Source organism: Acomys minous (assembly GCF_964271855.1).
Source record: "Acomys minous genome assembly, chromosome: 12".
Lineage (NCBI taxonomy): Eukaryota > Metazoa > Chordata > Mammalia > Rodentia > Muridae > Acomys > Acomys minous.
In genome coordinates this window covers 98,679,340-98,796,019 of record NC_140493.1, presented here as the reverse complement: position 1 = coordinate 98,796,019, position 116,680 = coordinate 98,679,340, and the positions used below count along the sequence as shown (strand labels likewise).

Below are 116,680 nucleotides of genomic sequence, written 5' to 3'. Positions count from 1 at the left end.
GATCCGAGCAACTCATGAGAGTTCCCTTGCCGGGCGGTGGTGGCATACACTTTTAATCCCAGCACTCGGGAGGCAGAGGCAGGTGGATCGCTGTGAGTTCGAAGCCAGCCTGGTCTACAGAGTGAGTCCAGGCCAGCCAAGGCTACATAGAGAGACCCAACCCCAGCGGGGGGAGGGGGGAGAGAGAGTTCCTTGTTCTTCCCTCCCCCATGGGCAGCACAGGGCAGCCCAGCACTCCCTGGTTGGATCCCTCACAGCATTGCTAGGACCCTATAAGACAGGCACTGGTGTAAACAGGCAGTTCTTAGTCGCCACCTCTCCATACCATCCCAGAGGGTACCAATATCCAGCCATACCAAGCACAGTCCAAACCCATACTCCAGCTCACTGGCCTCAAGGAGAGTGACCTCCTGAGGAGCCACACCCACATCTTGGAGCTGGGCAAATAGCTAATCTGTCTAGCCCAGTGCAATGTGGCACAAGCCAAGTGCTGTGAAATCAGGGCGGGGTGGGGGAGGGCAGCTGGGAGGGGCAGAGGAGGCTGTCTCTGCAACTTGCAGACTTCATGGTCTATTATTTCTTTCCTTGAGCTTTCTATGTAGCAGAGGCTAGCCTTAAACCCCTGATCCTCCTGCTTCCAATTTCCAAATGCTGGGGTTACAGGTGTGTGTAGCATGCCTAGGAGTGGTTGGTTGGTTGGTTTGTTTGTTTTGGCTTCTTTTTTGTTTGTTTGTTTTTGTTTTGTTTCAAGACAGGATTTCTCTATGTAGCCTTGGCTATCCTAGACTTGCTTTGTAGACCAGGCTAGCCTGGAACTCACAGCGATCTGCCTGCCTCTGCCTCTGCCTCCCGAGTGCTGGGATTAGAGGCGTGTGCCACCGTGTCCAGCTTGGGGTATTTTTTTTTTGTTTTGTTTTAATTTATTTAATGTATACAGTGCTCTATCTATATGGACACCTGCATGTCTGAAGAGGGCATCAGATCACATTATAGATGGTTGTGTACCCACTCACATGCATATAGAAACCAGAAGATACTTATGGGAGCTGATTCTCCCATGTAGGTCCCAGGAATCTAATTCAAATCATCAGACTTGGTGGCAAGTGCTTTCCCTCACTGAGCTGTGATTTTGTTGCTGATCTCAATCCAAGTATGCAGTGGAGAGTTGGCTTATTCTCAGCCCCAAAGCATTGCATTTCTCTCACCGGGTTTTCATTTATAGAATTCAGTTGCACAAGCACTTTTACTTCCTCTGAGAAGCAGAAGTGGCCCTGCTAAATTGATTCGAGGGAAACTCAAAACAGGAAATACAGGATGCTGGTCTACTGTCTAACACTACTCTCTTGTTTTGTTTTTATAGATTTATTAGATTTTATTTATTTATTTATTGAGACAGGGTTTCTCTGTGTAGCCTTGACTGTCCTGGACTCACTTTGTAGACCAGGCTGGCCTCAAACTCACAATGGTCTGCCTACTTCTGCCTCCCAAGTGCTGGGATTAAAGGCGTGCACCACCACTGGCCAGCCCATTTTGTTGTTTTGTTTTGTTTTGTTTTTGTTTTTGTTTTTTTTGAGACAGGGTCTCCCTAGCTCTCCTGACACTCCATATGTGGACCAGGCTCGCCTTGAACTCACAGAGGTCCACCTACCTCTGCCTCCCAAGTGCTAGATAGGTTTATTTTACGTGTCTGACATTTTGCCTGCATGTGTGTGTGCGCACCACGTATGTGCACTGCCCGTGGAGGCCAGAAGGCGGCTTTGGGTTCCCTGGAACCGGGTCAAGAAGAACTGTGATCCACTATGTGGGTGCTGGGAATTGAACCTGGATCCTCTAAAAGATCAGTAAGTGTTCTTTTTTTTTTTTTTAAATATGTAACTTTATTTTGTGTGCATTGGTGTGAGGATTGTCAGACCCCCTGTAAATGGAGTTACAGACAGTTGTGAGCTGCCGTGTGGGTGCTGGGAATTGAACCTAGGTCCTTTGGAAGAACAGACAGTGCTCTTAACCACTGAGCCATCTCTCTAGCCCCTCAGTAAGTGTTCTTAACCCCCTGAGCCACATCTCCAGCTCCCCTACTCTATTTTTGGGGAAGAATCCAGCAATATGATGTGTTACATGGTTCATTAACAAAATTAATACAAGGAAAGAAGGATTGTCATCTATCCTGTCACTGGCATGCTTTTATATGACCCTTAGAACACGTCTCTAGGGTCTAAAGAGGAGCCAACTGCACTTCAGGAATGTTATAAAATTGCCCCAAGGCTGGAAGAGGTGGCACACACCTGTAATCCCAGAACTTGGAAAACAGAGCCAGGAGGATCAGGAGTCATGTCATCCTTGGCTACAAAAGTGAGTATAAGGCCAGCCAGGCCATTTGGAAGGCTGCTTCCAAAAGAAGGAAGAAATGCTCAAGGTCACAGATCTGACAAATGGCAGAGTGACGACCCCCGCCCCACCCCCATTTTAAAAAAAAGATTTATTTATTTATTATTACATATACAGTGCTCTAAACTGAGGAGCCATGTTCTTTCTGTGCTTTTGAGTGACTGTGTTCAACCACCAAGAGCCCTTCATACCACAGGAGAGAGTCCCACCTGCCACCCGCCCTCCACTGTATAGCAATGCACTTACTGGTGATGGTGAAATTGAATTCCTGGCTATATTTAGCCGAGTTGGAATCGTTGGCTTTGCATTTGTAGGGACCCGTTTCGTTGGCACTGGAGATCTTCAGGTGAAATGTCGCAGCTCCCCTGCTTCTCCTGCTCTCTAGGTGTCTTATACCCAAAAATAGCGAATATGTGACGTCCACTGATGTGTTCTTACAGGAACACATCAGAGATACACTCTGGCCCGTGCTGACCACAGTCATACTCACGTTCAGACTTGGAGAAGGCAATTCTGGAAAAACAAAATGACATAGCAGTCTTAGTTAAAATCATTTGACCGGCCGGGCGTGGTGGCGCACCCCTTTAATCCCAGCACTTGGGAGGCAGTGGCAGGCGGATCGCTGTGAGTTCGAGGCCAGCCTGGTCTACAAAGCGAGTCCAGGGCAGCCAAGGCTACACAGAGAGACCCTGTCTCAAAAAAAAACCAAAAAAAAAAAAATCATTCGACCGGTCCTGGAGCTGCCGTTTGGGTGGCAGAGTGCTTGCCTGGCGTGCACAAAGTCCCGGGTTCCAACCTGAGGCATGATGCCTGTAATTTCAGCTCTAGGGAGATGAAGGCAGGAAGAACTGGGAGTTCAAGGCTAGCCTTAGCTGCACAGAGTTCAAAGCCGGACTAGACTAGATGAGACCCAGTGTGTCAGTTAATGTTGTCAAGGCAACAGGGCCTGGAAACTTCCAGGAGATTCCCTCTGGGCATGTTGGTGAAGAACTTTCTAGATTGGGTTAACTGGGGTGGAAAGACCCACCCATTAGAAGTCTGGGTTCCCAGGCTGAGTACAAAGAACCCAGAGAGACACTGAGCCAAGCATGAACCATCAGCTCTCCCTGCCTCCTGACTGTGGCTGCTCAGTGACCAGCTGCCTCAGGTCCTGGCCACCATGGGCCATATCTCCCCTCAAACTCTCAGCCGAGGTTGACCCTTGTCCATTCTGTGGCTTCTTGTTGGACGTTAGGTCACAGCTGTGAGAAAAAGAAACAAAGACACCTTTTTTCTCAAGACAGAAACAAACACCTTAGGAAAACTCTGTTGCCCACGCCCAGTCTTTCCTTTGATCTTCAGGGGTGCCAGAGGCCACCTGTGAGCACACCCGTGTTCCAGTCTTGTTTGCTTTTCCCCAGACACAGACTCCTTTAGCCAACAGCTGCCTCCATGTGTCTGTTTAGCTTTGATGGGGGATTCAACTTGCTGTTTGTATTGCTCTTCAGGTAAAAACCGCCAAATTGTCTCACCGTGCATTCCACTTCCTATAAAGCAGGGGCAGACTTGCAGCTTTGAATCTTCCATTAAATCACCCTCCACAAATCCAGATCCTGTGGCAAGTCCTCTTCTGCTCTACGGCTTGGATGCCCCCAGAGTCCCCAGGGCAGCCTTTCTCTTGTTGTAGTCACAGCTGTAATTTCAGCACTTGGGAGATGGAGGCAGAAGGATTGAGAGTTCAAGGTCATTCTCTGCTACGTAGTGAGTTCTAGGCCAGCCTGGGCTACACGAGACTCTGCCTTCAGTAAGACCTCTTAGAATTCTTTGAACTCTGTCTGCTGTAGCTTCAGAAGCCAGTCTGTAACCTGTATACGCACATGCACATGTATGTATTTACTGTAAGATGTTTAATGTGTGATCTGAGAGTTAATACTAAATTTAAAATTAGAATAAAAGAACCCATGCTTGGAGCGGGGGTGGCTGGAGAGATGGCTCAGCAGTTAAGAGCACTGTCTGCTCTTCCAGAGGTCCTGAGTTCAATCCCCAGCAACCATATGGTGGCTCACAACCATCTATACCAGGATCTGATGCCCTCTTCTGTCATGCAGGTATATATGCAGATAGAGCACTCATATACAGAAAATAAATACATATTTAAAAAAAAAAGAACCCGTGTTTGCTAACTGCCAGCTATGGAGGGAAATCAGGGCTACTTGGAAAATTACAGCCAACAGAACTAACATAGCTTGTGAATTAATTGTTATTCAATAAATTCTGACATCGTAGACAGATGCAAACAAGTCTATCCAGGCTTCCACAGTCTGTGCTCAACCACACTCAGCACTTAAGAGACAGATGCGGGAGTATTCCTGTGAGTTCAACATCAGCCTAGGCTACATAGTGTGTGGCTATGGAGCAAGGTCTTATCACCAACAATCCATGAAAAGAAAAGAAAAGAAAAAAACCCAACCAAGCAACCCAGTTACTGATACTGGCTGCTTCTGGAAGTGGAGAGAAGACAGGCCGGGGTTGGGATGGGTACCCAATAACACTTTTTTTTTCTCTTTCTTTTGCTTTTTTTGTTTGTTTTTGTATTTGTTTTTCAAGACAGGGTTTCTCTGTGTAGCCTTCCTTGGCTGTCCTGGACTCATTTTGTAGACCAGGCTGGCCTCGAACTCGTAGCGATCAGTCTGCCTCTGCCTCCTGAGTGCTGGAATTAAAGGCATGCGCCACCATGCCCGCCACAAAGAGATTTACTTATTTATTATTTATACAGTATTTTGTCCACATGTGGGCCTGCACACCAGAAGAGGGTACCAGATCTCATTATAGATGGTTGTGTGCCACCATGTGGTTACTGGGAATTGAACTCAGGATTTTTGGAAGAACAGACAAGTGTTCTTAACCTCTGAGCCATCTCTCCAGCCCTTTTGTTTTGTTTTGTTTTTCAAGGCAGGGTTTCTCTGTGTAGCCTTGACTGTCCTGGACTCACTGTGTAGACCAGGCTGGCCCCGAACGATCCACCTGCCTCTGCCTCCCAAGTGCTGAGATTAAAGGCGTGCACCACCACACCCAGCTGTCACACAGTCTTAAGACTTTGCTGACAAGTTTCAGGTGGAAAAAGAAGCTACAGGTAACTGCCTCTCTAAACTAGAAAATAACCAAAAGGCTTTGCTCTTGGCTGCTGATCTAGAAACACAAAAATCCTCATGAGTGAATGCCTGAGTTCAAAGCCAGTTCTCTGACCATTTTGAGGAGCATGCTTTCAGGAAGTGAAACTTACCGTTTATTTCCACCCTCTTACAATCCACTGCAGCATTTTGAACTGAAAGAGAAAAGGGAAAGTTAGAAAAAAGCTAATTTTCCATAGGATGTCTTGAGGGTCTTTTTTTTTTTTTTTTTTTTTTTTTAGACAGGGATGGCCTGAACTCCCTTTGTAAACCAGGCTGGCCTCAAACTCACAGAGATCCACCTGCCTCTGTCTCCCAAGTGCTGGGATTACAGGTGTGCACCATCACACCAAGCCAAGCTCTTTCTATGTAGACTAGGCTGGCCTCACACTCCACCTGCCTTTGCCTCCCAAGTGCTTGGATTAAAGGCGTGAGCCACCTCGCCCAGCCTAACAGTCAGTTCCTAAAATACTGAAGCAGGCTTACTTGTGGCAGAAAGAAAAATAGCCCAGAGTAACAGTTTGGCCAGCCAGTTCCTGATTCGCTTGAATGAGATGAGAGAGGGTCCCATGGGAGAGCCACCATCACCCATCTTAGGGGTTCTACTCCAGAGTGAGGTGTGGCTTCTAAGACTTTTCTTCCCAACCACGCACAGGAAGTGAGAGGATTTAGATAAGTTTACATGACTCGTGACCAGTTGGTTTAACGGCCCTTCAAGTTCCCGGAACAGGCGCCGAGCAGCTGCTCTGACCGCAAGGTCTCCATCCAGTGCCCCCCCTCCTCTCTCTGTCTCTCTCTCCCTCTCACGTCTCTCACACTGTGATGGCTAGAGTGATGTTTTAAATTTAAATGATAGTGATGAGAGATCTTTAAAACAAAAATTAAAAAATGCCTCTAATGAGGAAGTTCCTGGAATGCTGGGGGCTGTTGTTGACATAAGATACCAAGCCCCAGGTTTTCGCTTCTTTAAACAAGCTTGATTGCCTCAACAGCACAGGATGTGCTTGGTCACAGCTAGGCTGGAGGTATGTAGGCAGGAAGCACATCAGAACAGAGGTGGCAAGTATGTGTAGCCTGTGGGTTTTTGCCTTTATAAGCCTCTGACTAACGGCATTTGGTGACATACCCCGGGGGAATCCTGAGGATGGACCTGGCCTGCGTTCACTGTTCTGGCCAGCATTGCTTGCTTCAAGTTTGGCTCAAAATTTGTACTAATGGTCTCATTCTCGCCCAGTAGGATTAACACCCACCCCAAGGTGCCTATGAGGTGAGCCACAGGCTCCAACACTATATGTGCGTGTGTATGCCCATTGGGGTCAGAACTGATCCCCAGGAACTGACGTTACAGGCGGTTGTGATGTGGGCGCTAGGAACTGAACTCAGGTCCTCTGCAACAGCAGTGGCCAGTCTTATTCTGAGCTACCTCTCCAGCGCCAGCGTGGCTGTAGTTTGCTACCTAAGCTAGTTACATTATTAAAGATGCTTCTTGGTGGTCTAATTAATAATTAATTAATTAATTAATACAAATTACAAGCAGCAGTAGCCCTTCCTGGAAAGATCTACCCATGGCCTTTACCAGTCCATGAGCAACACATAGCCTTATAGACAGCAGCACCTCCTTTCCTAAGAGAAAACCTGGGCTTTGAGCGTGGGAGATGGCGGAAACAGACAGGGCACAATCAGGAGAGTCTCTGATAGGCATGGCAGTGGTCCCTTTCCTACTTGTCGTCTTTGCCCCGGGGAGTGCATTTCAGCTCCTCCCCTACAGCGTCACAAATCTTTTATTTTTTTTATTTTATATATTTATTTTTATTTATTTATGTGTATGATCGATTTTGCCCTGCATGTATATATATGCGTTGTGTGCCTGTGTGGTGCTTGCTGGAGCTGGAAGAGGAAGTCGGATCCTCTGGAACTGGAGTTACACATGGCCGTGAGAGCTGCCATGTGGGTGCTGGGAATTGAACCCTGTTCTCCGCGAGAGCAGCCAGTGCTCTTAACCACTGAATTGTCTTTAGGGAGAGTTTATTATCTTCTACCCACAGGTCACAAAAGGCCAGTGTTCCGAGATACCTCTCAGGTCCCGGCTCTCTGATGAAGATGGTGGTCCTTGTTTGTTTGTGTTTAAGATTTACTTTACTTATTTTGTTGATTTGTTTGACATGTGCACGTAGGTGCCCTTGGAGGTCACAAGCGGATGGTGGATCCTCAGGGTCTAGAGTTACTCTTAGCAGTAAGCCACCTGCTATGGGCGCTGGGAACTGAACTGGGGTCTTCTGAGAAAGCCAAAGGCCCTTTAGCCACCGAGTTTTCTCCCCAGCCCCCATCCCGGAGTTTTGAATATAGACTGAACACCCCACATCGCAAACCCTTGGGAGCGGAAGTGTTTTGGATTTCAGATTTTTTTTCAGAGTTTGGATGTTTGCATATGTATTGGTAATTCACAGCTTGGGGACAGGCCAGAGTCTGAGGGCGAAGGCTGGGTTGGCTCTAGTGTATGTTTTATATATTAGCTGCCTGAAGGGGATCCGAAGAGGGATTCAGAGCGGTCCTTTTGTTCACTAATCTCAGGTTGGTGGGGTCAGACCAGAACCTCAGCAACCTTGCTTTCAGCTCCTCAGATCACCTCAGGAGTTAAGTCATGCCACACTGCCCTGTAAGACTCACCCAACTGCCACCCTTGTTTCTTTCCCCAGCATATTTCTTTTAACCTTGGCTGTCCTTGACTCGCTTTGTAGACCAGGCTGGCCTGGAACTCACAGCGACCTGCCTGCCTTTGCCTCCTGAGTGCTGAGATTAAAGGCATGCGCCACCACATCAGGGAAAACCGAGGACCATTTTGATGCTTTTTACAATCTTTACACCACACGCAGAGGATCAGTAGAAGACATGGTGTATAACACTAGGGCCAGCGTGGAGCATCCTGGGAGCCAGGTGGTGCACACATGCTATGTTAGTGTCCTACCAGGGAAGTCCTGGTGTGCGTGGGAAATGGTTTGACTGGATTTTTTTTTTTTTTTTTTTTTTTTTTTTTTTTTAGTTAACTTGACACAAATGAGAGTCACCTCGGAGAAGGGAACCTCAGCTGAAGAAATATCTCCCTCCATCAGAATGACTGGTGGGCTTGTTCTGCGTGGCATTTTCTTTTTTTATTTAATTTCATTTTTAAAATGTTTTTCGAGACAGGGTTTCTCTGTGGAACCTTGGCTCTCCTGGACTCACTTTGTAGACCAGGCTGGCCTGGAACTCACTGCAATTCACCCGCCTCTGCCTCCCGAGTGCTGGGATTAAAGGTGTGCGCCACCACGCCTGGCTCTACGTTGTAATTTATTTGTGTGTATGTGGTCGTGGGAGCAGCGGGTGCTTATGCCACTTTATGCATGTGGAGGTCAGAGGATAACTTGTAAGATTCAGTTCTCCTTTCTACCACGTGGGTTCTGAGGGGATCCAGTTCCTGGTACTGGGCTTAGCAGCAGACACTGCCAGCTGAGTCCACCTTGCTGGCCTGGTGCCTGCCTTTTGATAACAAACCCTGAATGAGAGACGGGATGGAGTTTCTCCCTTGTTGGGTAGGCACCGAAGAAGTTATGGGTCTGTGAGCATTTCAGATGCTGGATTTTTCATATTAGGGATGCTTGGCCTGGCCTGCGATGACTGTCTCTCTCACTGAGGCAGGAGAGTGTGAGCTGGCTGCAGTAGCACGCCTGTAACCCCAGAGTTCCAGAGGCAGAGGAGAGAGGGTCAAGAGTTCATGACCAGACTCGGCTAAATATTAGGTCTGAGGCAGCCTGGGCTACACGAGACTGACTGACAAAAAGGAGAGGAAGGGAAGAAGGGAGGTGGGAACGTGGAGAGGCAACGGCCTATAATTTCAGCGCTAGAAAGATGAGGCAGGAAGACAGAAGTTCAGGGTGGCCTAGCTCCTGGCCAGCCTGAGTTACATAGCAAGATCCCATCTCCAAACCAGACAGACGGGTGGCAGCGGCGGCGGTGGCGCACGCCTTTAATCCCAGCACTTGGGAGGCAGAGGCAGGCGGATCTCTGTGAGTTCGAGGCCAGCCTGGTCTACAAAGTGAGTCCAAGGCAGTCAAGGCTACACAGAGAAACCCTGTCTCAAACAAAAAACAAAAACAAACAAACAAAAAAAACCCAGATAGACAATCAATAAATCTTTAAATTAAAAAAAAAAAAGAAAGAAAAAGACTGAGTAAAGAGCCCTATGAGTTTGATTCTTCTTCCTTTTTTAAAAAAGGATTTATTTATTTATTTACTATGTATACAGTGTTCTGCCTGCTTGTACTCCTGCATGCCAGAAGAGGGCACCAGATCTCATTATAGATGGTTGTGAGCCACCATGTGGTAGCTGGGAATTGAACTCAGGACCTCTGGAAGAGCAGTCAGTTCTCTTAGCCTCTGAGCCATCTCTCCAGCCCTCTTCTTCCTCCTCCTCCTCTTCTTCTTCTTCGTTTTCTTCTTCTTCTTCTTCTTCTTCTTCTTCTTCTTCTTCTTCTTCTTCTTCTTCTTCTTCTTCTTCTTCTTCTTCTTCCTCCTCCTCTTTTGCTTTTTTGAAACAAGGTTTTGCTGGGCGTTGGTGGCTTATGACTTTAATCCCAGCACTGGGGAGGCAGAGGCAGGCAGATCACTGTGAGTTCGAGGCCAGCCTGGTCTACAAATCGAGTCTAGGACAGCCAAGGCTACACAGAGAAACCCTGTCTCGAAAAACAAAAGAAAAGAAAAGAAAACAAAACAAAACAAAACAAAAAACAGGGTTTTTCTGTGTAGCCCTGGCTATCCTGGACTTAATTTGTAGACCAGACTGGCCCAGCTATGAGGTTGGTTTTTATGGGATGGTCTCCATTTGGAGTCTAAAGGGCGTCTGAGGTTTGAAAGCATCATTTTTAAATTTATTTTATTTTAATTTTTTTATTATTTTCTGTGTATGGGTGTTCCACCTGTGTGTTTGTCTGCGTATGCCTGTTGCCTGAAGACACTAGGTCCCGGGACTAGAGTTCCAGATAGTACTAAGCTGTCATTGAGTGCTAGGAACCAAACTTCTGGAAGAGCAGCCCGTGTTCTTAACCCCTAAGCTGTCTCTCTAGCTCTGTGTTGTTGTTGTTGTTACTTGTTTGTTTTGTTTTGAGACAGGGTCTCACTATGTGGCTACGGCTGGCTTAGAACCTGCTATGTAGACAAGGCTGGTCTTGAACTCACAGAGATCCCCTACCTGGGCTTCCAGAGTGCCCCAGGTGTGAGCTACTATGCCTGATAAAATTTCAACTTTGGCTCTTTCTCACGTATTGACCTCTGTCTTAGGCCTAGGACTTGGTGGGGAAAGATACCATTTCTGGGTATTGTTAAGTTTGAAAACTAGAGGAAGTTTGCTGACTGGTGATAGCACACAGAAACCGCAGATGGCACCATGGAAAATACTGCCCATAACAGTTGACAAATGTTGCTAGGGTGCTTCAGCCAGGCCCCACAAAAAGGCAGATGCTTGTCAGTGATGACATGATAAATCCGTGGTGAAGTCTCACTTTGAAAAAGACAAGTTCCAGCCGGGCGGTGGTGGCACACGCCTTTAATCTCAGCACTGAGGAAGCAGAGGCAGGTGGATCTCTGTGAAGGCGTGTGCCACCACGCCTAGCGCTCTGCCTGCTGGTATTAAAGGCATGTGCTACCACTGCCCAGCTTAAAGAAATAAATGTAGCTCAACATATAACACAATTTAAAATAGGGGGCTAGAGAGATGGCTCAGCAGCTAAGAGCACTTGCTGCTCTTTCACAGAGACTCTGGTTCAGTTTCCAGCACCCAGGTGGCTCTCTCACAACTGTTTGTAACTCCAGCTTCAGGAAATATGACACCCTCTTCTGGCCTCCATAGGCTCTGCATGCACATGATGCATAAACATACATGTAGACAAAACATCAATACACATGAAATAAAAATTTTTGAGAAAAAAAAAAAAAAGAAGCCGGGTGTGGTGGCGCATGCCTGTAATCCTTCCAGCACTTGGGAGGCAGAGGCAGGTGGATCGCTGTGAGTTCAAGGCCAGCCTGGTCCACAAAGTGACTCCAGGACAGCCAGGGCTACACAGAGAAACCTTATCTCGAAAAACCAAAAAAAAAAAATAAAATAAAAAGAAAGAAAGAAAGAAAGAAAAAACTTATCAGGAAAACACTTTCAGAGATGTGTGATTCATATCTTTGATTATGTCATCAGAGGATGGAGACCTCACATCCACAGAGTTCACTGCCAACTGTCTGAGGTCAGGCTCCCAAGCAGCTTAGCTTGCAACGTATTCTTTCTTTCTTTTTCTTTTTCTTTTTCCTTTTTCTTTTCTTTCTTTCTTTTTTCTTTTCTTTTTTTTTTTGGAGACAAGGTTTCTCTATGTAGCCTTAGCTGGCCTAGACGCCCTTTGTAGACCAGGCTGGCCTGGAATTCACAGAGATCTGCTTGTTTTGTCTCCCAAGCGCTGGGACTAAAGGCGTGTGCCACCATGACTGGCCCAGCAATATATCGAGGATGTCATTTATTGAAGGAGTGACCAAGGCAGAGACCAACAAGTTAGACAGGCTGAGGCAAGATTTAAGCAAAGATAGGGGTTTCTGCTGAGTTCAGCTCTATTTGGTGTTGGAGACCCTGGGTTTGGGTCATAGCATAATACAGGAGCTGGCTTTGGCTCCTGCCCCACCCCTCCCTATTCCATCATTGGCCCCAGGATTTGGTGGGGATGTGGGTGGACTTCCCAGGCTCCTCGGGATAAGGTCACCTGTCCTCTACCCAACCTGGACCAAGTGGCCTTGGACAGTGGCTCCCAACAGCAAATTAAAGAGTCCAGACACACTCAAGCCGGGTGATGGTGGTGCACACTTTTAATCCCAGCACTTGAGAGGCAGAGGCAGGCGGATCCCTTTGAGTTAAAGGCTGACCTGGTCTACACAGCAAGTAGAGGACAGCCAAGGGCTATACAGAGAAATCCTGTCTAGGCACTGGAGACATAGCCCAATTGGCAAAGTGCTTGCCTAGCATATGCAGAACCCCAAGGTTGATGTCTAGCACTGCAGTCATGGGGGTATACGCTTACAGTCTCTGCACTCAGGAGATGGAGGCAGGAGGCTGCTTTGTTTTTTTTTTTTTTTTTGGTTTTTTTTTTTTTCCGAGACAAGGTTTCTCTGCGTAGCCTTGACTGTCCTAGACTTGCTTTGTAGACCAGGCTGGCCTCGAACTCACAGCGATCCACCTGCCTCTGCCTCCTGAGTGCTGGGATTAAAGGTGTGCGCACTACACCTGGCTGAGGAAGGAGGATGGGAGGTTCAAAGTCATCCTTGACTGCACAATGAGTTTGAGTCAGCCTGGGCTATATGAGGCACTGGAGGAAGGGAAGGAGGGGGGGGGGAGGAAGGGAGAGAAAATGAGAGTATTTTTAATCTTAGCAGAAGCAGGTGGATCTCTGTGAGTTTGAGGCCAGCTTGGTCTACAAAGCAAGTCCAGGACAGCCAAGGCTACACAGAGAAACCCTGCTCAAAAAACAAACAAACAAACAAAATGGCTATTTGAATAACTTCCTAGAGAAACCCATGTTCAGCTGGGTGAGGTGGTGCACACCTGTAATCCCAGCACTCAGGAGGCAGAGGCAGAGGGATCGCTGTGAGTTCGAGGCTAGCCTGGTCTACAGAGCACATTCCAGGACAGTCAAGTCTACACAGAGTAACCTTGTTCCGATAAACAAGACAAGACAAAACAAACAAAAGGAAACCTAAGCTCGGTGAGATATTTTAAAATCACTTTTTAAAAAAAGAGTCCGATGTGGCACAGACTGTAAATTTGAGGCCAGCCAGGGCTACAACGTGAATGAGATAAGACTATACTACAGGGCAAAAAGTCAGGCTCTAAGAAGAGAGAGGCATCTCAGTTGGCAGAGTGCTTGCCTAGCATGCGCGAAGCCCTGCCTGGGTTCAGTCGCTACCATTGTATAAGCTAGGTGTGACAGTGCATGCTCAAGAGGCTCAGAAATTCAGGGTCATCTTCAGTTTCATAGTGAGTTTGAGGCCAGCCTGGGCTACCCAAGATCCTAGCTCAAAGAATTAAAGAAAAATGAATCAACAGAGTGCCACGTACAACCCCCTCAACAACCCCCCACTCCCACCCCCAGTTTTTGCAGTTGGAAATGGAGGCAGAAGGATCAGGAGTTCAAGACCTGCTTCAGCTACCCTGGGTTATGTGAGAGCCCAGATAAGATAAGACAAGATAAGATAAAAATAATCACAACAAAAATTACTCCAGGAAAGCCAAAGACCCCAAAAAGTGAAGGAAGCCAGTGTGTGTTTGAGTTTGTGTATAATTTGAGAACCTAGGGCCTCACAATACTAGATATTTTTGTTTTGAGACATTCACTGTCTTGCTAAATTGCCAAGGCTGGCCTTGAGTTCACAATCTATACAAAGGAGTACTTATTTTTCTGTCCTTCTGCCTCAGGCTCCCAAACAGCCTGGAGCACCAATTATAGCTGTGAGAAATGTTTAAGACTTGGGGAGGGCTGTGTGGCTAATTTTTCTAATCTTCCACTAGATGGTGCCATTGTCAAATTTCTGTAATTTAAACAATTTGGGACAGGAACCACAGCCACCCACATTTGTCTTTTATTGTCTTATAGTTCTTTCTTTTCTCTTCTTCTTCTTCTTCTTCTTCTTCTTCTTCTTCTTCTTCTTCTTCTTCTTCTTCTTCTTCTTCTTCTTCTTCTTCTTCTTCTTCTTCTTCTTGAGACAGAGTTTCTCTGTTTAACAGTCCTGGCTATCTTGGACTTGCTTTTGTAGACCATGCTGACCTCGAACTCACAGTGATCCACCTGCCTCTGCCTCCCGGGTGCTGAGATTAAAGGCCTGCACCACCATACCCAGTATCTTATATTTCTTTTGAGTCACTTGTGGTGGAGGGAGTGTGTGTGTGTGTGTGGGGGAGGGATAAAGCCATTTAGACCTGGGCTGAACAGTACCCAGAACACACACACACAGACTGCCACTTAGAGCAGTTCCTTTCTCTCATTCTCCTAGTGTCATCTCAGGTGGGAGTGCTGTCAGCTAACTTTGAATCATCTAGAATTTGGAGCAGGCAGAGGTGTTGCTTTTCCCTCTCCATCAGCAACTCCTCTGTGATCTTTATGTCATCAACCTCATTATTAGAAGGTTTTACCCAAAATGTGATTGGCAAAGTGATATACGACTATGACTCCAGCATTTGGGGGATAGATATGGGAAGATCCAGAGTTCAAGACCAGCTACATAGACTTTGGAAGGACTATGTAAGCCAGGCTGGCCTTGAACCCACAAAGATCTACTTGCCTCTGCCTAGGATTAGGGCCTGCACCACCAAGCCTAGCTGTAGTTTTCTTTTTCTTTTGTTCTTTTTCTTTTACTTGTTTTATAAAACAGCATTTTTCCTGTGTAGCTCTGGCTGTCCTGGAACTCTGTAGACTAGGCTGGCCTTGAACTCACAGAGATTAAAGGATTAAAGGGCCCAACAGGGCTGGAGAGATGGCTCAGAGGTTAAAAGCACTGCCTGCTTTTCCAAAGGTCCTGAGTTCAATTCCCAGGGACCACATGATGGCTCACAACCATCTGTAATGAGATCTGGTGCCCTCTTCTGGCCCGCAGGCAGACATGCAGGCAGAACATTGTAAACACAATAAATAAATAAAACTCTTTAAAAAATAAATAAATAAAGGGCCTAACGGTATAGACCACCACCGTGCCTGACTTGTATTTTTCTATTAAAAATAAGAAAAGGTTTGTTTCTTTGTTTTAGTGGTGTGTGTGTGTGTGTGTGTGTGTGTGTGTGTGTGTGTGTGTGTTTCGGCCTGCGGGGTCTTCAATGGGTACCTGTGGAGGGGGCAGACAAGTCAGGGGACAGGGGACACGAAGAAATGAGGGCAAGTCTGGATTCTGACCAAGCTTCATTTATTGAAAAATTTCACAGGGTTTTTATAGGCACGGGGATGAGGGTGCGTGGGTATTTGCGTAAGCGAGGGTTGCTGTGGATACCTAACTCTGTAATGCTCCAGCAGATGTCCACCTTTACAGCTGCTATAATCACAGAAGGAGGAGAAATCCCAGAGGAAGAGGGAAGTTATAAAAGATCTGGTGAGTCAGGAAAAAGTTCCCGGAACTGCTGTTTGTGGGCAGCTGGCCTTTAATCTGATGTTACCAGTAGTCTTAGTGGAAAAGCTAGTTTATGGCAAGAAAGGAGTAGCTCTTACTATGAGCTCGGGGGTCTTAGGATGACTGTCCCCCACAATAAATCACAACAGGGTGGCTCCATCTTAATTTTATCTTTAGTCTAACTGTTGAACCGAGACAGGGTCAGCTGGTTTCTGGTAAATGACAGACTGCTGGAGAAATGGAAGCCTTAAGGTGCAGGCTTTGGCAAGATGGCTGAACACGGTGTGTGTGTGTGTGTGTGTGTGTGTGTGTGTGTGTGTGTGTGTGTTAAGTGCACCACATGCATGCAAGTGGCTGTGAAGGCCAGAAGAGGGCACTGGGTCCCCTGGAACTGGAGTAGCAGGCTCCACTTGTAGGTGCCAGGAACCAATAGAACAGCAAGGGCTCTTAACCCCCAAGCCAGTTCTCCCTGCCTGAGTTCCCTATTCTGGGGTACGCTTGCAAAAATATGTCCTGTCCCCAGTCCCCTGGGACTGAAGATTGAACCTAGGGCCTCAAGAATGCCAGGCAAGCCCTGTACCACTGAGCTACACCCCAGGCCCCCATTTCACTTTTGATTTTGAAACATGGTTTGAACTCTGTATCTCATTGACCTCAAAATGGCGGTCCTCCTGTGTCAGCCACTCAAGTAGCTTGGTTATAGGCCTGTGTCAACAGCTGGCTCCATTAACTTTTTTGTTTTGGTTTGGTTTGGTTTTGGTTTTGGGGTTTTTTTTTTGTTTGTTTGTTTGTTTTTTTTGTTTTTGTTTTTTTTTGGTTTTTCGAGACACAATTTCTCTGTGTAGCCCTGGCTGTCCTGGACTCACTCTGTAGCACAAACTCACAGCAATCTGCCTGCCTCTGCTGGGATTAAAGGTGTGTGCCACCGTGCTTGGTTTAAGCTCTATTTTCATTCAGTGTCTGAGGATTCTATGTTTTGTAAATATAATCAGCTTGCAGTGCAATTTCAGAAAATTCCCATCACTCCAGAAGTCCCCTCCTCCCCATTGGCCACTGATCCTCAAACCTAAGGGTTTGCTTATTTATTTTTGTTTGTTCATATACTAACATATATTTATTTATTTATTTATTTAATTATTGTTTTTTGTTTGATTGTTTTTCCTTCCTTCCTTTCTTACTTTTTCTGGAGACAGGTTCCTCTGTCTCATGCTGTATACATCAGAGATTCGCCTGCCTCTGCCTCTGCCTCCCGAGTGCTGGATTTTTGTTTGTTTGTTTGTTTTGTTAGTCAGGGTTTTTTCTCTGTATCTTTGGCTGCCCTGGAACTCACTCTGTACATCAGGCTGGGAGATAACTATTTTTAAGTGGATGCTAAATCATTGGCATGTAGAATTTGATTTCATTATTCAAGTAAGACCAGAGAGGAAGTTGTCTGTGGTGGGGTTTGCCTGTTGGCCTCTGGGTTGTTTCAGTTTCTTGTTGCTCCGTAGCTGTGGCAAGGCTGGGAGCCTGTTGGCCTAGCACTGAAGATGGGACCTCTTCCAGTTCCAGGCAGGACAGGCGGGGAGGGGATGTCGGACATTCAGAAGGGACATCTGAGCCCACTGTATGCTACACTGACAAAATGTCAGTCTTTGTTGCCTGGGCCAGTCATGGAGGGACATAACTATAGGAAATATTAGAAATAATGTACCTTGCATTGTGCTTGGGGGCCAAGAGTAGGGGCCACGGAGTCAGAGCATCAGCTGGGCGTGGTGGCGCACGCCTTTAATCCCAGCACTCGGGAGGCAGAGGCAGGTGGATCTTTGTGAGTTCGAGGCCAGCCTGGGTTACAAAGCAAGTCCAGGACAGCCAAGGCTACACAGAGAAACCTTGTCTCGAAAAACAACAAAAAAACAAACAAAAGAGTCAGAGCAGAGTCAGGGCATCTAGACCTGGGATGGTGCCTGCTCACTTAGTATTCACCTACTTACTAAACTCGTGTGGCAGCCTGTCTGATGTATGTCTGTAGAGCACGTGCATGCCAGGTACCCTGTGGAGTCACAAACCCAGGCCCTCTGGGAGAGCCGCAAGTGTTTCTAAATGTTGCACCATCATTCCAGCCCCAACTCTTGCTTCTTTGCTGCCGTTTGTTTGGTTTTTGACAGAATCTCATTCCGGTAGCTCAGGCTGGCCTAGAGCAAAGTAGACTAAGCGGGTCTCGCATTTGCTACAATCCTCCTGCCTCAGTCTCCTGAGTAGTAGGATTACGCGCGTGTACCAACTTACACACAGCTGACTCTTGCCTTTTACTTTGTAAATTTTTTTTATCCCGCAAGTGCGTGAGACATGCAGTATGTGTGTGGGCATGCTCACCAGGGTGCATGTGGAGGTCAGAGGGAAACTTTGTGGAGTTGGTTCTCAATTTCCACCTTTAGTTGGATTCTGGGGTGGAATGCAGGTTACCAGGTTTACACCTCTACCAGCTGAAGCATTTCTCAGGTCCCTGACTTCTGCTTTAAAAACCGGGCGCGTGGTGGCACACGCCTTTAATCCCATCACTTGGGAGGCAGAGGCTGGCGGATTGTTTTGAGTTCGAGGCCAGCCTGGTCTACAAAGGGAGTCCAGGACAGCCAAGGGTACACAGAGAAACCCTGCCTTGAAAAAAAAAAAAACACCTCCCAAAAAACACCCAAAGAAAGAAAGAAAAACCAAAAAAAAAAAAAAAAAAAATAATAATAATAATAATAAAAAACCAAGCTGCACTGGTACACACCTTTAATCCCGTCACTGGCGATCTCTGTGAGTTTGAGGCCATTGTGGTCTGCACAGTGAGTCTCAGAACAGCCAGAGCTACATAGTGAGACCCTGTCTGAGGGGGAAAACAAAACAAAACAAACAAAAACCCCAAAACACGTATTTGTGTGTGTACATGCGTACATATCTGCCTGTCTGTCTATGTAGCGCCATGCAGGACATAGTGAACATGCTGGCGTTGGAGCTCACCTTTCACCATGTGGGGTATCAGGAATCGAACTCAGGTTGTCAGGCTTAGGTGCAGACACTCTTTATCCACTGAGCCACCCCACCTGCTTTTTGTTGTTGTTTTGAGACAAGGTCTCTCTCGATCTGCAGTCTTGCCTGGACTGGAACTCATTATGTGGTCCAGTCAAAACCAGGTTCCCTCAGTGGTGCCTGCCTGTAATCCCAGCATTCAGGAGGGCAAAGTCAGGCGGATCTGTGAGTTCGAGGCCAGCCTGTTTGCAAAATGAGTCCAGGACAGTCATGGATACACACAGAAACCCTGTCTCCAAAAACCAAAAACCGGGTCCCGTTCCCGTGCCCCGCCCCCCAAACCCCCCGACTTTTGTGCTTTCTGAAGATGCAGTCACAGGCTTCTCAGCCCAGGCCTCTAACCACTCTGGCGCCTGGAGTGGGTTTGCAGGGAACCCAGAGAAGGGGAAAATCCTGAAGCTTCACCCTTCCCGGTGATTTATCACTATGGAAACGGAGCTCTCTTCCTCTCTCCCTGCCGCTGCTGCTGTGGAAGCATTGTTGATGCTGCAGCGTCGCAGGTCACAGTTCCTTCCTCTTTCCCGCTGCTGCAGAAATGCCACAGAAACCTACGTGGCTCAAGCACTGCCACTCACACCTGAAGGGCCCGGGCTTGGGAAAAACAATCAGGCTGGATTCCCCTGGGCTCGGGGGACCTTCTGGGTCGGGTCGGCGAGGGCCATAACAATGCAGAGGCAGAACAATGCGGCCTCAGTGGTCCAGCCTTCTCCTTCCTTCAGAGGCCTCTGGAGTCAGGGGCCCTGCAGGTAGCCGAAAACTGAAATGTCAAGGCCTTTTGTGTGGTCAAAGGCTCGCTGTAGGCACTACCGGTTTGGGGGAATCTGTTCTCCATTTAAAGCTGCAGAGGAGTTCATCACATACCTATGCTAGATTTGGGACAAGAGGGCACCAGGCAGGTACCAGGAGGATCCCAGAGACAGGGAAGGCAGCCTCCTCCCTACCAGACTTCAACCCACGGCCAGACTTGGCAGACACTGGCACTCACATCAGTTACCAAGACCTGGTCAACCTCAAGGCTGTAAGGTCTTTCTTCGAAAACCTAAGGAGTATTGAGACAGCGCTAGTGCTTTGGAAGCGGAGAGCAACTCAGGAAGGCCTTTGGCACAGCTCAGCCCACCTCTCCTGGCCCAGAGGAAGCTTCTCTGGGTGCTTAGGGACTGTCAGGCACAGGGGACTTCCACACTACCATCCACAGCATGAAGGGCCTCACAAAGCCCTGCGGAGCTGAAGGCACTGGGGTTCCCCAGATGCTGTGATACCCCAACCACATTGGGCTCAGCACTTATATCCTCCAAGGACAGGGGACTGCCTCCCTCCCCTTTGAACACAAGATATCTTAAATTGAGACAATAAAATATTCCTGTTGCTTTGCAGGGGGACAGACACTTTGTGCTGTTTCCTCAACAGTAATGTTTTTTTTGAAACTATATAGGCCGTCGTGGTAGCACGTGCTTGCAGAGGCAGGAAGGGGAAGATAACATAAACTCAAGGCCAGCCTGCCCAAACACAGCCAGGGTATTTGCTAGACTCCGAACACCAGAGTCTATTCCTGGAAGCCCGATTGAGAGCCAGAGTCCAGAGTCGATGCAAAAGCCAAGGATTTATATTGAGCCAACGCGCCGGGGATCTACCAAGCTCCGAGGAGAGGGAAGACACCATTCTGTAAAAGCGGAGGGTTTAAATACCCTTTACAGAAGCAGAACTCAGCACTATGGTTAATGACAGGCTAACAGTCAGGTAGTAAAGTCCATGTAGGGTGGGGTGAGATGGGGGTGGTAAATCCCGAGGGCAACGTGGAGATGGAAGCCAGGGGAGAATTTTTTAACTTCAGCCTGTAGTTCTTAACTTGTTTCTGAGTTCAGGCCACCTGGAATCTTACATGTTCATGTGGGTTTGATTCACAGATCTGGCTCGGCTGGTAGAGCATAAGCCTCTTAATCTCAGGGTTATGGCTTCAAGTCCCACACTGGGTGCCAAACGTAAAATTATGGGCTTTCTATGCCTGCTTCGTTCTGTGCACAGTCCTGGGAGGTCACCCCACTTCCTCCTGTGCACAGTCCTGGGTGGTCACCCACTTCTTCCTGTGCACAGTCCTGGGTGGTCACCCCACTTCTTCCTGTGCACAGTCCTGGGTGGTCACCCCACTTCTTCCTGGTGCACAGTCCTGGGTGGTCACCCCACTTCCTCCTGTGCACAGTCCTGGGTGGTCACCCCACTTCCTCCTGTGCAGAGTCCTGGGTGGTCACCCCACTTCTTCCTGTGCAGAGTCCTGGGTGGTCACCCCACTTCTTCCTGTGCACAGTCCTGGGTGGTCACCCCACTTCTTCCTGTGCAGAGTCCTGGGTGGTCACCCCACTTCTTCCTGTGCAGAGTCCTGGGTGGTCACCCCACTTCTTCCTGTGCACAGTCCTGGGTGGTCACCCCACTTCTTCCTGGTGCACAGTCCTGGGTGGTCACCCCACTTCTTCCTGTGCACAGTCCTAGGTGGTCACCCCACTTCCTCCTGTGCACAGTCCTGGGTGGTCACCCCACTTCTTCCTGTGCAGAGTCCTGGGTGGTCACCCCACTTCTTCCTGTGCAGAGTCCTGGGTGGTCACCCCACTTCTTCCTGTGCACAGTCCTGGGTGGTCACCCCACTTCTTCCTGGTGCACAGTCCTGGGTGGTCACCCCACTTCTTCCTGGTGCACAGTCCTAACATCTGCTGCCATTATGGGTCTTGTATAATCCAGCACCAAAATTTATTTTACAGATTTTTGAATACTATTTCACATACGATATACACGGATGAGATAGTGTCAAGATGGGACTCAAGTCTAAGTACAAATGTCATTCATTCACTTCCTACCTTATGTACATAACCCAAACACAATTTTACACACAGGGAACAAAGCTTTGCATTGTGGACTCCATACTGTGGCATTGTTTTAGCCCTCAAAGAGTTTCCAATTTGGGAACTCTTGGAGTTTCTTTTTTTTTTTTTTTTTTTTTTTTTTTTTGGTTTTTTTGAGACAGGGTTTCTCTATGTAGCCTTGGCTGTCCTGGACTTACTTTGTAGACCAGGCTGGCCTCGAACTCACAGAGATCCACCTGCCTCTGCCTCCCGAGTGCTGGGATTACAGGCGTGCACCACCACGCCTGGCCTTTTATTTATTTAATTTTGTCATAATTCTTGGAAATTCACCCAAGTTGTGTGTGTGTCTAAACTTGGTCCCTTTTGTCATAGAATACTGTCATATAGTCTGGACTTACTGCTGTTTCTTTAGTCATTCATCCACTGAAGTGCGTCTAGTTTCTCCAGAAATATGACATTGAAAATCCATTTGCTGTGACAATTCATGTACAGTGTGGTGTGTGTGTGTGTGTGTGTGTGTGTGTGTGTGTGTGTGTGTGCGTGCAAGCACACATGTGGCTACATGTGCCTCAGACAGTGGAGGTCAGAAGACAACTCTGTGGAGTCTTTTCTCCTCCCCACCCTTGGGCAGGGTTCCAGGATTGAATTCAGAGCACCAAGGTTGTGTCTTTGCCTGTGCTCTCCCAGCCATTTCTCTCTTTCTCCCTAACACAAGCTTTCTATATAGCCCTGGCTGTTCTGGAATTTGCTATTAGATCAGGCTAGCCTCAAACTCACAGAGGTGCCCCTGCCTCTACCTCCAGAGTACTGGGGTTAAAGGCATACACCAGCACACCTGACCCTCTCAACTATCTCAGCTGGTCTTTTTTTTTTTTCTTTTTTTCTTTTTTCTTTTCCTTTTGCGGCAGGTTTTCTCTGTGTACCCTTGGCTGACCTAGACTTACACTGTAGACCAGGCTGGCCTTGAATTCACATGGATCCACCTGCCTCTGCCTCCTGAGTGCTGGGATTAAAGGTGTGTGCCACCATATCCAGCTGTGACTGGTCCATTTTTTTCCCCCTAAAGGTTTGTTTATTTATTACAGATACAATGTTTTGCCTGCACACCAGAAGAAGGCACCAGATCCAATTATAGATGGTTGTGAGCCATCATGTGATTGCTGGGAATTGAACTCAGGGCCTCTGCAAGAATAGCCAGTGCTCTTAACCTCTGAGCCATCTCTCCAGCCCCAACTGGTCCTTTTTTGGGGGGGGGGGCGGTTTAAGACAAGGTTTCTCTGTGTAGCCTTGGCTTTCCTGGACTAACTTTGTAGACCAGGCTGGCCTTGAATTTACAGCGATCCGCCTGCCTCTGCCTCCTGAGTGCTGGGATTAAAGGCATATGCCACCACCGCCCGGCTGGTCCACTTTTTAAATGTTTAAAAAGTCTTAATTTTGTGTGCGTGTGCGTGTGCGTGTGTGTGTATGGACGTATGGGGTCTGAGGACACCTTGTTTGAATTTCTTTTGTCCATCATGTGGGTCCCAGATGTTGAGCTCAGGTTTCTTGTCTTGGCAGCAAATGCCTTTACCCTCTGAGCTGTCTTGCCAGCCCCATCAACTGGCCTGTTTTTAAAGAGCTCTAATTAAATAGGCACTGAGCATACCCGCCCTGGATCCCTCCCTCCCTGAGACCGGGCACAGTTTTTCCACCCGTTTTAGCAGTGTTTATGTGGCTCCTGGCTTGGTCCTGAGTCACATGACTTGCACTGCTGTCCACAAGCCCATTTCCTGTGCATATTCTCAAGCTCCAACTTGGCCGCCCTTTTTTTTTTAAAGAAACCTTTATGTATCTATTTATTTTGATTGTGTTTAATCAGGTAATGCAACCGTGAAGAAACAGGAAGCAGCGAGACAGTTGTATAGAAAAGAGTGAAGGATTACATCCTAGTGACCTCGGGAACTAGATGTTTCACATTCGGTGTGCTCTGCCATTTTCAGACTTTGACCCCCTTCTCAGCTGTGTTCTCGGCCAGTCCTTGTTCTTCTACTGTGTGGCACTTCAAGATGTCTGAAACGCCTTTCTTCTCCAGGCCCAGAGAGGACTCAGGGCTGGGGGGTCAGTCAGCAGAAGTTCCAACTAACTTCACCATGCATGACCACCGTCTGTGGGTGCTCCTCCGGCAAATGCACTGGTCTCTACTGCTCCTTTCTCTTGTGGGGAAAAAAAAAATGAGGGTGACCACGTGTGGGTGTGGCGGCACACCTGTAATCCCAGCAGGCGCGAGGCCGAGGCAAGGGGATTGAGAGTTTCAAGAAGTCAGGTTTTGGAGAGGGGAGGGTGGTTCGGGTGGCTCAAGAGGCACCTGAGATGGATTTCAGGGGACTACGGGATTAATTAGAAGGTTACTAACATCAAGGGCAGAGAGGCAACAGCTTTGCAGAAGTGGGGAGGCTCATCTTTCTCAAGATAAGGGAGGTTTCAGGGCATAAGCCTGCAGCCAGGCTCTCTGATTCCCCGGCAGGAGACAGGAAACCTGGGGGAGGGGGGGAGCAGGGTGTGGCACTAATACTCTCTCTGCTAGTAGCTCACTTCCTGGATGAGAGATCCTGGCCCTAGGACATGTGTTACTAGGGATACGCAGACAGTATCTCAGGGTGCCTGTCGCTATCTGCGAGAGGAGACAGCTGTAGACTCAGCAGGGAGAAAGGAGAGGGAGGGAAGGAGGGAAAGAAGAAAGAAAACAATGATGATACTAGTACTTGAGGCAAGCAGAGTGGTCCACGCCTGTAAACCAACATGCTGGAAGAAGAGGCAGAAAAATACATGTCTGCGGCCAGCCTGGGCTATAGCTGGGCAATAGTTATTATGTGTGAAAAAACAGGTCCATAGTAGTCTTGTGTTAAAGGATAATTCTTAAAAGTCAAGTCATGGGGGTGGAAGGGTGGACGGGGCTGGAGAGATGGCTCAGAGGTTAAGAGCACTGGCTGCTCTTCTAAAGGTCCTGAGTTCAGTTCCCAGCAACCACATGGTGGCTCACAACCATCTATAGTGAGATCTGGTGCCCTCTTCTGGTGAGCATGTGTATGTACAGGAAGCAGTATGTATATGGCTAGACTGAAGCAGGAGGATTAGCATACATTTGAGGCTATCTCGAACTACACAGAGAGTTTTGGGCCAGCCTGGGCTACAGACTGAGACCCCTGTCTCAAAAACAAAACAAAACAAACAAACAAAATAACGCATATGCATATATGATTGGCCAGGTGACAGCCTAACAAACTAATTCATCTGGTGATTCAGGTTTTCCATGAAAGACGTTGAAATGTCTTTGCCTACTGGAGTCCAAATCATTCCACACGAGGAGGACTCACAGCAATCCACCTGCCTCTGCTTCCCGAGTACTGGAATTAAAGGCATGCGCCACCACAGCCGGCCTTGATGACTTTTCTTATCCATGCTAGCCTTGCAAAGAGCATCTTTCTTTTCTTTCTTTCTTTTTTTCTTTCTTTTTTTCTTTCTTTTTCTTTTGTTTTTTGTATTTTTTTTTTTTTAGATAGGGTTTCTCTGTCTAGCCCTGGCTATCCTAGACTCACTTTGTAGACCAGGCTGGCCTCGAACTCACAGTGATCCACTTGCCTCTGCCTCTGCCTCTGCCTCTGCCGGGATTAAAGGAATGCGCCACCATGCATTCAAAGCCTCAAAGAATATCTTCTGTGCAGTGAGCTGGGGCATGAGGAAGACTTGGGTCTAGGAGCTTGGCTCCTTTCCACGCTCAGGAGCTGGAGGAAGAATTCATCTTCAGATGCTATGTGGCACGCAGATGTGTAATGTGAGTTATTTATAGAGACACTTAAAAAGCTATCTCCCCTGCCTGTTTGTAGCCCCCACGTCATACCTGACACAAAAGACCAGGAAATGCCTTGTGCACACAGGCTCTGAGACCTCCGCCTTCCTTACATGGAGCATCTAGACTGCTCTAAGAATGGCTTCAGGCTCAGAACTAAAGTGATCCTGTAAAAAGGCCATAGAGGGAGGTGGAAGGGCCCGGGGCCCGGGGAAGGCTATGGCAAGGTGTCCATCTGGCCCGCTGGACTTCCTGAACCTGTGAGAGGAATTACAAGAATGTGGTCTATGCTGGGCACCCTAGGCAGCAGCAGAGGCAGGGGCAGTTGCTGTTTGAGTTGACTTAAGGGCCAAGCCGTAGTCAATCATGAGAGAGCAGTGCAGCTTTTGCTAAAGGTCATCAGGAGGGCAGGGATGTGAGGAGGAGTGAGTCACTTTTGCCAAGAAAGCTATAAGATCTGTGTCCCCCCCCCCCCCCCCCACTTTCTGGTGCTAGAAATCAAACCCAGGGCCTTGTGCACACTGGGTGGGTGGTCAGGCCAGTGAAAGTCTTCCATAAATTGGTGTGGAGGTACATGCTTGCAATCCCAGCACTTAGAAAGCTAAGGCAGGAGCATTTCTGAGCGGATTTGTTTTGTTTTGTTTTGGCTTGGGTTGGGTTTTTGTTGTTGTTGTTGTTGCTGCTGTTGTTATTGTTTTTTGAGACAGGGTTTCTCTGTGTAGCCTTGGCTGTCCTGGACTTACTTTGTAGACCAGGCTGGCCTCGAACTCACAGTGATCTGCCTGCCTCTGCCTCCCAAGTGCTGGCATTAAAGGTGTGCGCCGCCACACCCTGCTTGCTTCTGCTCCATTTTTTTTTTTTATATGGGTGCTGGGAATCAAACTCAGGCCCTCTTGTTTTTGTGACAAGCTGAATGCTGATGTCACAGGTTAGAGCAACTATGCCCAGCTTATACAGACCCAGGCATGGAACTTAGGGCTTTGTGCTTGCTAGGCACATACTCTGTCAACTGAGCCACACTCCTAGGCCTGATTTTATTTTATTTTATTTTATTTTTGAGACAGGGTATGGTCATGTATCCCAGGCCAGCCTAACATGTTTCTTGGTATTTTAATGAACCTTTTTTTTCCAATTAAATTCGCAGAACTAGTTTGCAAAAATGGGGCTAATGTAGAGGGTGCAGCATGAAGCCAGCCACTGCTATGTGCCCCTGGCCTTGTGGATTCTGCTTTCTTCTTTTCCCAGTTCTCACTAGAGTCCACCAGCTCAGGTTTTAGAAATGGCTGCTGCCTCCTCCTAGGTCTTTAGTAAGATACTAATTACTGCTGTGGGAGGGTGGAAAGGTGGGGGAGGGCAAAGGGGGGGGTGTCTCCTGTGTCAGGCTGGCCTCAAAAGTGCTATGTAGTAGAGGATATCCTTCACTTCTGATCCTCCTGTCCCTCCATCAGGTAGAAGTCACAGCGTTGGGGTTTTGTTTGTTTGTTTTTCTGAGACAGGGTCTCTCTGTTAGCCTTGGCTGTCCTGGACTCACTTTGTGGACCAGGCTGGACTTGAACTCACAGACATCTGCCTGCCTCTGCCTCTCGAGTGCTGGGATTAATGGAGTGCACCACCACTCTCGGGCTGGGGTTTTGTAGTCCCTATGGACAAGCTGCTGCTGGGTCCTGCCTGCTGGGAAGGGGAGCTCTTTAGCTTTCTCAGGCCCCCCTCCCCCAGACCACAGGGTTTCAAAGCCAGAACCTTGAAGAGACTCTGGGCTTAGGCTAAAGGTTCAATTTGTTTTCTTTGTTTCATTGTTCCTTCCTTTCTTTCGCTCCTGCCCCCCCCCCCCCTTCCTTCCTCTCCTCCTGGGAGGGGACCCAGGCCCCTGTATCTCCTATGCAAGTGTCTTGTCAGCGAGCTCCCTCCCCATCCCTAATGCTAGACCGGTGCTGTTTCAGCTTCCTGGTGCATAGAGGGCTTGAGGGGAGCGTGGCTATTTTGTCAGCTTGTCTTGGGGTAGATTTAGCATTTGCACGGCAGCCAACTTAAACGTCTGGATCAAAACCCGGTGATAAGCTAGTGACTGCCCGTCCCTTCAACCAGACTTATTATGGTTTGTACCCAAGGCTCTCCTGCTGACCTCCAGATAACCACAGCCATTTTCTCCCGAGCTGTTCCTGGCACGGTAGACTGTTCCCTAAGCTTGTGATAAACCAATTAGAAGCTTCCTTTTATTTTACTAAATTTCCTTTTGTCAGAGAGAGAGAGAGAGAGAGAGAGAGAGAGAGAGAGAGAGAGAGAGAGGAGAGAGAGGAGAGAGAGGGCAAAAAGCACAACTGAGTTGCTTTGACTGTTAATAGCATCTCGGTTTTGTGGTTGCTATGGTAGCAAGAGCAGCCTTCATCTACTGCATCAAGACTCAGGCTGGGAGATGGCTCGCTCGATGGTTAGGTAAACTGCTCGCTGAGTTCAAGTTCTCAGCACTTACATAAAAGCTGGTGTGGTGCCACCTATCTCTAACCCCAGGTCTTGGGAGGCAGAGACAGGCAGATCCTGGGAGTCCACCAGACAGACAATGTCCACCAGCCAGACAACGTCCACCAGGCAGACAATGCAGGGAAAATGACAAGCTTCAGGTTCAGTGAAAAACCATGTCCCAACACATAAGGTGGAGGAAGACATCCCACAGTCAGGCTCTGGCATCCACACATGCCTGCACAGGTGAGTGTACCTGTGTGCATACACCACAGGCACAGACACCACACACACACACACACACACACACACACACACACACACACACACACAAGCTTACATGCATGTGCACACGAATGCGTGCGTGCAATATGTAACATACCCTCTGGAGGAACCCTGTTATCCTTCTGGAAATTGTGTGGGAAGTGATGTCATGTGTCATGCCACAGTGAGGGTATGTGTAAAGAGGATTTTGACTAAGGGACTGGCGCTGTGGCTCAGTTAATAAAGTACTTCCCTAACGTGGGCAAAGGCCCTAGTTCCATCTAAGACATCCTGTAAACAGTGCATGGTGTCTCAGCCATGTACTCTCATCTCTTGGGAAGCAGAGGCAGGAAGATCAAGTCTTCAAGATCATCCTCCTCTACAGAGGGAGTTTGAGGCCAGCCTGGTCCACACCAGGCACTGCTTTTGTTTTGTTTTATTTTTTGGTTTTTTGAGACAGGGTTTCTCTGTGGAGCCTTGGCTGTCCTGGACTCGCTTTGTAGACCAGGCTGGCCTCGAATTCACAGGGATCTGCCCGCCTCTGCCTCCCAAGTGCTGGGGGCATTTGCCTTTAAAACTCTGGCAGCCAGGACAGCCAAGGCTACACAGAGAAACCCTGTCTCGAAAAACTGAAAAAATAAATAAATAAAAGCCTGGCAGGACAAAAGAATTTTGTTTCGGGTTAGCCTGAGACAAGTAGATGGAGGTAAGAATGTCTCTCTATTTTTTCTTTGAATAGTTTACTGATGACCTGGATGAGAGTTCTGATGTTGCTGAGATTAACTTTTAGGATGACTCAAGGCCAGAAGGGAGAAAACATCACGAGGAGCCAGGCATAAAAATGCTGGAAGTGCAGGCAGGAAGGCTGGGAATGCTGCCTAGAGGTTAGTGGGGACTCTAGGAAACCCTGTCTAAAATAAATAGCAACGGCTGGGCGTGGTGGCGCACGCCTTTAATCCCAGCACTCGGGAGGCAGAGGCAGGCCGGTCACTGTGAATTCAAGGCCAGCCTGGTCTACAAAGGGAGTCCAGGACAGCCAAGGCTACACAAAGAGACCCTGTCTCAAAAAACAAAACAAAACAAAACAAAACAAATAATAAAATAAAAGGCCGGGCGTGGTGGCGCACGCCTTTAATCCTAGCACTCAGGAGGCAGAGGCAGGCAGATCGCTGTGAGTTCGAGGCCAGACTGGTCTACAAAGTGAGTCCAGGATGGCCAAGGCTCCACAGAGAAACCCTGTCTCGAAAAACAAAACAAAAACAAAAAAAAAAAAATAAAAAAAAAAAAAAAATAAAATAAAATAAACAGCAACAAAAGTTAAGTGAATAGGCAAAAGCAGGGCAGAGGCACTGACCTAGAGACAGAAGCAGGTAGCAATACCTAACATGGAGGTGGAGGTGGGGGGTTGTGGGAGGTGAGTGGAGGGAGATGGGGGGGGGCCGAGACAGAATGCGAATGAACCTGTCATATCTCTTACATGGGGCCTTCCTATTTTTGGCCTCCCATCAGGAACTCAATCTGTAAGCTACTATGAACCAACCTCCCACAAAGCTCTGGAGGGCAGGGCAGCCATTTGTCCCTTTTCCAGGCACCCAGCCCAGAGCCACTTCATGTGCCTTGGCTTCCTCCCTGGCCCTCTGGCTCCCAGGCCTGTCATGGAGAAGCATCCTGGCCCATCCAAGTCTCCAACCTCAACCTGTGCTGTCTGATTTGAGAGAGAAATGTTATTGGGAAACAGATCACCTCAGGCCTGGGAAGGTCTGTGCAAGAGGTTCTGGAGACAGACTTCGCCCCTGAGAGGCCCTGAGGAGGTTGACATCAACACAGGATGTTCAGTTTCAAACTAGTCAGCTTTTATAAGGCAGGAATAAGGAGCCAGTCAGAATCACCTTCCGGCCTTTGATTGCTCCATCTACAACACAGATCATGACCCCTCTCTGTGGGAAGCTGAGGGTGGCCCTCAGTGGCCCTCAAACTGGATTCCTATCCTGTGGGATGTTACCAGAGGAAATGCCATAGAGTTATTAATGGTACTGTGGAGGTCTAGAGAGGCTCAGTGGTTAACAGTATTTGCTGCTCTGGCTAAGGACCCAGATTTGATTCTCAGCTCCCAACGGTTCCCCGGCTCACAACTATCCTAATTCTGGTCTAGGAAGACCAATATCTTCTTCTGGCTTCTTCAGGCATAAGGCAAAGCAGTACATGTAATATAAAACTATATAAATACTTAAAAAAGAAGGGAAGAAGCCTGGCGTGGTGGCGCACATCTTTAATCCCAGCATAGGAGGCAGAGGAAACAGAGGCAGGCAGATCTCTGTGAGTTCGAGGCCAGCCTGGTCTACAAAGTGAGTCTAGGATAGCCGAGGCTACACATAGAAACCCTGTCTCGAAAACTAAATTAAATTTAAAAAGGAAGGAATGGTGGGTATGCTAATGCATAGTTGTGATCCCAGCCCTTTGGAGGTAGGAGTAGAAAGATCCGGAGTTCAAAGTCATCCTTAGTTATATGACCAGTGCGAGGCCAGCCTGAAATACATGAGCCCCTGTCTTTAAAAAAACAAACAACACACACACACACACACACACACACACACACACACACACACACACACACACGCAAATCCTCCACATTGCACACCTTTAATCCCAGTACTCGGGAGACAGAGGCAGGCAGATCGCTGTGAGTTCGAGGCCACCCTGGTCTAGTCCAGGACAGCCAGTGCCACACAGAGAAACCCTGTCTTGAAACAAAACAAAACAAAACAAAACAAAACAAACCAGCACTCAGGGGCAGGTGATCTCTATGAGTTTGATACCAGCCTGAGCTGCAGAATGATACCTTTCCTCAAAAACTTGGGAGGCTAGCCCCAGTCTCCCAAGTAGTTAGGACTACCTGCCCGTGCTGCCAAGCCTGTTGGTATTGTTTTGTCTTCTTCTTCTTCTTCTTCTTCTTCGCCTTGGCTGTCCTGAACTTGCTTTGTAGACTAGGCTGGCCTTGAACTCACAGCAATCCATCTGCCTCTGCTTCCCGAGTGCTGGGATTAAAGGTGTGCGCCACCACCTCCCGGCCCAAGACAGGGTTTCCCTGTGTAGCCTTGGCTGTCCTAGAATTGATTTGTAGACCAGGCTAGCCTCGAACTTACAACAATCTGCCTGCCTCTGCCTCCAGAGTGGTGGGATTAAAGGCGGGCGCCACCACACCCAGCTTGTAGCAAGTGCTTTTAACCCCCGAGACATCTCTCTAGCTTCCTTTTTTATTTTATTTTTTTTAACTTAAAAATTTTTTAAATTAGTTTTGTTTTTAGAGACAGGGTTTTTCTGTTAGCCTTGGCTTTGTAGACCAGGCTGGCATGGACTCACAGTAATCCTCCTGCCTCTGCCTCCCCGAGTGCTAGGATTAAAAGTGGGTGCTACCACACCTGGCTTGATTTTTATTTTGGCATAAGTTTTCACTTAATTTTCCAGGCTAGGTTTTGAGTTCACTCTCACTAATCTAGGCTAGTCCCAGCCTCCCAAGTAGTTAGGATTACCTGCCCGCGCTGCCAAGCCAGGAGGCTGTTGGTATTGTTTTGTGTTCTTCTTTTTCTTTTTCTTTTTGTTTTTATTTGTTTGTTTGTTTGGCTAGTTAGTGTTTTTTTTGAGACAGGGTTTCTCTGTGTACCCCTGGCTGTCCTGGACTCACTTTGTAGACCAGGCTGGCCTCGAACTCACAGTGATCCACCTGTTTCTGCCTCCGGAGTGCTGGGATTACAGGCGTGCGCCACCACCATTCAGTTGAGTAATGCTTTTTTTTTTTTTTTTAAAGAAAATGTGGACGGTTGGAGATTTTTAATTCTTTTTTTTTTTTTTGAGATTTATTTATTATTTTATTATTTATTCTACCTGCATGTGTGCTTGCAAGACAGAAGAGGGCACCAGATCTCATTATAGATGGTTATGAGCCACCATGTGGTTGCTGGGAATTGAACTCAAGACCTTTGGAAGAGCAGCCAGTTGTGGTTTTGTTGTTGTTGTTGTTGTTGTTTTTCTCTGTGTCCTGGGCTGTGTAGACCAGGCTGGCCTGGAACTCACAGCAATCTGCCTGCCTCTGCCTCCAAGTGCTGGGATTAAAGGCATGTGCCACGGTGCCCAGCTTTTTTTTTTTTTTTTAAGTATAAGAAGTGTATTTTCATGTGACATCATCTTATATGTAGAAAATAAGTAACTAAGAGGCAAGCGGATCTCTGTGAGTTCAAGGCCAGCCTGGTCTACAGAGGGAGTCTAGGACAGCTAGGGCTCCACAAAGAAAAAATAAGTAACAAAAATGGGTGAATATATTCATCAGTTTTAGGCTCCAAGATCAATAAAAAAAAAACCCAACTGTTATTTTTTTACATCAGCTATGAAAACCTGAAACTGAAATTAAAAAAGAAATATCATGTATAAACATATTCAAAAAACAAAATGTCTACAATATTTAGTGAAAGGTAGAAAAGATTTCCAAATTATAACCACGAATATTTCTAAAGGAAATTATGATATAAATAAGACGTGCCATTTCTCATATATTGAGAGACACAATATTAACCACATGATAACATCACCCAATGCGGTCTCCAGATTCAACAAAGTATCTATGAAGTTGCATTTTTTTCTTTCAAGAATGGACACAGTAAACCTAGACTTCCTGTGGCACTGCTTACACCCATTGATTCATCAGAGAATGGTTTCTTAGTATTGGGTCAAACCACTTCCTTCTAGAAATAAGAGATAGTAATGTGTCAGTTGTAGACTTTAAATTAACATTTTGTCAAGTAGAATGCCTGATTTTGTATTGCTTTGAAAATAGAGCCAGGCGTGGTGGCAGAGGCAGGCGGATAGCTGTGAGCTCCAGTCCAGCCTGGTCTACAAAGTGAGTCCAGGACAGCCAAGGCTACACAGAGAGACCCTGTCTTGGAAAAAAATATAGAACAGGCGGTTGCTCCCAGGGTGTTCTCTTATTCAAGACTATTTCTCCGCGATGGAGACTGAACCCAGGGCATCTCGTAGATGGAACAAGCAGAATCACCAACTGGTACCACTCAGCCCCAAGATTTATTCAAAACGAATTTAGGTAGGTTCTCTTGAAAAGCCAGTGCTTCTTAACCTCTGAGCTATCTCTCCAGACCCTGACTAATGCTTCTTGATCTACTAAGTACCAATTGCATCCCCTGCCATCAAGGAAGTATCAGTCCACTTGAGGAGGAGAGGCCATTGCCACATGGCTGTCCGAAGGGTCTGACAGGAGGAAGTCCAGGGATGTGAGAGGGCATGAGGAAGTCATCTCAGCCTGAGAAAGAGTGGGGAAATTTCTAAAGAAATTCATGTCTGAAATAAGTTAGGAAAAGTAAGTAACAATTGGTCAGCAAAAAAAGAGGGGAAAGGATGCTTCAGCAGGTACACAGCAATGGGAAAGTTTTGCTATGCATTCTGGGAACTTTATACGTTAGCAACTAAAGCTTAGAGCAGGGGAGGATGAGGTGTGATTCTAAAATAGAGTTAAAACAAGGCCTGGGTAAAGTGGACCTAGGCTCTACCTTTTCCCAGAGAGTTTTTTTTTAATTAATTAAATTTAATTTAATTTTTTCAAGACAGGGATTCTCTGGGTAGTCTTAGCTAGCTTAGCTGGCTTCGTAGACCAGGCTGGCCTTGAACTCTCTCTGAGAGCTCTGCCTACCTCTGCCTCCCCAGGTGGTGCTGGATTACAATAGATGGTGCGCCACATGGTCGGGGGGTGGGCATCCAAAGCATGTTACAAAGTTTCAAACATCAAAGTGAAAGAAACCAATTACAGTCTAGAAAATCCCCTAGGCAAGGCAGCTGCAAACAACCTGTAATCTCAGTCGCTTGTCGCTGACAGGCGGGCAATTGAGCAATCCCCTGCCTCAGAGTAAGGAAGGAAAGAATGAAGACAGGGAATAGGGCATGTTAGCTCAACAGTAGACCAGGTGCTTGGCATTCCTGAAATCCTGAGTTCAATCCCCATGACAGCCAAAGAAAAAGTAGGGAAGGAGGGCGGAGGGAGCGGGAGAAGTGTGAACTGAGCAATCTTGGAGGACTGGAGTTCAAATCCCAACAGCTCTGAAGGACCTGATTCCCCCTTCTGACCTCCAGGCACACAGACACCCCCCCAGCATACATATTCATGAAGATACATAATATTTAAAAGGGGGCGGAACAATTCAGTGGGTAAAGGTGCCTGCTGCTCAAGCCTGATAATCTAAGTGTCATCTGAGTTTTGATCCCGAGACCCACAGGGTAGAAGGAGAGAATTCCTACAGGTTGTGGGCAGATTCTCTTGTGAGTTCGAGTCCAGCCTGGTCTACAAAGTGAGACCAGCCTGGTCTACAAAGTGAATCCAGGACAGCCAAGGCTACCCAGAGAAACCCAGGCTCACTCCTCCCAACCCCCCCCCCCACACACACACACAAGTTGGGAGTTGGAGGGCAATGAAAACTCCCTATGGTCTAGTGTGGATTACATGCACATACATACACGTATAGATGGCCACAGGGGGTAAGTCAGTGACCACAGCCCGCTGCAGAGGCTAAAGAAAGTCCCCGTTTCCACTGAATCACCAGCTCCGATGTCCGGGTAGCAGTGTTCCTCACAAATACTGCACGTTGTTAGAAAAGCTAGCCAGGGAAGGACAGGAGGCCCAGATTTATGCTGTGTGGACACAGCCCCCTTAGGGGGCACATAGGAAAGGCAGGCAGGCCTTACTGGGTATCCCACAAAAGCACTTTTGGGTGGAAGCCGAAGGGAGGGAAATTAAAAACAAAACAAAACAAAACGGAAAAAACCTCACCCTGTCAGGGGAAGGAGTCCCCAAACCCAGATGAGGCAAGACTCAAGAACTTTGAGGCAAATGTCATTTCTGGTTTTTTTTTGTTGTTGTTGTTTTCTTTTCTTCCAGACAAAGCCACTAGATTCCGTGGTCTCTCCGGATGCCAGTCATTTCCTGAGGAGATATCAGGGCCAGCCCAGACCTTATTGTCCTTGGTTTCCAGCTATGGCCGCCATTACCTGACAAGCACCAGGGCTGTTCTCTCTCTCTCTCTCTCTCTCTCTCTCTCTTTCTCTGGGTGCCTGGAGAAGTTGTCAGAGCTGTTTCTGCTTTTCACACAATCAGCTTCTGGTCTGTGACGAGGAAAAGAATTCCTCTCCTGAGCATGACTGGAAGGCAGAACTGACTGCGTGCCTCAGTCTACAAGAGCCTGCCCTCCTCTCAGGATGCAGCTGAGGTGCGCCTCAGTCAGCAAGATGCACCTGGCCGCGCTGCTCACACTGCTGCTCTGTGAGTTTATAACCTACTTCTCCCTTCAGTTTCAGGAGACTTGAAGTTAGTTAAATCAACAGATTTTTAAATTTTTTTTTTTTTATTTTCTCTATCTCTTTCAGATGCAAGCCTTCAGGCTCAGGAAAACTGTAAGTCCTGGTGTTTTTATGTGACTTTCTTCTTTGTGTCTGTTCTGAGAGTCTTAACTCATGGTGGACTGCTTAAGGGTTGGTATTTATTAACAACTGAGGGAAAATATTCCAAAGGAAAACTAAAGTGGATTCTGTCTTGGCTTACTTTTTTTTTTTTTTTTTTTTTTTTTTTTGGTAAGGGGCATTTAGAAGGACAGCCAGAGATACACAGAGAGACCCTGTTTCCAAAAAAACCAAAAAAAAAAAAAAAAAAAAAAAAGGAAAAAAAAAAGAAAAGAAATAGAGGCATTTAGAACAAGAACTTGTTCTGAGTCAAAGCTCAAGGACTGTGTTTTAGAAACAGCACAGTAGAAGAACATTCCAGAAACAGTCTCATTCTTAGACCTTGGTGGGTTTCTGTTTGTTGGAACTGGGGAGATGATTTAAAAACAAAACAAAAGACAGGGCTCATCATTTGTTTGTGGTCTTTCTGTCATAAACTGTTTGCTTTTACATCATACTGCGTGTCCAATTGTTTACTTTCCAACTCTGCTTATTCGGTTCGGTTTGGTATCTATAATCCCAGCACTTGGGAGGCAGACACAAAACAAAAGGCTAAAGGAAAATTTTTTTTCTTTCAACTTTTAAAATTTACATATGAGACACTGTTGCCTTGAGAGACTCACGAAGGCTGAAGGGACGGACTGTACATGGGGGTCAGGACTCCCTTTCTTCTTTTTTTTGTTTTGTTTTGTTTTTCAAGACAAAGTTTCTCTATGTTATCTTGGCCGTACTGGACTCTTGTAGACCAGGCAGGCCTCGAACTCACAGCGATCCGTCTGCCTCTTGCCTCCTGAGTGCTGGGATTAAAGGTGTGCACCACCAACGCCTGGCTTGGACTCCCTTCTAAGAGATTAAATACAAGGAGAGGCCAGGTCTCCCTTCCCACCCGCCTAGCTCCGTTTCTAGTGAGATCTTCTGTGCCCACATGTGGGGAAGGGCTCTGTCTGCCTTTAAATCACACCCACCATCAATTGAGAACTTAGGAAATTTCAGATGAAGGGTTTGTCTTGCTTGGTCTGGGACTCTAAAGGAAGGGGCTCAACCCAGCCCAGGGGCTGCGGTTCTGCTCACAGATTACGTACTCAGACAGTTAGGAGTCACTTCAGTGTGTGAAAACTAAGGATGCTGCTGTTGCAGGCTGACCTACAGTTCTTTTTAGCTATAGAGAGTGCCTGGGCTGACTTGAGCCAGTGATGGAGCTGTGGCCCCAGGGTGGGGACGGCTGATGGCCTATCAGCCACTTTCCTTAGACATTCTACTGCCTTGGCGACGATGTACATGCACGGAGGCCGACTATGTGTTATCTATCATCAAGCCTTCCCCACTTAGGGACGGAATCAGCGAGCCTCAGAAAGCCATGCCTCAGCCTAGAAAGTCAGGGCTTGTCAGCACTATAATCTCCGCTACCGGAAACCCAGACATCTGTCTGGAGTCTGTGTTTTGCTCTGCTTTGCTTGGTCTGGTTTGCGATAGAAATCTCCCCACTGTATCCTAAGGTAGTCTCGAACTCACTTTGGAGCCCAGGCTGCCTTTGAACTTTCAAATCCTCTTGCCTCAGCCTCCCTAGTGCTGGGATTACAGTAGTGTGTCACCTCCCCTGATGTCAAAGGCCAGTGTGTTGCTTTGTTTCTTGGACCCTTGCCCCCTTGCTATAAAAACAGAAACAGTCCACAGACCCTGTGACGTGGAGTAGGGTGAGGTTGAGATTGGCGTAAAGGAGAAGGCTCACTTGCCCTGTCCATGGGGATTAGTGAAGGGCAAAGATGTTCACCCATAGCACACATTTATAACTTAAATGTCTGTCCTAGTCACTTTCCACCTCATCCATGCCCTCCTACCTCTCTGCCCCTCTTTCACAAACAGGGTGTCTTGTACCCATACTCACTCTGTGGCTCAGGATGACATTGACTTTCTGGTCCTCCTGCTTTCATCCCAAGGGCTAAGATCATAGGCACACATCACACCAGCTTTCCGCAGTGCTGGGGATCAAACGCCAGCGTTGTAAGCAAGCGCTCTACTGGCCGAGCTATAGCCCAGCTCTCTCCTATCTCCTGTCTGGAGTCTGCCCTGCCGGCCCTAGACGGTTCTTGCGTCTCAAGACCCCCATGGCTTGTCTTCCACAGCACCCACTATTCTCCCATCTCTTTCTCTGCTTCACATGGCAGAGCACGCCTTTAATCCCAGCACTTGGGAGGCAGAGGCAGGCAATTCTTTGTGAGTTCGAGGCCAGCCTGGTGTACAGAGTGAGGCCAGGACAACGGAGGCTACACAGAGAAATCCTGTCTCAACTTCTCCCCCTCCAAAAAAAAAAGAAAAGAAAAGAAAAGAAAAAACGAGCCAGAGAAACAGACAACAGGCTGAAGGTGCTGTTTTTAGATCAGTGAGGGAGCTCAATCTTTCTGAGGGGGTGAAGGTTGAGCACTTTGTTTGAGGGGCTGGGAGACCTGTGTGTGTGGTTACCAGAAAGTTACACCTCTTTTTGGTGCTTGGGCTGGGAGCAGGGTGGGTTCTTTTTGGTACCCAGGCACACTGTTTCTTCGGGTGGAGCTGAATAAGGTTAGGCTGGGTTTGCACCATTCTTTCTGGCTAGGGGCTAATGCCCAGTTCAGCCTGACTCAATTCCTCATCACCCCAGGCTATTATACAATATACAGCAAATCTGAAAGGATAAAAAGAAAAAGGGGCCCAGCAGTGGTAGCACACACCTTTAATCCTAGCACTCCAGAGGCAGACCAACAAAACAAAAGAAGAAGAAGAAGAAGAAGAAGAAGAAGAAGAAGAAGAAGAAGAAGAAGAAGAAGAAAAGGAGAAGGAGGAAGAGGAAGAAAAAGGGGGAGGAGGAGAAGGAAAATAATAATAATAATAATAATAATAATAATAATAATAATAATGAGGAGGAGGAAGAAGTGGAGGAGGCCGGGCGTGGTGGCACACACCTTTATTTCCAACACTCAGGAGGCAGAGGCAGGCAGATCGCTGTGAGTTCCATTCCAGCCTGGTCTACAAAGTGAGTCTAAGACAGCCAAAGCTACACAGAGAAACCCTGTCTTGAACCCCACCCCACCCCCCAAAAAAAGAAGAAGGGGAAAGAGTTGTAATTGCATTGTAGTTGTAGCTGCATGGCAGGGAGAGATTTTCTAGCTGTGGTGGGGTCTCAGAGGTGGAAGGAGCATGCCCAGGCCCCTTCCAGGTGGCATAGGAGCTGGCAGCTTTTAGCCATGAAGAATTGAGTGGTCCTTTGGGAGGTGAAAGCGTGCAGTCTTTGTTGGAAGAACAAAGTGAGAGCTTGGTGAGACAGCTGAAAAGGCAGAGACCAAAGGGCAAGGCTAGTACAACCATCATGGTTGGGTCTGCCAAGGAGTGGGGAGATCAGTGGCCCCCCAAGCAGTTCAGGAAATATTGTCTACCCTGTCTCTGTTTGAGTCTAAGAATTGTTTAGCATTTTTCTGTACTAGGCCATGCTTGTTTGCGTAAAAACAGCCTTTTCCCCTAAGAAGGCACAAATGCTCCCTTTTTTAGCCATTATTAAGTCTAGTCCTCTGCTGTTTTGGAGGATCACTGCAGCCAGGAAATCTATTTGATTTTGTAGAGTGATTACGGCTTGTTGTACCAAGATCAGGCTTCCTTAATCTGATTGGTCATTTGGCTGTGTTCTACCTATTAGAGCCCTTGTCGTAAGGGTGAGAGCCATGGGGGTGGAGGAGTTGCTTGTTTTGGTATAGGGGGAAATTCAGAGGGTAAAACACTTACAAGACAGGTGAAATGTGAGTGTGAGGATAAGGAGTCATCAGCGGAGGAGCCAGAGAGGGTGGGAACTAAAAGCCAATACATGGGGGGGGGGGGGAGGCTTGTGACCACTTGGGATTTGTTGGTGAGACGCAGCATCGCAGCATCATTCTTGGAGGAGGGAACAAAGCCCACCCTTAGTGGGAGTCAGAGCTAGTCATGGACCACCTCATAGAAGGGAGCTCCTATCTGGAATTCCTCTAAGGTGTTTGAGAGCTGTCGAGGAGACAGGTTAATTGGCATAGAAAAGGCTTCAGCCAGGGTGGTGGTGGCGCACGCCTTTAATGTCAGCACTTGGGAGGTGGAGGCAGGTGGATCACTGTGAGTTTGAGGCCAGCCTGGTCTACAAAGCGAGCCCAGGACAGTCCAGGACTGTGTCTCACCAAAAGAAGAAGAAGAAGAAGAAGAAGAAGAAGAAGAAGAAGAAGAAGAAGAAGAAGAAGAAGAAGAAGAAGAAGAAGAAGAAGAAGAAGAAGAAGGGAAGAAAGAAAGAAAGAAAGAAAGAAAAGGCTTCAGTCCAGCTGCTGTTCTGGTTCAGAAAATAATGTCCGGAGCGACAAAAAGAGGGATGGGTTGGGTGGAATTGGATCTCCCTTCAGAGGTCACTTGGACTGCTTTTAGGGGTTTAGGGTACAGGTTTCTCTTTGAGCTGACAAAAGGGGCAATATAGGAAGGGCAGCAGTTAGAGCACCTCAGAGGAGGGCCTGCCCAGGGGCTGCAATACAGCTCAACAGATGGCAAAGCTCCAGAACTAAGTCAGAGGTAACAGCGGGCGGTGGTGGCCCACGCCTTTAATCCCAGCACTCGGGAGGCAGAGGCAGGCGGATCGCTGTGAGTTCGAGGCCAGCCTGGCCTACAAAGTGAGTCCAGGACAGCCAAGGCTACACAGAGAACCCATGTCTAGTGGTGGGGGGCAGCCGGGGGCGGGGTGTAGGACCAAATGAAACCAAAATCAAACTAAGCAAAAAAACCAAGTAAACCTGGTTTGCACCTTGCTCAAGGGACAGGGCTGCCACGCTGTCCCTGTCCCAGCCCCTGTGAGTAGAACAAAAGAAGCACAGCCTGTGAGTTGAGATGGGAAGGGCCTCTTGGCCTTGTTTAGAGAACCGTTTCCTTCTTGCCTCAGCTCCACTTAGGTCCTGCCTGCCTGCTGACCCCCTCAGATCTGTTTTACGATCCAGACAACTGAGACCCAGCTGCGCCAGCTCAACACTAGGGTTAAGCAAGCCAGTCCACCCACTCTGTTTATTCCAAGTGGCCCCCGCTCTGCGAGTCAGTCAGGTCCTGGCCAAACGTGGACCCCTTTCCTTCCTCGCTCAGGCCCCCAGACCATCTCTACCTCTCCCCACACTGCAGCCTGCCTCCCTTATTATAGGAGATGACTTCTTCATCTAGAAAACAGAGGGCTTGGAGGGAACTCCCTGGACTTCCCGCCTGGCTCTGGCAGCTGGCTAATCTCCCTCCCCACCCATCCTCCTGGCTCCCCTCCAGGGTCCCCGCTGGGCCACCTGGGCCGGAGCCCATCAATTCCTCATCATAGGGACCTCATGGCTACATTTATTCCTGTCTTTTCTCCCGCTTTGAGGATCAGACACTGCTCTCAACCACTGGGGCCACCTCACCAGCGCCCCCACGCCCACGTTGAGAATCTCCATTTGATTTCCCAGTTCCTTTCTCCGCATAGACAAACCCAATTGGTGGCTCTTAAAAAAAAAAAAAAAAAAGAATGAAAGAAAAAAAAAATCATATATTAAACTACCCACCCCTACTTGTGTCCATTCCTGTTGGAAACTGGAAGCTACTTTAGAATGGCCAGTCCCCCCCTCAGCTTCCTCAGGTCGCGACCTCCCTGCCTGGAGTCTCTCCTCTCTAAGGAGTCACCAAAGACCACCTGACGCCAAGTCTTTTCCATCCCGGAACTTTTGCTGCCCTTGACTAAAGATCGTACCCGGATCTGTCTTCTCTGACTTAGGATTTCCTTCTGGTTTTTTGTTTTGTTTTGTTTTTCTTTTTTTCTTCCTAGGAAGCCCTCCTTGCTCGCTCCCTGGGGAGACTGACTGCCCACCCCCTCTCCTGTCTCTGGAGCTTCCCCGTTAGCTTCTCCTCAGCCATATTCTCTCCTCAGCCTCCTACGGCTCCATTCCTCTCCCCTGAGCCTCGGCCTTCAATCCTGGGCCTACAGTTTATTCCTGTGCCAGGCCTTCAGATTTCCTCTCAGTACCAAGGCTTTGTCTTTTCTTTTCTCCTTTCCTTGGCATTCTCGTAGCCAGGAACCTGTCTTCCATTTTCAGTCTGTAGTCAGTCAAATTAAGCATTGAAAAATTGTGCTAAAATGTAATCTAAAATTTAATTTTTTAAAAAAATTTTCATTTATTTATTCATACGAACTTACTTTTGAGGCAGGGTTTCTCTGTGCAGATCTGGCTATTCTGGACCTTGCTCTGAAGACCACAGTGCCTCTGCGTGCTAGGATTAAGGACTTGCCTCTGCCTCCCGGGTGCTGGGATTAAAGGCGTGTGCCACCACCACCCGGCTACCTCAGCCACTTTCATCTGAACCGCCGCAGGGTGCTCACTGACGTGGAGTCAGAGGCCCCGGAGATTTTTCTCGAACTCCAGTTCATTCTGGCATCACCATCCTGACCGACATGACCCCTCTTTCCTGCTTCCCTCTCAGAACTGGCCATGCCACAGGTTTCTCGCGCCCCTGTGTCCTGACACATGATGTTCTGAGCGACCGCAGCCTGCCTTTGGCCAGCTGACTCAGTCCCGGGGCACGTCCTGCACACTGTCTTTGCCCTCTTCCTGGGCAAGCTCTTCCTCTCTGCATTAGATAAGACTGGACTATAGCCACTAGGGTCTCTACCAGCCTGAGTGTGTGCATGTGTGCGTGTGCTCACGTGCGCGTAGTTACGCAGACAGCAGGGGTAATTTCTTTTCTTTTTCTTTCTTTCTACTTCCTTTTTTTTTGGTTTGTTTTTTGAGACAGGGTTTCTCTGTGTAGCCTTGGCTGTCCTGGACTTGCCTTGTAGACCAGGCTGGCCTCGAACTCACAGCAATCCACCTTCCTCCACCTCCTGAGTGCTGGGATTAAAGGCGTACACCATCATGCCTGGCTAGCAGGGGTAATTTCTTATTTTCCCTGAAAGCCCAGTGACCTGGCACAGGTGTAGCATAAATGTCACGTGGCTAGGAACGTGAAGTGACCATGTTTGAGAGTCCTCGGGCAGACGGGGCAGTATGTTCTCTGCAAACATGGAAGCTCCTCAGGAACTCCATGCTCCCAGGAGCTTTGTAATTTTCTTGACAATAGTGGGTAGTTGGGGGGGGGGAGCTCCCCCAACTCTGAGTCATTTCCAGGTTGAGAGCCAGGTGGCTAGCTGATGGCGGGTGGCTCATCTTGCCAAGGAGGCCTTGATTCAGGAAGAAGGCCCCATCATTTTAGTGTTTGGCATTGTGTCTTTTTGTTTTTCTTCCCTCCAGATGGGGTTTCTTTGTGTAGCTCTGCCATCCTAGAACTCACTCTGTAGACCAGGCTGGCCTCGAACTCAGAGAGCCATCTGCCTCTGCCTCCTACCTGAGAGTTCTGAGACTAAAGGTGTGAGGTGCCACCACTGCCTCCTGGTGTGGCATTGTGACTTATCAGTGCCGTGAAGGCTTAAAAAAAAAAATTATTGCGCCAGGCATGGTGGCACGTGCCTTTAATCCCAGCACTGGGGAGGCAAGGCAGGTGGATCGCTGTGAGTTTGAGGCCAGCCTTGTCTATAAAAAGAGTCCAGGTCAGCCAAGGCTGCACAGAGAAACTCTGCCTCAAAAAAAAAAAGTTATTTACTTTTACTCTATGTGCATTGGTGTTTGGCCAGCATGTATCAGATCTGAAGTTACAGGCAGTTGTGAGCTGCCATATGGGTGCTGGGAATTGAACCCAGGTCCTTTGGAAGAGCAGACAGTGCTCTTAACCACTGAGCCATCTCTCCAGCCCCACTGTGAAGACTTTGTTACTCAGGGTTTTTCCCATCAGCCTTCTCTCAGATCTCTTTAGGCTGTTCTGTGCTCTGTTCTTTATAACAGTTTTGAACCGTTTGAGGTTTAATGAGGAGAGTTGAGGTAGTGGAAAGCCTTCCAGAAAAGTCAGTTGTGCATAACAGGAAGTCTGTGGGACACCGCCAACACTATGTACACCACTTCCCAGAGCCCAAGTCCCCCAAGCCATGAGTTACGCACCTCTGTGCTGGCAAGACCTCTGTGCTCCTGTGCTCCTGCTCGGGATATTTACTTACAGAGAAGAGTAGACTTTCTGTCTTATAGACATGAAGAATTCTCAAGATGGCTGGGGGGTGCTATTTTTTTTCTTTGCTTGATTTTATTTTGTTTGTTTGTTTGTTTGTTTGTTTTCATGACTAAGCCCTAAGGACTTAGGAGATTGAGACAGGCTGGGCGTGGTGGCATATGCTTTTAATCCCAGCACTGGGGAGGCAGGGGCAGGAGGATCTCTGTGAGTTCGAGGCTAGCCTGGTTTATAGAGAGAGTTCCAGGAGAGCTGGATCTGTTACACAGAGAAACCCTGTCTTGAAAAACCAAAAATAAATAAATAAATAAATAAATAAACTCACAGCGATCCACCTGCCTCTGCCTCCCGGTGCATCCGGTGAGACATTCCCTCCATTAAGCTGCTCCCAGGAGATGTGCAGTTGGCTCGGCCCAGGCAGCTGTCCTGGAGGGGAGAGCTTGAAGCTGTCCGTGTCTGTAACTGATGGGAGAAGGAGCATCTGGCTCCACACGTATAGATATATGTCATATAAATAACCCTGGATAATGGGAGATGTGACAAGCAGGGCCAAGGGTGACTTTAAAGGCTGGCTAGGGCAGGGGGGCTGCCCTGGTGGTAGTGAACAGTGTGTGTGTTCATGTTCTCAGAGGGAGAATCATTTTGGAAATTTTCTTTTATTTTTTATTTTGTTTTGTTTTGTTTTCTGTGTCTTTCTTTCTTTCTTTTTTTTTTTTTAAGACAGGTTTTCTCTATGAAGTCTTGGCTGTCCTAGACCCACTTTGTAGACCAGGCTGGCCTCAAACTCACAGCGATCCACCTGCCTCTGCTTCACCGAGTGCTGGGATTAAAGCTGTGCGCCACCACATCTAGCTTCTTATTTTTAATTTTTAATGCACTATTTATTTGTTTATTTATTTATTGTGTGTGTGTGCGCACACACATGTGTTTGTGCCTGCCTGTGTGCCTGTGCTTGTGTGTGCCTCCCATGATGTACTTGTACAGGTCAGAGAAAAACTATCAGGAGTTGATTCTTTCCTACCGTGTGAGTCCTAGGGCTCCCCAAGCTCCCTCAGTCAACAGACATGGCAATAAACACCTTTGTTTGCTGGGCTATCTCAACAGCCCTATTTTTATTATTATTTAAATTTTTTCATATGTACAGGCACTTGGCTTCCAAGTAGAGAACACTGGATCGTCTAGAACCTACAGATGGGTTGTGAGATGTGGGTGCAGGGAACCCTAATTCTGGGAGAACAAGTGCTCTTAATCATTGAGCCCCTTCTCTGGTCTCCCCTGACTCCCCCCTCCCCCCCCCAGCCACACCCCAACCCAAGGCAGGGTTTCACTGTGCTTGGTAGTACTGCCTCTGCTTCCTGGGTGCTAGGATTAGAGGTGTGCCCCCGTCACCTGGCTCCTCAAGCTTTCTGCAATGTTTTCCCCTCTCCCATCCTGTAATATTCCCCCTGGCAGGATGGGAATATAAATTTCCTTGCAATGAACCAGGTGAGTGTTACGCTAGTGGATGTGTGTTAGAGAGAACTCACCCGTGATGACATCCCACGCGGCCTCACTACAAAAGCCTCAGTAGCCAAGCGTGGTGGCACATACCTTAACTCCAGCAGAGGCAGAGACGGGTGGAGCTCTGTGAGTTCAAGGCCAGCCTGATCTACCTACTTAGTGCCAAGACAGCCAGGGCTACATGGTGAGTTGCTGTTTTCTGAGAAAGGGTTTCTCTGTGTAGCCTTGGCTGTCCTGGACTTGCTTTGTAGACCAGGCTGGCCTCGAACTCACAGCCATTCATCTGTCTCTGCCTCTGCCTCCCAAGTGCTTTTTTTTCTTTTTTTTTCTTTTTTCTTTTTTCTTTCTTTTTTTTTTTTTTTGGTGATTTTGAGACAGGGTTTCTCTGTGTAATAGCCCTGGCTATACTGGAATTCACTCTGTAGACCAAGCTGGCCTTAAACTCACAGAGATCCACCCGCCTCTGCCTCCCAAGTGCTGGGATTAAAGGCATATGCCACCACGCCCTGCAAGATTTATTTTCTTTCTCTTCTTAAAAAACTTTTTATTTATTTATTTATTATGTATACAAAGTTCTGAATGTATGTGTGCCTGCTGACTGAATTACAGATGGTTGTGAGCCACCATGTGGTTGCTGGGAATTGAACTCAGGACCTTTGGCAGAGCAAGTGGTGCTCTTAACTTCTAAGCCATCTCCCAAGCCCGAGTATTATTTTCTAAGAAGGAAAAGTTCCTTGTCTCATAAAGGGGATACTTACTTAAGCCTTCCCTGCCCTAGCTCGTCTTTAGATGGAACAGATTCTGGGAAGGGAGGCATTCCTTCTCTGAGGGGAGGCATTTCTGGCAACTTCAGTGGTTTACTGGCCTGGTTGGATCCTCTCTTAGAAGAAGATGAGGGCAGGGAGCCGGGATGGCTCGATGCTTCAGAGCTCTTACTGCTTTTGCAATGAAAGTCTGAATACCAGCCCCCATGTTGGGCAGCTTACAATGGCCTGTAACTCCAGCTCCAGGGCACCTGACACCCCTTTCTAACTTCCTTGGACACTGCCTTAATGTACATAAACAAATACACAGACATACACTCACATACACGATAAAAAGTTTTTAAAAGAAGGAAGAGACAACAGTAATGTTTTGTTTAAACTTAATTTTTTGCATCTATTATTTGTGTGTGTGTGTGTGTGTGAAAGAGAGAGAGACAGAGACAGAGACAGCAAGAGAGACAAAGACAGGGGAATGGGAGAGGGACAGAGACAAAGAGAGACAGACTCTTTCTCTCTCTCTCTCTCTCTCTCTCTCTGTGTGTGTGTGTGTGTGTGTGTGTGTGTGTGTATGTGTGTGTGTTCTGAGCCATTCAGCTCTGGGGACAGGACCTGACCTAGAGAGACCCCTGTCCTGTGGTACTTTGCCACGAATGGTGTGAAGAAGGAAAGAAGGAACTATCTGTCGGTCCAGGCTGCTTTAGCACCACAGCCACTGTCCAAGATAAAAATATGGAGGTAGGGGCGTGGGGCTGGGCAAAGTGTGGCTCGGTGATGGAATGCTTGCCTGTCATTCAAAAAATACTAGCTTTGATTTCCCAACACAAAGGAAAAAAAAAAAATACCAAGGAGTGCAGATGTGTCAGCATTCTCATTTCAACATATAGAAGCAGAAAGCCAACGGGAGTTAAACAAACAAACAAAAACTCTCCCAGCACTCGGGAGGCAGACGCAGATGGATTATCGCTGTGATTCGAGGCCAGCCTGGTCTACAAAGTGAGTCCAAGACAGCCAAGGCTACACAGTGAAACCTTGTCTCGGAAAAAAAAAAAACAAAAACAAAAACAAAAAAGCTAACTTCTGAATGGCTGGGTATAGTAGCATGCATCTTTATTCCCAGTACTCGTGAGGCAGATCTCTGAGTTGGAAGCCAGCCTAGTCTACAGAGTGAGTTCCAAGACAGCCAGGAATGCACGGAAAAACCCTGTCTCAAACAACCAAATAATAATGATGTTGAAAATGATAATAAACTCTCAGCCCTAACTAGCTAAGGGCGGCTGGTTCAGGAAACTGTCTATATAGTAGCCAATAACGGGATGGAGACCATACATCAGTATGAACAGACCTGATAACCTAAAGAACTCGTTAGTTTATTTATTTCTGGCAGTCCCGGGGATCGAACCTAGGACCTTATACATGCTAGGCAGTTTGGATATTATGATGTTATAAATCGTTCTGTGTGAAATAAATGTCTAGAAACAGAGAAGAAACAAGTCTTTAAAACTCCCATTTATTCTGTATGGATAGAATCCAGCTACGGTGTCCCAGTTGTTTTTCCTGTGCTGAGAGCGATGCTGGCTCTCCAGCGGTGCAGTGCTTGCCTGGCAGCTTTGAAGTTCTGGGCTCACTCTTCAGTGTCTCAGAACCAAGTGTGACCCCTGCCTGTCAGCTAGCACCATTTGGGAGGTGGAGGCAGGAGGATCGAAGATTCCGGGCCATCTTCCGCTCTGGAGGGGGAGGCCAGGCTGGGCTGAGTGGGGCCCAGAGCTGAAAAAAGCAACAGCTTGGGGATAACTGACGGCCCTGTTCACAGCAGGGGAGGCCTACGGCTGCTCATTTCCTGAGAAGGAGTTGTCTTGAGAATTTTGCATTTGTTTGTTTGGGGGTTGTTTGTTTTAGACAGGGTCTTACTGTGTAGCCCTGGATGGCATGGAACTTGCCTTGTAGAGTAGACTGGTCAACTGAGTGCAGGCATTAATGGTATGTGGGGCGTGTGTGTGTGTGTGTGTGTGTGTGTGTGTGTGTGTGTGTGTGTGTGTGTGTGTGTGTGTTGTGAAACAGGGTTTTAGTTTCTTCTTTAAATTAAAAAAACAATTAATCTGGAGGAGGACAGCCACTCTGCACATATGAAGACATGAAGATCAGGGGAGAACTTGGTGCAGTATGGTTCTCTCCCTCCACCGGGTGGGGCCCAGGAGTTAAACTCAGGTCACCAGGCCATCTCACTGGCGCTTTTCTTTTTGATAATGTAGTGCTGGGGATTGTACCCAGAGCTTCATGACGCAAGCCAGGCCAGGGTTCTATCAACTACGTGCCCGGGAAGGCAGGGTTTTTCTGTGTAGCTCAAGCCCTCGAGCCCACAGTAATAATCTTGTTTCAGTCTCCCGAGAGCTGTACTAACGGCCTCGAGGCGCCATGCCTAAACTCCATCTGACGCAGCACATACCACAGACTGGGTGACGTAAAGAGAAACGTATTGCTTCTCGGAAGGCTAGGCATCCGGGATCAAAGTCTGGCTTCTGAGGTCTCTCCTGATCCCGGATGACTGCCCTCTCTATGTCTTTTCTTTCTTTCCTTTTTTAAACATAGGATCTAGTAGACTTGTCTTAAATTCAAAGCAACCCACCCCCCGCCACGTCCTCACATGGGACCCATGTTCATAAGACAAGAACACAGATCTAGTGAATTAGAGTTCACACTACTGGCCTCAGTTTAATTTAATTTAACGTCCTTAGTACAGGGCCCGAGGTCCATGTAGAGTTACGTTCTGCAGGACTGGAGGTTAGGATTTAATATGTGAACCTGGTTCTGGGATAAAATTCAGCCCAGATGCCTTCTCTCAGTCACTCTGGTACAGTTCGTGACTGTGTGTTTTAGAGCAAGGTGGTCCAAAATACTGATTTGTGAAGATCTTTCTTGGTCTGACAAGGAGGAGATTTAGATTATCGTACAATAATGGACATGTGTGACTATGGCAAGAACTGAACTTTTTGTTGTTATTGTTGTTTTCTTTCTTTCATTTTATTTTTTGGTTTTTTCGTTTGTTTGTTTGTTTGTTTGTTTGTTTTTGAGACAGGGTTTCTCTGTGTAGCCTTGGCCTGTCCTAGACTCGCTTTGTAGACCAGGTTGGCTTCGAACTCACAGAGATCCTCCTGTCTCTGCTTCCTTGAGTGCTGGGATTACAGGTGTGTGCCACTGTGCTTGGCTATGTTTTAATTTTCTTATGTATGCATGTATGCTTTGAACTCATAGGAAACCTCCTGCCTCAGTTTCCTAGGGTAGGATTACAGATGTGAGCCAGCCACAATACTCAGCTTTAAATGATCTTTTTTTTTTTTTAATTGGCTCTAGATTTTTTTCAAGGTTTATCTATTTTATGTGGAATGATGTTTTGGCCTCATCTAGTCTCCGTAAACCTAGCCTAGTGACACACACATTAATCTTAGCACTTAGGACAGGGGTTCTCAACTTGTGGGTCAAGACCCCTTTGGGGGTTGCATATCGGATATCCTGCGTATCAGATACTTAAATTATGATTTATAGCAGTAGCAAAATTACACTTATGAAGAAGCAATGAAAATCATTTTATGGTTGGGTGTAGCACCTTTTGAAACTATTGGATTTGCTTTCCTTATGCCTCTACCTCCCTTCCTTACCCACCCTAATGTCTTTCTTTTTCTTTCTTTCTTTACTTTTTTTTTTTCTGGTTTTTTGAGACAAGGTTTCTCTTGTAGTCCTGGCTGTTATTGAACTCACTCTGTAGACCAGGCTAGTCTAGAACTCACAGACATCCACCTGCCTCTGCCTCCCAAGTGCTGGATTAAAGGTGTGCGCCACCACACCCGGCTCACTCTACTACCATTCAACACCCCAACCTTAGGTAGGAGAGAGAGGTTAGTGAGGAGAAGGGATGGAGATCTCTTTACTGCTCCTGGCTGCTTAGGGCCATCAGGTTCTCTGGGGGCAACAGCAACCTCAGTCTCAGGATAGCCAGCAGTCCAGGGAACCAGCAACGGCAAACACAGCAGGATGCGCCAGCAACAGCACGGGGAGCAGCAGACTGCTTCTTTCTCAGAAGCCTTTTTTCTCTCTCAGTACTCTGATGTTTATACCCTCTCAGTGTCTTCAGAATTAAACTATCTGTAGCTGACAAAGACCACACCCCTCTTCTAGCCCGTGCGAGGCTGTGGACAAGCTAAAAGCAGCCCCGTATCCCACATTTGGGATTAAAACAAAAACAAATTTACCTAATATAACTGAGGTTCTTAAAAAAAAGGAAATCAAAACTTCCATTACAGTCGGGGGTGGCCACAACATGAAGTATAAAAGTCACAGCGTTAGGAAGATTGAGGACCACTGGCTTGGGGGCGGAGACAGGAGGACCAGAAGTTCAGTTATTCTCAGCTGTATAAAGAACCAGCAGACATTCTAAGCTACATAAAGCTCTGCCAAAATAAAAAAGTAAGCCAGGCATGGTGGCACATGCCCTTAATCCCAGCACTAGGGAGGCAGAGGCAGGCAGAGGCAGGCAGGTCACTGTGAGTTTGAGGCCATCCTGGTCTACAAAGGGAGTCTAAGATAGCCAAGGCTACAGAGTGAAACCTTGTCTCGGAAAACAAAAACAAAAACAACAACAAAAAAAGTGGTTTAAAATCTTCCTCATCTGGTGACACCTCTGAGCCCACTAAATGACAATCACCTTCCAGCCACAGCATAGGGAATTTTATAGTTTTTACATACTATATTTCTGGTACTGACTTTTTTTTTTGTTTCTGTTTTTTGAGACAGGGTTTCTCTGTGTAGCCCTGGCTATCCTGGACTCACTTTGTAGACCAGGCTGGCCTTGAACTCACAGAGGTCCACCTGCTTCTGCCTCTGCCTCTTGAGTGCTGGGATTAAAGGTGTGTGCCACCACGCCGAGCCCTTCCTTCCTTTGAGATTTTAGAATTTCACTGGCTTGCCTGAGATTGACTATGTAATTTAGGCTGGCCTTGAACTTGCTATAATCCTATAGTGCGTTCTCTCTCTCTCTCTCTCTCTCTCTCTCTCTCTCTCTCTCTCTCCTCTCTCTCCCCTCTTTCCCTCCCTCTCTCTCATTTACTTATTTATTTTAACTTGAGACACAGTCTCACTCTGAGACTTGGCCTGGCCTTGAGCTCATAGTAATCCTCCTGCCTCAGTCTTTCAAATGCTGGGATTTACAGATGTTAGCCCCACACCTGACCAATACTGCACATTCATTTTGTATAATGTGGTCTATATTTCCCCACAGGGTCTTAAAAAACAGTTACTATAGAAAGCATTTTAAATGTTAGGGGATTAAATGAGATAAAAGAAGGAAGAAAGAGTGGCACCCAGGAGGCAGAGGCAGGAGGATCTCTGCGAGTTCAAGCCAGCCTGGTCTACAAAGTGAGTCCCAGGACAGCCAGGCCTCTTATACAGAGAAACCTTGTCTCAAAAATAAATAAATAAGGGCTGGAGAGATGGCTCAGAGGTTAAGAGCACCATCTGTTGTTCTTCTGAAGGTCCCGAGTTCAATTCCCAGCAACCACATGGTGACTCACAACCACCTGTAATGAGATTTTGTGCCTTCTTGTGGTCACACGTGTGGGCAGAATCTTTAGAAAAAAAAAAAAAAAAAGACTTTTCCTTGCCGGGCAATGGTGGCACACGCCTTTAAGCCCAGCACTCGGGAGGCAAAGGCAGGCAGATCTTTGTGAGTTTGAGGCCAGCCCCAGTCTACAAGGTGAGTCTAGGACAGCCAAGGCTACACAGAGAAACCCTGTCTCGAAAAACAAAACAAAAAAACAACAAAAAAATTTTTTTCCTTAAAAAAAAAAAAATACAAAAGGAAAGGAGAGGGAACAGAGGAAGTGGTGGGGGCTGGGGGGGCGTGCAGAGGAAGATGGGGAGGTAAGGGAATGGGAGAGAGTGGGACAACTAGAAATCTTCTGGTTCCATTAGGTCTGGGAGTGGGTGGAGCAATCCTAGGCATGTCTGACTTTAGGATAGAGAATCACTGTTTATTATGCCAACTAGTGTGTACTTGTGTGTGTGTGTGTGTGTGTGTGTGTGTGTGTGTGTGTGTGTGTGTCCCGTGTTGACCTCTGGATGACGCTGTTTCTGAGGTAACAGCGTTGTCCTTCCTCCTACTTTACCTTCAGCTTTCACCATCAACAGCGTCCACATGGAAAGCGTGCCGTCCTGGAAGGTGTCGAACGGGCAAAACCTGACCCTGCAGTGCCTGGTGGATGTCAGCACCACCTCGAGCATCAGGCCTCAGCACCTGATGCTGTTCTATAAGGACGACGCTCTGGTGTACAACGTCTCCTCCAGGGAGCACACGGAGAGCTTCTTCATTCCCCAGGCTCGGGTTTTCCACTCAGGGATGTACAAATGCACCGTGGTCCTGAACAACAAGGAGAAAACCACTCCTGAATACGAGGTGTCAGTGAATGGTGAGTCCTGGGGTTTGACCGTGGGCGAGCACGGACAGTAGCTGAGAAGGAATGGTCACACTGGTTAACCTCTCCGTCACTGCTGGGCATTCTCCCAACCTGAAAGTGCAGGCTTTTAAAAAAAAACTTTTCTGTGTCAGAGCATTTCTCACTCCTTCCTCACGCCCACACCCTTCACCCCATCCCATCCTCCACCTTACCCTTCCCAATCCTCCTTATGTCACAGACTACGTTTCCCCCTTTTTTTCCTTCAGAACTCTACTCAGTGGCTTGCTTTACTCTCTCCACCCTCTCTCTGAAACACGGTTTCCGCACAGCCTGGGCTGGATTCAAACTAAGATCTAGGAACAGTGCTCCTGCCTCAGTCTCCTGTGCACTGGGGCTACAGGCGTATGTCCCCAGACCCAGCTCCTGAGTTTCTTCTAGCACTTTCTTAACACACTTGATTTCTCCCAGGGCGCCAGTCCTTGCGGTGTTTAATGCCCCTCTATCCTCAGTGACAGACCACAGGCCGTGCCACTGTGAGTGTTGGTGGCACACACCTTTCATCTCAGCACTGAGATAAATCTCTGTGAGTTTCAAGGTTGGCCTGGTCTAGGATAACCAGGCCTGTTACATATAGAAACTCTGGAAAAACCAAAACTAAACCAAACCAAACAACAACAACAACAACAACAACAACAACAACAACAACAACAAAACCCCAGTGGACTGCAATCTCTCTCTCTGGGTCACCATCTGGGCAAGGCCACAAGCCATTCTAAACATCAGAATGGGGGGCCACAGAGGTGGCTCAGAGGGCTAAAGTTACTGCTGTCAAGCCAGATGAGCTGAGTTCAGTACCCTCGACCCACCTGGGGGAAGGAGAGAACTGACCCCCTTCGCGTCCCATGACCTCTACACACATACCGTAGCCCTCTTGGGACCACACACAACATCAAAAAATAAATAAATAAATAAATAAATAAATAAATAAAATGCAATAAAAAACATTAAGCTCTGGAGCTGTCGCTAGTGAAATGAAAATAACAGAGTGCTTAAAGCAAGGCTTCTAGCCTACCAGTGGACCACACACTCAGCTGTATGTGGTACAGTGCTTCAGTCAACCATGAGCAATAGTGGACCCATGAGATGTATCACCTACTGATATTATGCCATCTCAGTCTGGGCCAGTTTACTCAATTCCTAGTATGACGTCACCTAACGAAACACTTACCAGGCTGTGTCATAGTTGTTATGAACACATGGCTGTTTCCCACACGTCTCTCTGCTCTTTAGGGCTATGAAATCTCAAGAGAGATTAAATTTGTCCTATTTTCAGATGGGTGGTGGTGGTGCACGCCTTTAATCCCAGTACTTGGGAGGCAGAGGCAGGTGTGAGTTCGAGGCCAGCCTGGTCTACAAAGAGAGTTCCAGGACAGCCAAGGCTGTTACACAGAGAAACCCTGTCTGAAAAAGAAAGAAGAGAGAGAGAGAGAGAGAGAGAGAGAGAGAGAGAGAGAGAGAGACAAAGGGAGAGAGAGAGAGAGAGAGAGAGAGAGAACGTCAATCGTATTATATTTTTAAAGTTATATTTTTAAAGTTGAAAGTACAATGGCAGACACACAAATGCCCAGCGTTCCCTGCGGTGGGTAGGGCTGAATCTCTGGGATTAAGCCACCGTGATGGGTGAGGGAGATGGACCGTTGTGAGGAACTGCTCCTAACTGCCCTTTTCTTATCTCCAAAGGTGTACCCAACCCCACAGTGACACTGGACAAAAAGGAGGTAACAGAAGGTGGAGTTGTGACAGTCAATTGTTCTGTCCGGGAGGAAAAGCCACCGATACATTTTAAAATTGAGAAGGTAGAGCTGGACACAACGGTTGTCAAGCTGCGGAAAGACAAAACTTCAAACCAGAATTTTGTGCTAACTGAGTTCCCCATCGAGGAGCAAGACCACGTGGTAGTGTTCCGCTGTCAGGCTGGCATCCTGTCCGGCATCCAAATGCAGACCTCGGAATACACCAGGAGCGACTACGTCACCGTGCAGGGTCAGCTTCTCCTTACTTACTGTTCTTTGTGAGGTCGTGTGTAGCAAAAAGGAGTTCAGAACCAGAGAAGCTGTGCTTCCCTTTTGGGGTGGCTGCTCTCAGAGCTAAAAGCTGGGTAACACAGACTATAATCCCAGCCCTGGGAAGGTATGGTCAGGAAAATCAGGAGTTCGAGACTAACCCTCAGCTAAGAGACTCTATTCCAAAAGCCAAAGAAATAAGTAAACACTATTAAGGAAGAGAAATAAGCAGGAAGAGGACTGATACACGGGCGTGTGATTCCATCTACTCAGGGGGCTGAGGCAGGAAGATTGAAAGGCCGAGGCTGGCCTCAGCTATACAACAAGTTCAAGGCCACTTTGGGTAATTTAGTGATATCGTCTCTCAAAATAAAAAAACAAAAGAGAGAGCTAAAGGGGCTGGAGAGATGGCTCAGTGGTTAAAAGCACTGACTGCTCTTCCAGAGGTCCTGGGTTCAAATCCTAGCACCCACATGGTAGCTCACACCTATCTGTAACTCCAAGATCTGATACCCTCATACAGACACACATGCAGGCAAAACACCAATGCACATAAAATAAAAATAAATAAATGTTTTGAGAGAGAGAGAGAGAGAGAGAGAGAGAACGAGAGAGAGAGAGAGAGAGAGAGAGAGAGAGAGAGAGAGAGAGAGCTAGAGACACGGCTAAGCGGTAGAACTTTGACTGGTATTTGGAAGAACTCCTCCATTGGGGGAGGGGCTATGAGGAAGAGGAGCCAAAAGAACAGAAAAGGGTTAGGGAGATAGCTCAGGGAGTTAAGCGCCCCAAACCCATGTAAAGCCGCTTGTAATCCTAGCCCTAGGGAACCTGAGACAGACAGATTGCTAATATTCACTCGCTAGTCAGCCTCAGCCTTGTTATCCAGCCCCAAGCCAATGATGGAGTCTGTCTCAAAAACAACAACAAACAAACAAACAAACAAACAAACAAAAAACAAAGCAGTTGGGGCTGGAGGGACGGCTCAGTGGTTAAGCACATTGACTGCTCTTCCAGAGGGCATGGCTTGGATTCCCAGCACCTACATGATGGCTCACAACCATCTGTAATGCCAGTTCCAGGCTTCTAATACCCTCTAACAGTCTTCATGGGCAGTAAACCTGCATGTAGTTCACAGACATATACCTTTGTTTGGCTTTTGTTTTTATTTTCTAGAGACGGGGTTTCTCTGTGTAGCCCTGGCTATCCTGGAACTTGCTTTGTAGTCCAGGCTGGCCTCAAACTTCTGCCTCTGCCTCCTAGAGTGCTGGGATTAAAGTTGTGCACCACCACACCCAGCTCCATATACATTTTTTAAAAAAAGAAATAAAACAAAAGATAAAGCAGTGTCTGAGACACGGTATCTGAGGTGGACTTCCGGCCTTCACACATATGTATTCTGAGCATTCCCCCCCCACACACACACACAAAGAGAATTCCTCCCACCCAAGTAGAGTAGGAAGTGCCCAAGTTTGAACTTAAGTCCAACCGGCTTGTCGTCTTTTTTTTTTCTTTTCTTTTTTTATAGAGTCCTTTTCTACTCCCAAGTTTCAAATCCAGCCTTCTGGAATGATCATAGAAGGAGACCAGCTCCGCGTTAAGTGCACAGTTCAAGTGACACACTTGGTCCAGGAATTTCCAGAAATTATAATCCAAAAGGACAAGGCAATCGTGGCCACCTCTAGACAGGGCGGCGAGGCTGTCTACTCCGTCATGGCCATGGTGGAGAACAGTGGCCTTTACACCTGCAAAGTAGAGTCTAACCGCATCTCCAAGGCAAGCAGTGTCATGGTCAACATAACAGGTAGGGATGCTGAGGGAGAAGGCCTGGGAGGGGTTGGAGCATCTCCAGGCAGAGGATTGAAATGGTACCCGGACACATCTGCCTCCTTTCTTCAGAGCTGTTTCCCAAGCCGAAGCTGGAAGTTTCCTCCAGTCGTCTGGACCAAGGACAAATTCTGAGCCTGTACTGCGCTGTCCCGGGCACGCCTTCAGCCAAATTCACCATCCAGAAGGAAGAGACAGTCTTGACACAGTATCAGAATTTCAGCAAGTTTGCTGAGGAGAGGGACAGCGGGAAGTACATCTGCACCGCAGGCGTCGGCAAAGTAGTCAAGAGGAGCAACTTGGTACACATCAAGGTGTGCGGTGAGTATTGTTCCCAGTGCTCGCGTACCCAATGGTTGAGTAGGAGCACGGGAGTGGATGGCCAGCTGTCCCCAGTGCAGCCTCAAAAGCTGGCCGGATTCAGGCAGGCCGAGAACTCCAGGCAGGCAGATTGTTGCAAACTCAAGACCAGCCTGCCTTACACGGTAGGATCCTGTCTCGAGAAACACACACACACAAGGGGTCTAGAGAGATCGCTCAGTGGCAGTTATCTGCACTTGTTATTCTTGCTGAGGACCTGGGTTCAGTTCACTGCATCTGCGTCATGTCCAAGCCACGACACCAGGATGGTGGAGCTCCAGGCAGCTGCGCGCCACCACACCTCTCCCATCCTCTTCCTCCTTCTGCTACTTCTTCCTTCCTTCTTATTCTCTCCCACTTCTTCTTTCCTTTATTATTTTGAGGCAGAACAGGGTCATACTACGTAGCCTAAGCTAGCCTCAAACTTGTGATCTTGCCTGCCTGCCCTCCCCGGGGGGTGGAATTGGAGGTAATGCTCCACCACACCCGGATATTAGACAATTATTTTGCTTATAGAAATTAGATTAGAAAAAAAAAGAAATTAGATTTTTTTTTTTTAAAGCCAGATGATGGTGGCACACATCTTTAATCCTAGGGGAGTTAAGACTTGAAAAGCAGAGGCAGGCAGATCTCTGTGAGTTCGAGGCCAACCATGATCTATAGAGCAAGTTCCAGGACATCCAGGTCTATATGGTGAAACCCTGTTTTTTAAAAAAAAGCCGGGCATGGTGGCATGCTCCTGTAAGCCCAGCACTCAGGGAGGCAGAGGCAGGCGGATCTCTGTGAGTTCGAGGCCAGCCTGGTCTACAGAGTGAGTCTAGGACACCTAAGGCAGCACAAAGAAACCTTGTTTCAAAAAACCTTTTTTCTTTTCTTTTCTTTTCTTTTTTTTTTTTTACTCTTTTGACACTGGGTCTCACTAGGTAGTGCCAGCTGGCCTAACACTCAAAGTTCTTTCTGCTTCCACTTTCTTAGTGCTGGAAATTGAACTCAAGACTTCTCACCTGCTAGGCAAGTAAGTGCTCTGCCACTGAGCGACATGCCCATCTCTCGACAACAGTTCATTTTCTCCCTTGATACCAAATGAGTACACAGATAGACAAGCATTGCCCAGCAGCCTTACAGGAGCCCGGTAAAGATGGATAAGGCAGGCAGGCCGACCGGCATTTAAAATCAGGATCTCTACAGAGAGAGCCAAGCCCCGGATTTTCAGAGAGAAGGTCCCAAGCTGGGTTATTGTTTCTGCTTTTATTTGGATTGTCTTTCTCTGTTGATCTAGCAATGCTATCGAAGCCCAGGATTTTTCATGATGCCAAGTCTGAGGTCATAAAGGGACATGCCATAAGCATCAGCTGCCAGTCGGTAAATGGAACCACACCAGTCACTTACCACCTTCTAAAAGCAGCAGGGGTCTTCCGGACTCTCATGATGAACTCCAACGACCCGGCGGCATTCATGGATAAACCCACCAGCGACGTGGGGTACCAGTGCATGGTGGATAACTGCCATTCCCACGCTGAGTTGTACAGCGAGATCCTGAAGGTCAAGGTGATAGGTAAGCAGCCGTGCTGTGAGAATTATTGAGTGGGGCTTTAGTGGGCTGGAAGGTCCGGAGCCAATCAGGGATCAGGGAGATGACAAAGGCAGAACCTGTGCATCCCACAGCTGATATGTATCAAGGCAGGACCAAGCCCCAGCACGCGGGTCTGGGAACTAACCGGGAGCTCTTGCTGGGGCCGTTATAATCCCAGTCACACTTGAATGCCCTGAAGAGAGAAGGTAGCTAGACCTAAGGAACTATTGGTATTGAGTATTTGCGCGTCTTTGGTTTGGGGATCTTTTCAGGTGAAGGGGGAGCCACCCCTAAGAACGGTAGGCTAGAGCTCTTTTCTGCTATTGACCTTGGTGGAGGGTCTGGCTCATACATGAAACCTGCGGCAGGCAGAGCTGCAGACCGTGGGCTCATGGATGCTGCTGACATTGGCCTGGGATTCTCCCCGTGGTCTTCGGCGTGGATGTTTTCTCCTCAAGCATCTGCCTTTTGCCTTTGGTGGCCTTTGCAGGGCCTCTGCTTGTGCTGCTCTGAATCCTGTTGTGAGACTCCCAGGCAGCCTTCTCTGTCCTTCCTCAGCTTTCGTTCAAACTACTCTGTGTCATCAACATGTAGTTTACAGGAGTTTCAGAGGTGGCTCTGTGGTTAAGAGCACTGGCTACTCTTTCAGAGGGAACTAGGTTCAATTTCTAGCACCCACGTGGCAACTCAGAACTGTCTGTAACTCCAGTTGCAGGGGACCTGACACCCTCACACAGACACGCATGCAGACAAGACGCTAATGGACATAAAATAAAAACAAATCCTAAACATGCAGTTTATAAATGCATACTGTGAGCATGTGCTAGTGTGGGCAAAAGTTGGCCACGGGATAGGGGGATCCAGTGGAAGAGGTGAAATAAGCCTGGAATCCCAGCACTTAGCAGGCAGAGGCAGGCGGATCAGGAGTTTGAGGTTGTCCTTAGCTACGTAATGAGATCAAGGCCAGCTTGGGTTACATAAGACCCACGCCTCAGTGGACAAGAGAGGGAATAAGAGCAGGTTTGGGAAGATGAACCTGGTGGCTGTGTATTCAGGCTGTTGTTAGGAAATGGAGACTTCAGATTCCAGATGTTAAAAAGCAAATGCAGCCAGGCATGGTGGTGGTGCACGCCTTTAACCCCAGCACTCTGGAGGCAGAGGCAGGCGGATCGCTGTGAGTTCGAGGCCAGCCTGGTCTACAGAGTGACACAAAGAAACCCTGTCTGGGGGGTGGGGGGGATCTCACCACCCTTTGTGCTCAGGCTGGTGACTCACGTCTGTCTGCTGGCCAGTCCGTTTGTCACTAGTAGGCAGGGTGGGCTGCGATGATGAACGGGACCAGGATTTGAATGGTTAAGAATGTTGCTGAGGAAAGGGGGCACAGTGGGGTGCAGCGAATTTGACTCCCTGAGCTTCCAGGTGGGAGGGGAACTGTGAGGTTCCGGGAAGCTGTCTGGACAGGAAACTTCTGTTTAGGTTTCACTGCTCAGAAATAAAAGCTGAGTGTGAAGGTGAAGTCCCTAACAGTGGAAATGGAGGGGCTGGCAAGATGGCCCAGCAGGTGGAGGTGCCTGGCCAGCCTAATGACTTAAATTCAATCTCCTGGGCTGCACTTCATGGAAGGACAGAGTCCCACAAAGGGTTCTCTCACAAGTCACATACACCGTGTAGCGTGCACACAGAATAAATAAATAAAAAAAATTTTTTTTTTAAAGAGTGGAGTTGGAAGACTGAGGGCCAACTTTCCAGAAAGCCCATATTTCACTGTCAAAATAAGTAGTGATGGAGAAAACAGTGGGCAAGGGACACAAATCAGCTTCAGAGACAGCACAGCACATGAAGCCAGGTCTGCCTGCAGGAGGCCAAGACTAGAAAAGTGGATTAAGAATGAGTGACCTCCTCTGTTGATTTACTCTTTAGGACCATGGTCTTGAGGATCAAGGGACTTTTCTAGTTTCTTTGAAACTGGAGATAGCAGTGCAGTTTCAAAAGCAGCTGGGTATCCATGGATGGTGGTACAAACCTGTAATCTCAGCATTTTGGGGACCGACATAGGAAGATCTGAAGTTCATGGCCAGCTACATGAGACTGTGTCTCAAAGCAAAACAAAACAAGGGCAGAGCATGGTGGTGCAGCCTTTAATCCCAGTGGTTAGGAGGTAGAGGTAGGCGGATCTCTGTGAGTTCAAGGCCAGCCAGAGCTACCTAGTGAGACCTTGTCTTAAATACATAAATGAACAAATTAAATAGAACAGAAAAGCCAGGCACAATGGTGCATGCTTGTAAACCCAGCACTCGGGGAGGGAGAGGCACGTGGATCACTGTGAGTTTGAGGCCAGCCTGGTCTACAAAGAGAGTCCAGCACAGCCAAGGCTACACAGAGAACCCCTGTCTAAAAAATAGCAATAATCAACATCAATAACAAAAGCAGAAGGATGGCAGGTAAACTTGAGGGGTAGCAAGGAAACGGGGCTGTGAAAGGGGAAAAGGGAGGAAACCAGGCTAAGTACCACACATCTTTTTTAAATGTTTGTTTATTTTTATGTGCATTTGGTGTTTTTCCTTCATGTATATCTGTGTGAGGATGCCAGATTCCCTGGACCCAGAATTACAGACAGTTGTGAGCTGCCGTGTAGGGGCTGGGAATTGAACCTGTATCAGGTCCTCTGGAAGAGCAGCCAGTGCTCCTAACCACTGAGCCATCTCTCCAGTCCGTGTGCCACACACATCTTTGTAAGCAGAAAGGCAGAGAGAAATCATTCAAACACACACACACACACACACACACATACACACACACACACACACCTATGCACACACACACATGCACATGAGCACACGTGCCCATAACTCCAAGGAGTGGCCAGTCATGCTCAAGGTGGGAGGGCAGGGCATGTCCCTAGTGTCTTGTGTTTTTCCAGTGAATGAGGGCAGGAGGTGTCTGCTGCTGTCCTCTTGGTACAATCAGGTGGAGGTGGAGGTGGAGGTGAATAGAAGCAGACTCAAGTCTTTAGCCTAGGGGGAAAAAAGCTGACAAAGAGAAGTGGCCATTCTGTGTTCCTTCTCTGTTCAACTCCCTTTCTCTCCCTCTTGGGCTTCTTGTGACTGGTGTCTGTCTGCATCTCTATGTTGCATGCTGGCCTGGAACATGAGATCCTTCTGCACGCCTCTCCCAAGTGCTGGGATAACCAGTGTGCGCCCCATACTTGCCTCTGCCCTTTCCTACTTCAGCCGCTAATGCATTGCCTGCTTTCCAGCCCCCGTGGACGAAGTTACAATCTCCATCTTGTCAAGTAGCGAGGTGGAGTCTGGGGCTGAAATGGTGCTTCGGTGCTCTGTGAAAGAGGGGACTGGCCCAATTACGTTTAAGTTTTATAAAGAAGGGGAGGACAGACCCTTCCACGAAGTCACCAAGAATGACACCGAAGCATTTTGGCACAAGACACAAACCACCAAGGAGCAGGAGGGACAGTATCATTGCACAGCCTCCAACAGAGCCAACCTTGCCAGGACCAGTGCCCGAAGCAAGATTCTAACGGTCAGAGGTGAGTCCAGGCCTCAAGTACCGTATGAGGCTGCCAAGGGGCAGAAAGCACACGCGTTGTCCTTTATAAAAGGGAGAGAAGTGGAGACTGGCTCATTTGAGTGAGCTAAGAGACCAGTGTCTAGCCGGGTGTGGTGGCACACATCTGTAATCCCAGCACCCGGGAGGCAGAGGCAGATGGATCTTCTGTGAGTTTGAGGCCAGCCTGGTCTATGAAATGAGTCTAGGACAGCCAAGGCTACGCAGAGAAACCCTATCTCAAAAAAATGGAAAGAGAGAGGGGGGGGCAGTGTCTGATTACCTACAATTGACAGAAACCCACTCAGACTACCTTGAGTGGAAAAGGAGATGCTTTTATATATAAAGAACTGAAAATATTTTATCCACTCCCAATTCCAAGTATGTGACAGAGAGACACCAGTTGACTCATACTGTGGTTTAAATATCCATTCTCGAACCACCTGTGTCCAAACACAGACATGTTTATAGGAGCCTAGCTGTGTGTTTGATTTGGAGAGTTCTGTAGAGACGGAGGAGGATGGAAGCAAATGGAGCGAACAACACCATGGCACAATTGGCTTGACACCTCCTTGAAGACCGTGGCTGACCATGACTTCTGGAAAAAGTCACCATCTCTGCCCCCCGGCTGAGTGCAGGAGCCCTCTCAGGCAGCCGCCAAAGCTATAGCTGCCATTTACAGGGACTGCGGGAGTGGGTGTGAGTTGCCGCTCGAATCTACTGTTATTTCTTGCTGGCAGGAGAAAAACATGTGCTTCCTTTTCTGTCTTTCCCACTTCCAGTCTTTCTTGCTCTCTGGAAGAGAGGGCTCATCGCGTTGGCAGTCATTGGCGTGGTCATTGCTGTCTTGGTAGTTGCGGCCAAATGCTACTTCCTGAGGAAAGCCAAAGGTGAGCACCTATCCACAGGTTGTCCTGCCCGGAGGACTATGACACTTCCCGGAGGAGGCCAGAGGGCAGCCGTGCGTTCTCCGCCCTGGGATGTCACCTTGAAAACGCAAGGTTCTGGCTTTGGTGGGAGTGAAACTTTTGCTGCTTATGAACATGTTGGGGTGGGGGGGTCTGGGTGACAGTACACCAGGTGTGGTCAGAAGAAGCCACACACACACACACACACACACACACACACACACGCACACACACACACACACACATACACACACACACACGAGAAAATTACATAGTCTCTAGCTGTACAGCCAAGAAAAGGGCGTGGGGGTGGAGCTCAGTGATGATAGCATTTTGGGAACATTTGCTCAGCATGCTCAAGTGCCTGGCCCATGGCAGCATGAAAACAAGCAAGCCACAACATCTAGGGGACCCTGCTTTCCCTTCCTTTCCTCTCACTATGAATATATATGATTACATCTGGCACACTCTCTCTCTCTCTCTCTTTCCCTACCCACCCAGACTGGCCTCAGCTGAGCTAAGGATGACCTTGAACTTTTTTTTTTTTTGGGAGGAAGAGGGTTTCAAGACACGGTTTCTCTGTGTTGCCCTGGCTGTCCTGTAGCTCACTCTGTAGACCATGCTGGCTTTGAACTCACAGAGATCTGCCTCCCGAGTGCTGAGATTAAAGGCGTGCACCGCCACTGCCCGGAGACCTTGAACTTCTGATCCTATGCCCCCACCTATGGAGGGCCAGGGTATAAGTCCACGGCTTTGTGCATGCTTGGCTCTACCAACTGAGATACAGCCCAGTTCCTCTTTTCTCCTTCATTTTTGTGGGTATTCAGGTTTTAGGGGAGTCAAGGGAGACACTGTTACTGTCCTGCATACTTACACTGACCTGGATGTTCTTTCTTTTTCAAAGCCAAACAGAAACCCGTGGAGATGTCCAGGTCAGTGTCTTTGTAAGAGGGGACAGTTGCTTTGTGTGCAGGGTGGATTTGTCTGCAAGCCCAGACTGCTTGTTAGGAGGTTGTTGGAGATTCTTGGCAAACTCATAAAGAATAAGAGCCTAGGTTCGTGTGTGTGTGTGTGTGTGTGTGTGTGTGTGTGTGTGTGTGTGGTGTGTGTGTGTATGTGTGTTTCTGTCTGTCTCTGTCGGAATATAGTTGGAAGATTGCCGACTATATTACACACTTAGAATAATAGAGTTGGCCTTTTTGTTTTTTGAAAAAAGAATTATTTAGTGTTTATTAAGTATACCGCTTTTTTCCTGAATATAAACCTGCATGCAGGAAGAAGGGACCAGATCTTATAGATGGCCGTGAGCCACCATGTGGTTGCTGGGAATTGAACTCAGGACCTCTGGAAGAGCAGCCAGTGCTCTTAACCTCTGAGCCTTTTTAAAAGAAAAAAAAAATTTTTTTTTAACCAGGCTAGAGAGATAACTCAACCTCTGCAGGCGCCCATACACTATACATTATGTACATGTGAACAACACACACACACACCTAAAAGTAACAAAAAATGTTTTTACATCCTTAACCTTTTGTTTTTGTTTTGAAACATAGTCTCACAGAGCCCCAGGCTGGCCTTAAATTCCTTATAGGCATGTCCTCCCATGACTAGCCTTTTGTGTCTTGCTATGTAGCCTTGGCTAGTCTCAAACTCCCAGCTGTTCTCCTGCCCCAGCCTCCCCAGTACTGTGATTACAAGTGTATAGTGGTCATATTTCTTCTTGCTTTCTCATGATTTTTATTTGATTTTGTTGGTTTGGGGATACAGGGAAAGTTGTTAATATATATTTCTCTCTCTCTCTCTTTCCTAATTTACCTGTGAAGGCCAGCAGCTCCACTTCTGAACTCCAACAATCAGAAGGTTTCTGAGCCCAGTGTGGAACCCAACCATTATTACGGTAAGGCCAACGCTTCATTTAATTACGAAGATTTTTACCAACTCAATGTAGGTGGGGTTGAGGTGGAAGAGGAAACTCTGGCTTCAAGCAGTTGGAAGATAAGCTAATAAAAAACCAAACAGAAGAGGAGAGCAGGACCTTGTCTGTTGTTAGCCTTCTGTGCTTCATTTCTTTGGAATGAAAAATGGAGACTAGCTGGGCCTCCAGCACTCGGGAGGCAGAGGCAGGTGGATCACTGTGAGTTCGAGGCCAGCCTGGTCTACAAAGTGAATCCAGGACAGCCAAGGCTAACACAGAGAAACCCTGTCTCAAAAAACCAAAAAAATAAATAAATAAAAATAAAGAGGGGCGGGGAGGCTGGAGAGATGGCTCAGAGGTTAGAGCACTGGCTGCTCTTCCGAAGGTCCCGAGTTCAATTCCCAGCACCCACATGGTGGCTCACAACCATCTGTAATGAGATCTGGTGTCTTCTTGTGGTGGGCAGGCACGCGTGTGGGCAGAATGCTGTGTAAATAATAAATAAATCTTAAAAAAAAAAAACAACAGAGAGAGAGAGAGAAATAAAATTCACAGAAAAAGAGAGCTTAAACTCTGAGGCAGCTGGATAATTACTCACCTCTCTTAGCGGCTCTGTCTTTATCTGCCTGATAGTAAAGTGTTTTCATTCAAAGATGCTAGCCAGTGTTCTGAGTGGTAATGTCTCCTAATCCATGTAGAAATGAGCAGTTAAACCAGGCTGTGGTGGCACAGGCCTTTAATCCCAGCACTCAGGAGGCTGAGGCAGGAAGACCAGGCATTCAAAGCCAGCCTCGGCTACCTAGCAAGTTCCAGGCTGCCTTGGGATACATGTGACCCTGTCTCAAGAGACAGCCACAATTAAAGGCAGGAGAGGTGCTCAGTGGTTAAGAGCACTGGCTGCTCTTGTCAGAGGACCCAGCTTCAGTCCCCACACACCGAGCGGCTCCCAGTCAAATGTCACTCTAGTCCCAGAGGCTCTGACACTGTCTTCGGCTCTCCTTGGGTATCTGACCCAAACAGCAGCAGGAGCAGCAGCAGCAGCAGCAGCAGCAGCAGCAGCAGCAGCAGCAGCAGCAATAGCCTGAGCTGAAAACAAAGTCATTTCCTGGGGGTGTCCACAGAGCCTGGAGATTTCATTATCCCAATGCCTGGGACGGGGGGAGGGTGAGTCTGGTCTTATGCCTACACACAGCACTCAAACGCGTTTCCATCGCCTTGAGACTGGGTGGGAGTTAACTGCTGGGGCCCATCCTTGGCTGGTTTCCGGTGCCTGTGAACCTGCTGAAGTCTTCCCACCCTGTACAAACTGGACCCTGGCGGAGGGTCTGCCCACATTCAGGTGACAGGAGTCAGAGAGGCCTCAGGGTCTGCTGCCCGGACCGCTGTAGGTTTACTGGACTGAAGCTCTGCAGAGGAGGAAGTGCTGTCTAAGCTCAAGGTGCTGTGATTCCTTTAAACAGACCCTCAGAGCCCGGAGGTGGAATACACAGAGGTGGAAGTGTCCTCCCGTGACCCTCACCAAGGTAAGCAGCCCTCATCAAATGGGCTGGTGGCTTACGCTCTGGATTTAGATGTGGATAGGCCCGTAGGAGTGTCGTGTACAGACTGTCTCTCAGAAGGGAGGTGGTCTGCGTGCCTACTAGCTGCACCTAAGTCTGGAGCTATAAAATTGTCATTGCGCCCTCAGCACTCCCTGGGAGCCGGGCAGGAACTAAGAGCTGAGCCCTCTTCTGCACTCTCCTCTGGAGGAGTCTTTGGGAGCAGCTCTCCCCATTCCTCTCCGGATGTCCAGGCCTTCTTTCAGAGGTCAGCCTCTGCCCAAATGTACCCTGTTCCTAGAACTGTGTGGACCAAAGGTGTGCCAGTCAAACTCGTGTTTAAAACCATGAATGTGGGGCCGGAGAGATGGCTCAGCTGTTAAGAACATACAGTGTTCTCCCAGGGACCCTGAGTTTGGTTCCCAGCACCTAATGTAACTCCAGCTCCAGGGGAGTCCAGTGCCCTCTTCTGGTCTCTTCAGGTACTGCACTCGCATTTTCAGGGAGCCCTTACCACCACCACACATACAACAACAACGAGCAATGTATATGCTCCTTGCTTTGTTGCTGTGACCAAATGCCTGACAGGACCAATTTAAGGGAGGAAGAGTTTACTTTGCTAATTTGCCATTGGACGGGATGCAGTTCTTCCTGGCAGGGAAAGTGACGGAAGCGACTAGGATGGGTTCTTACATTGTGTCCACTTAACACATGCTGCAACTCAGCTAGATAGATTTGTCTTTTTCGTGCAGCCTGGGACTGCGGCCCGTGACAGTGAGCCACCCACATTTAGGGTGGCTCCTCTTAACCTTGATTAACCTAGTTGGCTAGAAGCAAAACTCCTGGGGTGACTCTAAATCCATTCATGTCAGCACGAAGGTCACCCATCACAGAGGACTCTCCTCTTTAGAGGGATGTTTGGAGACAGTATAGAGTCCTTCTTTCACTGTGGCATTGGGTCTGTGCCTTAGCTTTTTTTTTCTTGGCTCTGTGGCTCACTCAAGGGCAAAGCTGCCTATAAGTTTCCATCTGCTTCAGTCTTGGGAGACTGATGCACAGTAGGCGCGGCACGGCAAATGCTGTTGACAGTTTTGGGCATGAGAAAACAATACACATCTCCTAACCTTCATTCCCCTTAGCCCACTCTGGGGTTCCTGTGTGCTTCAGGGAACTAGCCATCCCAAGACTTCCGGCCCTTGGAGGAAGCTCCTTGGGACCGTTGCCATCTGTCTCCCTTTGCGCCGAGGCTAAGGCTATGTGCTGGGTTCTCAGCCAAGCCGGCCCGGGCAGCTTTCCAGGCTGGGCCTGCCAATCGTTAGCTGGAGCCACATGGTGATGGCGTCCTGAGGCCACCTCTTACTCAGTGATTTAGGAGGAGTTCTGGAGCTTTTCTTCCTTCCCTTACCGAACGTGGTTCAAAGTACCACACCAGCATTTAGGTGCGTGAAACTTTCCAATTAGGGGGCACGCCCTGTCCTGCGCCACTGGCCTCTTTCCCATGGTCTCTGGTCAGAACTGTACCCAAAGGTGTGTTCTTAATGTGTTTAGCTAAATGGGACCTGTGGCATCCGTGTCCTGACTGGACCTGAGGGGTGGGGTACATGGAGGGGGCTTGTCTTTTATACAAGTGTTTCGCTCGTTTTGGTAACCAATAGCGATGAAGGCATAAAAGGCACCAGCCACTGTGCAAGACACTTAAGGCATGGCTGGTTTCTCCCAGGTGGAAGTCTAGCCTAAGCGGGAGCTGGGAAAGCTAAAGAACAGATGAATTCGGTGACTATAATTATTAGCGTGACTGGGTAGAGCCAGGTACCAGAGGATATGAAAGAATACTCCTTCTTTGGCCTTTTTTGGGCCACGCAAGAGGGCCTCTCTGAGAGCCATAGAGTAAACAGGGGCCGAAGGCTGTAAGGAAGGCAACTGCGTAAGGGCAGGGGCTGTTAGAAAGACTCAGGTATCCTTGTCAGGTCAGAGCTAGCTCATTTATGGCAATCTGAGTGTGGTGGTACAAACCTACACTCTGTCCCAAAGCTTGGGTGCGTGACCCAAGAGGGTCAAGAGTTCAAGGCCACCCAGGGCTATGTGAGACCCTGTCTTAAAAGTATCTGAAGGGAGGCTCACATGGCTGCAGAGACAAAAAGGGCAGGAGTGAAGCTAGGACAGGGTGATGGCTGGAGCACGGAGACCCCAGGGATTTTAGAGTTCTGTTCTGAGTGAAGGCGGGAACTTTTTGGAAGGCTTCAGGCTCGGGAATGGCTGGTTCTAAGCCTGAAGGGCTGGGGAGGCAGCCCACCAGAGGACTGCAGTTGGCATCTCAAGAACCCAAGCAAGTACTGGCTGGGAGGTGACGGCCCTCCTGGAATTCCAGTATTCCCCAAGAAGTAGACCGGGGCTTCCCAGGGCATTCTGGCTCCCTAAACCAGCTGTGTCAACATCTGGCCTCAATGAGTATGGTGAAGAACTAATTTTTTAATTGATAATCTCTTTTTTATACACTATATTCTTTTTTTTAATTTTTTAGTTAATTAACTTATTCAGATTACAACTCAGTTGTTATCCCATCATTTGTATCCTCCCGTTCCTCCCTCCCTCCCGCTTTCACCCTATTCCCCTCCCCTAGGTCTATGACTGAAGGGGACCTCCTCCCCCACTGTATGGTCATAGGCTATCAAGTCTCATCTTGGTAGCCTGCTTATTCTTTCTTTGAGTGCCACCAGGCCTCCCCTCCAAGGGGAGGTCATCAAATATGGGGCACCAGAGTTTATTATACACTATATTCTGATCAAGGTTTTTCCTCTTCCCTCCCAACTCTTCCCAGATGGTCCCCAAATTCCCTACCCACCCCAAATTCATACCCTTTCACACACACACACACACACATACACACACACTCTCTCTCTCTCTCTCTCTCTCTCTCTCATTAGAAAACAAACAAGCATCTAAAAGAATAGCATAAAATACAATAAAATAAGATGAGCAAACCAGAATGGGACAAAACAAACAAAAGCAAACCACAAGAGACATATACACACACACACAGAAGTCCCATGAAAACACAAAAGTGGAGAACTGCAGACGGTGACTGACTCTCCCTGTCAGCCTCAGACCTGCATATACATGCACACACGATTCCCACAACACACGTACCACACACGTGCGTGCGCACACACACACACCACACACATAGACATGTATATTAAAAAAACAAATTCAGGACCAGCAAGGACAATGGCTTGAAGAAGAGCAAGAACAGCAGCATAGACAGGTGTGCAGTCACCGTGTAAGAAATGAGGTTGGTAGGTGGAGGTGGGGCAAAGTGAAATGCCAGCGATGGAGGGCTTGGCCAGGACGAGGGAGCCAGAGCCCCCATGTCTCTTGTTGGAGTGACTGCGTGGACGGCTGTGGCGTTGGAGGGTGAGATCTGGTGTGGCTAGGTCATGTCTGAGAAGCCCTCCAGGCATCCAAGAGGAGGAAGCACAGGGCTGGGTCGCAGTGTCCAGTCTGTGTAGGCTGTGATAGAGGGACACTGTAGAGTTCTCAGAACCAGCTGACGCCGGTCCAGCCTGGCCTTGCAATATCCTCTAATCACTGTGCATCTTGGGGTTGGCAGCACAGGAAACAGCTTTCTTTTTTCCTAAGGGGGAAGGTTAGCATGAGGGCCGGATGACCAGAAACAAGGTGGCCCACAGAGCTTGTATGGAACATCCCACTTTGTTTTTTGTTCTTGACCTCCACATTCTTCAGAGCACACCAGTGGATGGTGAAGGGTGATGGCAAAGGACTCCAGGCAAAGGACACGGGGCACCAAATCCCTCCTCTCTGTCTGTGCAGAACACCCTGGAGTTCCCTACCACCATGGGCTCTGGCACCAGGCTGCTTCGATCCTCTCTCCTACAGTAGTCTAGCCGTGGGTCTGGGCAGGCAGAATTCTGAGGGTTGTGCACAATATTTGCTTGGGGTGGGGAGTGGGGTGCTGGGGGTTTAAGGAAGTTGAAGAGGAAAGAAGGAAGCATCAATGTCCCATGGGAAAAGCTCCACTTCCCATCCTTGGGATTGTGTCCTTGTATCTGGTGTTCTTTTGCTTTCTTGAGAGTGTAGGGGAATTAAATGGAGGAAGTGTGACAGTTCCTGGAATAGAGTGGGGCAGTGGTAATTGCCTCTGGCCTCCATCACCAGGCTCTGCTGCTGTCCCTGGTAGCCAAACTTTTAGTTACATTTCTCTGCTTGCACAAGTCACATAAGTTGCTAAGGCTCTGGGGGGGTGGGGTGGGGGAAGATTCTAGAATAAAGGTCATTTGGGTGGCAAGGGGGGGTATGTGAAACTTTAGAGGATGCAAGTTGCATTGACTTGTCCCGGCCTCTTCCTTATTGCATAAGGACGGTGAGGAACTCAGGCCTCACTGGTACTGGCCCCTTATCTTCTCCCAAGCAGGGACTAGGGCATTACCAGATGAAGAAAGGAGGGTCTCCCATCCTCCACAGTTGGAGGAGGCCTATGGGGACCGTAACCAGCTCTAACCCTGGCTGGAAGCTAACCCAGCAGTCACTGGGGACGGAGGAGGGCCGGAAGGAACTTATCAAATCCCAGGTTTCTGTCTGTTTGCTCTAAGGCTAATTGCTGGGAAAACCCCATGACGTGGAGACCTCCTTTCTCGGTTAACATGGAGAAAAACAGAAACCAAAATAGACACCCATCAGGAAACGCCTTTGACAGCTAAGGCAAACAGCCTGCTGGCCTGGCATAGTCATTAGCAGGCAGCCCCTGCTATGGGGACATAGGAGGAAGGACCATGACCTGCTGCACCCTGCCCTCCCCCCTTACTGAGCTGGGCAAAAACCAGGGGCAACCGTAGACTTTGAATAGTAGCCACCCCTGCTGCCCTGACTGACTTGAAGGAGGAACAAACTGAAGCCACTGAGATCCAGGGAGCATTAGAGAGTTGCCGTGGAAACCGTAGAGGTCTTCTGGACACCGCTACATGCTTGGGACAGCGGAGTTTACAAGCTGTCCAGACCACCCCCTCCCAAGCTTGGCTGCCCAGCTCAATCCCCGACCTCCGTACATCCCTTTCCTGTCCTAGCTCCATGTTGGGCTAGGGCAGAGGAAGAACAAACCATGCTTCTCATGGACAATATCTACAGTTATCTCAGTGTTATATTCAGTGTGCGTGCATGTGCGCGTACACGTGCACACACACACACACACACACACACACACACACACACACACACACACACCTGTGGTAGGATACACATGTCCCGGAGCACATGCAGAGGCCAAAGAGGATGTCAGGTGTCATACCCTATCACTCACCACCATATTCTTTTGAGACATAATCTCCCACTGTTCCTGGATCTAGGCTAGCAGCCAGCAAGCCCTAGTATTCCTTTCATCTGTACCCCGCCCCCTCGCAACATTGCTGGGGTTACAGGTGTCTACAGCTATGCCCCAGATTTTTTTATTTTTTATTTTTTGAGTGCTGGGGATTCCAGCTCAGATTCTTGTGTTTATACAGCAAGTGTTTTTTATCCACCGAGTCAGCTCCCCAGCTTTGTGGTACTTTAAGTTTGTTTCTGCCGAGGCTTGAACCCAGGGTCCTGTACATGCTGAGGGAGTGCTGTGCCACTGAGGCAAATCTTCAGCTCGTTAACACCCTTTGCACACCTGCCTTCCCTGAACCCCAGAGCTGCAGAAAGCCAGGACCAGATCTACATTTTCCCTGTCAGTGAATTCAGGCCACATAGGAGGTGTGTCCGGTCATGTTGAGGGAGCCTCTCTGGGTGTTTAGATGGCCCCACAGCAAGTTTGGGAGACCCCTGGAGTTCCCTTCTCTGCTTCCATAATTAGAATGTTGACAGTTGCATGGACTTCTGCTATCCCTTTTCAGGTCTCCTGGGCAGATGTCTTGCATGGGGGTGGGGGAGGGGTGGGGGTAGGGGAGGGGTAGGGGGGTGGGGAGTGAGAATGGGACCTCAACCACTTTCTCTATCACTGCACACAGTGTTGGAGACCCTCGGCAGCTATGGGAAGCCTGCGAGTGAGGGGGCATAAGCTCAGGCTTTCCTCTAGTAGAGCTTGGGATTTGCTGAGGCAGACAGATGTGGGAACAAAGAAAGTCAACAGGCTTTAGAGAGATGTCACCAAACTGCATGGGGTCACAGGAGCCCATGTGACTGCTCAAGGCACAGAGGAGAATCAGAACGCCAGTGTCTGGGGTCAGGGGCTCTACGCATATGGCTGTGGAGGTGATGTTTGTTCAGAGCTTTGGAACAGTGAGGTAAGAGAAAGGACAGGGTTAGCAACGGGAGTTGCTCAGGGGCCGGAGAAAGGAAGAGGTCACCGTAGGAGTGGCCTCACAGCACAGTGAGACCGTATCTGGTTTAGTTAGAATCCATGTGGTAGCCAGGCACGGTGGCGCACGCCTTTAATCCCAGCACTCTGGGCAGAGGCAGAGGCAGGCAGATCTCTGTGAGTTCTAGGCCAGGCTGGTCTACAAAGTGAGTCCAGGAACAGCCAAGGCTGTTACATAGAGAAGCCCTGTCTCATAAAACAAAACAAAACACAACTCCACGTGGCGGCACTCCATCTGCAATGAGGAGAGGATGCCCACATGGCCGTGTGGTGGTAGCAGGCCATCTCAGCATATGAAAGGACACTTCCTGGTCTCTCCTGCAGGCGACAGAAAGTGGGCATGTGTTCAGGTCTTGTCCTGCTTGCTCAAGATCTCTTGGTTATGGGTATGCGTGCATGTGTGAATGAGTCTAGATACTGTGCACAAGTGTGTGTCTGTATCTGTATGTACAGTGTGTGTGTGTGAGTGTACATAGTACTTGTGTAGACACATCCTTGAGTGCACTCCCCTGTGCAATACACGGGTAGCTGTGTCTTCTGTTCTGAAAGGCTCTAGCCCAGAGAACTACGGCCCTGGCTACGGGTTCAAGTCCATGCCGAGCTCCAAAAACACCAGCGTACCTGGGTGTAAACAAACAAAGCAATAAAACAATGCAAAACAAAAAACAAAACAAAACAAAACAAAAAAACTAATGCCAGGACAGGCCCCAGTGTGTTTCACTTAGAATCTGTTATAAGCCTAGATGTTGGCACCAAAGGTGGCCAGCCCAGCCGGCTCTATCTGCAAGTGCCATTGCCCCCACCTGATCTGTATGGCTGCTGCTGAATGCCAGGCTCCAACCCAGAGACCTCAGCGTCCAGTTATAATTCCTGGGATCCAGGATGGGTGTTTGGCTGCCCATACACTCACACAAAGTATGCACACACTGCACATACAAGGTCTCCGTGGCAGGGAGAGAAGGATGGGGCTGCTAGGCTAGGGACGACTTTGGGTCTGTTCAGAGTTCCCCTCCTTGGTGCCTCAGTTTCTCTCCGACGCCAGCATCCTCACACAGTGGCCCATGCTCCATCTCATGGAGCCTCCGGTTAGGTCAGGATCTTCTGAAGTTGGGAGACGGCATGTTCTGTGATGCTCCTGGACCAGGGGACTGTGGTGGCGGCAGTGGGCTGGCCTGGGGCTCAGAGGCAGCTACTGACCTGTGCCTGGTCCCTTTTCCAGCTCTGGGAAGGAGAGCCGCAGAGACGGTGTACAGTGAGATCCGGAATGCCGACCCTAGTGAGTGAGGGGCCCGAGATTCTTGGAACGGGAGGGTCCACGCTAGAATCACTGACGGGGCCTGAGGAGCGGGCAGGAGGTGAAAAGCCCAGAAGAGCATCAGTTCTCTTTTGGTTTTGGTTTGGTTTCGGTTTTTTGCCTTTTTGGTTTTTGAGACAGGATCTCTCTGTGTGCATCCCTGGCTGTCCTGGACTCAGTTTTTAGACCACAGTGGCCTCAGACTCACAGGGATCCACCTGCCTCTGCTTCCCAAGTGCTGGGATTAAAGGCATGGGCCACTGTGCCTGGCATTTTGTTTTTGTTTTTGTTTTTGTTTGTTTGCTTGCTTGTTTTTGTTTTGCTTTGCTTTTGTTTTAAGAGACAGGGTGTTTTTGTTTTTGTGTGTGTGCAGCCTTGGCTGTCCTGGAAGTTATTTTGTAGACCACGCTGTCCTGGAACACATAAATCCTCCTGGTTCTGCCTCCCTGAGTACTGGGATTAAAGAGGTGCACCACCGCTGCCTGACAGAGCACCAACTCTTATATCAGGGTCTGGCCATTTCCCTCCTACCACCCTTAAGACTACATACGCACAGGCGGTATAAGACACTTGCCCAAAGACTCCACGTTCCTCACCACTGAGTTGTGCTGTCTTTGGTTGGAAGGAAGGCGCTGACAGGATAGTCTTTTTCTTTATGCTTCTGGATTTCTGCTTGGGGCCTTGCAAATGAGACAAACCAACAAGGGATAGGCAAACTGGGTTGCTTAACGTGCAGAAGAAATATCAGTGAGGAAATGACTCATAAAGGGGATTAGAGGGTGGAGGCTTATACAACTGCTTAACCACAATAAACATTTATATAGAAATGACAAGATGCTGAGCCTGGCAGCACATGCCTGCAATCCCAACACGGGAGAGGCAGAGGCCGGAAAGTCAAATCTTGCCCGCCATTGTGTATATATCAAGCTCAAGAGTAGCCTGGCTCCATGAGACCTGCCTTTAAAAGATGGAGGGACAGCCAGGCGTGGTGGTGCACGCCTTTAATCCCAGCACTCAGGAGGCAGAGGCGGGTGGATCGCTGTGAGTTCGAGGCCAGCCTGGTCTATAAAGTGAGTCCAGGACGGCCAAGGCTAACACAGAGAGACCCTGTCTCGAAAACCAAAAAAAAAAAAAAAAAAAAAAGATGGAGGGAGAGAGATTAATGAGGAGCTGGAGGGACCACTCAGCTGCTAAGAACACACAGGTCGCTCTTGTAAAGGAAAGGGTTCGGTTCCCAGCACCCACTTGGTGTAACTTCAATTCCAGGGAACCGGACACCCTCTTCTGGCCTCCAGAGGTGCTAGGGATGCACATGGCACACAGATATACATGCAGGGAAAACACCCATACATGTAAAGTTTTTTTAATTTAAATTTAAAAAGAGGAGAGCCAGGCATGGTGGTGCCCACCTTTAATCCTAGCACTCAGGAGGCAGAGGCAGGCGGATCGCTGTGAGTTCGTGGCTAGCCTGGTCTACAAAGTGAGTCTAGGGCAGCCAAGGCTGCACAGAGAGGGAGGGCGGATTATTTGGCCTATGCTTCCACATCACAGTCCGTCACTGAGGGAAATCGAGGCAGGGACTCAAACAGGGCAGGAACCTGGAGGCAGGAGCTGATGCCAAGGCCACGGAGCCATGCTTGCTGCTTACTGACTTTCCCCTCATGGCTTGCTCAGTCTGTTTTTGTTGTTGTTGTTGTTGTTTTTCAAATAAAACCCCAGACCACCTGCCTAAGGTTGACACCACCCACAGTGGGCTGAGTCCCCCCCCCACTTCAATCATTGCTCAAGTAAATGCTTCCCTGTAGGCAATCTGACAGAATCATTTTCTCAGCTGAAAGTTCCTCTTCCCGTATGACTCTAGCTTGCTTGTGCCATGTTGACATCAACCTTAACCAGCATAGACACCTTCTCTGTGAGATGGGGGGATGGGCTAGAGTCTATTAAAACTCAGATCGCCTGATCCGCTTCCAGCCCTGAGTGTCTGAGCCCACTAGGTTGAAGAATCGGCATTTCTCACCACCCGCGTGTCTGCTGTTGGCCTAGGCGGACCTGGGGACTCTCCACTTTGAGAGCCAGTCTGTGGGTGCTGTGATTTGTGTCACATTCATCCTTCTCCTGGGGTCTCCCTGGCTCCCCAAGCATCATTGGAGTGATTGGCCAGGGACAGCTGAGAGAGGAAATCTAGAAACACACTCTGTGTGCCCAGGGGGTCACATAGAAGCAAAGCGGGTAGCTGGCTGGGTCTAGGCCTGGGTCTTAGCAGACGCTGCCCTCTCATGCTCCTTGTTGTCTTCCAGCCTCTCTAGTGTTGGCTGGGGAAATGGCTCAGAGGGCGTAGTTTTGGCTCTTAACCCCCTTTTCCCTTGAGAGATTGAAAGGAAAGCCACTCCCCCAGCTAAGCAGAAGGGCGTGGATGAGACTGCCTCCAAGAAGAGGCCAGGGAAGTGGCCCTTGGAGAGATCTGGGGGGGGAGGGGGGGACACGGTCACAAAGAGCTGGGAGGGAGCTTGCAAGTCAGGGGAGGGGCGCGCTATTTGCAGTCTTGGCTTTTGACCTTACGCTTAACTTCTTTTCTTGTATTGTTATAACTATACATTTTAGCCATTTTCAGGTGGCTAACTTAGTGTCCTGTAAGTCCCTTCACGCTGTGGACAGCCATTGTTCCCACCACTCATCTCCAGAATCTTTCCATCTCTCCAGTTCCTTAACCAGTAACTCCATCCCCAGCCCTTGGTCACCACCATTCCAACCCTGTCTGTGACTTTGGCCAAGCTCAGCTCCATCTGTCACATGAAGGGGACTGAACAGCTACTGTAATCTCTCTTATAACCACAACACTTGGGGAGTCCCAAGGTTGCACTGGCAAGATGGCGCAGTGGGTGAAGGCCCGTGTCAGCAAGCCAGATGATCTGAGTTCGATCCCTGTGATTCACACGGCGGGAGGAGAAACTGAACCCTGAGGGTTGTCCTCTGAGCCCCCAAATTAGCAGTGGGGCACATGCACCTTATCACCCAGATTGAGTAAGTAAATGAAATAAAAATAAATAAATTCCTGGCAAGTGGTGGCACACACCTTTATTCCCAGCATTCCTGAGGCAGAGGCAGCCTGATCTCTGAGTTTGGGAGCCAGCCTGGACTACAGATAGCTACCACTATACAGAAATCCTGTCTTGAAAGAAAAAAGGAAAAACTGGGCACAGTGGTGCACCCCTTTAATTCCAGTACTCGGGAGGCAGAGGCAGACAGATCTCTGTAGGTGCAAGTCTAGCCTAGTCTATAAAAAAGCTCCAGGCCAGTCAGCACCACTAAACCAAACCAATTAATTAATTAAAATAATAATTAATTAAAATAGTTTCAAGTTCCTGGCATTTGGAAATGGAGACATTTCCTCAGCCTTGGCAACTCTAGCCCTGCCCACCTGGACGTGTGGGGTATAGTCACTTTAAGGACTAATCCAATTCTAATCCTTAACTCACCCTCACTTCTCCCTTGACAGTAAGACCCTGTAGATATTTGCAGGAAGTCCTGGACCTTAGGTTTGGCCTTTCTGCATTCTCTGGAGTGCACGTTGGCCAGAGTCCATCCTAGATGGTTCTTTGTGCCGCTGTAATGGAGAACACCATAGCAGGGTCCTCTGGCTTTGGCTCTGGTCTCATCAGACAGATGGACAGAGTGACCCTGGCATAGGAGAGTTGTGGAAAATAAAAAGGCTGTTATTGTTTACTGTTAATCCATAGATTATTACGGTGGTTATTATTTAACCTGCTACCATATCAGCAAAAGACACAGACACCTGAAAGATTTTTTAAAATTTAATTTGAAAGATTCTTTTAAATTAAATTTTATTTTATGTGCGTTGGTATGAGGGTGTCAGATCCCTTGGAACTGGAGCTGCCATGTGGGTGCTAAGACCTGAACCTGGGTCCTCTGCAAGAACAGTCAGTGCTCTTAACCCCTGAGCCGCCTCTCCAAGCCATTATGTTTTCTTTTATATTACTTGCCTGAGGTTAGGATTTACAAGCCTCAGTCATCAGCTCTAGTTAGGGTTTATGAATGAAGTGCCTTTACCAGAGAAGGGAGAAGTCATGTGTTTGTGTGTCAGTGAGCAGTAGTGAGCTGTGCGGGAGAATAGGCCAGGTCAAGGCTGGGTACATTTCTATCTGTCATTTATCTAGGACAAGCTTACTCTCGGCTCCATTAACCTCAGACTTCACGCAGGATAATCTGTGATACACCTGAAGTCTGGGGGGGGGGGCGTTGTTTTGTGGTGGTGGCCTGTGGTGCTGGGGAGATGGCCCCCAGGGCCTCAGGCATGTGAGCTAGACGCTTTCCCTTTGAGTTACATGCCCAATGCTGCAGACATTTTTTTTTTCTCGCGCCAGGGTTTTGCTGTGTAGCCCTGGCTGTCCTGGACTCGCTATGTAGACCAGGCTGGCCTCGAACTCACAGTGATATGCCTCCCTCTGCCTCCTAAGTACTGGGATAAAAGGGGTGCGCCACCACACCCAGCTCGCTGCAGACATTTTTGGGTGCTACAGCTTGGTGCAGGGAGAGCAGGCCAGATGAACCTGGTGGGCAGAAGCCAGGGATGCTGTCAAACATCTCACAGCACAGTCGTCTCTCCAGAGAGTTCCCAGCCGAGGAACACGGAGAAGCCCCGGCTTAGAGGATGCCATCTTCTCTGACTGTCCACAGGGAGAGCTCCCTCAGACACCAGCTCTTGCTTTCCCTGTGTCCACCTCGGGAGCTGACCAGGGCACTTGCCACCTATACCTCTGGCTAAGTCTTGCTCTCGGCTCCAGCTCTGAGTTAGACAGGCACCCCCACTCCACACTCAGGCCAACCACTCAGCCTTCCTACACTCCTGCTTTCCTTCTGCCTGGAATTCGGACTTGAGGGGTCTTTCCTTTTCACCGTCTTTTCTGTTCCCTTCCCCACTCCAGCCGACTCCATCCCGTTTTCTTTCTGTCTCTAAGACAGTTCAAATTACACTCCAACTCCTAGGCCTCCCATCTGAGCCTCCCTAGACCTGGGATTACAACTGTGCAGCACCACCCAGCCCAGGATGTTTGCATGGGGTGGGGAGGGTGCAGCGCAGAAGTCTCTAGTCTTTCCCACATTCTCTACCACTCCCTCTAAGAGTGACTGGGCTGAGTATAGCCAGCACAGAAGGCGCATCAGGAAAGAGCTGAATCTGGGCATCATGGCACTTGAGAGGCTGAGGCAGGAGGATTGCTGCAAGTTTGAGGCCAGACTGGACCAGGGTAAGACCCTGTATCAATTTAAATCAAGGAGGAGAGAGGCCTTTGGGGCAAGAAGCTATGGTGGATAAGGGTAGAGCACTCTCCCAGCACTGCCTCTCCTCGGCTTCACCTTGGCCTTCGAAGCTTCTAGAACTCTGAGGAAAAAAAAATAAGTATGTTGTTTCTACATTTTAAAAAGGGGGTGGGGATGAAGGGAGGGGGCCTCCTGGCTAAGTCCCCTCTGAAGGGAGAGACGAGCACTTGAAAGACGGCTCCCACCCATCCTGTGTGGCCCAAAGCCAGCCAGGCCAGCAGGTACTGCCAGGGTGGCACTTCCTCCCTGAACATGCAAGATGAGGAGGGGAAAAAAAATAAAAATAAAAAAGACCTTAATGCCACGCCCCCTGTATGATGCAACCCACCAAAGAAACAAAATCTACAAGTCAGAACAGACCTGCCTTCCCATCAGGATCGCCCCAGATACGGAGTTTTAGCATTTCCTGTTTGTGTCTGATCACAGAGAACGTGGGCATGGTGGGAGAGACCAGAGCAAAGGGCTTGTCTCTCCTTGTGTGTAGACCTGGGCCAGGAGGAGCTGTCATGGCCTCCCTCAGTGACACAATGACTGCTTTGTGCCCGGGCTGACTTATATATATATAGGAGCCCAAGTACCTTCAGCCCAGCTAGGGTAGAAGTGGGGTCTCCTGACGACGACCACTCTTGTTCCTTCTAATGGGGAACAATGAAATATTATAAGATGGGGTTCCAAGGGCAGGTAGACTTGGGGAAAGAAGGCAGAGTTTCATTTGTTTTTTTGAGACAAAGTCTGGAACTCTTGGTAATCCTCCTGCCTCACATCTTGAGTTGCCTCCACCTCCCTAATGCCAGACGTTACAGGCCTGTACGGCCACAGCAGTTTAATTCGATCCCGGAGGGGTCAAACCCAGGGCTCCATGCATTCTAGGCAAGTACTTTACCAGATATAATGCACCCTTGTCCTCGGCTTTCTCAGGGTGACCTCTACCACCTGTAAGAGCAGCCACCACCACCACCACCACCTCGCCGCCCAGCACCCCACGGAGCCTTCTCCCAGAGAACAGATAAGATGCCCATTGCTACTGTTTCCACAAGACCATGTATTCAGTGGGCTGTCTGGAGAATCAGCTTCCACACTGTCTCCTGGGTGGGTGGGGCCTGGTCCTGTGCAGAAAGGCAGGTCACCCCCTCCCTTCATGCCACCAGCACATGCCATGGCGCTAACCTTCCGTGCAGAGCTTCCCGCTCCCCTTGGCTTTCTCACTCTCTCCACTTCCAGCCTTTTGGCAAAGGCCACGTGCACACCATTGGCCTGGCCGGGCAGCCAGGCACAGTATGCTTTCTTGCAGGTCAAGATGAGCCTCACCTGGGGATTGCTGGCCCCACCCTCGGGCGGTTTGGCCATGGATGCCAAGAGCCTGAGCTGTCCTCATGGCTCCTGTTCCTCCAGGCTTGTTCCCAGGAATGGGCAGACAAAACAGAGGCAACTATGGGACTAGCTTGGCTGCCAAAGAGGATATTGGCAACATTATTTATTTTTTAAATAGCAAAAGTCTGGAAAGAACCTCTCTTTGTTTTTTAAATTTAGTTTATGCTTATGAATGCCCTGTCTGTATGTATGTCTATATACCACATGTGTGCCTGCTGCCTGAGGAGCTCAGAAGAAGGTGCTTAAGACTGAACTTATAGATGGTTGTGAGCCACCATGTACGTGCCAGAAATGGAACCCAGGTCCCCTGTAAAGGGCAGCCAGTGCTCTTAACCACTGAGCCATCTCTCCAGCCCTAGAATGTAACTTTTTAAAGAAGCAAGTAAGTAATCAGTTGTGTAGCCACGTGAATGTAGGTACTTGGACAATTGTGTTTGAAAAGCTACTTGAAAGTTCTTCTGAAACCACATGTACATGACAGGATAGGGAAGAAGACATCATGGGCCTTCTCATCATGACTTTCTTTGACCCTCCCCACAGTCTGCCCAGAACACTGCTGGGGGAGGAGCAGGAGAGGCCAATGGTCTGTGGAGGGTGGACGCAGAGATCACTTTGATTTGCAACTTTCTAATTTCCTGTTATTTTCTATTTTTTTCTCTACTTATTAAAAAAAATTTTTTTAAGTAAGGTATGGTGGCGCACACCTTTAATCCCAGCACTCGGGTGGCAGAGGCAGGTGGATCGCCGTGAGTTCCAGGCCAGCCTGGTCTACAAAGTGAGTCCAGGACAGCCAAGAGTACACAGAGAGACCCTGTCTCGAAAACCAAAAAAAAAAGCAAAGCAAGCAAAGGAAAATGTCAAATAACATTCCAGGGCCTATGGCATAGCCTAGAAGATCCCAGAAGCTTGCCTGGAAACCAGAGGCCCATCAGCAGAGGGTCTGAGGCCCCTTCTGCTCTGGTGTCCCCTCCCTCCTGCCTTGCTCGGCTCTCGCAGCAGTTCCAATGTGGGGCAGCACTGGACCCTGTGGGCTCACCACTGTGCTGTCTTTGTTTTGCAGATTTCAAGGACAACAGACATTCTGTAAGTACACAGCTCATACACACCCTGTTAAAAAAAAAACCCGGCTCCCCGCAGCCTGGTAGCTCAGGCAGGAACCCCCACACTGAGGGCCGTTGTGGACGTCTGAGGCCATCCTAGACCACAGAACCGTTTTTTTCAGGATGTCCTGGGCTATGGAGTATGACTGGTTTTTGTTGCTGTTGCTTTACAAAAGTGTTCTGCAGGAACAGTGAGCTATTTCCCAATTTGCCCAGGGTCTGCTTCCCGCTAAGGCTCCACACTACTTCATTCTACCTGGCCTGGCCTGTTGAGGCCAGGAACCCTGTCCCCTCCAGCAGTCTAAGCCGGGACCACTCTATTATTATTTATTTATTTATTTATTATTATTATTATTATTATTATTATTATTATTATTATTATTATTATTATTATTATTTTGAGACAGGGTTTCTTTGTGTGTAGCCCTGGCTGTCCTGGACTCATTTTGCAGATCAGGCTGGCTTCAGACTCACAGCGATCCACCTGCCTCTGCCTCCCGAGGGCTGGCATTAAAAGGCAGCTCCACTCCTGGTTCTCTCTCTTTCTGTTCACCCCCATTGCAACTCTGCCTACTTAGGGAGAGGGACCCTGGGAATCCTCCCAGGCGCTCTTTTAATAGGAAAGGCAGAGCCAGGGCTGGGAGGAGGAGGAGGAAGAGAAGAGAGAGAGAGATGGAGAGAGGAAAGGAGGGCCTGGGGAGAGTGCTCAGTTGGTACTTACACAAGAATCTGAGTTTAACCCTTAGACCCCAACGTGAAAACTTCAGGTGTGGTGCTACACTCGCCTACACTCCCAGTCCTGGGGAGGTAGAGACAGGGAGATCCCGGAGCTTGCTGACTAACTAGTCTAGCTACCTTGTTACGCTTGAGGCCAGTGAGACACCCTGCTGAAAGAAAGGAAGGAAAAAAAGAAAAGGAAAAAAAAAAAAGATGAGCAGTCCTTAAGGAATGATGTCTGAGGCTGACCTCTGGCCTCTATACTTACATGCACACACGCACATAGGAACATGCGCACACACGCACACAGGAACACACACAATAAAGGTGGGAAGGAGGGAGGGGGAGGGTTTTAAGCGCAACCCATGTGGAACCCGGTGCCTTCCGGTTCCCAGCCTGCCTGTGGGGACCCAGCAGCACTGGGGTTAACAGAGCAGCTATTATCTTCAAAAATGAGGAACTGGGGCCTCTCAATTAGTCTTTGGGGTCCGGGAGAAACTTCCAGCAAGACTTCTGCAGCCGTCACTGGGGGCCCCTGGCTTCCTTTGTTTTGCTGGGCCTGAATTCTTGTTAAACAGAAATTCATTATGCTCTTGACGGACAGGAAGGTGTGGACATTCTTTGTGTGGGGGGAGGCTATCCGCTTAAGGAGAAGAGGAGTGAACCGACCCGGCCATCTTTTTCCTAGCCTTCACCCGTTTAGGCTTCTGAAAGCACTCTTGTGTCGGGACAAGAGAGCCCGCTTCATAGATGAAGAAATGGACGTCTGGCTTGGTAAAACAGCTTGCCCAGAAATCACCCAGAGCTAGAAACAGAGGTCAAGTCTCCAAAAGCCCTGGCCTGTGCTCTGTCCTCAGTGTTAAGAAGTGACCTGAAGCCAGGCATGGTGGTGCACACCCTTAAACCCAGCACTCCAGAGGCAGAGGCGGGCGGATCCCTGTGCGGATCCCTGTGAGTTCACGGCCAGCCTGGTGCGCAGCCCCCTCTAGGCCTGAGTTCCAGGACAGCCAGGGCTCTATGACACAGCGAAACCCTGTCTGGGGATCGGGGGAGGAAGAAGTGACACGGCTGTTCCACAAGAGTTGAGAATAACAGCCTAGCTCCACAGGCAGTGTGGGATCCTGATAAAAAGCCAGTTCTTTGGCCTTTCACATCCCTGCACGCGGCCACCCAAGTCAGGGCTGCGGGCCAGCAGTCAGCACCCTGCTGAGCCAACTTAAAAGGTCTCTCTTCGACAAAACCTCTGAACTCCAGGCCAGTGGGGGAATGGCTTTCCCTCAGCCCCAAAAGTCTGCTCTGGTCCTAGGGTGCTCCAAATACTTGGGCTAGTCCTACCCCCAAATAATAAAGCCATTTGGCGGGAACTCAGGGGTTCCCAGCCGTTGAGAAATGAATTTTGAATCTGGAAGCAAATAGATTTTGTTTCCCTACTAACCGGCCATGTGGGTCAGAAGAAAATGAACTGAGTTGCCCAGCAGGGAAATGGGAGGGACTTCCTTCCTGAAATCAAACCTGGCGATCTTTCCTCTCTTGTTTAATGGCCGTTGCTTCTGAAAACATATTGGAGGAAATATCTGGACAATGAGGCAGCCACTTAGCTACTAACTTGGTATTGTTTGACTCGTTTCAATGGCACAATCTGACTTCATTTTTCCTCTGCCGTTTTTTTTTTTTTTTTTTTTTTGCCTTGTTTATAAGCGGTGTTTGTGGCCCACGCAGACAGATAACACGGGAGAGAGAACACCCTGTGCTTAAAGAAGTTGAATCTGGACCTGTGAAGGTCTCCAGATTGTGGAAAGAACCATGACTGGTAGGGTAGGGGTTGGGAACAGGACAGTGCCAGCTGTGGCTCCCTTCCCTCCTCCCAGGGCCAGCAGGGAGCTGAGCTGTGTGTGATAGGACCTGCTCAGGAGTGGGGTGGGGGCTACTGGAGAATGGGGTTCCAGCTCCACAGGCTTCTTGCAGGGTGACTTCCTCAAACCTAAGCATCCCGGCCTATAAGGTAGAGATGTGATGATGGTGATGGAGATGGTGATGATGGTGGTGACAGTGATGATGGTGATGGTGGCCATGGCAAAGATGCTGGTGATGGCGGTGATGGTGGCGATGGCGCTGCTGCTGCTGCTGCTGCTGCTGGTGGCGGTGATGGTGATGGTGATGATGGTGGTGGTGATGGTAGCCATGGCAATGATGGTGGTGATGGTGATGATGATGGCAGTGATGGTGGCCATGGCAATGATGGTGGTGATGATGATGGTGATGGCAGTGATGGTGGCCATGGCAATGATGGTGGTGATGGTGATGATGATGGCGGTGATGGTGGCCATGGCAATGATGGTGGTGATGATGATGGCGGTGATGGTGATGATGGTGGTGATGGTAGCCATGGCAATGATGGTGGTGATGATGATGATGATGGCGGTGATGGTGGTGATGATGATGGTGGTGATGGTGGCCATGGCAATGATGCTGGTGATGATGATGATGGCAGTGATGATGGTGATGATAATGATGAAGGTAGTAGTGGTTGTGGTGACATGAACAATTACATTTGCCTACTGGAATTTTCCTAAGGGTTAAGTGAGACACTTTGCAATCCTGTGGTAGGAAAACCACTTATCTTCTTTAAAGATCTTATCCTTAAGCACTCTGGCAGCAGCGGGTGTAAGACATTTCCTTTATTTGGCTCTGAAATGCCCCCCACACCCCACATACACAGGGAAAACACACTCAAAGCCTAGGATTCAGCCAAAGCCAAAGAAAGCGTGACATAGGCATAGAAGACCCACATTCAAACGTGAATCGTCCTAACTAGTTGCTTAGTCTGTATATAAGATTCTGTTTTCTCATCAGTCATTGTTTTAAAAAACTGTGTGTGTGTGTGTGTGTGTGTGTGTGTGTGTGTGTGTGTGTGTGAGAATGCAGATGTGCACATGATGCAACCAGGATAACCTTGAGAGTCCCTCCTCCTGTGGGTTTCAGGGACAGAACTCAAGTAAACATTCAGATTTGTGCACCAAGCCATCTTGTCCAGCCCCATTCCAACATCTGTAAACCGGGACTTCTCACCCAGATACTGCAGGGATGGAGAGAGCACCAGCACAGCCCCGATAGACCAGGAGTGCTTACACTGGGTACTCTCTAGAAGGAGGAATTAGGGACCTGGGGAGGAGGAGGTAGAATCGTAAGGGCCTTTGGGGTCACTGGCCCCACATCCTGAGCAGAGGCAGGGCACTTCCACAGCCGACAGTGGGTGGCTGACCCCCGGCAGGTCCGGTCCTCACGGTGAGGATAATAACCTTCACTGCAGAGCTCCTGGGGCCCTGCTGGTGCCCAGCCCTTCCTGTCTGTGGACTCGGTCTTGCAGCATTATCCAGAGTGCTGTTTGCCTCCAGAGAGGGAGAACAGAGGCGTCTGGGGAGAGGCTTGGTCTGGGGCCTGCTGAAAAGCTGGACACGAGGATCACGTCTCCCTCCTCTGGGAGAGTAGAGGTAATGGCCGGCAGCAGCTGCCAGCACTGGCCAGCCTCCAGCCCTCTCGGCTTATACAGCTCTCTTGGACCGTTTCTGCAGCTCTATCCTGGCAAGGGAGGAGCCAGAGCCATGGCCGTCCAGCTGGGCCTCTCAGATCTGCATCCTGTTCTAAGAGCCCCAGCAAAACAAAATGGACACTCTCTCCTTCTGGGAGCCAGCCAGCCTGGCCATGAGGCTCCCCAAGATGCGGGGCAACCTTTACATCTTCCTTTGCTCCCACTTCTATGAGTCCTACTTGCAGCAAGGCGTCTGTGTCCACAGGGGGTTCAGAACAGTGGGCCCTGGTGTTTCCTGTCCTTTGAGGCTCTCTGTTCTCAAAAGCTCTCTCCTCCGGCATCTCCCAGCCCTTTTGCTCTGCAAATTTCATTCCACTTTACAGAATCTTCAAAGTCGTTCAAGTCACTTCTCTGACGAGTGCTTGTCTGTCGCCCTTGCTGCCTCCAAACCACCTCCCTGAAATGTTGTTGATCGGGGATTGATAAAGGGCGGCAGGTAGCTCATCCAGTAAAGGCTCATGCATGGCAGGCCTGAGGACCTGTATTCTTTTCGGGTTTTGTGTGTGTGTGTGTGTGTGTGTGTGTGTGTGTGTGTGTTTGTGTTTGTTTGTTTGTTTGTTTGTTTTTTGTTTGGTTGGGTTGTTGTTGTTTTTCAAGACAGAGCTTCTCTGTTACACGGAGCCCTGGCTGTCCTGGACTTGCTTGGTAGACCAGACTGGCCTTGAACTCACAGAGATCCACCTGCCTCTGCCTCTCAGAGTGATGGGATTACAGGCATGAGCTACCATGCCCAGCTGAGGACGTGAATTCAGTCCCACAATCCATGCAAAAGCCGTGCATCAGTAGCCCGCCATTCCTTTGTAGAGATGGGATGTGGGGAACCCCCTAGAAGCTCTTGGGCCACCTAGCAACCGTATATAACAAGAGAACTTATCTCAGCTGGGCGTGGTAATGCACGCCTTTAATCCCAGCACTCAGGAGGCAGAGGCAGGAGGATCGTTGTGAGTTCGAGGTCAGCCTGGTCTACAAATCGAGTCTAGGACAGCCAAGGCTACACAGAGAAACCTTGTCTTGAAAAACCAAAAAATAAAAAATGAAAAATAAATAAAAAAATAAAAAATAAAACAAAGTGGAAGTAAGAACACCTTCACATGAAACCAGAACACACACGTGTTCACATGCACACAACTGAATGTATACACATTGTCCATGTACACAAATAAAAGCAAACTCATTGGTGGAATATGAAATCCTAGGGGCAGTCTGTCCTCTTCAGCATAGAGAACGGTGCTGGGTAAGGAGGGGGGGGGCCAAGGGGACAGGGGGGGCGGTCCAGGAACCAGGAACCAGGAGGTGGCTGGCCGAATGACTCAAACTACCACGCCTGAGGTGTACGTATTCTCCACTAGGCTGGAAGCCAGAAAGCTGTAGCAGTCTGTGCTCCCCTCAGTGCTGGAAATACAGGCTGTGTAGACCAGGATGGCCTTAAACTCACAAAGACCCATCTGCTGCCAGGCGGTGGTGGCTCACGCCTTTAATCCCAGCACTCGGGAGGCAGAGGCAGACCAGCCTGGCTCGCAGAGTGAGTTCCAGGACAGCCAGGGGTACACAGAGAGAAAGCCTGTCTGTGGGGGTCAAGAGGGAGGGAACAACAAAAAACACAGGGATGGAGACAGCGGCCCCTACAGGTCAGGCATGGGAAAAGGGAAGATGGGTTGGTTGGGTCAATAGCTACCCTACATGGTGAAGTTCCAGACAATGGCAGCTAAGCTTAGGGTGTTTTTGTTTGTTTCAGTCAAGATCTCATGTGTCCCAGGCTAGCCTACAACTAGATTTTGAATGTGATCCTCCTGCCTCCACCTCCTGAGTCCTGGGATTACAGACATGGACTGTATGTGGTGCTGCTGATGCAACCTAGTGCCTCTTGCATGCCAGGACCCATTGCTTGAACTTTACACCTCTCTCCCCTGGGTGCTGTCTAGTTTGAGGGAGTGACCTAACTCGTCTTGTCTTCTGACCCACAGAGAACGGAAGGCTCCCTTGATGGAACTTAAGACAGCCGAGGCAGGTGCACATCCCTGGGAGAGCGTCCATGTCGCAAGAAGAGCAGCCGGTCCTCGGATTCCAAGAGTCCTGTGCACATATTTATGAACTGGCCCTGCCCCCACTGAAAGTAGCGTCCCATCTTAAGCCCCTCCTGCCTTGCTAATGTTGGGTATACAGAGCAGCAGAGGCGCTGTTTTAATGGCCAGCCCGAATGCCCTTCCAAGCTGGACACCCTTGGGTTTTGCAAGAGTGAGAGGAGGTTTCCAGGTGAAGAAACCCTGGAATATTCCGAAGCTCAGTCAATATATTGTGTCTCAGACAATGTGTTTCTTTGTATGTCTTCCTTCACAGAAGGCAGTTTTTTGGTTCTGTAGTCAGTGACTTTTAGCGAATGGCCAGGTCTCAGGGGGTTTAGTATTTTTGTTTTGTTTTCTTTCTGTTTTTCTTTTTCCTTCTGGGCTGACCTTGCTCTTTGGAGGTAATACTGTGCTGCTCAGGTTCGGCTCAGCCCCTGTATGGCCTCCCCGACGAAGGAGGACCAGCTGATTGGGAGCAGTGCCTGTGCAATGGCCACGTGAGGACAAGCCTCAGGCCGGCAATGACAAAACTAGAGACCGGAGCAAACACAGACATCCTTTCTAGATCTTTCCTTTCCTCTCCATGATAAAGGCCTAAACCGGAGAAACCGTTGGCCACAGCAAATGTTTTGTTTTGTTTTTTAAATAGTAAAAAAGGAAAAGTGTAAGTTTTCTCACTAATTGTTCTTTATTTATTCCCTGCTGAAGAAACAGTCTCCTGAGGTTGCAGGCTGTTTCCAAAGGTGGCTTGAGTGGGTGGGTGGCAGCCGCCTCCCTTTCGCCGTGGAATCTCGTACCTAACCCGCATCGCCCAGCTGCAGGGCCTCGGAGGGGTGTTGTATTAAATAAAATTGATTTTCACTCTTCAATGACCTGTGAAGTGTCATTTACTGACACAGGCCACATGTCCTTAGGGACCTCACCGTTCCCAGTGTCACAGAGCCAAGCTGTTCTCCCTTGTCTGTGGGTGGAACCTCACACCGACCACGTGGCCTCACATGGAGGGGGAGGGTAATGGGGGGCATGGGGGGGGTCCAACTCAGCTCCTCATGTTTGCAAGGAAAGCGCTTTACCCACTTCCATCTCTTCCCAGCCCCCACCATGCTTTTTTTTGTTTTTGTTTTTGTTTTGCTTTCTTTTTATTTTAGTTTACTTTATGGTGTTTTATTTTATTTTGAGATAAAGTCTCATTTGTAGGTAGTCCATTAGTTCAGGCTGGGCTGAACTTCAAACTCATTACTTAGCCCAGGCTGGCCTCAAAGTCTCCATCTTCCTGTCTCTCCCTCTCAAGGGCTAGCACTATCTAGCATTCTGTCTCTGGCTCTTCCTTTGTCTTCCGTCTTCCATTCAGTTCTCACATTTAAATGGTCAGAAAAGAGTGTACACACAGCTTGTGGCTATTGAGGAGTTTTACGTTCCCACTTGTTTATCTCAATAGCCAATACATGGAATATTTTCTGTAATGTTTTCTGCATAGGTTTGACAGTTTGAAATAGTCCCTTGTTGGGGCCTTCCTTCTTTCTGGTCCTGACGTCCTGGTTTTTCTGACTTGTCTTGGCCCGAGTGGCTCTAGGTTGGTACCAGGGACTGCTCCATTGATTTCTGCTATACTAGCTCTCTCCGTCAGCCTTGTGTTGTTGGGACCAGAGTTTGCATCATAAGGAACCTCTCCCCACTATCAGGACTTCTACAGGGTCTCAGGTAAAGGGACTAGGACCATGTGGAGGGTCTTCCGAAGCGAGGGCAGATCCCTGAGCCCAAGTCAGAGGCCATGCCACCACATGCTGACTGGAAATGTGTGTCCCAGGTTGGGGATATGGCTCCCCTGCTAGAGTGTTTGCCTGGCATGTACTTGCTCCAGAGGAAAGAAGGCAGCAACTAGGGCATATTTTCCAACAAATAAAGAATCCACTAAGGGTTAAATACACACAGAAAATAACTTTAGGAAGCACTGGGTTCCATCCACAGCGCTACACAAAACCAGGTGTGAAGGTTTCTTCGGATTGTCAACTTGACAACCTAGCAAGGCCTGGGGAGAGGCTCCGCCCAGATATTCTGTAGATTGATCTGGCCTGTGAGCTTATCTGTGAGGGATTATCTTGATTGCCTCCATCCGTGTGGAAGGACCCGGCCTGAAACTGGGCAGCACCGTTCCTTGGTTTGGGCCCCCAGACTGTAAAAGAGTAGAAAAAGCCATCTGAGCCCTAAGCTTGCAAGCATGCATTCTCTCTGCTCTTGGCCGTGGGTGTGACTAGCGGCTTCAAGCTCTCGTCTACGGGACTTCCCTGCTGTGATGGACTGTGAGTTGAGATAAATCCCTTTACCCTCTATGTTGCTCTTTTTGGGGGGCGGGGCAGGGCAGGGTTAAGACAGGGTTTCTCTGTGTATCCTTGGCTGTCATGGACCAGCTTTGTAGACCAGGCTGGCCTCAAACTCACAATGATCCCCCTGCCTCTGCCTCCCGAGTGCTGGGATTAAAGGCGTGCACCACCACAGCCCGCTTCAGCTTGCATTTGTGTATGTGCGTCATGTGTACATCTGGAATCCAAGGTGGTCAGAAGAGGGCATCAGATCCCCTCAATCTGAAGTTATAGACGGCTGTGAGCTGCCGTGTTGGTGCTAAGAATTGAACTCAGGTCTTCTGCCAGAACAGGTGCTATTAACTCCTGAGCCATCTCTCCAGCCCCCATCAGAGTATTTTCTCAGAGCAACAGCAATGAAACTAAGAGACTTCAGTGTGGCAACAGGCACCTGTAATTATAGTACTGGGAAAGCAGAGGCAGAAGTCAAAGTCAACTCTGGCTATAGGGCAGCCTGGGCTAAATGGGAGCCCCATTTCAAAACCAAAACAACAGTGTTGTATGCCAAGACCAGTTTGTTTTGCAGGCGGCTTCCCTGGTGAGGTTGGTTTTAGAAGAAAATTTAACAAAAGGGGGAAGTTCTTTGTCTTTTATTTTATTTTTGAGTTTTTCAAGACAGGGTTTCTCTGTGTAGCTCTGGCTGTCCCAGAACTTGCTCTGTAGACCAGGCTGGCCTCAAACTTAGAGATCTGCCTGCCTCTACCTCCCAAGAGCTAGGATTAAAGGAATGTGCCACCATTGCCCCACTTATTTTATTTTTTTAAATTATATTTTGTGTGTGTGTGTGTGTGTGTGTGTGTGTGTGTGTATGTGTGTGTGTGTTCATGCACACATACCATAGTGCCAGTAGAATCAGAGGACAATTTTGTGGTCTTGGTCCCTTTCTACCATGTAGGTCCCAAGGACCAAACTCAGCAAACAGCTACTGGTTGATGTGGGAGGGAGAGCCCAGGCCCACCAGCCCATTGTGGGCAAGAGAGCCTGGGTTGAATTAAAAAGCAGGCTGAGCAAGCCATGGGGAACAAGACAGTAAGCAGCACTTCTTTTTTGTTTTTTGTTTGTTTTATTTTTGGTTTTGTTTTTCGAGACAGGTTTCTCTATGTAGCCTTGGTTGTCCGGGACTCACTTTGTAGGCCAGGCTGGCTTCGAACTCACAGCGATCCACCTGCCTCTGCCTCTGCCTCTGCCTCCCAAGTGCTGGGATTAAAGGCATGCGCCACCACGCCCCCTGGCGTAAGCAGCGCTTCTTGCTGGGGCCCTTTGCGTCCATCCCTACCTTTACACATTTGGAGCTTAGCTGATTTAGGAAGGATCCTGAAGTGTAGGGTTAACCAGGCGTGATTTCTCTGGGCCCTCGTGGCAGGGCTGTTCACTCCATGCTGTCTGCTGGTCTTCTCCCCCCACCCCCTGTTCCCCCCACACACTTGCCCTCCCCCCCCCCACAATGCTGAGATCCTTCCTGCCCCTTCCACAACACACCCAAACCCTACAAAGTCCGAGGGGAAGTGGTGGGGCTACAGGGAGGGCCTTCTTCCTCTAGAGGGACTGCCTGGGCACCCAGAGAGGCCAGACTCCATGCCTCCTGCTGCCTTGACAGAGACAAGTGCCTCATATGATCGGATCTCCTCCTCTGTGAAGCCCTGCGTGCGTGTGTGTACGTGTGTGTGAGATATATTGAAGATGAGGCTGTACACATGTCATTATGCACATCTGGAGGCCAGAGAACAACTTTGTGGCATTGATTCTCTGCTTACCCTTTGACATGGGTCCCAAGGATTGAACCCAGGTCTCTGTGCTTGCCAGGCAAGAATCTTTACCTGCTGAGCCATCTTGCCTAGCCCTCAACTTTCTCTTCTAAAAGTGTTATTAGTTTTATTTAAGTGTTTTCGTGTGTGTGAGGTGTGTGAGTATATGCCACACGTGTATGAATTCCTGGGGATACCAGAAAAAGGAATCAGATCCCTTGGTAATGGAGTTACAGGTAATTGTGTGCTGCCCAATGTGGGTGCTTGGAACTGAATTCAGGTCTCTTGAAACAGCAGTAAGTGTTTGTCACAGCTGAGCCGTCTTGACAGCTCACAACGTATTCCCTTGAGAACTAACTAAGGGTCCCGTGAGAACAACCTGGAGGATCTAAACGGTCATTGTTGGCCCAGTCACACAATTTTATCGCCATACTTCTAACACACAAGTACTTGAGTCACCCAAGCCGTATTCAGCAAAGGCCGAAGGCACTGAACACTTGGTGAGTTCAAGCCTTGGGCTTCTTAAGCTAAGATTACCAAACTGATAGAAACCAATGCTAGATGAAAAAAAAAATACACATTGTGTGTGTGGGGTTGGGGGGTTGGGGGTGGGGTGGGGGTCCTACATCTGAGACAAAGAAAAACAGAGTGGTGGAAACTACCTTAAGATATAGCCATAGTGATTTATCAAAAAGCCAGGCATGGTGACGCACGCCTGTTATCTCAGCACTTGGGAGGCAGAGGCAGGAGGATCACTGTGAGTTCGAAGCCAGTCTGGTCTACAAAGTGAGTCCAGGACAGCCAGGGCTACACAGAGAGACCCTGTTTAAAAAAACAATAATAATAAAAAAAAATACATAACCACAGTGACTTCTACTTATCAAAAAGACACCAAAAGCCGGCCTTGGTGGCACGTACCCGTCATCACAGCAACTAGGAGGTTAAGGCAGAGGATCATTATGAGTTCAAGGCCAGCTTGGGCTACAATAGGAAGTATGAGGCCAACCAAGGCTCCTTAGCAAGACTCTGTCTCAAATAAATAAATAATAGCGAAAGATGACTTGGTGGTTAAGGCTGCTTGCTGCTCAATCATGAGGATCCCAGTTCGAATCCCAGCATCCGCATCAAGTGGCTCTTAACAGTCTATGACTCCAGTTCCAAGGGGGCTGAAGGCCTCTCCAGACCTCTGCATGTACTTGTACATCCGTGTACATATACACTTAATAAGTAAAATAAAATAGGGAGGAGGGATGACCCAGTGGTTAACAGCACTGGTTGCTCTTGCAGAAGACCCGTGTTTGGTTCCCAGCACTCACATGAAGGCCCACAACCATCTGTAACTCCAGTTTCAGGGCATCTGATGCCCTCTTCTGGCCTCTGAGGGTACCGGGCATGCACAGCACACACATATACATAGAGGCAAAACAGGCATAGACATACGATAAAGAGCACCAGCCAGAAAACTAATTAAATATCCCCCAATTTTTTTTTTTTTTTTTTTTTTTTTTTTGGTTTTTGCGAGACAAGGTTTTTCTGTGTAGCCTTGGCTGTCCTGGACTCTCTTTGTAGACCAGGCTGGCCTCGAACTCACAGCGATCCGCCTGCCTCTGCCTCCCGAGTGCTGGGATTAAAGGCGTGCGCCACCACGCCCAGCCCCAAATTTTTTTCAAATGGAAAAAAATTATGATCGGGAGGAGTATATAAAATAAGTATTCACATTTATCAAAAGGTAGTGGTTGAACCGGGTGTGGTGGTGCACGCCTTTAATCCCAGTACTCCGGAGGCAGAGGGAGGCAGATCACTGTGAGTTTGAGGCCAGCCTGGTCTACAAAGCAATTTCAGGACAGCCAGAGCTACACAGAGATTCCCTTTTTCGAAAAACCAAAAAAAACCAACCAAACAAACAAAAAAAAGTAATAGTTAATAAATAAAGGATGAAGAACAAATTTTTCCTGATTTTTCAAAACAGGGCCTCTCTGTGTAGCCTTAGCTGTCCTGGAACTCACTCTGTAAACAAGGCTGGCCTAGAGCTCACAGAGATGCCACTTGCCTCTGCCTCCCAAATGCTGAGATTAAGGGCCTCCGCTGCCACCACCTGGAGAACAATTTTTTTTTTTTCTGAAACAAGGTTTCTCTAGGTAGCCTTGGCTGTCCTGGACTCACTTTGCAGACCAGGCTGGCCTCCAACTCACAGAAATTCACCTGCCTCTGCCTTCCGAGTGCTAGGATTACAGGCATGCGCAACCGTGCCCGGCAATTTTTTTTTTTTCTAAAGCAGGGCAGAAGACAACTTTTATCTCTGCTCTTCAGTGAAGGACAATTTTCTGGTGCCAAGAAAGGAAAGGTAAATTTGTTGGGGATGGAGGCCAGCCATTCTCTCTGGGAGATTATATGTAGATTATAAATAGATTATATGAAATGAGGGAAGATGCTGAGGCCTATGGAAGAAGGATTCGAGCTGGGAAGTGGAGAACAGGAGTATGTGAGGGTAAGCGGTAGGGAGTTCCGGGAGCCTCACTACACTGAGATTTGAAACTGGGCATGCTGAGGCAGGTTGAGGCTACAATGCGAGCCCAGAGGCAGGACGGGAGGCTGAGTCAGTGGCTAAGAGTCCATACTACTGCTCTTACAGAGGACCCAAAGAAGTTGACTAAGTTAGTGAAGAAATATCTGGGCACAGAACTTTCCATGCTGAGGGGACAGCTAATGACAATGGTCCCGTGGTGCAGGAAGAAAACTCCTGTGACTCAAAGGATGCCCCACTGACCTACAGAACAGCCTTAGAAATTAAGAATCTCGGGGCCCACTTTGTCTACCAAAGCCAAACCTAGGTGACTCACGAGAATCTTTGCTGGGAAGGATGCCGACCATCTGTACAAACACACAGCCACTTCCAGCCTCTTGGGAGCCTTGCCTGACTCTCACAGAACAGGCTTGCAGGTTTAAATCAGCTCTTTTCCAAGGGCCTTTGAGAATCATGGGCTGCCGAGATTGCCACCTGGTGGCCGACTATGTTAATAACATTTACTTTCCGATGACACAAGCCTGAAAAATCTGGGGATCATGTTTAAAGTAATTACATTTTTAGCACAATGGTCTTGGTGGCCTTGAAGTCCTGATGCTCTTCCGTTTACCTTTTAAGCCCTGGAATTCGTTTATGTCGTGCTGGGGTCTATCCCAGGGCCTCCTGCATGTGAGGCAGGCACTCTACCAACTGCTATGTGTCCCCCGCCCTGCAATGATTACTCCCCTTTCTCAACGGGATGGATCTAGAGTTGCCATGGATGATGCTCTGTGAATGGTATTAATTACCCTATTCATAGTAATTAATGCTAGTTATGGATACAAGAGCAGTTATTCCTTAACCTGCTACCTTCCAAATAAAAGACACAGAAACTGGGCTGGAGAGATGGCTCAGAGGTTAAGAGCACTGAGTATTCTTCCAAAGGTCCTGAGTTCAATTCCCAGCACCCACATGGTGGCTCACAACCATCCACAATGAGATCTGGTGCCCTCTTCTGACCTGCAGGTGTACATGCAGGCAGAGCACTGTATAAATAATAAATAAATAAATTTTTAAAAAGAAACAGAAACTTGCTAGGTTTATAATAAACCTTAAAGCATCGGAAGCAGGGCACATAGCAACCCTCTAAGCTAACGTATCTGCTTCCCAGACAAAATCCCCATGAGTACTTGCACATGTTCCATTTGGGCTGCTTCTGCTCCATCAGGGCTGTCCTCAGAGCAAGCTGCTCCTGGCCATGTCTCCTGGTTACCCCAGGGTGACCTGCTCCTTTCTTCTCCAACCCAAAAGCCCAGGAACCTAATCTCTACCTCCTTCTCTTCCGCCCAACCAGGCTGTCAGCAACCTTATTAGGAATAACTAGGGAGCGAAGGTCCACATGACGTCATTTTGGATACTTGAGAATTTGCTTGTAGGACAGTAAGGATCTTGGGGGCAAGCAATTAACGTTTGACTACATAGTAGCTCCCCAGATCAACCCGAACAGTGCTCTAGTGGTGCAATCGGTTAGGGTGCGCGGTACTTATAGAGTTGCCATGGAAACACCTCTTTGTGGGTTTATGAAGTTGTTTTGAGAACAGTTTAACAGAGAAAGACTTACCTTGACTCCATGGATTAGGGTCCTAGGCTGAGTTAACAGAAGAAGGTGAGGGGCTGGTGAGATGCTTCAGCATGTAAAACATCTACTACCAGTTTATCCTGGGAACTCACAACATGGAAAGAGAAACCACTTCCTCCTAATTGTCCTCTGATCTCCACATATTTGCCCCCCTCTCCACAATAAGACAAATAAAAATTTAATTAATAGAAATGAAAAAGAGACAGCTCAGAGGTCAAGAGCACTGTCTGCTCTTCCAAAGGTCCTCAGTTCAATTCCCAGCAACCACATGGTGGCTCACAACCATCTATAATGAGATCTGGTGCCCTCTTCTGGTATACATGCATGCAAAACACTGTATATATGATAAATAAATTGATTTTTAAAAAAAGAAAAGAAAAGCCGGGTGTGGTGCTCACGCCTGTAATCTCAACACCAGGGAGGCAGAGGCAGGCAGACCACTGCGAGTTTGAGGCCAGCCCAGTCTGCAAAGCATGTCTAGGATAGCCAAGGCTACACAGAGAAACCCTGTCTTGAAAAACCAAATAAATAAATAAATAAATAATTTATTAAAACAAAAAAAAATTAGCCAGGCAGTGATGGCACACAGCTTTAATCCCAGCATTTGGGAGGCAGAGGTAGGCAGATCTCTATGAGTTCGAGGCCAGCCTAGCCTACAAAGTAAGTCCAGGACAGCCAGCCAGGGCTGTTACATAGAGAAGCCCTGTCTCAAAGAAACCAACCCCCTCCCCCCCCCCAAAAAAAGAATGAGATGCCGTGCAGCAATTTTGTTATGGAAAGATTTATTTGGAGGAAGGGAAGGAGAGAGGAGTTAGGGCCTGAGAGGGCCAGGAGGGGAGCGAGCGACAGAGACAGTGGGAGAGAGAGAGAAAGGGAAAGGGTGCACCCCTTAAAAAGAGTGCAAGGTAGAGGTAAGAGAGAGAGGTGGCTGGTTGGGACTTTATATCTGGTGCATCTGGCACACACCTGGTGGTGGCACACGATGATGTCAGAGGTTGCAAGCAACCTAAAGGCGGATCAGATAGCAGAGCAGATAGCGACTTGTGAACTAACATAAGTACCTGTTTCTCCCTCGCTCCCGTCCCCTTGACCACTGTCCCCTATATCCCTTCTTTGTCTCTTATTCCCTGCCCTGTGTCTCTCTGGGGTAAAGAAATGCTGTTTGTTCTGAGAACGTGGTCTTGGGGTATCCTGAGCCGGTACCGGTACCTTTCACCTCCTTCATCTACCCCTCGCACCCTGGGATTACAGGATCACAGGTCATACGTCTGTGTTGCCGTATTGGTTCTTTTTTAATTCTTTTTTTTTTTTTTAAAGAAGTATATTCTAGTTGGATACTGGCCTCCTACGCTTCAACTTGTCACAGTGGGTTTTTTTAAAATTTATATATTATGTGTATGTTATTTGTCCAGGGTGTTTGCCAACATGCCACAAATCGGCATGAGATCTCATTATAGATGGTTGTGAGCCACCGTGTGGTTGCTGGGCTTTGAACTCGGGACCTTTGGAAAAGCAGCCGGTGCTCTTAACCTCTGAGCCATCTCTCCAGCCCCCTCTTTCAGATTAAATCAATCAGTCAATAAATAAAGGCTTTACATGAGATTCTAGGTCCTATTTTAACACTGGAAAAGGGAGAGAGAGAGAGAGAGGGAAAGAGAGAGAAAGAGAGAGAGATCACAGACCAGGCTTCTGGTCCTGTGACTTTTGTGGCTTTGCTGGGCTGTTTAGCATCATTGCTTTATAAGCGTCCAACTCCTCAGAAGAAAGCTGCTGCTTAGAGTTCCTGCAGGTGCCTCTACCTCTCCCCCTGCTGCCTCCATGGGTCCCTCTCCTGGTGCCACAACCACTAAAATGCCCAGAGCCAAGGTTTCTCGTCCTGCCACCTCTGTTTATGCTTTATGCATGTCTTGGCTGTGTGTCCACTTGTGACGTGACAAGCTGGATGTTCATAGGACGGCCTTCCAAAGGGACACGGTCGTACTGTTTCATAGCCTTCAGGCCATCTGCCCTCCGCTCAGAGCACACATCTGCTGTCCGTAAACTTCCTCCAGAGCAATCATAGTGCACAGCTGCTTTCTTTATCGGTCCAAATTCAGCAAAGAGTTGTTGAACACCTGCGTCTGAGGAAGTGCAGGTTTGACAGGAGCAGCTTCCCACAGGTCTCCACACTGTGGAAAAGGTCATGCTGCCACTTGTCAGGAAGTCGTTTTGGTCTGCTGTAGGGTGCCTGGGGGTTCCTCAGAGGTCGGCCACCTGGATGCACCCACCTGGAGGTCTTCAGTGCGTTGCTGAGCTGCCGCACCGGGAGCTGGCCCTGCCAGGGATGCTGTCCTCTCTGGCTCCGGTTCAGCTTAGTGACGTCATCCAAAGACAGATCCATTTTGTCGGCTCTGGCGGGCATGGAATCGGGCCTCAGATCCAGTCTCCGCATCCCTGAATTAACCTTTTCAAGAGACAAAACATTCAATTAGGTTTTTTGTTTGTTTGTTTGTTTCTGACTTCTCGATCTGATACTATTCTCTTAACTGCTGAAGTCAATCTTAAAACAAAAACAAAAAAAACAAAAAGCCAGGCTGTGGTGGCGCACGCCTTTAATGCCAGCACTCAGGAGGCAGAGGCAGGTGGATCGCTGTGAGTTTGAGGCCAGCCTGGTCTACAAAGCAAGTCTAGGACAGGCAAGGCTACACAGAGAAACCCTGTCTCGAAAAACCAACAAACCAAACAAACAACACACACACACACACACACACACACACACACACACACACACACACACACGAAAAGAAAAAAGGAGAAAGAAGAAAAGGGAAAAGAAAATCCAGTGAAGGCGTGTTTTGGGCTTTGTACTATTTTACTAAGTGATTCAGACAGACCTCCATCCTGAGTCTTCAACCTTATCCCAAGCATTGAAAGCTGCTAGTCAACAATAGTGCCAAGGTGTGAGCATTCAATTTAAACTCAGTATGTCTTTGTAAATCAGCATATCGACCCTCACCTAGCAAGGGATCACGGGAGCTATTCTTGCCTCTGGCCTGATTTTGGTGTTCAATGGCCGTTGCTTCCTCTTTTACCATGATTGACATTACATCCGAGGACCAGGTTCCAATATTACTCTTGCCAAATCTTTCGAGTCTTGGGAGACAGTCCTGTTCCGAGTTGACCATGGATTTAGAATCTTTTTTTTGTTTGTTTGTTTTGTTTTTTGTTTTGTTTTTCGAGACAGGGTTTCTCTGTGAAATAGCCCTGGCTATTCTGGAACTCACTCTGTAGACCAAGCTGGCCTCGAACTCACAGAGATCTACCTGCCTCTACCTCCCGAGTACTGGAATTAAAGGCGTGCGCAACCACGCCTCTAATCTTGAGTGATAGTTTTTTAATCAGACTGCTTAGTTAGCTAACATTGTGAAAATCTGGCGTTTGCACTGCCCCCTAGTGGTTGGCCTTCAAACATCACACGGGGCGGGGCGGGGCAGGGTGCGGGAGCCGAGCGGCGACATTTAAGGTATTTCCTTAGACCTAAGGGTGGCGACTTGTCCTCATTTACATACCCACAATTCATTGCATATGCTTAATTTAAAATCAGAAACCGCTGGGGTTTTTTGTTTTTTGCTTTCTATCTTGGTTTCCTTCATAATGGTACAATTTTCACAGACGTAAGTGAGAATAGAGAATAAGTATTATGAATTTTGAGGAAAAAGTTACCATTACTGAGCTAAGATTTACAGTACAATGAGAGCTACAGGCAGCACACTGTGGATCATACTCTGGTTTCTCTTCAGATCGTATAAATCTTTCGCCTTTTACTAAAGATTTCCGTGGAGAGGAACAATTCCGAGTCTTAACCCAATTTTTTGAGGCCTTTCCTTAGCAAGGCTAATAATGGTTTTAAAAAGAAAAGAATGTTTCAACTCTAAGACTCTTTTGAGCACTGTATGTTTCTTGTACACAAGGCTTTGAATGTTAGTGGGATCTGGCCTACAAAGCAAGTGCATGTGCCATTAGTCACAGCACTTGAGAGACAAAAGCCAGCTTCACCTACAGATTGAGTTCCCAATAGCCAAGGCTACATAGAGAACCCTGTCTTGAACATCCCCCTCAAAAAACAAACAAACAAACAAACAAAACCCAAAAAGAAAAAGAAAACCAGCAACATCTAAAGACAAAATATAGCACAAACTGAAATGAACTAAGCAACAGTGAGGGCAAGAAAGAGAGCCCAAACAAAATAAAAATCAATGTTAGCTGAGCCTAGCGGCACAGGCCAGTAATTCCACTTTGTGACTGGAGGCAGGAAGTCCTAATGTTCAAAGCTAAGATCTAAGGTTCAAGGCCAGTCTGGGTAACTTAGTAAGAGCATTGTCTGCTCTTCCAGAGGTCCTGAGTTCAATTCCCAGCAACCACATGGTGGCTCACAGCCATCTATAATGAGATCTGATGTGCACTGCATACATAAATAAATAAATCAAGAAGAAGAAGAAGAAGAAGAAGAAGAAGAAGAAGAAGAAGAAGAAGAAGAAGAAGAAGAAGAAGAAGAAGAAGAAGAAGAAGAAGAAGAAGAAGAAGAAGAAGAAAAGATACTGTCTCAAAAATAAAAAGTAGCAACAGATCTGGGGATACAGTTCAGTGATAGGCCATTTCCTCAGCACCCTTGAGGCCCTAGGCTGCAGCCTCAGTATCACAAGGCAAAGCCTAAAAGAGACCGGAAAGGAGAGGAGAATGATGATGGCGGCTCAGTGGAGACACTCGGGAGGTCGTGAGCAGGTGGCGGAGGAGAGATGAACACTCAGAGGAGACTTCACCCACGCTCTGGTACTGAGAGTTTCAGGCAAGAAGAGAGACCATCAGATCAGTAGAGCTGGGGACGATGGCCGGCCACTGGGGTTGTTTTACACAATGAGATGCCTGTCTGGAAAGAGAAGGAGTTGAGGAACAGAAGCAAAGCAAAAGGCAAGAGAGAAGGTGTGTGTGTGTGTGTGTGTGTGCGCGCGCACACAGTGGTCCTCAACCAATGGATCTCCATCCTTTGGGGTCCAATGATCTTTTCACAGGGGTTGTTTAAGACAATGAAAAACACAGGTATTTACATTATTACTCTTTTTTTAAAAATATTTATTATTATGCATACAGTTCTTAAAAGGGCATCAGATCACATTATAGATGGTTTGTGAGCCACCATGTGGTTGCTGGGAATTGAACTCATGACCTCTGGAAGAGCAATCAGTGCTCCCAACCGCTGAGCCATCTCTCCAGCCCCAACTCTTTTTTTTTTTTTAGATTTATTTATTTATTATGTGTGCAGTGCTCTGCCTGCATGTACACCTGTATGCCAGAAGAGGGCACCAGATCTCACTACCGGGAATTGAACTCAGGACCTTTGGACGAGGAGAGAGCGTTCTTAACCTCTGAGCCATCTCTCCAGCCCTACATTATGATCCTTACGATTTGAGGTCACCAACAAACTGAGGAACTGCATTAAAGGGTGTCGCAGCATTAGAAAGGTTGAGAACCATTGTCTTAGAAGATCAAGAGGTGGGGCCTCCATTAAGGCCTGGAGCTCTTTCACAGGCTCGGCAACCCTTCCCTTGGGACCTCCCCACCCCTATGACAGGAGCTCTCGTTAGATCTCCTTTCCGTTCACACCACACAGTACAGACCTGGAGACTTTACTAGACTCTTCTCTAGCAATGGCCTCCCGCCTTCCCCACTCCCGGCTTCTCACCCAGGGCCAAGGGGCACTGTCCTCAATGCCTTCCTCCTGACAGGCAGGCGGGCTTCCAGGAACACAGTCTTAGCCTTCCTGCCTTGCCACAGGGGACTCTGTCACTCCTTGGATGCTGAATGAAGCTTCTCAAAGTAGGTGACTCGTGTTCCACGTGATTCGAATGCCCCATGAAAAAGCTGGGGCAGCTGTTGTTGCTGGGTCCCCTCAGCCCCTGCTCACCTTTGGTAACGTCGACCTTGTTGGCTGCCGAGATGTCCGCCTGGATGCTATCTATTTTTGTGTAGAAGAGCTCCTAGTTGCTCTAAGGATAGACGCAGGGGTATCCTGGCTGGACCAGAGCAGTGTATTCCTGGAGTTGGGCTAGGGAGGAAGGGTTACTGGGAGCCGAGTTGCTTAGACAGAGAGGTCCTGCTCCCATCTTTTGTTTGTTTGGTTGGTTGGTTGGTTTTGGTTTTTTCGAGACAGGGTTTCTCTGTGTAGCCTTGGCCATCCTGGACTCACTTTGTAGACCAGGCTGGCCTCGAACACACAGCGATCCACCTGCCTCTGCCTCCCGGAGTGCTGGGATTAAAGGTGTGCACCACCACGCCCGGCTTTCCTGCTCCCATCTTAATAGCTAGGGCAGGTAAGGAACAAGAGACTGTGTGTGTGTGTGTGTGTGTGTGTGTGTGTGTGTGTGTGCGCGCGCGCGCGCGCGCGCGCATGCACGTATCCGCGTCCAAATCAGGAGACTAGATTCATTCTGTGCACAAGGGGCACCGTTCTGTCCTGGGCAACTGCTGAGGCTAGTGGGAAGTAGAGTACTTACAAGGAAGAGCTGGTAGAGTTCCGTCCCCCATGGACTTGCAGACACGTTCCTCCACCAGTGGGAACATCTGCACCAACTAACTGCAGCAGAGGGTGGGCGGGGTGACAGGGTAGTGTGGGTATCCGCTGACTTAACTGCCCACGGCCTGCAGACTGCCACATGTCCACCCCTGCCGGCGCACCTCCAACGTGAGGCCGGCCAGCCTCTGGCCATTGCTGTGGTCGACTTTGCCCTTGGCCTCCAACAAGACTGTGGACCACGCGCATGCGCAGCAGCTCCTCTGCCAGGTTCAAGTCACTGCGGGGCCGGGATCCTTGTGAGATAGGATAAAAAGACAGGAGAAGCTCTGGGGCTATAGGAAGGGAAAGGAGCCTGGCTTGCCTTCTTCTCTTGAGAGGCTGAAGAACAGCATATGAGCAGGTAAACACTGAGCAGATGGGTTGCTGCTGTGGGCTGTGGAAGAGGGGCAGCCCGCCGGGCGTGGACTGAAGCAAAGACTGAGTTGGATGCCCCGCTGGAGGCCGAATGAGAGAGACACGTGCGCTGCCTGTCAGCAGCTGGGTGGGTTGACCACCTTGATCTGGGATTGGGGTGAGAGTGAGCATTGGAAACCCCACTCCTTAAACCCATCTTCAGTAACCCAGTGACAGGGGCTATGTCATCACCAGCCACCAAAATGCAGCACACTCCAACTGTTGTGCTTTCCCTGGTGACAGGGCCAGCACCTGCCCTCCTTCTCCCTACCACCCTTGCTCAGAGGAAGCCTCTGTACACCTCCCCCTAATATATAAATCTCTCCAGTGAGGCCTGTTGCATGGTGTGACTTTATGACCTTGCTTGGCCCCAATCCTTCCACCCCCCCTCCCCCAGCCCCTAACAGTGAGGATGCCCAGGCTCACATCTCCCTTGGCCTCCTTATGGGGATGGGGTCATGGAGGCGTAGGGACACAATCCCAGGCCCCTTGTGTTCCCCCAGGCGGCTCCAGGCTTGAAGTGCTTATGTGACTAAATCCCTCTTCAATTCTTTGCCAGGAAAAAAAAAAAAAAAGACCCTGAGGAAGGAGCCCTGAGGCAGGATCCTATCAGTGGCTAGTTATCCCACAGCGCCTGCCACTCACCCAGGAGAGGACCGGCTTCTGCAGCTGCACAGGCCTTCAGAGTCCAGACAGAAAGACCAGTAGTTCTAACAATAAGATGAAGGGAAACCTGGGGTTCTGGGGTCACCTCTGGTTTAGGGGTCACTTTGTGTTTCCCTTGGGCTGTGCAGACTTTTACCCACAGGGTTGAGCAGGCCCTTTGGCCCTCTGCGCTCTTCTTATCCCAGCCAATCAGTTTCCTTTTTTTCTTCCTCATTAACCCAGGCATGCTCTGCCCGGCCCCCAGCTCTGCCTGTTTCTGCTGATAACTACAACTTATGCTTTCTCATGCTTTATAATTGGTTCTTTCAAAGAATGAGTTCACTGCTGTACACCTCACTCTATCACATATAGAAGGGTCTATTTTGTTTTTTTCTTCTTCTTCTTCTTTTTTGGTTTCCCGAGACAGGGTCCTGGACTCACTTTGTAGACCAGGCTGGCCTTGAACTCTCAGCGATCCATCTGCCTCTCTGCATCCCCGAGTGCTGGGATTATAGGCATGTGCCACCAAGCCTGGTTTAGAAGGTCTATTTTGTAAAGTTCAGAGAGGTACACACACACACACACACACACACACACACACACACACACACGTCCAGGGCTACACAACTGGATGGGGGAGGAATCACAACGCACTCACTTCTCTTCTCTAGTTCCTAATGCTTAGAAGCTGTTCAGACAGTTACAGCCTGCTCTGAAACCATAGCCAGGAAAGTTTTCTGTTTTTAAACATCCTCATCCCCCCAAAAAGGCCATGAAGTTTATCCCCAGGTGCCTTCATCAGGGGTCCCCGGTTGCCTATTCACGAGAGAGCTCCAGACACAGAACAGGTGAGTCAGGTTTTTGTTTGTTTTCGAGCAAAGTCTCTCTGTGTAGCCTGGTTGTCCTGGACTCACTTTGTAGACAAGGCTGGCCTCAAACTCACAGTGCTGGCCTCTTCCTCCCGAGTGCTGGGATTAAAGACGTGAGCCACCATGCATGCCCGGCTCAGGTGAGTCAGTTTATTCTGAACTCCCAGTCTCCCTGGGAGACCAAGCTGCCCTCATAGTCTTCTCTCTGGCTCCCAGGTCTAGGAAGATCTTTTGTCTCTTGAGTCCCTTCCATGTGCGGATAGAAACGCTCTCATGACTACTGAGATCAAACGAACAGAAAGAAGTCCAGGACAGTTAAGGCTACACAGAGAAACCTTGTCTCGAAGAAAAAAAAAAAAAACGAAGAAGGAGGAGGAGGAGAAGGAGGAGGAAGAGGAGGAGGAGGAGGAGGAGGAGGAGGAGCTTGGAACATCACTCTGAGCTGTGGCAGCCAGTCCCTGCTTGCCCTTGAGCAGCCTCTCAGCTAAGTTGCTGTCAACTGAGAGGGGCCTGCCCCTTAGATAAGTAAACAGGGAGGAGGGGCTTTGCGGGCTTCCTCTGAAGTGGTAGGGAGCCTGGAAAAGCATATGGAGGGCGTTCCCAAGCCAGGCAAAATTACCAGCCATGCACTGCAATTCCCAGCCTCAGCAGCAGGCAAATAGCGAGTCGGCTTGCTCCTGGATTGATTAAACAGTAATTAGACTTCAAAAGCTCGCTAAATGCCCCTCTTTCAAGAGCTCTCAGCCAGGCAATTTTTCTCTCACATTTAATAGAGACTATTCTTGTGTTCTTTTCTGCCCAAAGTGGTCATAATTGTGGGAGGCTGATACCACACGCACCCTGTGAAGCTGCTGGCAGGGACAGATGTGCCACAGTTGCTCTTGGGAAGACTCGGGGGACATTTGGCCCAAGGTCTAGGAAATCTTTCTCTAGCTCAGTGACTCCATCTCTTGGAAATTCTCCTAAGGTAAAAAACCAAGGCTGGGGTGTAGCTTAGTCGATAGAGTGCTTGTCTAGTGCACAGAAAGCCCTGGAATCAATCCCGGCACTTAGGAGGCAAAGGCAGGAGGAACAGAAGTTCAAGGTGTGTGTGTGTGTGTGTGTGTGTGTGTGTGCACGCGCGCTCATGTGTAGCATAGGTAGACCCTTGGACTTCCTTTTTTTTTGGGGGGGGGAGTCAAGACAGGGTTTCTCTTTGTAATAATTCTGGCTGTCCTGGATCTCCCTTTGTAGACCAGGCTGGCCTTCCTGCCTCTGCCTCTGCCTCCCAAGTGCTGGGATTAAAGGCGTGTGCCACCACTGCCCAGTGATTCCTGGACTTCTAAGGAATACAAGCAACAAGGTAGATACCCCAAAGGTTCTGCGTGGTTGCTGTCACCATTATAACCTTCTACTTATTAACATTAGAAAGTTAAGGCCAGGCGTAGTGGTGCACGCCTGTAATCCCAGCACTCTGGAGGCAGAAGCAGGTGGATCACTGTGAGTTCGAGGCCAGCCTGGTCTACAAAGCGAGTCCAGGACAGCCAAGGCTACACAGAGAAACCTTGTCTCAGGAAAAAAAAAAAAAGTTGTAGCTTGAGCTGGACTTGATGGTGCACACCTTTAATTCTAGCACTCGGGAGGCAGAGGCACGCAGATCTCTGTGAGTTCAAGGCCAGCCTGGTCTACAGAGTGAGTTCCCGGACAGCCCAAACCACATAGTGAAACCCTGTCTCAAAAACAAAGCACAAAGCTGTAGCTTGAAGGGACCCAGCCAAGTTCAGAGTCGGAGGTCAGGAAGCTACAGAGTAAACCTCACAGCTAGCCGGGTTGGTGAAGTCAAACTCAGTGAGGCTAAGGCAGAGACCCCTTGCTACAACCTGCAGGTCTGGGTGACAGAACACCAGTGCCTCTAGGAGTGGCAGGGGTGGGGGTGGGGAGAGGGTTATTAGCCAGAGCACAAAGTTCAGGCATAGTAGCACCCTAGGGAGCTGAAACAACAGATCTAGGCCCTCTTTTTAGCTCTGGTTCTCTGGCATTGGCTTGGGAGAACTCTAAATGCTGGCCCCTGATTTGTTTATTTTTTTCTTAGAACTGTAGACGGAAGGATTACTTCTGGTTTCAAACAACATTTTATGTTGTTTCTTTGCCAGACTCAGGGAATTTTACTGTGTCTTTCCTCCAGCCTGGGACAACAAAGGGACGGGGAAGAATAAAGTTTAGTTGAGAGGGTTGGTCACTTGGCGCACTCTCTCTTTCCCGGAAGCTACCAAGTGTGCCCGAGGTGAGTTGAGGGCTGCCATGCTGCTGCTGTGGAGCCAGGCTGGGAGCGACAGTGTTGCCCTTGGAATGGACAGTGGCACTTCAGTGTTTCCCAACAGAAGTGGTATCAGCACATCTTTATGAGCTGTGGTAACAGGAGAGCATTTCCTGAAATGCATTTCCTGTGTGAGGTAAATTCCATCCTCTAACAACACAGGAAAGATAAGTAAAGATGGGACCATGTTTTTTCTCTCTAGTTAAGATTTCTTACCCAGCATAGTGGCGCACACCTTCAATCCCAGCACTCGGGAGGCAGAGGCAGGTAGATTGCCTAGGCCAGCCTGGTCTACAAAGTAAGGCCAGGATAAGGATATAGACAGAAATCCTGTCTCGAAAAACCAGAAGAAGAAAAAAAAAAAGCCAGGTGTGGTGGTGCATGCCTTTAATCCCAGGTAGAGGCAGGTGGATCTCTGTGAGTTCAAGGCCAGCCTGGACAGCCAAGGCTACACAGGAAACCCTGTCTCAAAAACAAAAACAAAAAACAAAACAAAAAAAGCAAAGAAAAAAAAGAATTCTTTATTTTTCTTCTTGAAAAAAAAATAAAATAAAACAAATTTTTCTTTATTTTTTGGTTTTTCAAGACAGAGTCTCTTTGTGTATAACAGAGCCCTGGCTTTATAGACCAGGCTGGCCTTGAACTCACAGAGATCCTCCTGCTTCTGCCTCCTAACTGCTGAGAGTACAGGTATGTACCAATTTATTTTGCTCAAGGCCAGTACCCTGATTACGATGTGTATATGTGTATATGTGTGTGTGTCTGCGTGTGCATGTGTGCCCATGTGAATGCAGGTGGCCACGGAGTCTAGAAGAGAGTTCGGTTTCTGGAGCTGAGAGTTCCAGATGGTTGTGAGCTGCCTTGAGTGGGTTTTGGAAACCAAACTTGCGTCTTCTGGAAGAACATTAAATAGTCTAGACAGCTGAGCCACCCTCCAGTCCCCGAGTGTCCCCCAGTCTCTCTGTGTGGCACATGTCTCCATGCATCTGTCTTACAAGAACACTTAGGGCCGAGCGGTGGTGGCGCACAGCTTTAATCCCAGCACTCGGGAGGCAGAAGCAGGAGTTTGAGGCCAGCCTGGTCTACAAAATGAGTTCCAGGACAGCCAGAACTGCACAGACAGACCCTGTCTCTCCAAAATTAAAAACAAGCCGGGCGTGGTGGGGCACGCCTTCAATCCCAGCACTCAGGAGGCAGAGGCAGGTGGATTGTTGTGGGTTCGAGGCCAGCCTGATCTACAAAGTGAGTCCAGGACAACTGAGGCTACACAGAGAAACCTTGTCTCAAAAAAAAAAAAAAAAGAAAAGAAAGAAAGAAAGAAAGAAAAGGAAACCAACCCAAAGCAAAAAACAAACAAGACAACAACTGCCACTTCCAGTTTCACGAGGGCCCACCCAGGTGCTCCAAGATAACTTCCATCTCAGGACGCCCACTAATCTGATCCATTCAAGCCTTTTGACTAATCTTGCTTAGCTTGGAGACAGAGCAGTGTTTGGAGCGCGTTCTTGCCACTGCTGAGGGGAATCCCCTGGAGTATTCAGTGCATGCTCTGTGAGCTACAGGGTCTTCCACTCTAGCTGACAGAAGCACAGACAGAGCCCCCAGGAAGTCAGGGGTAGAAGAATCAGAAGTTCGAGGCCAGCCTCAGCTACATAGTGAGTTCAAGGCCAGCTTGACCTATGTGAGTCCCTGACCCCCCAAACAATCAAAAACCCATAGAATATTTCTCGCGCTTCCAGCTCTTCAGGGATCATCCTCTCTGCTCTGGAAGTTTCTCTCTGTAAAAGTCTATCTCCAGCTATCCAACTGGAGACTGGCCTGGCCTCACTCATTTTCTCTACACAGGGAGTCGCCAGCCTACCCAGATTGATTCACCCAAGCTGTGAACTCTCCAAGGGGTCATGAGGGGTGACTTGGACCTCTGTGCCTTTCTCCAGGCCATTGTCCTTGTTTATTTATTTGCTTGTCTGTTTTAGATTTGTTTATTTTATTTTATGTGTTGGGATGTTTTGGTTACATGTATGTCTGTGTACCATGTGCATGCCTGGGGCCCATGGAGGCTGGAAGGGGCCTCAGACCCTCTGGAACTAGTGTTAAATACAGCTGTGAGGCACCATGTGGGTGCTAGGAGTTGAAGCTGGGGTCCCCTGGAAGAGCAGCCTGTGCTCCTAACAGCTGAGCCATCTCTCCATCCCGACATTGTCCTGGAACAAAAATATTTATCTATGGGGGCTAGAGAGAGATGGCTCGGAGGTTAAGAGCACTCTCAACTCTTCCAAAGGTCCTGAGTTCGATTCCCAGCAACCACATGGTGGCTCACAACCATCTACAGTGAGATCTGGTGCCCTCTTCTGGCATGCAGGCATTACATGCAAAACACTGTGTATACAATAAATGAATATATGTTTAAAAATATGTATTTATATTATTGTACGTGTGCTGAGTGTGCATGATTTGTGAGTATGGTGTGCATGTGAGTGTGGGTGCACTTGTGCTGTGGCATGTGTGTCGCGATCAGGGGACTACTTCCAGGAGCCCGCTGCTCTCTCCTTCCACCTTGGTTTCTGGGTATTGAATTTGGTTGTCAGTCTTGTACAGTGAGCGCTCCCATACCTAGAAAGCCAGATGACCTGAGTTCTATCATAAAATCCCACAAGGTAGCATGAGATTGCCTGTGTGCATGGGCATGTACACACACACACACACACACACACACACAGACACACACACACACACACATGCACAGGAGGACATGATGAGGAGAGAGAAGAAGGGGGGGGAGAGAGAGAGAGTGAGAGAGAGAGAGAGAGAGAGAGAGAGAGAGAGAGAGAGAGAGAGAGAGAATCAGATCCCTAGCACAGAAGTGTGGAAGCCAGCTAGGACAGGACAGTAACAGTGAGGTAGTGTAGGGTGGACACAGGTCCCTGCATCTTCCTGGCTGGCCAGCCTGTCCCAACAGTGGTCTCCAGATTCAGTGAGAGCCTGTGGCATGTCCCACCCAGCAAGACAAGCTGAGTTTGATTCCCTGGGCCCAACAGGATGGAAGAGGAGAATTGATTCCTTTCAAGGAAGAAGGGGAGGGAGGGAGGGAGGAAAGAAGAAAATCGTGGAAGCCCATGACGCAGGCAGTGGGCTAGAGCCCTGCCTCGCCCACCACCTGCAATCTAACCTGTGCTCTACCCTTTCCCCACCCCATTCTGACCCGGCCCCCTTTTCTTTTCTTTTAGAAGATAACTCCCAGAAGCCTTGTCTGTTATACGATGCCTGGCGAAGGCCACGCGCAGCCTCCCCAAAGCCAGGCGAGTGTAATTTATGTTTTTAATTCTATCTTTTCAGCGTCCCAGGAGGAGACTTCCCCTCCACTTCTATAGCTCTGCACTTGGCTCTCCAGTGAACAGAGCTTGCTCGAACCTCTCTCCTTGTAAGGTCGCTGATAAACCACCGTACGCAGCCCCTGTGCCTGCCAGCGAGCAGCCAAGGTCTTATGGGCTGTGTTATGCACTGCCTCTTCTCCCCAGCTCATATGTATTAGTCTACTTTGAAATGTATTGTTTTGTCCTGCTCCATAGACCGGTCTAGCCTCAAACTTGTGTGGCAAGTACTTAACTGACTGAGCCATCTCTTCAGCCTCGTTTCCTGAGCCCACCCGCTACCCACCCACCACTACCTTCTTTCCAGAAGAGAAAGAAAAAAATGTACAAAAGTAGAGGTTGCACAGTGTTGTATAGACTGGAGGCATAGCCACTCCACGGTATGGCTTAGGAGAAGGTTTTTAGTGTTGGACACGTAGTACGGCCAGAGGCATCTGGAAGAATCCGGAGCAGAGAACCCGGAACATGGCCAGCAGTCTGGACCTAGCCAGGAGAGGAGAAAGGGAAGATGAAAGAGAGAGGGGGGCAAGAGGATACCACAAAGGAGAGAGGACATAACTAAAGGAGAGAGGACATAACCAAACCATTATAAGCAGAATGGGGGGGGGGTGAGCGCCAGAGCTGGAGACGGTTACAGTAGGGAGGGGGTGAGAAGAGCTAGGTATGTATTTGAGATCCTGACAGACAGCCATTTGTCCTTTCTGCCAGGGACAACGAAATGTCCCCTTTGGGAAACGGAAACCAGCCTCACAAGTCCCAGGGGGATAACGGCCTTTTATCTAATGGCCGGAATTTGGCCCTGACAACCATCAGAGTGAGTTTCCATGTCGCCTCCGTTTCCAGTTAGTTTCCATTACAGCTTTTATGACCGCACGGAGTAACATCTCCATCTCTCTCCCTCAGATCGCTTCAGCCATGTGAAGGACAGATAAACCTGTTTTTTTTAGGATCCCAAGTGTGGGATCGGAACGGTCTTGTGAGAGAACAGGTGAGGTTAATACACTCGAAGACCAACCGCCTCGTGCGGGAGCTTGATTGTTGCCAACTGGAAAGATCCCGTGAACAGACTCTGGGAGGAGATAAATAAATGAGCCCAGAACTGAAGCAGGGAGGTGGGGGCGTTTTGGAGACTTGGGATAGTTTTGGCTGTTCATTGGAGACACGCCTAGAGAGAACCGCTCAAGGGAAGGCTTCGGGCCTCCGGCTCCTGCTGAGGTTCCGGGTTCTGGTTACGCCAGGTTCCAGCAGAAGAAATCCTGCTGATTACGCCCAGAGAATTGCTCCTTGGGACTGATATCCTTACGGTTTTGTTATTGTGTTCCTTAATCCTCTTTTCCTATGGGTTTGGTTAGTCAGATTATAAGTGATGTACGCTCGGTTAATACGTTGTAATAAAATATACTGGTTAAGAAAACTGAACCTATAGCTGGGCATGGTGGCGCACGCCTTTAATCCCAGCACTTGGGAGGCAGAGGCAGGTGGATAGCTGTGAGTTCGAGGCCAGCATGGACTACAAAGTGAGTCCAGGACAGTCAAGGTTACACAGAGAAACCTTGTCTGGAAAAAAAAAAACAAAAAACAAAAACAAAAAAAACAAAAAAAAAACAAAAAAAAGAAGAAGAAGGAAGAAAGAAAGAAAAGAAAACTGAACCTGGGGGGCTGGAGAGATGGCTCAGAGGTTAAGAGCATTATCTGCTCTTCCAGAGGTCCTGAGTTCAATTCCCAGCAAACACATGGTGGTTCACAACCATCTATAATGAGATCTGATGCCTTCTTCTGGCCTGCAGGCATACACACAGGCAAACACTGTATATGTAATAAATAAATCCTTTAAAAAAAAAATAAGGAAAACTGAACCTACAGCCATGACTCTCTGCCCCAGGCACAGCCCTGCCTGCATGAGTCTGCCGTTCACATATGTGAAACCCTATGGAGTCAGGAGCGCCTGGCCTCTCTCACTTGGCATAATGTGTTTGAGGTTGTTCATAGTTACCCTTATCAGTCATTCATTAATTTACATGTGTGTTCTGTTGCGTCAGTTACGGGTCTCTGCAAGAAGAGAGCTGTTATAATAGATATATTTATTACAGAGGGGATTTATTAGCTTGGATGTCAAGCTGGGTGGTCCAAAAAGGGGGGTAGCTATATGTTGGAGAAGCTGCATGCTTCAGCCCCAGCCTGGTGCTGAAGGCCTAGAGGGTCCCAGGAGAATCTGTGGTCTTCAGTGCATACAGGAAGGCTGAAAGGCTGGGTTCCACTGTCAGTGAAGAATGGCGCAGCAGCAGCAGCAGCAGCAGCAGCAGCAGCAGCAGCAGCAGCAGCAAGAAAGTAGATGCACTTACCAGCAAGAAGCAAATACAAAAAGGCAGCCCCTGTCCCTGCCTGCCTTCACTCTCCTGTAACCCAGGCTGCCCTTGAACTCACTGTGTATCCTAAACTGCCCTTGAATTCCTGAGCCTCCTTTATACCCAAGCACTAGAATTTCAGGCATATGCCACCACCTCTGACTGAGACAGAGCCTCTATATGCAGACAGAGCACGGTCTTGGTATGTATCTCAGGCTGGCTTCCCGCTTGCCATCCTCTGTCTCTAGGTTGCTGGGATTATAGGGGCCACCACAACCGGCTGTTTTAAAAAAAATCTAAAGCAAGAATATTTCCCTACATATGACATTCTTATCATATATATATATATATATATATATATATATATATATATATATATATATATATCTCACAGTGCTTGTGGCGGGGGCAAGTTATACAGTTTGGGAAAAGTCAAAGGTCACCCCCATACACAAATACACACACTCAGGGGTCTAATGAATTTACTTGTATTTACTTGGTTTCAATCAAGTAACAAAAAAAATTGTGTGTGGTGGTACATGCTTTTAAACCTAGCACTCAGGAGGTAGAGGCAAGAAGGCAGGTTTGAGGTCAACCTAGCGAGCTCCAGGTAAGCCACGGTTAGAAATAACTTATCTCAAAACAAACAAACAAACAAACAAACACAATACCCAGAGGTTATGGATAAGGTTTCGTTGATAAAATACCTACCTAGCATAAATGGGTTGCCGATCAGGAGTTCCTGTCCCCCACCAAGGGGGCAGGGGTGAGGTGGGGAGGAGAGAGGGAGAGGGAGAGGGAGGGGGACAGAGAGAGAGAGAGAGAGAGAGAGAGAGAGAGAGAGAGAGAGAGAGGAACTTATGTCAGCGGAACTATCACAGACAGTCTAAGGGCAGTGGTGTGACCCCCCCCCTGGCCCTTGGTGACCAATTTGGTTCTTAGGCTACCAGAAGCACAACATTGCCTGCAGGAACGCCTGTGTGTCATCTCCTGCTGGTTGCTACACTCTGCTTTGTGGGCTCCTCCTGAGTCCCTGTGCTTCCCTAAGAAGCATCATTTCGTAGCTACACCGAGAAACCCTGTCTCGAAAAACAAAAACAAAATGCAGAAGAAGAAGAAGAAGAAGAAGAAGAAGAAGAAGAAGAAGAAGAAGAAGAAGAAGAAGAAGAAGAAGTTCTGTTTGTTTGTTTTTGGGTTTTAGTTTTTGGTTTTTTGAGAAACTGTCTCGGAAAACAAAACAAAACAAAACAAACAAACAAACAAACAAAAAACAAAAAGAAAGAAAGAAAAGAAAAGCAGCCAGTGCTCTTAAACACTGAGCCATTTCTCTATCCCCCAAAGCTGTATCTTGTTGTTTTTCGAGACAGGGTTTCTCTATGTAACAGCCCTGGCTGTCCTGGACTCGCTTTGTAGACCAGGCTGGCCTCGAACTCACAGCAATTCACTTGCCTCTGCCTCCCGAGGGCTGGGATTAAAGGCGTGCACCACCACCGTCCAGCTTGAAAAATTATTTACAGGCATCCTCATGCATATAATCTGTTAAAATAATCACAATATGCTGATGTGGTGGCACATGCCACTAACCCAGGACTGGGGAGGCAGAGGCAGATAGATCTCTGTGAATTTGAGGCCAACCAGGGCTCCATAGAGAGACCCTGCCTCAAAAAAGGGGGAGGGGCCTGGAATGATGGCTCAGAAGTTAAGAGCACTGGCTGCTCTTCCAAAGATCTTGAGTTCAAGTCCCAGCAACCACAGGGTGCCTCACAGCCATCTATAATGAGATCTGGTGCCCTCTTCTGGCCTGCAGGTGTACATGCAAGCAGAACACTATATACATCATAATAAATAAATAAATCGCTATTAGTCATAGACCTGGTTTTAGAAAAATTCTAAGGTTTTTTTGGGGGGAGGGGTTCCACAAATACTTATGACTAAATGTAAACAATGACATTAGGTGGTCTTACTCTAGTGCCACAAGGGAGTAACTGATACACATAATTAAAACAGTAATCGATGTCTTCATTTCACGGACATTATCCGAGGGCTCCCGAGCCCCCAAAACCCACTGAGCTTTTGCAAAGAGTACCGAGCTCTGTCTGAACACCTGTGCCAGAATTCCTGGCTAGAAATAACAGACTCAGCCAGGCGTGGTGGCTCATGCCTTTAATCCCAGCACTTGGGACACAAAGGCAGGCAGATCTCTGTGAGTTCAAGGCCAGCCTGGTCTACAAAGTGAGTCCAGGACAGTCAAGGCTACACAGAGAAACCCTGTCTCAGGAAAAAAGAAAAAAAAAGAAAGAAAGAATGAGAAAAAAGAAAAAGAAGCCAGGCATGGTGATGCACGCCTTTAATCCTAGCATTTGAGAGGCAGAGGCAGGTGGATCGCTGTGAGTTCGAGGCCAGCATGGACTCCAAAGCGACTCCAGGACAGCCAAGGCTAACACAGAGAGACCTTGTCTCGAAAAACCAAAGAAAAAGAAAAAGAACCAGCCCTGTAAAGGCGGCTGTTGTTCCTCTTGTTGGCACTAGCCTCTGGGAGCCCCAGGTTTCCCTCCTGAGCTTGGCATGGCAATGTGACTTCAGTCACACCTGCCTAGGCTGCATACAGACAAGGTGACTAGGAAGATTCCCACGTGGGTAGAGTTACCAAATCCAGGTGCTCAGAATTCCACTTGGGTGCCTCGCTCCATCACGTGACACGCTGGCAGGCAGTTGCTGGGTTTTTGGCGCACTTGCCTGAAACACTGAGCCAGCAGGATCTTCCCTGAAGGTTAGACAGTAGAGACGATTTTCCAGAAAGTTTCAGACTAGATGTGGACCAGCTTTGGCGAGAGTGGGATACAGGGAAAGCTGAGGACGGATGCTGAGTCACATTTCTCAATGAACAATAAAGCCTTTGGGCTACTCCTGGGACCGTGAACCAAGATGGACCTGGGTTGGCAGCCACACTGTAGGTGACCCAGCATGATACTTATGAAGGTGTACCATTGTCAGTTTAATTCTTCAGTAGATTTTTTTTCTAAGACTAGTTGCTTAAAAACTATCTGATGATGTTGGGCATGGTGGCACACACTTCACAGGAGACAGAGGCACGGGCAGGCAAATCCTTGTGAATTCCTGGCCAGCCTGGTCTACATTGTGAGTTCCAGGACAGCCAGGGCTACCGAGAGACCATGTCTAAAAACAAACAACAGCAAAATAAAACAACCAATCTGATGGCCGATTCCTGTAATCTAGCACTCTTGAGGTGGAGGGAGGAGTGCGGAGGCAGGGGACTTGTTTCAAATTCAAAGCCACCCCGGGCTATATAGCAAAAAAAAGAGTAGTTAGCCGATTTGACCACAAGGTGGTGCCAACGAGCTGAGTAGCAAATAGCCGGAGTCAGATTGGCTCTTGGAAAAGAACATTCTGTAAGCAACAAGTGTATAGGGTCTGGGAAGGAGAGCTGGTCCCTGATCCTCTGCAAGTCAAGGGCCTCCGTTGGGGACACCAGGATTGGCTTGAGTCACTGTCAGCAAGTGCCACAAAGGAGATAAAGAGACCACAGCAAGAGAGGAGCAGAGGGGAGTAGCCCACCCTCAAAGGAAAAGGTTACCAGGGCGACGGGCTTGATTTCATCTTTAGAGGAAAAGAACTTAAGCCTGAGTCTGGTGGAAGGGGAAGGGTCGGAGTAGGAGGAGGTGGACGCTGACCCAAAGGCAAGGCTGGAATTAAGAATGCATTTACCTCCAGAGAGCGAGGAAAAGCAGAAGGTCTCACATTGTCTCTCCGGGCAGTCTCTGTGAGCATTAAGGTTAAACAGAATTATAGCTGGACCGTGAGTTTGGTAGCTGGGTCTTGAGACGGTCCCTGCAGTTCAACCCCAGCTCCATGGGAGCCTTGAGTAACAGCATGCCGGCTCCTGGCTGGCTCATCCCTCACAGTAACAA

At 48.5% G+C, this 116,680-nt stretch overlaps 2 protein-coding genes and 1 pseudogene across 18 annotated transcripts in view; 1 reads left to right on the top strand and 2 right to left on the bottom strand.

Annotated features, from left to right (window-relative positions):
• Positions 1-6,183, bottom strand: part of MILR1 (mast cell immunoglobulin like receptor 1) — a 14,312-nt gene extending 8,129 nt beyond the window's left edge. For 3 of the 13 annotated variants that reach the window (XM_084748567.1, XM_084748565.1, XM_084748563.1), the window contains exons 1-3: positions 6,021-6,182; positions 5,648-5,689; positions 2,632-2,898 (exon numbers count right to left, since the gene is read on the bottom strand). In XM_084748567.1, coding sequence (XP_084604693.1) covers positions 2,632-2,898; positions 5,648-5,689; positions 6,021-6,126 — 415 coding nt within the window. In that variant the 5' untranslated portion in view covers positions 6,127-6,182. Of the gene's footprint in view, positions 1-2,631; positions 2,899-5,647; positions 5,690-5,826; positions 5,948-6,020 lie in introns of those variants that run through there. The other 10 variants (XR_014772902.1, XM_084748568.1, XM_084748569.1 and 7 more) reach the window with 9 other exon arrangements.
• Positions 6,184-35,140: 28,957 nt separating this feature from the next.
• On the top strand, positions 35,141-88,220 carry PECAM1 (platelet and endothelial cell adhesion molecule 1). Of its 4 annotated transcripts, XM_084748523.1 has the most exons (15): positions 35,141-35,457; positions 35,562-35,588; positions 52,132-52,425; positions 54,154-54,456; positions 56,002-56,277; positions 56,373-56,621; positions 57,940-58,215; positions 61,490-61,777; positions 62,577-62,684; positions 63,607-63,634; positions 64,523-64,596; positions 66,075-66,137; positions 73,724-73,780; positions 81,567-81,589; positions 87,877-88,220. In XM_084748523.1, the coding sequence occupies exons 1-15, from the start codon at positions 35,394-35,396 to the stop codon at positions 87,904-87,906; spliced, it is 2,160 nt and encodes a 719-aa protein (XP_084604649.1). In that variant the 5' UTR covers positions 35,141-35,393; the 3' UTR covers positions 87,907-88,220. The 4 variants fall into 4 exon arrangements, with proteins under 4 accessions (XP_084604649.1, XP_084604650.1, XP_084604651.1 ...); XM_084748524.1 differs by lacking the exon at positions 81,567-81,589; XM_084748525.1 differs by lacking the exon at positions 73,724-73,780 and having other exon boundaries at positions 35,142-35,457.
• A 9,077-nt stretch (positions 88,221-97,297) lies between these two features.
• On the bottom strand, positions 97,298-98,883 carry LOC311578610 (THO complex subunit 4-like; annotated as a pseudogene). Its single transcript has one exon. The product of its transcript is annotated as a THO complex subunit 4-like (transcript).
• Between the last annotated feature and the right edge of the window lie 17,797 nt (positions 98,884-116,680).

Coding starts and splice junctions, on each gene's coding strand:
- PECAM1 (XM_084748523.1), top strand. CDS start 35,394: ATGCAGCTGAGGTGCGCCTCAGTCAGCAAGATGCACCTGGCCGCGCTG. Junction 35,458..35,561: donor GCTGCTCACACTGCTGCTCT/GTGAGTTTATAA, acceptor TATCTCTTTCAG/ATGCAAGCCTTCAGGCTCAG. Junction 35,589..52,131: donor CCTTCAGGCTCAGGAAAACT/GTAAGTCCTGGT, acceptor CTTTACCTTCAG/CTTTCACCATCAACAGCGTC.